This window comes from Melopsittacus undulatus, chromosome W (assembly GCF_012275295.1).
Source record: "Melopsittacus undulatus isolate bMelUnd1 chromosome W, bMelUnd1.mat.Z, whole genome shotgun sequence".
NCBI lineage: Eukaryota > Metazoa > Chordata > Aves > Psittaciformes > Psittaculidae > Melopsittacus > Melopsittacus undulatus.
In genome coordinates, this window is record NC_047558.1 from 3,688,272 (window position 1) to 3,832,450 (window position 144,179).

The following is a 144,179-nucleotide window of genomic DNA, read 5'->3' on the forward strand; positions in this document are numbered from 1 at the left end:
GATTGTGGGCAGGGGTCTTGAGGATGAAGTAAGCAGTCTTCCTCATCTGAGTAGGGGTCTTCAAGATGAAGTAAACAGTCTTCCTCACAGTGTACTTTTCACCTTCGGCACAGTTGGACGCCCCAGTAATCACACAACTAGCTAAAACCAGCCACATCTGTAATTATTCTGATAACTAGCAAAGATTTTAAACAATGTGACCTTCCTGCAAAATTTATAGCAGGACAGGCAGACAAGGAGTATCCCAAGCTAGCAGATGTTTGGGAGGCTCTGTCTCTAACTGATAAGTAGAAGGATGGTGTGAAATAACTCATCCATGTTTAGTGGAGTCACTAAATCTTGTTATCTCACCACAGACTTACAACACAAACATCGTTCTTTAAAGCTAAAGATACTTTAGAAGACTAGTGTGAAACAACTAACTCCTGTTTAGTGGGGCCACTAAATTCCACAGAGTAATAACATAAACATTGTTCTCTTTCTACAATCTAAGTTAAGCTAAAAAGTACTTTATATTTTCCAGGCACTAGCTTTTCTTATATCAAGCACACACATCCCCCCCTCTTTTTCTTTACCTTTATAGATTCTTCTACTATGTGACTCCGTTTTGCTCAAGAGTTCCGATCCTTTTTTTTTAACTTGTCTAATCCTGTGTCTTTAACTGAGCTTTGTTTTTGTTACAGTAAACTTGTACAGTTATATCCACATAACCACACCTATGATTTGGGAAAGCCAGTACATTTATGTGTTTATCACACTTTTCAATCTTAATGCAAGGCAAAACAAGTAGGCAATGGTATGTTATTGTGCAGACACAGTATTCTGAAACGTGCATTCTTTGTAACATCTCCGTAACTTCCCTTCATTGATGCCACACGTTGCTAAGGAGCTTTTTAATTCATCTCTTTACAGTTGCTTCTAAGGAGTACAGAAAGTAAGTAACTAACAGTTTAGAGTCCTTCAGCCAGCATTTGGTATGCAAGCTGTATTCCTCAGCTCACACCAACGTACCTAATTACCCGAGTCCTTAATTGGTACCAAGAGCAGCACCTATTCACACACAACGCTTTAGCAGACTAACACAAAACCCGTGTCCCAAAGTACTCTGGGCCAGGCCAAACGAAGGCCAAATACAACTCACTCCACTGCCCAGCCCCTTTATGTCAGCTGGCTCCCGCGGATTGGGAGCCCGCTCCAGCCTGCCCAAGCAGCTACAACCAACTACAATAGCCGAGGCGGTCTTTCCACGACATGTGATCTGCCGCAAGACGTCCCCCCACCTCCCTCTATAGCGTTGGTGCGGGTCACGAGATTTCGCTGATGTTGCTGACGTCACCGTGCGAGGGAGAGTGAGAGAGAGAAAGGTAAAGAAAGAGAGGGAGAAATAGAGAAAGAAAGAGAGGGGAGAAGTAAGGAGAAGTAGACTTACGCTTGAGGCCCCGTGCCGCGGCCGCCTCCTCCTCTTCCTCCTCCCTACGTGCTACACTTTTCTCCCTCCCATGACTACAGCAAACTGCGGCGCCGCCGACGAGCTCGACTTCAGACTGATTCTCGGGGAAGATGGTCAGCCGGGTCCCGGGCCGCCTCTGGGGCCTGCAGGTGCGCTTCTCTGCTGTCGGCGGGGTGTTAGCTTTCAGTTTCCTGTTTTCAGCTTAACTCGTCCCATTGAGACTCCCCGGACTGCCCACCGTCGGTATAACTTTCTGTGGGAAAAGAAGCTCTAGAGTGGTCGTCACGCGGGAGGAGCCTCCTCGGGCGTGGTGCTTTGGCGGGGGGGTGGGGTGGGGTGGTGTTGAGTTGGATCGGGTCGGGTGGGCCTAGACTCCTCTGCACATGGGCGACTCCGCGTCCTGGCGCAGGTAGCGGTAGGGACCTGCTCGTGATCCCTCTCGGTGTCGGCTTCGGTGGCCTCGCAGGGCTTAGGTGAGTGTTCCGTTAATACTCGGCACAGGGCACGGAGCGACAAAACTAATGGAGCTGCGCTCGAGACTTGTCGGGGCTCTTTGTGATGGAAAGTTTCGACACAACTGTTCCCCGTACGAAAAGCACTGTAGTTACTCCAGTGTGTTCTTACAAACTTGGAAACAAATGGGTTTCCATTTTATTTTGTTTTGCAGTATTGGAGCCAGAAAATTCCGTTTCTAAAATCCTCATATTTCTTTAAAATATAGAAGATAAAATATTCCTTGAAAATCGTGATGTGAGGAATTAGAGCTAGCTGTGCTGTGTGTAGCTGTACCAGAGCTCGATGGCTGTGTGCTGTTTTTTTCTGACTTACTTGAAATAAGTATTAATCGCTAGTGCATTATCTTAAGTCTAACTGGATAGATGATAATGTAGCTCTGGAACATGACTGTCCAGGCTAAATGATGCAGCCATGTTTTGTTCTCTGATTTGGTTGTCTGCATAAGTTGATTATAAAAATATTTGTTTGATACAGTCTGTGTGTAATCCAAAGTGAACACTTGGGGTGGATTTCTTACAAAATCTCTTAACTTTCTTGATGCTGTGATTTAGTTTTTACAGATTTCTTTGTATAAGGAGAGATTTCCTTTGTCTGTTTTCCAATTTCGTGGAATAGGAAGATGGTGCTGTTAGGAAGGGGGCCTGAATTCTGCTGGCTAAATAAATGCATTACAGGACTGGAAGAAGACAATGGGAAATGTTAACAAATTACAACAAAAGTAATTATGACGTCTCTGTTAGTATTCTTTTAATATAAAACTATTGGTCTGAGCTATGTTTCTTTGTCAATGATAGATGAGAATGAGAAAACAAGCTGCTCAGAAAACTGGAAATACTTAGTGGTACTCAATTCACTTTAATGTTTGTATTTTGGTAGCATTCCTTAACAAGCACTTCAGATTTTACTCTGAATATAGAGAATTTTCCATGCTTGATAAGTTAAAACTATTTTTAAGGCAAATCTGAAAATGTGATCTTCGGACCATGAATGATCTGTTTGTTGGAACTTTTAGTAAGAAATCCTGCATCTCCATCTGTAACTCAGTAATTCCACTGCTTTGCAGAATACTGGAGATGGTCTTGCCTGCTGCGCACAGATGTGGCCTTCAGGGGCAAGGTTTAGAATAGGTCTCTGATTTCAAGTATCCTATTAAAAGGATTGCCAGAGTTTAGCTGTTGATTCTGCCATGTGTTTTTGCATATGAAGAGCTAGATTGCATATATGAGAGGATTTGCATTAGAAATCTTATTATTTTTTTCCTTTTCCAAATATATTAGTTATACGAACAAAAGTTCTTTCTCCCCAAAGCATATACTGAATAATCCCCTGTTGCTTGCTTCAGTGTTGATGTCTGTTGAGCAGCAAAATAAGCATAAGGGCAATTTTTTTTTCTATTATATGTTAATAATAAAACACATAGGTCACAGGGGAAGTTGCTGAATTTGAAATAAATAATATTAAAATTACTGAGTCTTCCATGATCGTGGAGAACACTTGACACTTTCTTGTGCTTTATGCTGTACCTCTGGAAGTTTGGGATTGGCATCCTTGTAAAAGAGGTGTTTAGTACCAAGTTCTTGTGTAAATAATGTGAAAATCTACATTAATGCTTTCTTTTATGCTGAGACTACTTTAGTGTTCTGAGGGTTTTGCTCTTTTATATATGAGCATATATAAATACATATATAAATTGGTAACTGATTTTTTAATTGAAAGCAAGAAAAAAAAATCTGTTATTTTATTTCCTTTAATATACTTTTGATTTCTGAACTACTAAGAAAATGCTAGTTCTAGACGGAAGATTACCCTTTTTGTGACATTAAAAGGGCAATAAGAGAAATTAAATCAACTGGAATTCTGTGTAGTTGTGCAGGACAATTTTTGTGGGTTGCTGAATAGTAGAACTAGCATACTTAGTTTTGCGCTAAGTGCAAGACTAATGTTCTGCAACAGTGCTTGTGTGCTTGATTTAGAAGTTGCAGCTTGTGCTGCAGAGGTAAATGCATAAAGGTGATTTAAGGATTTTGAAAGTCCGTACTTTAATACTGCAATCTTTGCAGCATCCTTCACTTGGAATCAAAAGGATAGTCTATTTCATACAGCTTGTGAGTTGAAGTAGAAATTTGCTCAGGTGACTGCTAAATAAGAGATGGTCAAAAGTTTTTTGGCTACTTTTAAGTGAAAGTTAGGTACTAAGAACTTTCTGCAAAATCTTATTCTCTTTTACCATGATAGTTTAGTGTCATTGTCCCAAGGAAAAAAGAAATTGTCACTTTGAGTGCTGAGCACTACAAAATCAAAACAGGATGTGCAGTTCTAGGTACTATGAGCTTGATCTTTTTCTGACAAAATAATTCAGGCTTCTAGTGCCCAAAGGTAAAATGCTGTAGAGCACTCATAAGGAAGCCAAATCTCTTAGTTCTTCTTTTCCTTGCAAAACTGTTTGGTTAATTGCAGTAGCATCTTACTGCATCTTGCCACCTTATATCAGTTATGTTTGAAATGCCTAAATAAACATTTGAATTACAGTATTGTTCAGGTCCTGTACAGCCTACCAAAATAGATTGTCATGTAACAAACTTTGTCAGTTAATGTATTTGAGATGCCACCATGTTCAGCCCTTTTAATGAAGAGAGTTTGGGGATGCAGTATGTGACATTGGAAAAATTGAATTTGTCTTGAATATTTTTCTAATGATGCCCCCATCCCTTTCACCCCCAGTTTTGCAGTACTATGCAGTATAATTTTGGGAAGTTTGCCTAGAATTTATTAAGCATTAAGCAAGCAAACTGCATTAAGGTCTTCACACTACTTTAAAAATTTCTGCTGAGAATGCAGTATGCTGTTTAATGCCAAACTGTGCGAAAGAGGAGCAGATACAAGTTGCTGTGATTACTTTTTTTTTTTTTTAAGAGGGTTCACCTAACTTAAATGAGGTTTTATAAGGTAAGGGCCTTTAAAGAACTTGGAATATGTAGTACTAAGCTGGAAATTCAGGATCTTGTAAGGTTCTGTAACATCCAAACTTTTTGTTGTTAGTGTGTAAAATGGGGACTAACTTAAAATTAGAGGCTGCAAACGGTTCAATATTCAGAAAATAATTACTTGGGAAATTCTGAGTGGTGAATTATTGGTACTGCTGTTTAGAATCCTGTCTAAAATGTTTTACTGTCTTTTGCTCTTAGACTTCATCAGAAATAATAAGGCACAAGAGTACTGTGTGAAATGTCACCCTTTTGTTCTTGTGGAGTGGAGGAAGAGAAATTCATATTATCTTTTAATATAAGTAATCATCCACGGTTTATTTTATTTGTTTTCCCATAAAATTAGTGCTTTAAAAATACTGATAAAAGTACCCTCCTTGGACTTCTGGTTTATAATGTCTAGTTTATTTTCTTGGAAACTGAAAGAAGCTGAAAATGGGGTTCTGCATATTTCCTGTGACTTAATATTTGGTTAAGTAATGCTATTTAGTAATCTTGTTACAGATGAGTTTTACAATCTTACTTTTCTCCTGAACAGTATGGTATGAAAAGTATTGAAAATATCCCCATCCTGTGATGAATTCAGTGACAGTTCAAAACACTTTTTGTGGGCTGCAGCCTCACTCTGGATAAGGAAATTTGATCTGGCTTTGGATCTTTAGTTTATTTGAAAACATCCTTTTTTGGGGGGTGTTTTTTTGAGAGTTTTTTTTTCCCACTCTAACTTAGAGCTGTTAACTTACTGGTTTGAGATTGTTACTGAATATCGGGATTGAAATATATGTTTTGCTGTTGTGACTATCAAAGTAATACCTGATCTTTTCATTTGAAGGTTTCTGTGTCTGACCTGCTGTGAGATTCTGTGAGCTGCTTGGGATGCTCAGCATTTGCCTCCTGCCCATATGTTAAGTGCTCTGACTGTTCATTTGTTAAAGGCATTGATTTTTTTCTTAGTAGCTAGGCAGAGATCTCTGTAGAACTCGTACTATGTATGCATCATTTAATTTAGATGTGTAGTAAAAGTCTTAAAACCAGTGATTTGTACTGAAATATCCCCATAAAACTAGTCTTTATAGCTTTGTCTTGATCATTAATGTGTATTCTTCACTTCTTAAATGTGTGTTTGTGACAGGTATTGCTGTCAGAGATTGCTGGTAGAGAATAGAATTACAGTTTAAGCTGTTTACAAAGTTTGCAGTATGCTTGAACTTTTTGTTGTTTTCCCTAAGATGGTGATTAAAGTAAGTAATACTAAGAAAGCCAAGCTGTGGTAGGAAAGAGAGTAAGCTTATAGTTAGACTGAGTGGAAAATTAAGGGCTGGATGCTGGCAGTAATTGTGAACTTCAGGTATGAGCTGACTGAAGGTTGCTCTTGTTAAAATCTCATTAAAATTTTTGAGATTACATACTGCTACAGAACTGCTACAGTGCTTCAGAACTGCTACAAAGTGGGAGTTGTTGCCTAAAGCTGCCCTAGTGGGCCAGAGAAGTACATAGAGCAGACTTGGCAGGAAGCCCAGCCTGCAAACCAACATCCAAGTCCTTGCATTTGTCCGGGCATGCCATGAGGGGTTAGAATGACAGTGGAATTTGAGTGAAATGATCAGTAAGGCTAAGTAAAATTGCAAGGCAGGAGCAAGCTTATTAACAAAACAACATTTTCTTCTACCTTTACTACACCCATCTGTGAGTATTTTTGTGAAATACTGGCAAAAATAGAACATTAAGAAAATTGTGGAACTGTTCAAAGTCATTTAGGGAATACCAGTTTAAATCTGAAGAACTGCAGAACTGGTTGATGTGCAGGCCACAACACAGCCTGAATACTCGCTGATCTCGTGAGTTAACTGAGCAGCTGAACTTAATCATTTACATGGCTCTTCTGATTAAATGTCTTGGTGGCACTGAGTGCTTATGGTTACTTTTCAGACAAAAGATGATAGGTGTGATAGAAGACACTTTTGTCAGTTTTCTTTGGGGAGCCCAGTCCTCATTTTTATGTACCTGGGTGAAGGAGAGAAGGATCAGCTTTCTGGGGATCTGACTACAAACCCGTGATCTATCAGAAATAAATTAATGAAAATAGAACCCTGGGTTTAGTTTGGGTTTGTGTTGTGTTGCTGTTTTGGTTGCTTGGATTTTTTTTTTTTTAGGGTTCTTTGTTTTTTTGGGGTGGTGTTTTTTATTTTTGGTGTGTATTCTGTGGGATTGTAGTTTTTGATTTATTTTTTTTGTTTGCTTTTTTGGTTTTTTTTGGGCATTTTTAGCAGAAATAAACTTCATTTAAGGCTGCATAAAACTTGTTTGTAGATAGAAATGTGAGCAGGTACTCACAGCTAATTTATTACTCCCAGAAATTTAAATTATATTATTCATATTAATTTTTAGATTAATAGGAATTGCTTGTTTAAAAAATGGCACTCAGACTGCATTTTGAAGATGAATCATCACTTCTAAAAAATGAGAAATATTTTTAATATAGCAAAACTGCTGAGTGGTGTTGAATTGTTCTGGATTTTTTTTTAACAAGTTGGTGGAGTTATTTTTGAAATATAAATATTCCTCTTTGGACTTAACTCTTGGGTCCTTTCAAACTTATTTTCCACTTTATTATGTATAAGGCTCTTCAGGATTTCAGGAGGCAAATAATTTTCAATTCAGTGCTTAATGAGAGTCTTCATGTTCTAGTGGCTGCTAACTTCGTGTTTTGGGAACAAGTTCTGGGAGAAATGGGTAGGATTTTTTTTTTTGATAAATAGAATAAATGGGAAGACCGCTTAAGCATAAATTGAGTGATAGGTAGCATTTGTACTGTGCTGGAGAGGGAATAGAATTGTGAATGTAGTTGGGATAGAGCACAAACCTTTTAACTGAAGTTGTTTTGCAGAGTAACCCTTCATACCCAAAATGAAAGCATACACTAATGACAGAATGAGAAGCTGAAAACACAGTCCATTTATTAACCATTAGTAACAATGATTCACTGTTTGTGATGGCTGCATAATGGGCTACTCACTTGTATCTTGGATGCTTTCCAGTAGTTATTCCCTGCATCAGAAACACAAAGTTAATGAGATAGAATAACTCTGATTACAAAAGGCTTTAATTGTGTCATTTGGGATAACTGTACTCAAGTGACAAGGCCACAAGAGAATATCTTGTTTAATCCAAAGAAACTAAGAATATTTGTCACCATTTTGTATATTGCATAGCTTCTTTAAATTAGGTCAGTGTCTATATTTTGTCAATGTAATTTGTCAAATTTAGGCTTTTGAGAGCAAATACTAGTGTCTTTCATAAAATCATAGAATGGTTAGGGTTGGAAAGGACCTTAAGAGCATCTAGTTCCAACCCCACTGCCATGGGCAGGGATGCCTCACACTAGACCATGTCACCCAAGGCTCTGTCCAACCTTGGCCTTGTACAGTTATGACTGGAACATTTCCCACATCTTTGGCAACCTGTTCTAGTGCCTCACCATCCTCACAGTAAAGAATTTCTTCCTTATATTCAACCTGAATGTCAAAAAACCTCAAATGATGTTAACTCCATTTACTGCAACAGAAATACATAATTTTCTGAAATATGCTTCATGGCTTAAGCAGATTTTTTCATGTGTGTTTAGTCTGTTTCTTACACCCCAAATAAAATTTCATGACTGTTACTTCTCTATTTGGAACTCAATTCTGTTACTTCAGTGTGAAGGTGGATGTACACTGACAGCCATTCTAGTTTAAATACATACCAGGTAAATAGTTGTGTGTTAGGTTTTTATTTGATAGTGAAAATGCCTGTAGTTCCTGGTCTGGTTTATTTCTCCTCATGTCCCAAAGCTTGTCATCCTGTTAGTTATATATATACAGGTGTTTATGTTAGTGCACTGCAGATCTGATTGCTAAAATCATCTGGGTTAAAAATATCTCCTTTCTCATTTCTCCCCCCCTTTGTGTGTGAGTGTGTGTGTGTATGTTAGGGTAGTTGCTGCTTAAAAAAAAGTAATGTGTAGTTATGCCCTGGGAGCCAGTATGTTCTTATTTTATTCCATGTCAGTTGTAAACATTTCTTATGGTGCATTATTCTCTTGCTTAACCTAATGCAGGTTCATTATTCTTCTGCATTTCTACCAAGAACAATGAATTCTCATCCAGACTAGAATTTGGAAAAGACTCATTGACAAGCTCCTATTATTGAGAAGATTCATTTTCTTGTGTTAAGCAAGAATATTGAAAATGTACAAGAAAAACAGTCAAGTTCTGATGGACACGATAGAGCTGTCCCTTGTGTACACGATTGACAAGTAAAACTTACTTTTATCCTCTTTGAGTAATCTGATATGTCCATGAAACAGCACAAAATCATTGAAGAGAGAGAACTGTTTTATAAAATGACATTTGTTCTAACTTGTAGAATCATAGAATGGTTAGGGTTGAAAAAGACCTTAAGAACATCTAGTTCCAACCTCCCTGCCATGGGCAGGGACACCTTGCACTAGACCATGTTGCCCCAAGCTCTGTCCAACCCGGCCTTGAACAGTGACAGGGATGGAGCATTTACCATTTCTTTGGGCAACATGTTCCAGTGCCTCACCACCCTCACAGTAAAGACCTTCTTCCATATAGCTAACCTGAACTCCCCTTGTTTTAGTTTAAATCAATTACTCCTTGTCCTATTGCTACAGTCCTTGATGAAGAGACTTTTCTGAAAGCATAAACTTGCACTACTGTGTTGTGTGTTGCTAAACTTGGTCTGTAAGGATGCGTCTTCCTCCTGCTCCACCTTGCTACCTAAATTGCTTTCACAATTTATACTTTTTTAGTATCATATTTGGTGGTTTACTAGCTGGTTATACTCTTATAAACTAATGCATTGCTGTGTTTTTTTAGGGGGGTTTGTGTGTTTTAAGTTGCTGTTTAAGCTTGTAGGAAGTGTCTCTGGAGAGCTTACAGCTTGCAATGGAAAAACTGGAGTTCAAATATGCAGTTAGAGAGCTTTAATGTGGTAGCTGTCATGGTTTGAGCATGTTTTGAGGGTGTTTTTGTTCAAGGTTTTTTCCAGCCAGGTGGAGGAGGGGAGTCTGGGAGGAAGGAGAGACAGGACACCTGACCCAGGCTAGCCAGTGAGGTATTCCATACCATAGCACGTGATGCCCAGGATGCATACTGGGAAAGAGAGGGCTGGAGGAGTAGAGCTCTAGAGGAAAATGGAGGAGGGAGCACGCGGTGCTCGGCCGGGCAGGGTGGAGTGAGTTATGGGTCGGTGGCTGGTGGGGTGTTGTATTCTTTTCACTTGCTGTTTGCTGTATCATTATCATTTGTAGTAGTAAATGGCAGTAGGGGTTTTGTGTTATGCCTTAGCAATTAAACCGTTCTTATCTCAATCTGTGGGGGCTACATTCTTTGGATTCTCCTTCCTAACTCTCCAGGAGTTGGGGGACTTGGTTTAAACCACAACAGTAGCATACCAGCAAGAATTCTCATCGGTTGCCTTTTTAAATACATAAAAGGAAAACTATGACTATTGGGTATTTTGGGTTCTTTGTGAAGATTAAGAGTTCTCTTTCATCCTCAGAAGTATATGAACTGCTGCAAATCAGTAGGATACTGGAATTAAAAAATTGAGCTGCATATGCTTCTTTGTTCTTATTTACAGGTATTTCTGTCATGACAAATGAAAACCAAGAGGTTGTAATTCTTCTAAAGGTTGGGAGTGGAGACAGATTAAATGATTTGCCTGAGAACACGCATGATGTCTGTGGCAATGGTCAACTCTTTCCTCATGCTATTTAAAGGACTTGATTGATGATCCTGTTTTCACAGTAGTGTTTTTATAAGACCTAGGTCATGTTGCACTTTCTTAGTACCTTATAACAACTCATATTGTCTGAACCTGTTTGCTTATGGGCTCACAAACCTAGAATAAAGTATTTTGGATAATTTTGGCACAGGGCTCATATTCCGATATTTGATAGTAATTGACCTTCCTTCTGTAGAGAAGTCTGGCTCACTGAACAGCTGCACATATGCATGTGCTAGTATGTTGATTGTTGAGGAGTGAACAACTGGTGGGTAAGCATTACAAGTCCTGAATGTGCAGTATGATATGGCAAATAGTGAGCAGAATGTACTTTAGGTGCAGTTGTTCTGTGTATTATTAAATAATATTTTCCAGTTAGCTTATTTTGAAGTGTAGTTAGCAGCTTACTAAGGGATGAGTGGGTGTTGTTTTTAATACTGAACAGGAGTTTCTGTAAACTAGTCTTTCCTGACTGTAACAAATGTATATTCAAAATGACAGACCTCCTGCTTCTCGTGGATTAAGGATGACACAGATGCCTGATGTAAGGTCTACAGCTTTATATGGTTTATAAGCACTTTGTGAATATAGAGTATCTGCTGACTTTGTGACCCCTCAGCAGTAAACCTCATCTCAGCAGGCTGGAGAAGAAGGCTTCACTAAGTTTCTAGGCTCAGTGGCTTCTCTGTGCGTGGTAGTGTTAAAAGTCCTAAGTTAAAAAAAAAAAAAGCTTGAGTTTCTTCCTGTGCTAGCTATTCAGAAGACCTCTTTTGATAGTAAAACAAAATTTGTTTGACATGGTTTTGTTCTTTGCAAACATTGACTTGTTTTGTTTCCTTGTCTCCTTTTAAATGCTTACTGGAACAAATAGACTATTAATACTACTTCTAAACCTGAAGTTAAACTTACGGGCCCATAATTTTTCAGTACTTTTTAACCTTTTATTTAGATTACTTATCTTCACTTTGCTTTGCTATTAACTTTGTAAGCAATTTACTCAGTTGACTTTACTAAAGAAAAAGTGTTTAACACCCCTGTCTTTTCAGAGTCATGGCAGGCTTTTGGTGCAAATAGCACTTATTCTCTTGGTCTTTGTATTTTGTTGTGTGCTTGTGGTTTTTATGCTCTGCCTTAGTAATCTGACCTAGTATCTGTTTCTTGAATGCTTCTTACATTTTTATGGGGAGTAAAGGCCTCATGACTTGGCCAACTCCACTTGTTTACTTCCTTTGCTCACCCAGTAGGATTGTTTGGATGTAATGTCCCTCCTATTGAGTAACCATATTTCCATAACTTAATTTTTTTTCCCTTTGGCTTCTCCATAAATTTTTGCCTTCCACTTGCCTATTGTGGGACTTGTCTGAGTTTGTTTACTCTGCTTTCTTGAAGGCCTGTGTTGGAGCTTTTTGAGCCCTTGTCACTCCATTCAATCTTAAGGGTTATTGGTGAGGCTTTTTTTTATGTTTCCCTTTTTCTCATTTCTTTTGCCCAAGTTACATTCATCTTTTTATGTTTACTACTTCCTTCAAATTTTAGTGTGCTTCCAGATTGGATTCTCTCTGCAGGGCAAACATAATTATTGGTAAATGGTCTAGTGATTTGTAAAGGTCATAGTAGTTAGTGTTGCCCTTTTTATGATCGACTAACAGGTTATTTTAACACATCACTGGCCATCATATTTGAAAAATCATGGCAGACAGGTGAAGTTCCTGATGACTGGAAAAAGGGAAATATAGCCCCCATGTTCAAGAAGGGGAAAATGGATGACCCAGGGAATTACAGACCAGTCAGTCTCACCTCTGTGCCTGGCAAAATCTGGGAGCAGATTCTCTTGGAAGGCATGTTAGGGCACATGAAAAGCAACAAGGTGCTTGGTGACAGCCAGCATGGCTTTACTAGGGGAAAATCCTGCCTGACCAATTTGGTGGCCTTCTGTGATGGGGCTACAGAAGTGATGGACAGAGGTGGAGCAGGTGACGTCGTCTACCTGGACTTGTGCAAAGCACTCAACACTGTCCCACATGACATCCTTGTCTCTAAATTGGAGTGTCATCAATTTGATAGGTGGACCACTTGGTGGATAAAGACCTGGCGGGATGGTCGCACTCAAAGAGTTGTGGTCAATGGCTCAGTGTCTGGCTGGAGATCAGTAACGAGTGGTGTCCCTTAGGGATCGGTGTTGGCACCGGTCTTGTTTAATATCTTTGTCGCTGACATGGAGAATGGGATTGAGTGCGCCCTCAGCAAGTTTGCTGATGACACCAAGCTGTGTGGCTCACTTGATATGCTAGAGGGAAGGAATGCCATCCAGAGCGACCTTGAGGTGCTTGTGAGGTGGGCTGATGCCAGCCTTATGAAGTTTAACCATGCCAAGTGCAAGGTCCTACACCTGGTTTGGAGCAATCCCAGGCACAGCTACAGGTTGGTCAGAGAAGAGATTCAGAGCAGCCCTGTGAAGAAGGACTTGGGGGTGTTGGTTAATGAGAAAATGAACATGAGCCAGCTTCAGTGTGCGCTTACAGCCCAGAAAGCCAACTGTATTCTGTGCCGCATCAAAAGAAGCATGACCAGCAGGTTGAAGGAGGTGATCCTGCCCCTCTACTCTGCTCTCTTGAGACCTCACTTGGAGTATTGTGTGCAGTTCTGGTGTCCTCAACATAAAAAGGACATGGAACTGTTAGAACAAGTCCAGAGGAGGGCCATGAGTATGATCAGCAGACTGGAGCACCTCCTATATGAAGACAGGCTGAGGAAGTTGGGGCTGTTCATCCTGGAGAAGAGAAGACTGTGGAGACCTCATGGCAATCTTCCAGTATCTGAAGTGGGCCTATAGGGATGCTGGGGGTGGACTGTAGTGACAGGGCAAGGTGTAACACGTTAAAACTTAAACAGGGGAAGTTTAGATTGGGTATAAGGAAGAAATTCTTTACTGTGAGGCTGTTGAGGCGCTGGAATGGGTTGCCCAGGGAGGTTGTGAATGCTCTATCCCTGGCAGTGTTCAAGGCCAGGTTGGATGAAGGCTTGGTTGACATGGTTTAGTGTGAGGTGTCCCTTCCCATGGCAGGGGGGTTGGAAGTCAGTGATCTTAAGGTTCTTTCCAATCCTAACCTGTGATTCTATGAAGGTCATAGAACAGCTGCACACCTATGTTTTCCTGCCTTTCTGACAGTTGCAGTGAATATGAACATATATACTCTACTGAATACACTGGCAAACAACCTCCTTTGTTATGGTTCTCAGTCACCAGAGCGACTTAACTCTTAGTTAGCTTCCCATCCATTAAACCTATGTTTATAATGCTAATAATGAGTTAGGAAAAAAGACGTGTGATCTTGCACACAAACTGATAGATTTGGAAAACTTGCTGTCTGCGTTTCATGTTTTGTGATGGGAAATGTCAAAAAGAAAGACTCCAAATTAAAGTTTGTTTTTTTTTTTTTTAAGTTTGTTATCCTGTTGAAAGGATAGGGAAATGCAGTTCTGATGGTGTTCAGTTTAGTGAGGTTGTGTTAATTATTTGTATGATAAGAGTCCTTCCTGAGTATCCTGATCCTTTTAGAGTATGCGTATTCAGAAATTGACCTATACTGATTTTTTTTGTGCTCTTAATACGTAATAGTAGTTAATTATATAATATGGACAACATATATATATGTAGTATATGTAAAATCACACATTACTTATAAAACTTAGTACTAGTCTTGAATGCAATTTTATGTCTCCTTTAATAGGTAAATTACTAATAGAGCTTCTCCCTGCCCATGTGTGGTTTAAACCAAGTCCACACAGTTTGTTCGCTCACTCCCCCCCTTCCTCCCCCAACTCCTGGAGAGTTAGGAAGGAGAATCCTAAGAATATAGCCCCCACGGGTTGAGATAAGAACAGTTTAATAGCTAAGATATAACATAAATCACTCCTGCTACTACTACTACAAATAATAATGATAAAGCAAATAACAAGTGAAGAGAATACAACGCCTCACCAGCCACCGACCCATAACTCACCCAACCCTGCCTGACCGAGTACCAACTGATACCTCCTCCATCCCCCCAGAGCTCCAGCCCTTCAGGGTTTCTCTCGGTTACCTCCTGGGTATGACGTGCTATGGTATGGAATACCTCTTTGGCTAGCCTGGGTCAGGTGTCCTATCTCTCCTTCCTCCCGGCTTCCCCTCTTCCCTGGCAGAGCATGAGCTCAGAAAAGGCCGTAGACAAACCAAACATTTGAGCAGTAACTCAAAACATACATGCTATCAGCAACCGTTCCCAGCCTGAAAGTCAAAACACAGCACTGCACCAGCTACCAAGAAGGAGAAAAAATGACTGCTACTGCTGAACCCAGGACAATCATTTTTTTAATTTAATTCTTGAAGTCTGGGGAACATAATCCATTCCTTGGTAACAGTATGCTTTCTCTCCATTTGAAAATGCTCCCTTGTTGTCTCTGAGGAGATGCTGTTTTGCTTTGTTTTAGTTAATTTTAAACTGATTGCTTTTAGCGAAAGTGATAATAGAATGACTTCATCAACAATTTTTTTTTTTTTTTTTCCGTGGAAGACCTAAAATACGTGGCTTCCTGTCTGGGTATTTTAACTGATTGTGAGGGAGACTGGATTTATTTCAAACCAAATATTAATAATCTACAAATACTCAGGATAAAGACCATTTTAAAAAGAAAAAAAGAGCTAATACCCAGAGATACAACTAATGCCATTCAGTCTCAATTTATTTAAAATAATTGTATGAATGTGGTGTCTCATTGTCCTATTTGACATAGGAGCATTTTAATTTGCAGAAATATTTATATTTCTGCATAATATTCCCCTACTGCTGGAAAAAAACCCCCCAACTTTAAGAAGTAAAACTCCACATGCAAAACACTAGAAACTATAGACTTAATGAAGAAGTTAAATGTTAGTGATGGGTCAAAAGCTCTCCAAGTGATTCGGCATTAAAATATATTACTTGGGTTGTAGAGGCAATATTGTTACCAGGTTTTGAGGTTAGTTTCAGTGCCTAATGGAGATGGTCCAAGAACATTTAATTTCATCTGCTAAGGGATGATAAACTAGTGAACTACCACAGGTCTCCTGTATACTTACTCTCTATAATTATAGAGGGAAGACTATTTTACAAGGGGAAAGAAACAGGAGTGGAGTGGAAGCATACTGGTTACAAAATAAAAGCTGTGTTTTCTACTCATTTCAGACAAATGTCTCATACTAGCAGTTAATTCAATATTGACAAGTGGGGCAAGAAAATCTGCTTTGGTTCTGTGAGACAAAGCTGCTGATTGCATTAACTGGACTCGTACTCCCTCCTCCCTCTCAGTTGCTTGTTTTTTCTTTGGAATATTTCCTGTGTTCTGGATAATTTAATGGGATCTGATAATATTTTTTTGGAGTTTTTGTTTTGTTTTTCTGAACAAATTGTGCTCAAACTTTGTGAAACTGCACTTGAAAAATTATATTCTGTGGGATGGGCACTTGAGAGTTTCTAAGCAACGAAAAAAAAGGTTTTGTAATATCTTTAATAATAATCTTTGTTACGTCTTTTAAATAGTTTTAGTTGTTTGTAGTCTTCATTGAAGTTTGAGTCACTGTAAGATGCTTTCTGGTCTTAAATTCTGGTGCTTTTATCTCCTTTAAGTATTGCCTAGTGGGCTTGCAGAAATTATCATAGTATGGTTCATGTCCAACATATTTTTAATAGTTTATGTTTAAAAATGTTTATGAATGGAATGTAGTTATGATATAGAAAGTTTGAATTGAGTGTTCCAGCTTAGATACTTTCAAGATTTTAAACCCATTTTCTGAGTATATTATATTTTCAGCCACTGAAGATGTGTATAAACTGTGGAATCTGATTGAAAACAAGATTTGTGACACAAAGTTGTGCTGTAGTCCTATTCAGCTGTAAATATGGCTGCGGAAATTTTAAAATCAAGCATTAGTTTTATTTTGTGTGGCTGTGATGGGAAATGCCTAGAATGTTGAAAAGAGACCATACCTGTGAAACATAAGGGGTTTGTTTATGGCATTTTTACAAGTGTTGCATTCTGACTCTGTTCCTTTTTTTTTTTATGTTGTTTTCAGATCTTGAATCAGATGACTGTGCATCCATAGACATCTTTAATGTAGACCAACCGTCATCCTCTGTAAATCAGCCAATTTGTATTCCTTGCCATGGATTGCAGTCTCACTTTTCTCCTCTTTCACCACCAACAAGACTTCAGAGTCATAAGAACTATGAAGGAACTTGTGAGGTACCAGAATCCAAATATAATCCGCTAGGTGGACCCAAACCCTTTGAGTGCCCTAGTATTCAAATTACATCTATTTCACCTAACTGTCATCAAGGGATTGAAGCCAATGAAGATGAATTGCACACAAATAGCACAGAAAATGAGTATATGGAAAGGCCTTCACGGGACCATCTCTATCTTCCTCTTGAACCATCATATAGGGAATCATCCCTTAGTCCAAGTCCTGCCAGCAGCATTTCATCCAAAAGTTGGTTTTCAGATGCTTCCTCTTGTGAATCCATTTCCCACATTTATGATGATGTAGACTCGGAGCTAAATGAAGCAGCTACTCAAATTACCCTGGGCTCTCCTTTGGCATCCCCTGGTGGTTCTCCAAGAGGCCCCAGTGATGAATCTTGGCAGCAGCCATATGGATTTGGGCATGTCTTGTCATCTAGGCAGTCTCCCTGTCATTCTCCTAGAACTAGTATTGCAGATGAAAATTGGCTAAGTCCTAGACCAACATCAAGGCCCTCATCAAGACCTACATCCCCCTGTGGGAAGCGACGACACTCCGGTGCTGAGATTTGCTATGCTGGTTCTCTTTCTCCTCACCATTCTCCAACTCCATCACCTGGCCATTCTCCCAGAGGAAGCATAACAGAAGACACCTGGCTGAACACTTCCATCCATAACATACAAGGCCTTAATTCTGGACTTTCACCATTTCAGTGTTGTATGGAAACTGATATTCCTCTGAAAACAAGAAAGACCTCAGAGGATCAGACTGTTACTTTATCTGGAAAAATAGATATCTGTTCTGAAGAACAGGGTAACTTACCATCATCCCTTGAAACTGCAGTAGATGACTGCTCTGGATCTCAGCACACATTGAAAAAAGATTTGCCTGGAGAGCAATTTCTTTCTGTTCCTTCACACTTTACTTGGAGCAAACCAAAGCCTGGTCATACTCCTCTATTTCGGTAAGTGATTAGAAAGTCCTTCTTTCCCATTTGTCCCTTCCTGTGCATCTTAAATAGACATGTAAATGTGCTTGTATTTCAGTGATGCATTAAGACTTCTTAAAGAAAACTGCTTCTAGGCAGGTAGGTGATATAATTAGGAAAACCAATTTGAGCTACCAAACATCCATATTTTTCTTTTAAGAATACAATAGATGTATTGTAACATCAGATTAGTTTTATTTAAAGATAGTTTGTTTGCATGCATGCACAGAGCCCAGCTGAATCAAATGTCTACAGATTTTCTGCATTCTTTGCTGTTCCATCTGAGCAGTTACCATTTTTAATATAGCTAAAGAAATGCATGAGTTTGTAAAACTTTGAGACTGCAGAAGAAAGTGGGGAGTTTATTTGCTTTTGGTTTTACTTGCTTCTTTGGGCTGATAGAATTCTAGGAATAGAACTGAGAAAAAATTTTCATGTCATACTGAAAATTATCCAGAAAGAATTGATTGCTGGGCTGTCATTCCAAGAGCATTTCCACCATCTTGGTGCTGAGTTAACTAGATCTTTTGTAGTCCTGTCACGTGCTAGCAGGAGGATTTGCGGAGGCTCAGAAGAGGGAGCTGGTTCACTCTCGAGGGAAAATTCACCCTCCTTTCCATTCTGTTACCTTTTAGATGGAACAGTTCTGTGATCTTTCCGACTGTATAGCAGTGGGTGGAGTCGAAATGAGAACTCCTTAAGCAGCATTGCTTTTGGATGGATGGATGCTACAATTACTCGTTTAAGTTATCTGTTTGATTCCCGAACCTTTCCTTGCTCTACTAGGTTTTAAAAATAAGTGCTAGGGAGGTACTGGGAGCTGCGGGCATATTTTATGTGGACATTTTGTAAGAAAGCTACATTTGATTAATGTCTGTAAAGCGTAATTATCTGTATAGAAGCTATATTATAGGTTTAAATGTTAGTGCTTCCATGCTGTTATTCTGTATTGATTTTTAAATAACTGATTAAAATAGCACCATTCTGTCTACAGGCAATGCTTAAGATTTGTCCTTCAAGGATGTAGTGGATGAAGCAATTTCTTTTTCTTAAAGTGGGGGCCAGGGGATAGGGTAGGATCCTTCACATACTTTAAATTTAAAAAGGTACAACTTAAGTACTGAAAGTTACTGACAGAATAGAATGTTCTTATTGCAAATTCATCCTTGCTGAGTGCTTGTTTTCATTCTGTATTTTTAATTTTAGAAAGAATGGCTCAGAAAATATTAATGGTTTTGAAATTCCCCCATTTCCTCCCCCAAAGTAAGGGAAGCAAAATACATAACTGTTTCTGCAGAGATGCCCTGTAGGAGGTTGGAGTTTTTGGTTTGGTATTTGGTTGTGTGGTTGGTTTGTTGTTTGTTTGTTTGTTTGTTTTTTGTTTTGAGGGGGTGGGGGGGGGGGGTTTTTTTTTTGGTTGGTTGGTTGGGTGTTTGGGGTTTTTTTTTTTTGCCTTTTTTTTTTTCTCCTGTCTCAGAGCTTTAAATTCTTAACAGAAATCTGGAATTAACTATTGCCCATTAAGCCAAGCTTACTGAAGAGCTGTTTTTGGGGACCTCCCTCAGAAGCACAACTTGTTGAAAAGTGCATGCTGGCTTTTGTGGCAACATGCTAGTTTTTATGTAATTTCCATTTCTGGTGGCTTTTTCCAAATTCAGGTATCATTCTTGCATCATTTTAATGTCCTGATGTATTATTTCTGATTAACAAGCCTGTTGAAAAAATGTTTTAGAATCCCTGTTCCCATTCTCTGAGTATTCATGAATATTCTCAGGGGTGTCCATCTTGTGGAATATAGAAGCACTCAGTCATCTTGTAAATATTGCTGTAGCTGACCCTTTCCAAGCATGCTTTAGGCAAAGAGCTAATGGAAAAAATTCAGCTGTAACTTTTACTATTGAGTACCTGAGAAGGGAGTTATAAACACAAATGGGTGAGATATAAACCAATACTTTCCGGGTACAGTGAAACTTCCTTAAAACAAGACAAGTGAATAATAGCTTTAAGAGTTTCCTGAAGGGTAGCTTCTTATGGGTACAAACAGATTTCAGTGTCCGTCTGAATTCTAACAACATTTTAGGTTTACTGCTGAATATATTCCTGTGTGTTGGGTTTCATTTATTTATTTAAACATTCTTCCATATATCTGTTTATGAACATGATGTTTAACAGTAAAGACTCAAAACTGCTAGATGGAAAATTCTGGTTTACTAGATATGCAAATACTGTGTTGACATATACGTTTACTGTCATAGAATCATAGGATAGTTACGGTTGGAAAGGACCTTAAGATCATCTAGTTCCAACCCCCCTGCCATGGGCAGGGACATCACACATTAAACCATGTCACCCAAGAGTCCATCCAACCTGGCCTTGAACACCTCCAGGGATGGGGCATTTACCACTTCGGTGGGCAACCTGTTCCAGTACCTCACCACCTTCCAATAAAGAAGGTAGTTTATATCTAACCTGAACTTCCCGTTTTACTTTAAACCCATTACCCCTCTCCGGCATTCTTGTAGGCCCCATTCAGATCCTAGAAGGCTGCTATGAGGTCTCCATGCAGTCTTCTCCTCTCCAGGCTGATCAGCCCCAACCTTCTCAGCTTGTCCTTATACGGGAGGTGTTCGAGCCCCCTTGAAGCTGTTTTTTGGGTTTTCTTTAATTCTGTTGCAGTTTGCTCATCTTAGTAAAAGGTGTTCAGTCTGTTGCTAGAATCTTTTACTTCTAACTAAAAGAATAACTTTTTTTCATAATTGTGTGGGTTTGAACTGGATTATAATGATGTAGGATACTCAGCAGTCTGAACTTGGCATTTTTGTCAGTTCACAGACTAACATAGTTTGTTAATGGTGAGCAGTGCTGAAGGGTAAAAGCACAAGAACATATAGGTATGTGGCCAGATGGGGTGTGGGTCTACGGTTTTTCTGTGGGATGACTAAAATAGTTACAAACGTAGATATTGAGTTAAGTTTACTTCGTCTTGTAGTGGGGGGATCTGAGCAGAACTGAATAAAAATTTTACTGTTTGCATTAAGAAGTAAAAGTATTTTTTAAATGTCAGAATTTATTTAAAGTTGGCACTAAAGAACTTCTCTAAATATAAAATGGGCAAACAGGCAGAAGATAAAGACTTACACCTATTCATAAGTAAACTAAATTAAATTATTAAGCTGTATACATTTGCTGCCAAAAATATATTCTGACTATTGAATTAGTGGAAATGGCTGCACTGGCAGCTGTATCCTCAGTGAAATGTTGAATTACTTAGCAGTTGTAGCCTGTTCCACAGATGCTATGAAGGTATGCATCTTCAGTATATTAAAATATTTCTTTCTGCCATGTAATATTTTATAATTTGATGCTTATAAAGTAGGGGAGCTAAGTTGACTTTTATCTTTTATTAATAAAAATAAAATGCAAGAAGATCCACTATTTCTTACATAGTTTATGGCAGATACCAAAAATGACTACCTCAGTTGTCATAGTTAACTATAAAATTGCAATTAATATCAAATATTTTATATAGCAGTATATTGTTGTATAAATTGCAACATATATTAAGGTTAAACTTTTTTAAATGTCTTGATTGCATTATGAAGCCCAGAGTAGTGCATGAAGTAAACTGGAGTATTGATCAAGCAGCATGCACACTTGGCGGCAATAACCTGACCCTTGGTAGAAGTGGGGGTAACTTGCCTCCCATGTGACACAATGTAAAGTGTGCAAATAGCACCTTCTTCTCTGAATGCTATCTGAAGGTTTGTCCCGACCATATTTTCCTTCTTTCTTCTATGTTCAGTAAGTGTGCAATACTTAGCAACATTTAAAATTGTGGAGCATGCTTTTGAGCTTTTTAATAGTATTTCTGATGCCATCCAAATGCTTTTGTTAGATGACAGCTTGTTATTTGGTCATAGAAACCCATAATCTGACAGCATGTAGTGTATGAAAAATGAGTGTGTATTATGTGCTGAATCACACTTTTGTTGCCTTGTCAAAGGTAAGTCTAGACAAGTGAAGATGGACAGAACCACTGCTGCAACAATTCCTTTGAAATAGGGAAAAAGGAACTAGGTAGTGTCTCCTGTATCTAGGAATAATGAGGGTGTCTGTTCATGATGTCATTAATGAAATACCTGGGCAGCTGAGCACTCCTTTGGTGGCAGATTAAATTGGTAATTTTATGGAATATTTTTTATGAATGGAATATTTATTGGAATATTTATTTATTATGAAATAATAAGTTATTTGATAATTTTATTTATTGCATAGTTACTCTTGTTACTGTTATTTAAGGTACCTCTTTTTTCTACCTCCCAACCCCAGGATGATGGATAGGAAATGGTTTTATCTGTGTGACTCATGCTTTCCTTCCCTCCACTTGGAAAATCCCTTTCTTTTGGGTATCTTGATGTAGTGATAGTAGATGTGACCTCCCCATTTACTTATTACCCCAACATTTCATAAAGATGCTGATTTTACAACTTCCTTGCACATCTACTATTAGAGGTTGAGTTTTGCTCACAGAAAAATAGTAATCAAGGTGTGTATTTGTTTCTCACTAAATCTCTTTGAGGTGTATTTCTGGGCTTTCATATATAGTTGTTTCAGATTCTTTTATTAATTGGGTTCTCTTTTTCTTTTGCTCCTTTCCCAAATACTGTATTGGCCGTTGGAAGGGAAACAGATGCTTCAAGTTCACTTTCTTATTTAGATAGCCTATGTCAGTATAGGTTATAAATATTCCAGAAGAATACCAGTGTCGACACAGGAGTCACAGACAACGCAGAGACAATCAATGTGATCAAGCGATTGCCAAACTGTATTAGATACACTGCTCTTCTTATACCCTTACTCCCTTATGTAACAGCCTTGGATACTGAGCTCTAATTGGTTAGTCTAGAGATTACTACCGTTTACAAAGCTAATGTTTACAACTTGTTATAATTGCAATTAAATACCTTACTCTAAAAATACAGCGGGAAACTACAACCTTGGCAGAAATCATCCTCTGCATGTTTTCAGTGGAAAATTACAGAGGCCTAACAAAACAATTGACCTTGCTCATGCCTGCCAAAAATCTTCTTACCTTACAGTAATAAGGCTCAGGGTATCGGGATCGCTCACTACATGGCCTTGGCTCTTTAAGAATTTCCACATACCAGAGAAAGTGTTTATTCTAGAGTGTGTTCATATTCAAATATCTAAATTTGATCTGCTGGTTCACATTGAGGCACCATCTGAAAGGGGTTAGTATGCTCATGTGAATTATCCTAAGTGTGTCCTTAAGTCTTTGAAACTTTGTGAAATTTTTATTTAGTAGCTATTTCATAAATATTAATGGACCCATGTAATATTGGGAAGCTCTTCAAGACTGATCCCTTTTATTAACATTTTCTTATTTAGTTTCCAGTCAGGCTCTCAAGTACAAAGCTGCTGTATGAAGAAGATGAGTAGCAAATAGTATTTTGAAGTGATATATGTATATATATATACACATGCATAGATGTTTTAGAAAAGTTAATGTTTTTTGTTACAAGATATATAGCTTGTGTGAGAAACTCTGTTTTGCAAACTTGATCAAGGGGATTAAAAAGAACATAGGGATGACCCAGAAACCTCTACTGAGTGATCAATATAATGCTTCTGGTGAGGACTTGTTACTAAAAGTACAATTCATAAGAGACTAGCAGTGTTTATGATGTTAACAACCATGGTTGGGGTTTTCTGGAGTTAACAACCATCACAGAACTGGCCAGAACTGATGTAGGTAGCAAGGGGCATTTTGTCAGAAGAGTGGGCAATGATGATGCAATTGAAAATTACAGAATCTGTTATTTCTGATTTTAAGCTTGTTGGTTTGTTTTCTTTTGCTATAAACTTAAATATACTGGCTAGTGGAACAGTAAGTTTCAGGTTATGTGTCTCAGGTTACTTTGTGTCTCAAGCAAATAGGTACTTTGCAGGGTAGTAAATTTATCCTTCCTTCCTTCCGTCTGGTACATAATCAGGCAATATTCAGTAATGCTAAAAAATTTGAAATAAAACCTAGTTTCTTTTACAGTCTTCCCTCATGGAATTCTTAGACACTTAGACATTGATTTTAGAAACTACTGTATAAATTGATGTTTGTTTTCAGACTGCTGCATAACAAATTTAATCTAGAGCACTGAGAAGTGATGGGATATAAAGTAATTTATTTCTTTCAGTGGTGATGAACAAACAGGCTTTGATAGATGTATCCACAGACCAGGAATCTCTTTAGTGGTGGATACTTGATGGCAACTTGAGAGTATGTTACCTGGAATTATCTGGTGATTACCACTGGAAACTAGGATTGCCGGCAGTGTTGCTTAATCTGACAGAAAAGAAGTAGTTTATATACAGTGGTATATGGCCAAATACTTGGAAAAGTTGCTTCTCTTATCTGAGACCCTACTTGGAGTACTGCGTGCAGTTCTGGTGTCATTAAGCTGTTGAAAGAAGTTCAGAGGAGGGCCATGAGGATAATAAGGGGGCTGGAGCACCTCCTGTATGAAGACAGGCTGAGAAGGCTGGGGCTGTTCAGCCTGGAAAAGAGAAAGCTGTGTGGAGAACTCATAGCAGCATTCCAATATCTGAAGGGGGCCTATAAGAATGCAGGGGAGGGACTCTTCCTCAGGGACTATAGCAATATGACAAGGGGTAATGGGTTTAAACTAAAATGGGAAGTTCAGGTTAGCTATATGGAAGAAGTTCTTTAGTGTGAGAGTGGTGAGGCACTGGAACAGGTTTCCCACAGAAGTTGTGAATACTCCATCCTTGGTGGTGTTAAAGTCCAGGTTGGACAGAGCCTTGGGTGACATGGTTTAGTGTGAGGTGTCCCTGCCCATGGCAGGGAGGTTGGAACTAGATGTTCTTGGTATACTGGAGGGAAGGAATGCCATCCAGAGGGACCTTGACACGCTTGTGAGGTGGGCTGATGCCAACCTCATGAACTTTTACCATGACAAGTGCAAGGTCCTACACCTGGGTCGGAGCAATCCCAGGCACAGCTACAGGTTGGGCAAAAATGAAATTCAGTGCAGCCCTGTGGAGAAGGACTTGAGGATGTTGGTCGATGAGAAAATGAACATGCGCCGCCAGTGTGCGCTTATAGCCCAGAAAGCCAACTGTATCCTGGGCCGCATCAAAAGCGTGACCAGCAGGTCAAAGGAGGTGATCCTGCCCCTCTACTCTGCTCTCGTGAGACCTCACTCAGAGTATTGTGAGCAGTTCTGGTGTCCTCAACATATAAAGGATATGGAACTGTTGGAACAAGTCCAGAGGAGGGCCACGAGGACGATCAGTGGACTACAGCACCTCCTATATGAAGACAGGCTGAGGAAGTTGGGGCTGTTCATCCTAGAGAAGAAAAGGCTGCATGGAGACCTCATAGCAGCCTTCCAGTATCTGAAGGGGCCTATAGGGATGCTGGTGAGGGACTCTTCATTAGGGACTGTAGTGATAGGACAAGGGGTAATGGGTTCAAACTTAAACAGCAGAGGTTTAGATTGGATATAAGGAAGAAATTCTTTCCTGTTAGGGTGGTGAGGTACTAGAATGGGTTGCCCAGGAAGGTTGTGAATGCTCCATCCCTGGTGGTGTTCAAGGCCAGGTTGGACGAAGCCTTGGGTGATATGGTTTAGTATGAGGTGTCTCTGCCCATGTCAGGGGGGGTTGGAACTACGTGATCTTAAGGTCCTTTCCAACCCTAACTATTCTATGATTCCTGTTGGAAGTCAGGGAACAGAGAGGAACAGAATTAGGTTCTATTTTTAACTATTTAACTAGATTAACTATTTTAATCTTTTGGGATTTTGGTCTTAATTTTAAGAAGACTAAATCTTTCAGTGTGATTGGACTGTAGGCAAGCTTACTCTGCTAAGTACTTATTTTGATGAATAGAAATAACACCAGTTATGCTATGTTAGAAAAACTTTGAAGTGAAAGTATTTGCAAGTCGCTGACCTTGAAGATAAATAACCACTTAAATGAGACAAGCAAGAGAACTTTGAGTTTCTTGGATTTTTAGTAAGCTGGACTATTGCTGTAATGTTCACACTCCATTAATGAATCCAGAGAAATTCAGGCAGTGTTTAATATGGGATCTTTGAGCTGTTGTCGTGGTTTAAGTGGCATGTTATCAGCACTGTTCTCAGGCACAGTACCGGCTGCTAAGAAGGAGAAAAATAACTGCTACAGCTGAATCCAGGACAGTATCCACTGCCGCAGCCAGGTGGAGGGGAGAAAACACTGATACGATGTAGGTTCACAAAGCTCCGTTTATTGATTACAAGGCTGCTCTTAATATACTGTCTTACACGCGATCACGCATTACTTGATTGGCTGCTTCACTTTGCCCACGAGGGATACACGCTCCCCTTTACCTGTCCTGATTGGTTTCACACCTTTGCTTCAGCTTAGCGTTACATCATGCTTCTGCAGTTACTGGCATCCTGTTATTGCATTCCTGTTTTGCTGATCTTGACACTTCTTCCTCTTTTAACCTGGGGTCAGAAGTTCACTTTCTCACAGCTTGCTGTAAGCCTGTTCAAGCGCCCATGCTCGACCTCCAACATCTGCCCCTCTTTTTTCAAATAAGGCGTTCGTCATCTGCTGCATGCGTTGCATAATACATTGTAACAAACAAGGTCCAAAAAACAAAATTAACAACATAATCATTATTGGTCCGCTAAACATCATGATTAAACTCCTTAACCAACTACTTATTCCTAACGATTTTAACCAAGAGTCTATAGGATTTGTTTCTACAGTAAGTTCTTTCATATTTTCTTTAAGTTCAAACAATTTCTTGTGAATAGATTCAGAATGATCAGAAAGATTCATACAGCACATGCCCAGAAGCATTCTAATGCAAAGGGGATGTGAAGCAGCTGCAGAAGTAAACTGTACAGTGTTAACAGTCAAGGAGTTACACTCCCCCCTTTTTTTTTTTTTATCAGACAAAAAGCCATTTATTGCAAAGCATTAACTCCTTATATACTATTGCTTACACACACCTACAGCAATTTGGCATATCATGATTGGATACTTGTCTTGAAGACCCTTAGTGACTAACATATAATTGGTTAAGCACAGGTGTGAGAACTTGACCTCAAAGGCTTGCCAACAGTCCACAGTTCTCATAACTCAGTGAATTACAGCTTCTTCTTATCTTGCTTGCTTAGGCTTCCTCGGGCCTCCCAAGGCCTTGCTGTATCCCTCGGAGTTATTCAGAGCTCATGTACCAAATATTCATTTTCCTGTGAGAACACTGTCTCCACATCTCCCCCTTTTTAGTTTTATTAAAAGTTTTTTACAATTTCGTATGTCTGCTCTATCACTGCTTGACTTGTGTAACATTACAACCCAGTACTCTAGGCAGCATTATTTCAGTAAGACTAGTCTGATTTGAAGTCACTTGATGTCACCTTTATAGCATGTGGCATACCAGTGAATCCTACACACCATGTAACAGGATGGAATAATGAGGATTTAACACATGTGCTCAGTATACTTGTCCATTACCGATGGTCACACATAATAGAACAGATATTACAAAGGTTTTACACAGATTTCTATCATTGCTGTTTCTTTATGTTGTTCTGCGGCTTTATACTTTTCGCTGGCAGTCAGTATGGTCCTGTTGATAGCTGTACACAGCTGGGCCTACCCTTTTTCTCCTGGATGGCTCTCTGATAACAGTGGAGGCCATCCCTCACATCAAGGTCTGGCATGGCATGTGTCTCCACCGCTCTACGCCTGCTGGGTTGCAGCCAACAATGGAGCTAAAGGTTCTTGTTGGTTGCAAACACAGAGGCCAACCCAGTCTTGCCCTTGACTGTGGTAGCAGACATTTGGTCATTCTCAGTCCTTGCACCTTGTTGTCAATGCAGAGTTTCACCTGCTTCACCCAGTAACAAGTCACTACTACGGCAAATCACACACAGATTTACATTAGCAGAGTAACTATTACAGAGTGCATCAGCATGTTGAAGATGCTGATGACAGTGGGTAACTAACCAAAGAAACTTCCTACCAGTGGATTTCTCCCACCCTCTTAATTTGTTCCATTACTTGCTTTGTAACAGTACCATCATATTAAAATCTTTCTAGCTTTTAGCTTAGCATTTTCTAGCAGCTGCTGCAAATTTGCATTCTTTAACATCTCTTTTACAAGTGACAAATCCATACAATACAAGGTATTGTTTCTTGTTAGCAACTGGCTAGTAAATACAGGTGGTTTTATACACAAAATCACAATCTCTAATAATAGCTACTTTACAAGCATGCATATTCAAGCTGTTAATTTTCAGTTGCTCTCAAGTGATGTTTTACAATCATTTGTTTCTCTCTATCTCATTCTGCTTCGGGTTTCATGGTCAGCTCCTGTAGCTGATGCATCAAGTTCTTCCACTCATCATTTTTTTTTTTTTTTTTCACAGTCGCTCACCCTGCTTTTCACAGCTAAAACCACCGGCCTATCGGCAACTGGACTTTTGCATTAACCTTTTCTTGCCCAAAAGGTTAAACTGCTACCTGTTAAAACTTTTACATGAACCTGACAACAAAAAATATACAGAACACTGTCTGCGCTCATTACAAACACACACACACACGCATGGGATCCCACAAGCACACTCTGCACAACTACAGTATTTGAAACACAAATTCCAGACAATCATTGCTCCCACTGCACAGTCCCACATACAGGACGTGGCACAAGGACCCTGTAAAGACTATCAGGAAACCAGCTCCGAGAAGCATCATTGCAGTTAGAGGTGGCAGGCTCAACCTTAGCGGGCGTCCCCGCAGAGGCTCTGCCTCCTTCACATTGCATGAGGCTTAGGCTTTTATACTGACCAAAATGCACACTCGTTCCGACACAGGTGGCCAGCCTATGTTGGAAGAAGTTCCCAGCAATATCTATAAAGGTCTCCAAGGGTCGATAGAAACATGGACGTACTTATATTTACCAACTTCTCGTACATGAGTATCACAGAGAGACTGTATCAAAAGAGTTGTATACGGGGTCCCAACTCCACGGTCTGACACATTCTGCCCGATACCCCTGATAAGAGCATAGAAGAGACCTTCCCATCTCGGGTGGGAAGCACACACACCATGGGAAACCGTGCAATACACTGTCATGGTTTGAGCAAAAACACCCTCAAAACATGCTCAAACCATGACATACATTCACATCCCCCACCCATCTCACTTCTCCCTTTACAGCTACCCATTTATCATGAGGATATGGGGGATATAAATCAGGCTTCTTTTCCGGATGAATAGGCTCCAGGTCAAAAGCACCATCCAGGTCAGCATCGGCATTATCAGGCATCAGAATCTCAGGAGCAGCAACAGCAAACTGATGAACGTGCACAGGCTCCTTCTCGGGGTCAATAGGGCTCAGGTCGAAAGGATCATCTTTATCCCCGTCCTCAGTCTTCGCTGCTGCAGCGGCAACCGGCGGAGATTCATGGTCTCCATGATCTCATTTTTTGACTTTAACGTCTCTAAAACAGTTCTCCAAATGACTAACAAACTTTTCACAGCTTCATTGCCTTTCGTGGCTGCATTCCACAGCTTAACTCCTTTCACAGCTTCATTGCCTTTCGTGGCTGCATTCCACAGCTTAACTCTTGCCCCATTCCACAAGGATATCTCAAATCCGGTAGACTCATAAATCTCTGGGTAACGTGTCTTCGACCATTTCAACATTAACTTTAGGTCTGTATCTTTAAGGGTTGCTCCCTTCACCTTAGGAAGGACTGAAAACATCCATAAATCAGAGGCTTCTTCCTCAGTAATTTTCTCCCAAGTCTCGAGATTAAAAGCTTCGCCGACTCCCACAATTCTTCCCCTATCTTACGCCATTGATCTTTGGAGAATAACTGTCCTGTATTTTCTATCAACCCCCTTCGTCGGCACCAAAGTAAAAAGTCCACAAGTTCCTGTCGGGGTATCGAATACCCTGTTTTCTTCGCTACGCTTCTATCGTAGCCTTTTCTATCGCTGATACAGCGAAACCCATCCCGAACCAGACCGCAGTCTGCCTGACTCACCAGTCAGCCGTGGCCACGTAATTTGAGCTCTTTTCCTGCCTCTCTCGGGCAGCCTGCCTCTCTCGGGCAGCCGGGATCTCCACCTTATCTCGTCGTCCGCGGTCTCTCTCTCTCCTGGTATCACGTCGGCGTCACCAGAATGCCGCGGCCAGGTGGAGGGGAGAAAACACCGATACGATGTAGGTTCACAAAGCTTCGTTTATTGATTACAAGGCTGCTCTTAATATACTGTCTTACACGCGATCACGCATTACTTGATTGGCTGCTTCACTTTGCCCACGAGGGATACACGCTCCCCTTTACCTCTCCTGATTGGTTTCACACCTTTGCTTCAGCTTAGCGTTACATCATGCTTCTGCAATTACTGGCATCCTGTTATTGCATTCCTGTTTTGCTGATCTTGACACTTCTTCCTCTTTTAACCTGGGGTCAGAAGTTCACTTTCTCACAGCTTGCTGTAAGCCTGTTCAAGCGCCCATGCTCGACCCCCAACAATCCACCTCTTATTCCATACCATTCACATCATGCTCAGATCCCATATTTTAAAATGTGCCATTGCTTTTTGTCTTGTATACACACACACATATATATGTATATATGTACACCCATACACAGATATAATTCCTTAATCCATGGACCAATCCCTATAAAGTTGCTGAATTCATCCAGTCCATGTCAGGCTCCATCTCTTGTAACAGTCTTTCAAGGCAGGAAAGACAGTGTGTAGTGTTGGATTGTTGCCTATTGATGACACTGCTGAGCTCATCTGGTTTCACCAAAGTTTATTCTTTGTTGGGGTGATGATTGGAGGGAAGTCAGGAGAGTCTTTTATTCTCTTCCCCATCCCTCCGGGTGGGGGGGAAGAAAGGGGGGAGTGAGTGAGAGGCTGCATGGTTCTGAGTTACCAGCTGGGCTTAAGCTTTGACTGTTGTACATGGGATTCAGCTCTCTGCTTTGTTCTGAAATTATAGAATATAAATTTTTACTTGGCAGTATACTATATCAGTGCTCCAAAAGGAGTTAACTGTGGGTCTGCTAGCAGCAGAACAGGGATGTTTTGAATGTAAACAGTGTTTAAAAACTGTTGATAAGCCACTATGGCAGCTGGAATAACCCCAGCTGTAAGTGGAAAATCTTACTTTTGCTAAAAATAAGAGATAATAAAAGAATCACTGGAGGAGAAGTGAATATCAACCAGCAAAATGAATAAGAACTGGAGTTAGTGAATACAGAGGCAGGAAGGAACATGTACAGAGTGGCTAAAATGATTTCTTACATCATTACCACCTGTGTTTAAAAGATTTCTAAGCAAGGAGTCCAGGAAAGCATTAGATTAATTGAGCTAATTGCATATGTGCTTTAGCTGAGGTATCAGCATTAGCAGTTTGCACAGAGCCCCAGCTATTTGTCCTACAAATTAATCAGGAAGCCTGCTACAAGTGAAAGGTATGTTAAGTTTTTAACTGAATTTTTTTAATGGCTCTCATAAGCTTTGTTTTTCTTCCTATCCCATGTGTACTGCTGTGGGGCCACAGTCAAATGCAAACAAGCAATCTTGTTTTGGGGGTTTGTCTCTTCCTGCACAACAGAGGCATAGTCAGCCCATGAGCTGGGTCTTGACTTCTGCAGGTCTGAATACTGAAGTCCATATGGACACATTTGGCTATCCTAATGATGAATATTAGATGTGTCCTCATCAATTTCTGCAGCCTGAGTCAGTTCTGTTTTAGCAATGTTAAATTAATATTGATAAAATTATCACTGAACTGACAGTTTTAAATGCAGTGGCTTCTGCTGAGGATGCTACTGAAGGGTTCCTTCTTCTGAGTTCCCTTTAATAGCTTATGAAGGCCGAAGCCTATAGTCTTGATGAAGTAAGACTACAAGATTTTGGAAGCTTGCATTAATCACATTATACAACTCCCTTGGTATTACTAGTAGAACACTTGTAGGCTTAAAGATTGGTGCTGTTTCAACAACATGCTAAGATTTAATTCAACTTTTAGAATGACTGTCACTCATTATTTTTTTCCTGACATGATTTGCTGCTTTACTAGTAGGTTACTGCATTGTTAATAAGACTTTTAATCATGTAAAGAAAACAAAATAGAGAAACTTCTGTAAAAGACTAAGTCACAAGCTACTGTAACAATAATTTGGTGATGAACTGGGTAGAATTTCTTAATTAAACATGTTGAAGTTTCTACAAATGTGCTTCACTATAAAATCTGAAAAATGAGGGGGTTTAAATAACAGGGGTTCTTATTTTTTTTACCTTTTGATCTAAAATTACTTGAAAAAACTCCACAGTCAGCAGCTCATCTGGATTCTGAGCTTCTTATTCTTAAACATGTTCCAGGTATTTTAAGAGTAATGCAGCACTAAACTTAAAACTTAGTTAAGTTCTGAACTATCAGAGCTCACTAGAGTTCAATGCACAGCTTCCAACCAATAAAATAGCCTTGGCGAGTTAAAAATATAACAGTTTTATTGCTGATCCTCACCTAATACTACAGACTAAAAGGTATTGTCCTAGGTTCAGCTATACCAGTCATTTTTCTCCTTAGTAGCTGGTGTAGTGCTGTGTTTTTGACTTTCAGGATGGGAACAGTGCTGATCACACTGATGTTTTTAGTTGTTGCTAAGTAATGTTTACTCTGACCAAGGACTTTCTGAGTCTCATGCTTTGCCAGGGAAGAGGGGAAGTTGTGAGGAAGCAGAGACGGGACATCTGACCCAAACTAGCCAAAGGAGTGTTGCATACCACAGCATGTCATGCACAGTATATAAACGGGGGAGTTACCTGGACGGCCAGATCGCTGCTCAGGTCGAGCTGGGTTATTGTTTGGGAGGTGGTGAGCAGTTGTATTTTCTTCCCTTGTTCTTTTCGTTATCATTATTATTATTATTTTTGGTGGTACTAGTAGTAGTTTTGTATTATACCTGAGTTACCAGACTGTTCGTATCTCAACCCATGGGAGTTGCATTCTTTCGATTCTCCTCCACACCCCTCTGGGAGTGGGGGGAGGAAGAAGGTGGGGAGTGAGCGAGCAGCTGGTGGTTCTGAGTTACCGGCTGGGCTTAAACCCCAATAGATCTTTGTGGTACCCAAAGTGGGGTACGAAGGGTTGAGATAAGGGCAGCCTGTGCTAAGGTTCTTGTTTCGCTGTACTTCATGGTAATGACTTGTAATATAACAGTCTCATTGATCATGAAACTGATCTGGCTTTCATTCCCAGTGTGGTCACCATCTCTATACGTTGGGAAATATATAATGGAAGTGTTTAGCAATAACACTTTTTTTTTTCTCCTTGGGTGGTCAACTTGTGAAGGAGACATTCCCTTATCTTCCCAGTTTCACCACCAGACTATTTACAGCATCATTTGAGAGTTCTGAAGGTTTTGGATGGCCTTTGGGTACACTTGAGACCTGCCTGCTGAGTGTGAATGGGAATCAGCATGTTGGCACACATACAGAGTGTGCTTTACCCATGACCATTTTGCCTGATCTTGAAAGTTAAGTAGGGTTGGGTTTGGGTCTTGTCTAGGAGTATATGATGACATAGGACCAAAGGATCTTCCCTGAGGCTGGATAGTCATGAGTGGCAGGGTGTGTGGGATAGTGTGGGCTAGTATCTAGGCCAGTGGGCCCCTCCAGTACTTCGGAACTTCACCACTGAACAAGTGCAAAATCCAGAGAAATTAGTAAAACACTTAAATGAGGTGTGTTGTCATCCTGGTCATACCAGAGTGGGACAAATCATGGCAACATGCTGGGGCTTGGGCTGTGCTTACAGAGCCCTGTTCAACACTATCCAGGACCTTCAAAGGGAAAAAAATGTCTCTGGATCTGATGGCAAAGCAACAGACAATACAGCTATTTGAACTCTAGTACAGCAATTACACCAATCCCAGTGACAAGTACAGCAGCTATTCAAATCAGAGTGTCCCAATGGGTAGGAAATCAAGTAAGGGAGCTAGGAGACCAGCGTGGTTAAACAAGGAACTGCTGGGCAAACTCGTGGAAAAAGAGAATCTATGGATTATGGAAGGAGGGGCTGGCCGCCTGGGAGGAATATAGGACAGTTGTTAGAGGATGTAGGGAGGCAATTAGGACAGCTAAGGCCTCCTTGGAACTTAATCTTCCTAGTCGGGTTAAGGACAATAGAAAGGGCTTCTTCAAATACATAGCGAATAAAACTAACACAAGAGGCAATATAGGCCCACTGCTGAACGAGGTGGGTGCCCTGGAGACAGAGGATATAAAGAAGGCAGATGTGCTGAATGCCTTCTTTGCCTCTGTCCTTACTCCTGCAGACTCTCCCTGGGGGTCCCAGATTCCTATAGCCCCAGAAGGAGTCAGGACAAAGGAGGAGTTTGCTTTGGTAGATGAGAATTGGGTTAGGGATCAGCTATGCAATCTGGACATCTATAAATCGATGGGTCCAGATGGAATACACCCACGGGTGCTGAGGGAGCTGGCAGATATCATTGCTAGGCCACTCTCCATCATGGAGATCTCCACATCTCCAAGTCGTGGGAAACGGGAGAGGTGCCTCAGGATTGGATGATGGCAAACGTCACGCCAGTCTATAAGAAGGGCAAGAAGGAGGACCCGGGTAATTATAGACCGGTCAGCCTTACCTCCATCCCTGGAAAGGTGATGGAACAACTTATTCTTGATGCCATCTCTAGACATATCAAGGATGAGGGGGTTATTAAGAACAGCCAACATGGTTTTACCAGGGGGAAGTCATGTTTGACCAACCTTACAGCCTTCTATGAGGAAGTAACTAGGTGGAGGGATGATGGTAGAGCGGTAGGTGTGTTTTTTCTTGATTTCAGTAAGGCATTTGATACTGTCTCCCACAGCATCCTCATAGATAAGCTAAGGAAGTGTGGGCTTGATGATCAGGTAGTGAGGTGGATCAAGAACTGGTTGAAAGGAAGAAGGCAGAGAGTTGTGGTCAATGGGGCAGAATCTAGCTGGAGGTCTGTGACTAGTGGAGTCCCTCAGGGGTCGGTGCTGGTACCAGTGCAGTTCAATATTTTCATCAACCACCTGGATGAGGGAGCTGAGTGTACCCTTAGCAAGTTTGCTGATGACACTAAATTGGGAGGAGTGGCTGACACACCAGAAGGCTGTGTTGCCATTCAGCGAGACCTGGACAGGTTGAAGGGTTGGGTGGAGAGAAACTTGATGAAATTCAACAAGGGCAAGTGTAGAGTCTTGCATCTGTGGAAGAACAACCCCATGTACCAGTACAGGTTGGGGGTTGACCTGCTGGAAATAGTGAAGGGGAAAGGGACCTGGGGGTCCTGGTGGATAGGAGGATGACCATGAGCCAGCAATGTGCCCTTGTGGCCAAGAAGGCAAATGGCATCCTAGGGTGCATTAGAAAGGGTGGTGGTTAGTAGGTCAAGAGAGGTTCTCCTCCACTCTACTCTGCCTTGGTGAGGCTGCATCTGGAATATTGCATCCAGTTCTGGGCCCGTCAGTTCAAGGACAGTGAATTGCTTGAAAGTGTCCAGCGCAGAGCCACAAAGATGATTAAGGGAGTGGAACATCTCCCTTATGAGGAGAGGCTGAGGGAGCTGGGTCTCTTTAGCTTGGAGGAGACTGAGGGTTGACCTCATCAGTGTTTACAAATATGTAAAGGGTGGGTGTCTCAGGATGATGAAGCTAGGATTTTTTCAGTGATATCCAGTGATTGGACAAGGGGCAATGGGTGTAAACTGGAGCATAGGAGGTTCCATGTTAACATCAGGAAGACCTTCTTTACTGTAAGAATGACAGAGCACTGGAACAGGTTGCCCAGGGGGGTTGTGGAGTCTCCTACATTGGAGATATTCAAGGCCCGCCTGGACAAGTTCCTGTGTGATGTACTCTAGGTTTCCCTGCTCTTGGAGGGGGTTTGGACTAGATGATCTTTTGAGGTCCCTTCCAACCCTTGGAATTCCGTGATTTTGTGAAACCATGACATCAGCAGACAATGCAGCTGCTGATGCTACTCAACCCCCAAGCACAGCAGCTGCACCAACTCCAACAACAGATACTTCAGCCACTCCATCCACAGTGATAGGCACTGCAGCTAAACTAAAGGACCAATTCGTGCCAAAATCGGTTGCCCTTGTAAGCAAATACGAGGCACAGAGAGTAACCCATACAGTGAAGACAGATGAACCAATGCATTTAATACATGGGACAGCATCTGAACGAGAGTTATTATTACATGAATCAGAGGAAGAAAAAGGAGGAAAGGTGACTTCTCAACCTCGATTGAGCTATGGAATATGCAATAAGATTTCACACATCATCCAGATGAGCACATGGTCACCTGGTTACTCTGATGCTGAGACAATGAGGCAGATGGTCATGAACAAGAAGGTAGCAAAGACAAGCAACCGGGATCACTTTCTAAGGAAGGGGGAATTGACAAAGAGTTGAAAAGAGAAACGGGCCCTTGGCCTTTGGAGGCCGCTTTTGGAAGCTGTGAAGGAAAGGTTTCTGTACAAGGATGTTGTTATGAGTCTTTCGGCGACATAGACCATGATAGAGAAAGGCATCTAGTCTCTGAGAGAATCAGCCATTCTAGAGATCATGGAATCATAGAATAGTTAGAGTTGCAAAGGACTTCAGTAATACTGATAATACCAATGTTCTTAGTTGTTCCCAAGTAATGTTTATTCTGAGCAAGGACTTTCTCAGTCTCATGCTTTGGCAGGGAGGAGGGGAAGCTGGGAGGAAGCAGAGACAGGACAACTGACCCAAACAAGCCAATGGGTATTCCATACCACAGCATGTCATGCTCAGTATATAAACTGAGGGGATTTACTCGGAAGGCCAGATAGCTGATCAGGTCGGGCTGGGTGTCATTTGGGATGTGGTGAACAGCTGTATTTTTTTCCCCTTGTTCTTTCCCTTATTATTATTATTGTTGGTATCAGTAGTAGTTTAGTGTTATAGCGTAGATACTGGTCTATTCTTATCTCAACCTGTGGGAGTTATTTCTTTTGATTCTCCTCCCCATCCCTCTGTGAGCAGTGGGAGGAAGAAGGGGGGGGGGGGAGTGTGCAAGTGGCTGTGTGGCTCTGAGTTACTGGCTGGGCTTAAACCACTACAGGTATTTGTGGAGACAGTGTTCTCACAGGAGAATGGATATTTGGTACATGAGCTCTGAATAACTCCGTGGGATACAGCAAGGCCGTGGGAGGCCTGAGGAAGCTTAAGTGAGCAAGATAAGAAGAAGCTGTAATTCACTGACTTATGAGAACTGTGGACTGTTGGCAAGCTTTTGAGGTCAAGTTCTCACACCTGTGCTTAACCAATTATATGTTAGTCACTAAGGGTCTTCAAGACAAGTATCCAATCATGATATGCCAAATTGCTGTAGGTGTGTGTAAGCAATAGTATATAAGGAGTTAATGCTTTGCAATGAATGGCTTTTTGTCTGATCACATTGATCTCTGACTGAGTCCATTCCGCGACAGGTGTTTTCTTGAGAACAGATCCATAAATGCAGTAAAGATAGCAGCTTCAGGTTTACTTTACCATATTCGGCATCTGGTACAAAACTAACACTACTTTATATTGACAGGTGCTCAAAATATATGTAAATTTGTTACCATTTGCCTCCCAAATGCTGACTTGAAGCAGCTGTAGATACAGCTGGGGCCCTGATAAATTAATAGGATTCAAAAATTTACATTTCAAAATGAAAAAAAGTTACATCACTGTCGTGGTTAAAGCCCAGGCAGTAACTTGGAACCATGCAGGTGCTCACTCACTACCCCACTCTCTCCCTCTGCTCCTGGAGGGATGAGGAGGAGAATCAAAACAATGTAAATCCCATGGGTAGAGAAAAGAACAGTCCAGTAACTAAGGTATAATACAAAACTACTACTACTACTACCAGTAATAACAATAATAATGATAAGGGAAATAACAGGGGGAGAGAATATAAAATTTCAAGGGGAAAAGTGAAGGAAAACAATAAACACAAGTGATGAACATTACAATTGCTCACCACCTGCCTCCAGATACCCACCTTGACCTGAGCAGTGATCTGGGCCTTCCTGGTAACTACCCCCAGTTTCTATATTGGGCATGGTGTGCTGTGGTATGGAATGCCCATTTGGCTTGTTTGTGTCAGGTGTCCTGTCTCTGCTTCCTCCCAGCTTCCGGTGCCCCTCCTGTCTGGCAGAGCATGAGACTGAAAAGTTCTTGGTCAGAGTAAACATTACTTAGCAACAGGTAAAAACAAAGGTGTGTTATCAGCGTTATTCCCAGCTGAAAGTCAAAAACAGGAATGTACTAGCTACTAAGGAGAAAAATGACTGCTACAGGTGAACCCAGGACAGTATCCATCCCTTATTCCATACCATTGAAATCATGCTTGGTTCCTGGTTTTTGTTGGTTTTTTTTTTTCAGCATATCATTCCTTTTTGTCTTACATAAATATATCTATTTATATATACACATACACACAGAGGGAGACATATCATTCCTTAGTCTATGGACCAGTCCCTATAAAGTTGCTGAATTAATTCTGTCCGTGATGTAAGGCTTCATCTTTTGTAATAGTTTTTCAGGGCAGGAGGAAAGATGGGGTGTAGTGTTGGATTGTTGCCTGCTGGTGATACCAACAAACTCATCTGGTCCCTGCTGAGCTCGTCTGTATCCTGGGTTCAGCAGTAGCAGTCATTTTTCTCCTTCTTGGTAGCTAGTGCAGTGCTGTGTTTTGACTTTTGGGCTGGGAATGATTGCTGATAGCGTATGTGTTTTGAGTTACTGCTCAAATGTTTGGTTTGTCCAAGGCCTTTTCTGAGCTCATGCTCTGCCAGGGAGGAGGGGAAGCCGGGAGGAAGGAGAGACAGGACACCTGACCCAGGCTAGCCAAAGAGGTATTCCATACCATAGCGCGTCATACCCAGGATGTAACCGGGAGAGACCTGGAAGGGCTGGGACTCTGGGGTTTGGAGGAGGTATCGGTTGATGCTTGGTCAGGCAGGGTGGGGTGAGTTATGGGTGGGTGGCTGGTGAGGTGTTGTGTTCTTTTCACTTGTTATTTGCTTTGTCATTATTATTTGTAGTTGTAGTAGCAGTAGTGATTTGTGTTATACCTTAGTTATTAAACTGTTCTTATCTCAACCCGTGGGGGCTACATTGTTTGGATTCTTCTTCCTAACTCTCTGTGAGTTGGGGGAGCAAGGGGGGGAGTGAGTGAACGAGCTGTGTAGAATTGGATTAAACCACGACAGTCTGGTTTCATCTAATTTGATTCTTTGTTGGGGTGATGGTCTGAGGGAACTCAGGGTCAGTTGATGGTGACCTGAGGACAGTTCTGCTGGCTTCTCTCATGACTTTATTCTCTACTGATGATACTGACAGTGCATATCTTCTTTTCAAAGCCTGGAGGGGCAGAGATGGGCATTTATCCAATGAGCTACGGAAGTATTATATAGCAGACAACAACGTATAATTGAGTTCATTGTCTGTTTTCCCACAAAATTAAAGTACACATTGGACTTTCCCATCTTCCCACATTACCCAAGAAGTATATCTGGGTCCCTGAGCAAAAACAGTTGTATGAGCAGGTTTGCATTTACCTGAAGCAGGAATAACCCAGACTATCTTCCCCAGCACATTCTTTATGTGTACCACAGGAACTGTATTCCCCTCTACAGTATGTAAAAGTTCTGATTGGGCTGGGACAGCCCTGTTGGTAGATCCCCTGGTGTTGACCAGCCAGGTGGCTTTTGATAAATGAGTATTCCAATGTTTGGAAGATCCACCACCCATTGCTCTTAATGTAGTTTTAACAGCCTATTGTACCGTTTGATTTTCTCAGAGGCTGGTGCATGGTAGGGGATGTGATATACCCACTCAATGCCACACTCTTTGGCCTAAGTGTCTATGAGGTTGTTCTGGAAATTAGTTCCATTGTCTGTCTCAGTTCTTTTTGGGGTGCTGTGTTGCTACAAGACTTGTTTCCCAAAGCCCAGGATAGTGTTCTGGACAGTAGTATGGGGCACAGCATATGTCTCCAGCCATCTGGTGGTTGTTTCCACTATGGTATGCACATGGCACTTGCCTTGGAAGGTCAGTGGAAATGTGATGTAATCAGTCTGTCAGGCCTCCCCACATTTGTACTTCCATTGTCCTCCATACCAAAGGTGCTTTAACCGCTTGGCTTGCTCAATTGCAGCACCTTCCTCATTCGTGAATAACCTGGGCAGTAGTGTCCATTGTTAAGTCCACTCCTCAATCACGATCCCATCTGTATGTTGCATTTCTGCCTTGATGGCCTGATGTGTCATGGGCCCACCAGGCTGAACCTAATTCACCCTTGTGTTGTCAATCAAAATCCATCTGAGCTGCTTGAGTCTTAGCAGCTTGATCCACCTGTTGGTAGTTCTGCTGTTCCTCAGTGACCCGACTCTTGGGTACATGAGTATCTACATGGTGTACTTTCACCACCAGGTTCTGCACCCAGGCATTGATATCTTGCCACAGTGCAGCAGCCCAGATGGGTTTACCTCTGCATTGACAGTTGCTCTGCTTCCATTGCTGCAACCAGCCCCACAGGGCATTTGCCATCATCCATGGATCAGTATGGGGATAAAGTACTGGCCACTTGATTCGTTCAGCAATATCCAAGGCCAGCTGGATGGCTTTCACCTTGGCAAGCTGACTTGATTCACCCTCTCCTTCACCAGTTTCTGCTGCTTGTCATAGGGTATTCCATACACCTGCTTTCTGTCTCTGATTTCCCACAGTACAGCAGGACCCATCAGTAAACAAGGCATACTGCTTTTCACTTTCTGACAGTTTATTATCTAGTGGGGCCTTTTCAGCACTTATCACTTTCTCCTCTCAGGGTTTTTTTCTCAGGGTAAAGTCGAAACCACAGCACTGCACCACTGCTATTAAGAAGAAAAACGACTGCTTCTGCTGAACCCAGGGCAATCACTGATCCAGTTCAATTTATATCTGTACAGCATTTTTCTCGGAAAAAGTGAAAGGGTGATGTGGAAGCAGAAATATATTAAACTGATATTCATATAGGGCAGAAAGGTGCATGTCAGTATACCCTAGAACTTTTTAAGATTCTACTGCTGCTGAGAATTTGAGGGTGGTGGAGAGAGCAACAAAAATAATCAGAGAAACAATAGCTTGGGTATCCAACCTCAAACTCTAAAGGGAAAGTAGCTGTAACTCTCTACCCTGCTACATCTGGAAAACATCAGTTTGATGAAGCACAGCCTTGAAGACTATGTAATTTATTTGAGAACTGTATTTTGCAATATTTTAAATTTGGTGATGTTTTAGGCATCTGTGCAAGTGCTATGTGCTTGCTTGCTCTCTCATGCTGATGTTTTCTATTTGTTTTTAAAGAATGACAAAATATTGAGACTTGGTTATTTTCTTGTCTCTGTTTCTGTTATAGTATTCCAAATATTTTTTCAGGATAATGAAAGGTCTCATATAGCTTGTGCCATGTTTTTATTAGCTAATTGCAAAAGATGTAAATCTCTGAGAGGCTGCATGCAGAGTAGTTGCAAGCAACAAATACCTTTTTGCTTGACTGAGTTTAATAATAAACTCCCAGTAATTTGTCCATAGTCTGTGGTGTGCATGTTGTTATACCAAGTTCTCTTAGTGAGAACTTCACTCTGTATGCCAACTCTTTTGACATAGAATATTTGGTTACATACGTGGGGGATGTTTCCAGGAATATTCAAGGAAAATTTCTTGTATGCTACATTTATTTTTAAATTCTTTTTAATATCTTCTAATCATGACATTTTTTTTTCTTTTTCAGACTGAAGACTTGAGTTGTTCTCCTTCAGTAGCTATTAAAAGGGAATGGCAAGGTCTAGGTGATAGTCAATAGTAGCATTTAGGCAGTATGTCTTGCCCTGTGGTAAGTTTCTGGAAGGATTGGGCGTACAGTGCACTGCTGTCAGTTCCCTCTGTTATCACTGATGTCACTTGTTTTCTCCTACCCAGTAAATACTCTTTCTGTGTAAGGACCAGTCATCAGACATTCTAACTGGGGGAAGAAGAGTCCTTGCTGTCTACTGAGTGCTTGTGGAGAAGATTTACTGTTCACGTTTCTTCATTTCACTAATAAGAAAGGGAAATACTCCTATTCCTCCCATGGCTCTTGGAAAGGTGATTCTTGTAGTTTAAGCCCAACTGGTAACTCAGAACCGTGCAGCTGCTCACTCACTCCTCCCCCCCACCTTTTTCCTCCCCTCATTCCTGGAGGGAGGGGGAGGAGAATTGAAAGAATTTAATTCCCATACGTTGACATAATAATAGTCCAGTAACTAAGGTATAACACAAAACCACTATTCCTACCACCAGTAATAATAATGATAAGGGAAATAATAAGGGAAGCAAACACAACTGCTCACTACCTGCTCTACCTGCTGCCTGATACCCAGCCCCCCCCCCCCGAGCAGCAATCTAGACCTTCCAGATAACTGCCCACAGGTTATATACTGGGCATGATGTGCTGCGGTATGGAATACCCCTTTGGCTAGTTGGTGTTAGGTGTCCTGTCTCTGCTTCCTCCCAACTTCCCTTCCTCCCTAGCAGAGCATGAGACTCAGAAAGTCCTTGGTTGGTGTAAACATTACTTAGCAACAACTAAAAAGATTGGTGTTATCCATGTTGATCCCAGGCTTAAAGTCAAAAACACAGAACTGCATCGGCTCCTAAGAGAGAGACAACTGACTGCTCCTGCTAAACCCAGGAGGGTTTCCACCCCTTATTCCATACCATTCATGTCATGCGCAGGTCCCACTTTTTTCAATGTACCATTACACTCATATATAAATATATATATGTCTCCACACCCACACAAAGATAGAGATATTCCTTAGTGCATGGACCGATCCCTGTAAAGCTGCTGAGTTCAGGTCCATGATGTTGAGGGGGCTCCATCTCTTGTAACAGTCTTTCAGAGCAGGAGAGATGGTGTGCAGTGTTGGATTGTTGCCTGCTGATGACAGGGTATGTGATATATCCACTCAATGCCATGCTCTTTGGCCCAAATGTCTATGAGGTTGTTCTGGAAATTAGTCCCATTGTCTGACTCAATTCTCTCTGGGGTGCTGTGGTGCCACAGAATCTGTTTCTTAAGGCCAAGGATAGTGTTCTGGGCAGTGGCATGGGGCACAAGCCTATGTTTCCAGCCATCTGGTGGTTGCTTCCACCATGGTAAGCACATGGCGCTTGCCTTGGTGGGTTGGTGGGAGTGTGATATAATCAGTCTGCCAGGCCTCCCAATATTTGTACTTCAGCCATCATCCTCTATACCAAAGAGGCTTTAACTGTTTAGCTTGCTTAATTGCAGCACATTTCCCCCTCATGAATAGCCTGGGCAATAGTGTCTATTGTTAAGTGCACCCCTCGATCACAGGCCCATCTGTATGTTGCATCTCTGCCCTGATGGCCTGAAGTGTCATGGGCCCACTGGGCCAAAAATAATTCACCCTTATGTTGCCAGTTTAAGTCCATCTGAGCCACTTCAATCTTAGCAGCTTTATCTACTTGTTGGTTGTTCTGGTGTTCCTCAGTGGGCTGACTCTTGGGTACATGAGCATCTACATAGCATACCTTCACCACCTGGTTATGCACCCAGGCAGAGATATCTTGCCTCAGTGCAGAAGCCCAGATGGGTTTACCCATGAAGTACTGGCCACATTTCTCATTCAGCAATGTCCAAGGCTAGCTGGATGGCTTTCACCTCGGCAAATTGACTTGATTCACCTTCTTCCTCAGTAGTTTTTGCAACTTGTTGCCAGGGACTCCATACAGCTGCCTTCCATCTCCAGTGCTTTCCACAGTATTTAGGCATATTGCATTTTACTTTCTGATAGTTTATGATCTGGTGGGGCTTCTTCAGCACGTATCAACTCCTCCTCTGGTGACATTCCAAACTCTTTGCCCTCTGGCCCATCCATGATGACTTTAAGAATTCCTGGATGACTCGAATTTTCTATTTAAGCTCGTTGTGTAATTAGTGCAGCCCATTTACTCCATGTAGCATCAGTTGCATGATGTGTAGAGACTCTGCCTTTGAACATCAAGCCCAGCACAGGCATCTGGGGTGCCAGGAGGAGCTGTGCTTCAGTGCCAGTCACTTCTGAAGCAGCTTGAACTCTTTCATAGGCTGCCAGTATCTCTTTTTCAGTTGGCGTATAGCTGGCCTCAGATCCTTTGTATTGCCAACTCCAAAAGCCAGAGGGTCAACCTCGAGTCTACCCTGGATCTTTCTGCCAAAGTCTCCAGGTAGGACCATTCTCCCTGGCTGTGGTGTAGAGTACATTTTTTACATCTGCCCCAGTCTGGACTGGTCCAACAGCTGCTGCCTGAACTCGATTAATTTGTTCAAAAGCTTGTTGTTGCTCAGGGTCCCATTTAAAATCATTCTTCTTCCGGGTTACATGATAGAGAAGGCTTACAATCAAACTATAGTTTGGGATGTGCATTCTCCAGACTCCGAAACACCCAAGAAAGCTTGTGTTTCTTTCTTATTAGTTGGTGGAGACATTGCTGTTATCTTGTTCATCACATCTGTGGGGATCTGGCGATGTCCATCTTGCCATTTTATTCACAAAAATTGTATCTTCTGTGCAGGTCCCTTGACCTTACTCCATTTTATGGCAAAACCGGCTTTCAGCAGGATTTGGATTATTTCCCTCCCTTTCTCAAAACCTTTTTCCCTGGAAAAGAGACTGGAGTACCACCTGTATGAAGATAGGCTGAGAAAGTTTGGGCTGTTCAGCCTGGAGACAAGAAGGCTGCTTGGAGACCTCATAGCAGCCTTCTAGTATCTGAAGGGAGGCTACAAGGATGCTGGGGATGGACTCTTCATTAGGGACTGTAGTGATAGGACAAAGGGTAACAGGTTCAAATTTAAGCAGGGGAAGTTTCAGTTGAATATAAGGAAGAAATTCTTTACTGTGAGGGTGGTGAGGCACTGGAATGGGTTGCCCAGGGAAGTTTTGAATGCTCCATCCCTGGTGGTGTTCAAGGCCAGGTTGGACATAGCTTTGGTTGACATGGTTTAGTGTGAGGTGTCCCTGCCCATGGCAGGGGGGTTGGAACTAGACAATCTTTATGCCCTTTCCAACCCTAACCATTGTATAATTATATGATTCTATGAATGTTCCCTCCGTGGCAGTGTTCAAGGCCTGGTTGGACAGAGACTTGGGTGACATGGATTAGTGTGTGGTGTCCCTGTGCATGGCAGGGGGGTTGGAACTAGATGATTTTAAGGTCCTTTCCATTCCTCGCTATTCTATGATTCTACAATGGCTGATTCCCTCAGAGACTGGTTGCATTTCTCTGTTGTTGTCCAGTTCCCCATAAGACTCATAAGATCTTCCTTGTATGGAAACCTTTTTTTTGTAGCTGCCATGAGCAGTCTCTGAAGGCTGAGGGGCCATTTCTCTTTTGCAATTGCTTTGTCTCTTCCCCCTTCCCTAGCAAGTGATCCCAGCTGCTTAGCTTCCCTACCTTCTAGTTTGTGATCTTTTCCCCATCAGATTAACTAGGTGATGATGTGCTCCCCTGGATGACAGGTAAAATGCATTCTATATGTGTGATGATATGGTGATCCCTATCACACTCAGCAGGCAGGTCTCAAGTGTACCCAAAGGCCATTCAAAACCTTCAGAACTCTCAAATGATGCTGTAAGTAGTCTGGTGGTGGGATCTGGGAATGTGAGGGAATGTCTCCTTCACAAGTTGACCACCTGAGGAGGGTAAAAAAGATTTGTAATTGCTAATCATTTGTTTTATATATCTCTGAAAGTATAGAGGCGGTGACCACACTGGGAACTCAAGCCAGATCAGTTTCATGTTCAATGAGTCTATTGTATTGCAAGTCATTACTGTAAAGTACAATGAAACAAGTACCTTAGCCCAAGGCCCCCAGCTGATAAACCCTAAAACAGCATATACCGGCTGTAAATAAGGTATGACATGCTAGAACTGTGAGATCAAGAGCAACAATTTTGAGAGCCAATAAATCAGCATTGTGATGAGTGACTGTTACTCTGAAACAATAAATGCTTATCACAAGTCCGTTTAGACACACTGGTCTGGAGTGAGGAAGTAGTTCTTTACTGTGAGTGTGGTGAGGCACTGGAATGGGTTGCCCAAGGAAGTTGTGAATGCTTCATTCCTGGCAGTGTTCAAGGCTAGGTTCAACATAGCCTTGGTTGACATGGTTTAGTGTGAGGTGTCCCTGCCCATGACAGCGGGATTGGAACTAGATAATCTTAAGGTTCTTTCCAACCCTAACTATTCTATGATTCTGTGTGTGGTGTTGCAGGCTAAGCCCAAGTCCATCCAGATACTTACTAAAGGCAGAGCTTTCTTTTTTTATTCAATCCAAATATTATCTTCTTTCTCAATGGTGGATATGTCTCATTGGTCTTAGCTAAATTCTCAAGAAGGTATAATTTATCTTTCTTGGACCTGTGGCTATTTCTGTTTGTGGATATTTGCAGGTATTGGTGGTGGCTGTTTTCCTGACTTCCTTTAAAGCCAAAAGAAATGAATTTGAGCTTTCTCGAATGATGATACAAACCAGTATTTGTCCATCTCTTCAAAACCTCATTTGCTTTCCTTGTTTGTCAGAGTATGGTAGTACAAAACTATTTTAATATAAGCTTATTGTTACTGTAAATGTTCTTGTTCAGTACACAGTGCTCTAAACATTAACTTCTAAATGTTCATAAAATAATTTGCTCTACCAAGTATTTACTGACTTGAATTTGACCATTCACCTTATTAGAATCATAAGTCTGTATATCGATGCAGGTAAAAGGATAGGTATGAAAACACCAGTGATACCATGTGGCTTATTTTCCTTTGAGATTCTTCTATTACTGTGTATTTTTCTTCTTTCCTGGAGCAACTTTGCTACTCCGTGTAAGGGTATATAGAATCTGTGGATAAGCTAAGCATATGCTGTAGACATCTTTGGTTTTTGTAGTAAGTCTTTATGTTTAGATAGGATTACTAGCTTTAAAATTTTTAGTCATCATATAGGGTTCATTTTAATGATTGTTAACAAAGTGCAGTGCTTACCAATCTTAGACAAACCAAAACCAACAAGCTGGAAGACCATAATGCAGAGTTAAAACTCTATGACTTGTAAATTGACTTTAGTCTATTCTCTCTAAATAATATTTGAACTTGCTTGCTGATATATATGGGGATAAAAAAAATTAATGTAAAGCCACTATAGAATAGCACTGGCAATGTGGGGCAGGGGGGGTCGTACAGTACCGTTCTTTTAATCAGGTATTGGAAGGAAGAAATTCCATTTTAACAACCCCAAAGGAAATAATTGGAATATTTTAATGCACCAGCAAAACATTCGAATTTTCAAGTAAATTTTAGGCTAATAGCTATTCTTACTTGGTCATCATTTGTTAGGAAAGTGACATCATTGTCAGTATCTTACAGTGAAGTTACTTTGTACTGTGGCCAGACAGTGTAGTTCATTTCATCATAGTGTGCTCATCTCAATTGCAGCACATCTTCATTGCCACCTCTTGATTGGCCTTTACCAAGTCATTATGGGCAGTGTGAACTGAGAATAGAAGTCCAGCCTAAAACTCATCACAGAGCTCACTATGAAACAGAAGGAAGCAGAGGAGCAGTAAAAGCATCTACTGGAGGACACCCTGTAGTGAAGGTAGGAAGTCTGGTTTTCTTGAATAGAAGATAATTTTTTAACTACAATTATTGTTATTTATAATGCTGTGAATTGTTACCATGTGTGAAACTTACAGTCCTTCCTGGGTAAGATTTTCTCCCTTAAATGTAACTTGTTCAATACAAAAGTTATTTTTCATGTTCAAAAACTTAGTTTGCTACAGTTACAGTGAAAGTCACAATTTTATGCTGCATGTAGTTTTATGCTTGTGAATGGATTTGCTGTGTAATAGTTTATTAACGTATTCAACATGAACTTTAAAGAAGGGGTACACATGAGGACAGATAAGAAAAATCACAATAATAGATTAGTTGAAGCTATACTGAAGTACGATATAGAATCATTTGAATCAGAAATCATCTATCTTTTGGTGTTGAAAACAGTTTTAGAAAACAATAAGCACCTCTATGCATTAACTGTAGCACCTAGTATCAAACACATGAGTCCCTAAGCCAAAGTTCTGAAAATGCTAGATGTTCTGCAAGCAGCAAGATTAAAGCTAGCATAGCACTGGCTTTGACACCAACATCAACTTTCAGGATTTAATCTGGTATTCAGCACTTCTTAGGATAAGAAATTGTCCTGGTTTCTGCTGCAGCAATCGTTTTCCTCTTTCTTAATAGCTGGTGCAGTGCTCTGTTTTCGACTTTAGTCTGAGAACAACGCTGATAACACACAGATGTTTTTAGTTGTTCTTAAGTAATGTTTACTCTAGTCAAGGACTTTTCAGTATCACGCTCTGCCAGTGAGAAGGGGCACAAGAAGCCAGGAGGAAGCAGAGACAGGACACCTGACCCAAACTAGCCAAAGGGGTATTCCATACCACAGCATGTCATGCACGGTATATAAACTGGAGGGAGTTACCCAGAAGGCCAGATCACTGCTTGGGTCAGGCTGGGTATCGGTTGGTGGGTGGTGAGCAATAGTATACTCTCCCCTTGTTATTTCCCTTATTATTAACATTGGTGGCAGTAGTAGTAGTTTTGTATTATACCTTAGGTATTGGACTGTTCTTAACCCATGGGATTTACATTCTTTTGATTCTCCTCCCCGTCCCTCCAGGAGCAGAAAGGGAAGAAGGGGGGGAGTGAGCAAGCGACTGCGTGGTTCCGAGTTACTGGCTGGGCTTAAACCATAACAATTCTTTTCTGGTGCCCAATGGGTGGAGATAATTACAGATCAGAGCAGTGTGTGTCCAATCATCTTTGTGATAAGCATTCATTGTTTCAGATTAATAGTCACTTGTGACAATGTTGATTTATTTGCTCTCTGAGTTGTTGCACTTCATCTCAGAATATCAGCATGTCATACCTTACTTGCAGCCAGTATTTGCTGTTTTAATGTTTATCAGATTTGGGAGCTGGGCTGAGGTCCTCATTTCATTGTAATGACTTGTAATACAATAGAGTCATACAATACAATAGAGCTGTAATACAATAGAGTCATTGATCATGAAACTGGCTGGTATGGGTTTTCAGCATGGTCATCACCTCTATACTATGGGAAGCATGTAATGGGAATTTTTGACAATTACACATCTTTCTTTTTACTTCCCTCAGGGGGTCAACCTATGCAGGAGATCTTAACTCACACCCTCAGCTCCCCCCCCCCCCCCCCCCCCCGGCCATTTATAGTAGGAGCAGACTCTGGAAAAGTTAAAGAACTTGAATATCCTTTCAATGCCCTTGAAAGCACCCTACTCCTTTTGCTAGGAACCAGCTTATTGCTGCGTATGCTCTCTCTGTTTTGCCTATGGCATGACCACCCTGAGAACGCCCTATCTTATCCGATCTCGGAAGCTAAGCAGGGTCCAGCTCGGGTCTTGTCTAAGGTTAAACAACTATTTAAGAATATTACCAAGAGATCTTCCCTGAGGCTGGACAGTCATGGGTGGCTTAAACCAAGACATGCATGAAAGGTCAGGGTTGCCCTCCTAAATTTAATATAGCTTGGTATAAAAGGTGCAATGGATTCTCTTTGGCAAGGTGGCAACACCACCACAAGAAACTTGCACAATATAGAAAAGCTGAGTCTTTTCCCGGTTCTCTTACATGTATCATAAATTTCCCTCACTGCACTAAAAGGATCTGTTTGTAAATATTCCATGAACTCCCTGGTGTATTCATCAGCCAAGTCCTTCTTACAATGTGCTGGAAAAGGACAAGACAAACTTTCAGAAGTCAGTATGTGACTGTTCTCGAGTAGGAAATTCTGTGAGTGTGATGTAAGAACAGATTTTTCCAGCCTTGCCATTTGAACAAATGCTTTCAAAGTGGCTGCACAGTGATCCTGATCTACCAAGAGATCTTCCCCGAGGCTGGACAGTCCTGAGTGGCAGGGTGTGTGGGATCATATGGGTAAGCACTTAAGCCAGCTGGCCCCTCCAGTGCTTTGGAATTTCACTCCTGAACAAATGCAGAATCTGGAAGAATTAGCAGAACACTTAGACAAGATATACTGTCATCCTGGCTATACGAGAGAGGGACAACTTGCCACAACGTGCTGAGGCTTGGCCTACGCCTATATAGCCCTGTACTGTAAGGTGCAGGAAAAAGATGTGTCTGGATCTGATGGCAAAGCAACAGGCAATGCAGCTACTCAACCCCCAAGCACAGCAACTACACCAACCCTGAAAAACAGACACTGCAGCCACTCCAGTCCCAGTGAATGGACACTGTAGATAAACAAAAGGACCAATCCATACCAATATCAGTTGCCCCTGTAAGCAAGGGGAAAAGCAAATGACAGCCACAAAGAGCAACTTGTGCAGTGAAGAAACATGAAGAACCAATGTGAGTACTAGAGGACGCCACCTGAATGAGAGTTATTACTACAGGAATCAGATGAAGAGGAAGAGGTGACTTGTTGATCCTGGATCTTGACCGAGCTGCAGAATATGTAAAAAGATTTCAGCCATCTTCCAGGGGAGCACATTGTCACCTGGTTGCTCTGATGCTGGGACAATTGGGGCCAAGGGTCATGAACAAGAAGGTAGGGAAGCCAGGCAGCTGGGATCACTTGCTAGGGAAAAAGGGATTGACAAATGGATTGCAAAAGACAAATGAGTCCTCAGCCTTTGGAGGCAGCTCTTGGCAGATGGGAAAGCAAGTATACAATGTTATGAGTCGCTCAGGCAAGTGGACCACGACAGAGAGAGGATTCTAGTCCCTGAGGGAATCAGCCATTCTAAACAAGACCTATCATAGGCTGGATGGTGGGAATGCACCTGTAGGTCCAGATGAAGTTGAATGTACATGACCCGTGTGGCAGAAACATACACGGAGTGCACCGTCATCATATACCCGCTCATTGGCATCAGTGACCTGGAGTGAGGCAGAACCACCAACAATCAATGAATTGAGTCGTCAACTCTGAGAGCTATAGGACAATCTCACTCCTTCCATCATTTCAGCAGCAGAAAAACTGTCCCAGGAGATCAAACAATAAAAAAAACCATCTGACGTATCCAGCTCCCCACATGTATCAATCCACATCTCAGCTACTAACAGAAGGTGCCCTATTGCCCAAGAGAGAAGATACAGGAGTTACACGCCACGAGCCACCCTATGGTCTCATCTGCGGGATCACGGAGAAGACATGACAAAGCGGGATGGAAAACCCACCTTAGTTCTGGAGATAAAGGTGCGTGAATTGAAGAGGAAAACAAAGGTCAAGGGTGATCCTCCCAAGAAAGTTGCTGCTCCAGTCTTTGGTGAGAAGCTTCCCAGATGGAGTGGAATAACAGATTTTACTCCAACTCCTGTGATAAGGAATTCTAATCCATTTCTACAGGACATAGGTGGAGAATCTTATGATCACTGTTAGTGGGGCCCTGCCTCCAGCCAGGTGGAGGAGAGGAACAATTGGGTTTACTGGACTGCGTGGATCAGATGGCCTGGCACATCAGTCTCACAGGAGTATAAGGTTCTAGTAGATACTGGTGCACAGTGTACTCTGATGACATCAAGCTATCAAGGGGTGGAACCCATTTGTATTTCTGGAGTGACAGGAGGATCCCAAGAACTGACTGTACTAAAGACTGAAATTAGCCTAACATGGAATGAGTGGCAAAAGCCACCCTATTGTGACTGGTCCAGAGGCTCCATGCATCCTTGGAATAGACCCTTCAAGGGGATTTAATTTTGGCAAAAACAGCCAATGAATTTAATCATATGCTGTTGCCTGCTCTATAACATTTCTGTAGCCCATGAGCTAAATCCTCATTTCTGCCACTCTGTCATGTCCAACACAACAAAAAAAAAAAAACACCTACAGTCCTTTTCCCAGTACTCACCAGACCTGTTAAACATAACAGTACAGTTGCTCCTCCTGCCTCCTGTTACTAAGTTCCACAGACTTGCCTGTTATCTTCACAGCTATCTCCAGTTCTTGTATAATATGTGCTGCCTGGCCTTTGATGGGGTTCCAAGCTGTGTTCCCAGTGGCACACCAGCCAGCTCCAGGGAGGACTTAAGTCTTCACCCTGAAAAGAGCAATGGGGGGTGAGGCAAGGTAAGAGAGGAGAAACAGTGGTGCCAAGGCCAGAATAACAGATGAATCATGATCTTTATGGTCCCTTAGAGCATGGACCAATCCCTATAAAGCTGCTGAGTTCATCAGGTCCATGATGTTGGGGGGCTCCATGTCTTGTAACAGTCTTTCAGAGCAGGAGAGACAGTATGCAGTGTTGGATTGTTGCCTGCTGATGTCACCGTGGAACTCATCTGGTCACGGCTGAGCTTGTCTAGTTTCATCAAAATTCATTCTTTGTTGAAATGATGATCAGAGGGAAGCCAGGGCCAGTCGCTGGTGACCTGAAGACATCTAGTTGGTGGGCTATAAAAGTGCTACATAGCAAGCAACAGCATATAATTGAATTCACTGTCTGTTTTCCCCTAAAATCAAATCCCTTGAGGTACACATTGGACTTCCCCATCTTCCCGCATTACCCACCAAGCATATCCAGGTCCCTGAGCAAAAGCAATCCCACAAGTGGGTTTGCCTTTACCTGAAACAGGAACAACCCAGACTGTCTTCCCCATCAAATTTGCTGGGGGAAAAAAAAAAACTCAAACAAACAAACAAACAAACAACCCCACACACAAACAAAAAACCTCAACATATAACAGGAAAACTTTGTCACATACAAGGAGAGCTTTCTGCTTTAGAATATTTCAGGTTATCTTTAGATGCAATCAGCTTTTAGAAGATATTGTAAGCAGTAGACTCAAAACTTATTACCACAGACATTGTCAAATATAAATCTATACAGAACAGGATTCAACTGGATCAACAGCAAGTCTTGTGCTTCATTTTAACTGAAACAAATACTATTTCAAAAATGAAAATATTGAAAGGCTTTTTTTAAGTAAATTGGGAATTGAGCTTCACTAATAAAAGTTTGCTGAAAATACCTTAATATCACATAAATAAGCAAAAGTTGTAAGCCCACCTAATGTGAGCCTACTCTGCAATGAAGAAATTCCAATGCAAAACACCTGATCTGGAAGCACAGCTTCAGCTATTAAAATAGAGAACAGCCATTTCAAACTCTTTAGTCTCACCTCAAACAAAAGTAAAAAAACTGTCTTCTCTCTAAACTGGGGCTTAAACCACACCACCACCCCATGGGATAGACCAACATATGAATAATTTCTAGGTAAAACTATCAGTACCAAGAGAATAGGAGCAGAAATACGTAAGTAAAGGTGCCATCTCCAAACTAGCTCTATCAGAAGCATGAAACCAAGAGGCAAAGTACAAACAATGCTAATTCTGTTCATTAATTATTTAATATAGCAATACGAGTGCAGGTAAGGCATTTTGCTGACTGTGCACAGAATAAGCTTCTTCATGTGGAAAAATTTTTGTGGCCGATGACAGATCGTGAGGACCCTTTCTTTAACAACAGTAAAAGTCAAATCACAGTTCTTTCCCAAACTCCACTTCTTTGGTGAAACCATTAAAGCCTAACACTTCCTGTATTTATTTTTCTTATTCCATCAAACCACACACATGTAAAGACAGCAATACCTCTGATAGGGTTTCCGCAACACAGCACAGTTTAAAAAGTCAGTTGCAAGGAATAAATGCATACATCAAAGAGAAGGAAAAAAAACATAAAAAAAAAATTAGTCCTTACCTCAAACTCCCAGCCTTCTCCAGTGACCTTTCAAGTGTTCCATTTGTAAAGGAGAACAAAGTATTTAAATTACATTAAAGTAAGATTTTTTGGTAGACTTCACCAGGACATATCTTGGAAACAGATTAGTGCAAACAGTCTCAATCTAAAAAGTTTTCCCTCTGGTCCCACCTCATTGTGATAAAACCTCAGTCATGAGGTTTTAATGATGAAATGGTATCTGGCACAAGATGCTTCTGACTAAAGAGAAATAAACCTTACCTTAATATGATCCCCACGCCCCCTTCCATTCTTATTACAGAAAAGTTGTCTGGCTTCAATTTCAAGTTCAATACTTCATTTCCTCTGGCACAGGAATGAGAGAACTAAGCATGTGAACTGTTACATTACACTGCTTAAGTGTCCTACTGCAAGAGAAATATGTATCATGCATGTCTCTGGCTTACCAGCATGTGTAAAAAAAAAAATAAAAAAATCACACCACTAACAATGTACATATGCTTACCTAAATCTAGAAGAAAGAAAAATGAATAAGAGGTTATTTATCAGAGAATGATACCCCATAAAAATACATTAAAACAAAGCATAAGTTACTTTGAAAAGCCAATACATATCATAAGCATCTCATTCATTGTAATATAAAGAAGCATACATCATTCCATTAAGTACAACTTAAATTGTACACTAACAAAAAAGATAAATTCAGACATCCATGAGCATATCACAACAGGGTTCATTACATTTTGCTCTGCTGGTATTGCACATTGAATGGTTTTGAAATAAAGCACAATAAAACCAGTCATTTAGTGCTTCTACAGCAGGTAACTTTTAAGCACATGCTACATGACATAAAAGTACTTCTATCTTATATACATACACACAGGGAGGGAGAAAGAAAAAAGCATACACTGAAAGCTAAATCCTCTAGTGAGGATTGAAACAAGATACAAGTAAAGATGTAAACAAATTGCATACACATAAACTACAGCAAAATCTTTAATACAGTTTGAGAACTATTATGCTTAAATAAAAAAATATAGTGCTCAGGTTTATGTGCCATTTTTGTCCTGTAGAGATGAAGTTTGGGGCTGGGGGCAGGGAGTTATGATAGAGCAGGGAGGACTTTCCTGCTTTTGGCAAGTGTTTTTGCCTTACAGACTGGCAGCATTACATTGGTAAGAAAAATGGCTTTTGCAAAACAATGTCTAATAAAACATGAGAAAGCACAATTGCATTCAGGGTCCAGCATCCTGGTATTTTCCAGTCAAGAAAAAAAAGAAAGAAATAAAAACCAAAACATCACAAAAAACACACAAAAACAAGCAAACAAAAAATATCATTATCTACACTTTGAACTGGGAAAGCTACACATTCCAAAAGACATTTCTGAAGACATTTCAACTCTACAAAACCCAGACATTTTGTCAAGTGTAAACTCTTAGAAAACTACACATAAAAGAATCTGACTCAAAGCTTCACTTTCCATTTCAAATGCTACTGAACAGGTTTTTCCCACAGCTGCAATAGCTGAATTGCTATTATATTGTCTTCAAAATTAATTAGATTCCAGGAGCGAGTTTAATTTTTTTTTTTTAAAAACACCAGCACATAAGAAAGTAAATTAACTGCATATTTTTTTGAGTCACTTTATCTTTAGCATAGGATTACACCATTTTTCAAATTAAACACAGAACATGTGCCACTCTACATTCCAACATATTATGCCAAAAAGGCATGTTTGCTGCTGCCTGGGTAGCAAGGGAAGACTTCTTATTTGCAAAAGGCACAGTGTTTAGTGCAACATTCTTTCCCCATCCCCTAAAGAGTATTTAGTTAGACCAGGAACAGTTCTACATAGTGGCATCCTAGAAGCTGTCTATTTTTTCTCAGCCACTGCTTTCATAGCTAGATCCAGGCTTGGAGAAGTCACAAGTCTCTCACCACTGGGCTGGCACAAGGATGGACTCTGTGTGGAGCTGCAGTGGTACAAGAAGAAAAACGGAAAACCAAAAAAAACTCAACCCCCTCCTCCCCCCCAAAAAAACCCCAAACCAACCAACCAACCAAACAAAAAACCTCACAACTTACTTAAGACCAGAGACCACATTTGGAAATGCAGTTGTTAATGCTGTGCATCTGGTTCACTCCACTGTTGTGTCTATGGCAAAAAAGACTGCAGATGTGAGAATAGGAAGGAACCGAAGACAAAAGAATTCCACTTTTAGTTTTGCAAACAGCAGCAGTTCTTATTCTGCTGGTGTGATGAGCACAATAATGTAGACATAATTCCATACAAATATTTTGTTAGAGAAGTAATTAAGATTAAAGGTTGAGAGGAAAAGAAAGACTTAGATGTTAATAAAGGGTAAATGGATAAAGAAAAATTCTTGTATCATGCAGACTACTGGCCAAGTGACAAAGACTATAAGGCGTGTGATCAAAAAAAAAAAAATCTGTACAAGAGCTCTGAACTTTACAGGTATAGAGTACAAGAGATCATTCATAAAACTAAATGAGATTATTTAGTATTTGCAGTTGATTTACTTTGGAGTGCATTTGCCCTCATGACTTCTTAAAAGACAATTCCAAAATGCTGGGTTTAAAGCAGCCATCTGTCTGCCCTATGGTACCTCAGCTATTTCTCACAAGATGCTGGAAGTCCTTCCAAGCTAAGTTTAGAAGCCCTATTTGTTGGATAGAAAGGGATCTTAGTGAAGTTTCAAAACCAAAGGTTGAAGGATCAAAAGCTCAGCATACAAGATTCATTTGTTGGAGAAATCAGCACCAAAACATATACTGAAAAACCAATTAGTTTTATGAGTAACAACCCAAATCAAGCTAAGTTTGCGTGACATATGTCCTCATGGGTTTATAAAAGGTTATAAAAAAATAAAATCTAAGGATTTAACTTTTTGTAGAATATGTGCATGCCTGGTATGCTGCAAAGAAATATCAGATTCCTCAGTTGTTACCCATAGCAGTTTCTGATCAGCTTTACATTCAAACACATGAAAATAAATCAAGTACATGCCAGAACTTCACTCACTCAGACACTTAGCAGGCAGTAAAAGTATTCTTCAGATATAAGCAATGGTATACTTTAGAAACTAAAAGCAAGTATAAGACAGTACAGACTTCCTATCATTTCTTCTCACAGAACCAAAGTTAGTCAAAAAGTAGCATGCAGAAAGAAATTCAAAGACAAATAAAAAAACACCATGCCTGAAGCCCAGTTCAGGTCTGGAATTATTCTTGGTTTATTTCAGAATAACACTGTGCTCAGTGAGAAAGTTGTACACAGTTTGGGTTGAGCCACAAATATGAGCTAAAATATGGCCTGCTCTCAAACATCTCATTGCTATTAATCCATATGGGATCAAGTAATTTACCATCAGTCCTGAATGCAAGTTTAATATTGCAGTTCAAAGTCAGATGAAAACATATATAGAACACAGTCAGACCTATGAGCAGAGAGGAGAGCTTTAACAAGTAGTTTAAATAGCAGCACTGGTGTAATACCAATGTCAGGATTTGGAAATTCGCATTATAAGAGTTGCACAGAAAGTTAGTAGAGAAGCCTACATGTTCTGCAAGGAGCATAATTAAAAAAGTAAAATAAAATCCTGTGTGATACTGCTGAGGACTGTTTAGAATTCAGCATGAGCTACTCCATAAATTATTTTCTAGTCAAAGATTGTTTTCCATCTCATACAGTTTAGAACCCTATTGCTGATCTGGTTTTCCAGTTACTCTGGGTAAAACAAGAGAGACAAACAGATTGTGTAAGGTCACATAAATATAGAAAAATTTCAGTGTAATAACGGATGTTCTTCTGTACTCCACCAGACCATGCAGCCTCTGTATCTTCTCCCTAGCAGATCTAACAGTATCATGAGAAAACAACTCATTTGAAAACAGAGGTGATGGTGATTATGTGAAGATAATTCTATCAAGGCCCAGTATGTGACTGCCATTTGTACTGAGTGTTTTGTGTGGATTTGAGGGAGGGGGAAAAATATAAATAAATATTTTTTTTTAAATAGTAACTCGTCAGTAGCATTTTGAAAGTAATACAATGTAATACAATAGTACTGGCACATCACAAACTCCACATAGGTCACAACAAAATTTAAGAATTATGTGTTAGTGCCAAAAATGCAGGGAAGTTTACCATTAGCATATTTAGTTAGCTGCATTAGAAAGCCACTATACCAAAGAAACATCTCCTAAAAAAGAAAAAAAAAAGTAACAATTCACATTGCATCAGAGAGAAACAAAGAAATTAATCTCTAGACAGCTATATGATACAGGAAAGAGAAAGACAGAGGTTTGGGGTTTTTTTGCACACACATTTGTGTGTGCTTTGTAGCCATATCAAGAAAAAGAAATCATCCTCTGCTATGCTAAAACTAAAATATTGGATTGAAAGATTCACACGAGAATCAAGTGCTAATAAATCTTTCTGGAAGTGTAAACACACCATCTGTGCAGAACCAGGCAATCACACTACCTCCACCACTGCTATCCCATCAACTACAGATCACAATTGGCCTATTTCCTCAGGTTAGTTGATATTTTTTTAATAGGACAATAGCAGAAAAATTAAAGCAAAGATTCCAATGCAAGCTAAGAAGGGGAATAAACCATAAGCCAAAATAACTGTATCACCAAGCTCTTCTTTCCCTTCCCATTCAACACTGGAGACCCAGCTTCTGCCAGACACATCTTCAGAAGTTAGAGTTACAAACAGACCCACTCTTTCGTTGTTTGTAATACAATCCTTGCTTGATCACTCAGCTGAATAAGGCTGTCATCAGGTGCATACTACAGTACAAGTGTGATATACGATAATCATCAAGAGAAGGAACAGTTCTGGTACAGCAAGTCACACAGACCATTTGCAACCATAATTAAGAGCACCAGCTATAATAACTGGCAGGAGAAAGTGAATTTGACAGACATTATTTTTATGCAAGATAAAAAAAAAACCCACAGCAACTGAATTACTGGTTGTAGAAATAGATTTCAAGCAAATTCATACAGGGATATTCTAAACTGTGTATTTGAACTGTTCATTATCAAAGGAGGAAAATAGTTCAGACCACAAAGTGCTCCTTTTTCCCTTCAGTTTGCAGAATCATGCTTCCAGTAACGACTCTCATTGGGACAGATGAACAGCATGGGAACTGAAGTGGGGCATTAGGAGTGTATGGATCTCATTCATATCTTTCATGCAATCATGGAAACAAACTGTAACATTCCTAGGGTAGAGCAATAAACACTCTAGCTGCATATAATACTTGCATTACATAGACTACACCGGCATAGTTAAAGAAAATCCCAGCATGAATGCACTTTAAGATAAAATAGCATTTATACGAATATAGTATATTTCCATATAGGAAAAAGAAATAAACTATATACGGTAACTGCATTACGATAGATTTGTAGCAGAATATTAAGATATAGTGACTGCACAGTAGATCAGATCTAAAATATTCGAGATCCTGAATCTGAACTGTAATCATGCATACTGCAGGGCCTGGTACAAATATGAAGTCTATAGCCAGAACATAGATCTTGGGGAATACAAAACATTGCCTTTTTTTTATCTCAATCTTTCCAAATTACGTATCCTGGAAAGGGACTGAGCATTACTGCATATGCTACAAAGACTACTGGAGTGGCTCCCATAATCCGGAAGACAAAACGTTTAGCATAACCCAAGTTATAGAATATCCTTTCAGTGGCAAGAAGAGCTTCCCATCTCCCCCAAAATGGGTATTTTGCACTAATGTTTTAGAGGATCACCAAACGCACAGTGTAGACATGCTATGCTGCCTTCTTTTGATGTTCCTGTAATAGAAGAAGTCTCCTGCCAGCTTAGGGAGAAAAAAAAAATTATATTTGGGCATACTGAACATATTGTATCCATCCAAAGTGAAGTTGAAAAGAAAAAATACCAACCAGCACAGTATACACCTTCCACAGAGAAGGATAACCAAGAGCCCAGAGAACATAAAAGAACCTCCCTGAATTTTACTACTGAATTATAGCCACCTTCACATCTGGACCCATGCCATTAAGTAAAAGACAAATATAAGAAATACTTTCTAGATAGTCTCTGCCAGGGCAACAAGACTGTACAAATATTAGATTTATCAGTTCCCAGACCTGCCCTTGAAACAAATCTACAGCAGCAGAAGCAACTTCTAATCACAAGAAAGGTAAAACCTGAAAGTAAATAAAACAGAAGTTGTGGAAGAGTAAATTCTTCAAATGTGCAGATTTAAAAAAGTAGCACTGCAAACCAAGCTAGGAAATAAGGTGGAGGAATTCTTATTCCCCGTGAGTGAAATTGAAACTACCACAACTTGCCTGAGTCATGAATCATGACTTGCCTGATCGTGAATACTTCTGATTCTGTCTGCATTTCAGAAACCCATAAGAAAACAAAACACAACCATGCAGGGCAAAGTGTACAGCCAAGAGTAAACCCATAAACTCATTGCTCAAAATGGAAATACAGTTTTGCTAGCTTCACCTCCAATGCAAAGGCCAAATTCTGCTTCTACTTAAGATTGATTTCACAAATATCACCTACTGATTTAATGCCCCAGTATAATCAGCTGCAAGTTCACCGAGCTAAATTCTAGTAGCTTGTTTCCTGTATAAATGTTAGTGAGACCCAAGTATGACAATACTGAGATAGCATGAAACTTCACATTGCATTTTTAAATATCTACACTTAATTCAAGTAACTAGTAAAAAGTTACCAAATACTGCAATGATCCCCCTTAGTTTTAAGTATAATAAAATTAAAAGCAGACCTCATTGTTAGTACCTCCACTACCTTCCTCTTATCCCACTACCATCTCATTCCCACCTTCCTTGCTTCTCTGAAGAAAAACACAGCCTCTTTCCTCAGAGCTGCTGCCTTCTCCCTTCCTTCCTGTGAGCTCACAGCTCGGGGGGAAGTTGGACTTCCATTTCAACCTGAAAGATTCTATCATTCTTTCTCACCCAGGGGTTTCCACTTACTGTCAGTAGGTCAGCAGTAGCATTAAAATATAGTAGTCTAGATGATAAAGAGGGGGGACCTATCTCCTAGAATGAATTAAGAGTGCAGAAATAAATTCAAACAATAAGGCAATTTCTCTTTTACTTTTGAAGTAGCCATCAAGTAGTCTAGCTTAGTCTAGTAAGGAAGATAATACAAAATACCACTTAAGACCATCAGAAAAGTCAGCCACAGAGCAAAAGGCATTAAGATATGGTCCTCAGCATATGCTCTGGTGCTATACTGACTTCTTCCAGGGATCAGAGATGGGAGGTAGGATCAAGAAGGATGGAAACTAGGTATGGGATAAGGTTGACAGTTAGAATCTAACTTAGAAGACTGAAGCAAAACAGAACCTTTGCAAATAGTTACTAAGTAAGATTCTGGGGTCAATGATTAGCTCTACAGTAGGCTGCAAGACTACAAGAAGATAATGCATATATATGGGAAAAACCCCCATAGCTGAATGGAACAGAGATTACATTGAAGAGCAAAGAATGGTGTTTCTTTTTCCCTACATTCTTCTTCTGTTATCTTCTCCATGACAGTGGGGGCTTTCATAGCTGAAGATGTCTGTTAATAATGGCAAAATGACATTTCCTGAAGGACATATTGCTTCTTTATAGAATCAGCCCCTTACCTTACAAGTAGAAGGTAAATACCTTTCTAGGTATTAACATTTGAAACGGCAGAGATATTTTAACTCATTTATATTAAGTAACAATATTCAATAACATATTACAAAAGACTATATAAATGACATATTAAATAACACTAACCCCTCTCCCCTAAAGGAGATGACCATTTCTGACCAACAACTATCTCCAGTACAGTAGCATCTCCCAGGCAGACTGTTATGCTTACTACAGTGCAAAACTTTTTTAAAATAATTGAAATCAGAGACAGACTGGTTAATAAAAAAAAAGAGGTAGTATACTACACTCTCCCCTTGTAATTGTTGATGTTGTTTTTTTTCTTCCTTCAAGCTATTTCTTTCAATAATACCTGCTACACTGAGAAAAAATGTGGGACTGACCTTATCCTTCACAGATTGCACAAGTTCAATCAGGTCACTAACCAGCAAAACACTAACTTCCATTTCATTTTTGTAGTGCTTACAGTGGGCATTCAAAGGTCAGTCTAAAACAGGATATGCAAAGTAATCTAGAGTAAAAAAAAACATAGCTAAAAACAAAATTAACATTGGAAAGTATATTTAGACATGTCCCAAGTGGGGGGAAAATAAAAAAAAAAAAAGTAAAAAGTTAAGGAAAACATCACAGGCAAAATGGCCTCTTCAGGAACGTAGCTGTAATTCTAGCCTAAACTACCAACTAACTCACAGAACAGTTCCCAAAGGAAGAAATCCATCTCTCAGACTTTGGAAAACCAAAGTCTAGATATAGCAAGTCTGGAACATAGGATCTACCTTAAGGATTAGGTAATTGCAATCTTTGGCACAAGTGTCGGGAGAAATAACCTAAAACTGTCTTTGCCACTAAAGTATATATCATTTGTATCTTAAGAGTGCCAATATAAGCACCAGCAGCCACCTGTATGTTTTGAGGAACAGGCAGTGAAATATGTAATGCATGTTCCCCAAAACAACAGCTTGAAGATGGTGCTACTTAGTCTCTTTCTTCAAGCATGAGAAGCAACAAACAGTAACCACTAATTTACTAGACCTAGTCTCACAGATGCTTCCTCCACAGAGGCAACATTTCCAGGTGGGGGATAAATTTAGGAATAAAGGAAAACAAACAACACACTCTATTCCAAGTGCATGGAGAGAGTATATAGTAATATCTATATTGCCAGATAACTGCAAATACCCGTAAGCAGGAATTCATCCTCTACTACACACTCTTTCCCTTCCTTAGTCAGAAGGTGCTGTGCCTGGAGCTGGCACACAGACGTGGAGTATCCCTCTCATACTATGAAGCATCAGGTTTCAAAAGGAGCCCATAGGAAGCAAAGACTACTTAGTTCAAACATGCAATTTGGAAGGGGAAAAAAACACAACAACAACAACAAAAAAAACCACAAAACCCAACTCCCCAAAACCACAAACCCAAAACCAAAACCAAACTAATCCCAAAGAAATAAGTAACACTGAAGCCTGCTGTCCCAATACAAGAGAAAAATGTTGCTCTCTCTTGGAATTTAGCTATCCATTTCCCTTCACTTCCTTATTACTGTTTTAAGCACAAGCCACCCTCCTCCCCCATCAACAGTGAGCCTTGAATTCTGGGTCTCTGAAGACTTGGAGGATTAATATACTGCAAAAGATTTTTTTAGCTGCAGATAAAAAGCACCTAAATCCCAGTACAGGGTTTAAAGAATAGTATTTATCTTAAACTCCACCTACACAAAAACGTGTACACAAATAAGTCCCTACATATTCCATCCTAGCCTTTTTCAGCACTTTCAGGAGGCTTTAAATAATGTTCAGATGATGACCATAGCCCCTAAATCTTTAGTCTTGTCCTTGTTTGTTTTTTCACCAGTTGAAGCACTACTATAATTACACACAACTAAATAGCAAGTCTGCTTTCTAAGAACTAATCCACATGGATTTTTTCAGGCACACATAAGTTCACTTTACATGTCAACCTCCAAGAAACTAGGGAAATTTAACCCCCATTTTCAGCAAGAGGAAAATGGATGATCCAGGGAAGTACAGACCAGTCAGTCTCTCTTCTGTGCCTGACAAAATCTTGGAGCAAATTCTTCTGGAACGCATGCTAAGGCACATGAAAAAAAAAAACAAGGCACTTGGTAACAGCCAGCATGTCTTCACTAGAGGGAAATCCTGCCCGACAAATTTTGTGTCCTTCTATGGTGGGGCTATGGAACTGATGGACAGGGGTGGAGCAGTTGACACTATCTACCTGGTGATCATTAATAGCATCCCACTACTCAGTCACCTGCTGCAGGAGGACTTTCACCAGGAAGGACCAAGTGCAACCCTGCCTATTCTGCACCTTTCTCTCACAAGACCAGTGCAGGCACTCTCTATACTCCCAGCTCTGCAATGCAGCCTCCCCTCTCTTCGGCTCTGTTTGGGTGCCTACGCTGGCCATCGCTAAAGCATCGCTTGGTCATATGGCAAGTGCTCACCATCCTACTCTCCTGTGCACACAAACTGCCTCTACCCACCCTGATCACTCACTCTCCCTGTGGCAAGTTTTTAACCACTCTAGGCTAATGCACTTCTCCTGGCTCCACCCCCTGTGAGTCAGCTGCTCATGTCAGCTGAGCTGCCGGCTCCTGGGCAAGTTCTGTGAAGGACTTGTGGTTCCCTAGGTGGCTCTTGCTGCTGTGAGTTGAGGCTTTTGGGCACTGATCTCCCCCCACTCCAGTGGCGATAGGCGTCCTCTCTCAAGCTACTCACCTCAGCAGTTGAACTCTGCTTCTTCTCTAATAGCTTACATTGAAATTTTTCATTCTTTTTTTCCTCTTAAGACTCTCTATCTTTCCTTTCTCTTCCTCCAAACAAAGGCTGGTTATCTGCATCCTATCTTTTCTTGAATACCTTTCCTTATCCTTCAATTTCCATTCTTAATCAGAGGTCGTCATCTACCTTTCATGTTCCCTACATAGTTGCTCAATGTTTTCCTTCTCATCACAACACCATGGTCTAACCAACTCCAACTTTCTCCTATTGTCAAACCTGCTAGATTTTGTAGCACAGTAGAAACAAGGTCAAGTGTTTATCAGGGAAGACTGTGTTGCAATCTAGAGAAAATTGAGGATGCCTGGACTAGGCTGGAATCTGAAAGTTGGACAGGCACATTTCTTCATGTTGAGCATTGTGTTGCTTTAGTTATGGAGATGTAGAGACAACTTTCACAACTCAAAGTGCTGGAACTGAAATTTAACACATCATTAATGAGGGCAGAAACTTGAGAGATTCTAGCTGACAAGTGTCTGCTGAGCTTTTGTGAACTGCATTCAATTTTTTAACTTTCTGTTTTTCCCTTGGGTGCTTGTCTTGCTCTAATATTTGCATTAAAGGAATTTGTTTTGCTTTATCTCCATACTGACTCATGGATGGTGACAAATGCCCTGTGGTGGTGGTTGCAACAATGGAAGTATAGCAACTGGCAACGTAGAGGTAAACCCATCTGGAGATTGTACATCACAAATTACAGCCTCATCATAAGCCCTCTCTATTACATGACCCAGAACAAGAATGATTTCAAATGGGGCCCTGGGCAACAACAAGCCTTTAAACAAATTAAACAAGAGAGAGTTCATGAAGTAGAACTTGGACCAGTCTTGACAGAGTAAGATGTCAAAAATGTGCTTTCCGCTGCAGCCAGGGAGAATGGTCCTAATGGAGGCTCTGGCAGAAAGCTCCTTGGGGAGAGTCAAGGTTGACCCCTTGGCTTTTGGAGTCAGGGATACAGAGTATTTGAGGCCAGCTATGCTCCCACTGAAAAAGAGATACTGGCAGCCTATAAAGGGGTTTGAACTTCTTCAGAAGTGTTTGACACTGAAGCACAGCTCCTCTTGGCACCCCAGTTGCCCGTCCTGGGCTGGATATTCAAAGGCAGGGCCTCCTTTGTACATCATGCAACCAATGCCACATGGACTAAGTGGGTTGCGCTAATCACATGAGCTCAAACAGGAAATCCCCGTCACCCACGAATTCTAGAAGTCATCGTGGACTGGACAGAGGGCAAAGAGTTTGGAATGTCACCAGAGGAGGAGGTGATGCGTGCTGAAGAGGCCCGACCATATAATAAACTGTCAGAAAGAGAAAACCAGTATGCCTTGTTTACTGATGGGTCCTGCCATATTGTGGGAAAGCAGCAGAGATGGAAGGCAGCCGTATGGAGCCCCCTACAACAAGTTGCAGAAACTACTGAAGGAAAGGGTGAATTGAGTCATTTTGCACAGGTGAAAGCTGGCCTTGGACATTGCTGAATGAGAAAAGGGGCCAGTACTTTATACTGACTTATGGATGATGGCAAATACCCTGTGGGGGTGGTTGCAACAATGGAAGCAGAGCAACTGGCAACTCAGAGGTAAACCCATCTGGGCTGCTGCATTGTGGTATAGTATCACTGCCTGGGTGCAGAACCTGGTGGTGAAGGTACCCCATGTAGATGCTCATGTACCCGAGTTGGGCCACTGCGAAATACCAGAATAACCAACAGGTGGATCAAGCTGCTATGATTGAAGTGGCTCAGATGGATTTAGATTGGCAACATAAGGGTGAATTATTTTTAACTATGGGCAGGGACACCTCAGACTAAGCCATGTAACACAAGGCTCTGTGCAACCTGGCCTTGAACACCACCAGGGATGGAGTATTCACAACTTCCTTGGGTAACCCTCACAGTAAAGAACTTCTTCCTTATATTTAATCTAAACTTCCTCTGATTAAGTTTGATCTCATTGCCCCTTGTTCTATCACTACAGTTCCTAATTAAGAGTCCCTCCCCAGCATCCTTGTAGGCTACCCTCAGATACTGGAGGGCTCCCACACAGCCTCTCTTGTCCAGGCTGAACAGCTCCAACTTTCTCAGCCTATCTTCATACGGGAGGTGCTCCAGCCCCCCGATCATCCTCTGAAAGCTTCAAGAATGGCTATGTAAATTTCCAGGCTTTGTTGAAAACCAAATTTCTGTTCTCGATTGAGAAAGTTCTAATAAAATTGATGAGACTTGTAGGTAACCTGAATATAGAAAATAGGCATTCGTTTGTTGTACATACATCTTCCTGGCAATAGTAGATGATTCGGAGAAAACTCCAGGAACAAACTTGCCAACAAAGTTTTCAAGCTGACAAGCAGGTATTCTTTATTGCGGCGCCGGGAGACACGGGGGATAACTCCTCCTAACGTGTGTCTCTCTATTACTACACAAGCCATCCTTATATAGTCCCTGGGCATACATACATATTCATGAGGCTACGTATGGATTACATCATTTTCCAGAAAGCTCCCCGCATGCGTACAGAACTGTGGTGGTGGTCTCTGAGGGTCGTTTACTTCTTCCAACAATCTTCATCACTTCTGGCAGCCTTTGAAGCACGCGCAGTAGATGCTCATACCAGTTTAATTGGTTCACTAGCACCAGAGACATAATAATCCCCCTATCCTCCTACTTATCAGTTAGTTTACCCACAGCCTATCCTGGACACCTGCTATTCCCAGATACTCCTTATCCCTGTGTCCTGTTTTTCTAGACTGTTTTTCTTAAGACCACATCAACTATAACGATTTATCTTGTGCCAGTATGTTCTCTAGCTGTACTCTATTTTTTCTATGTATTATGCACCTCAGTAATTTCCCACTGCTACTGTTACAAAGCCATTGAACTTAACATTGCTTAAAACTAATTCTAAAGGTTTATAAATTCCATTTTGTGATTTTCTGTTCCCCTTGTTTCAATTCCCCCCTTTTTCTGTCCTTTTGCAAATTCTTTTGCAACATCTTATATATTACCATTACCATCCAAAGTCCTTTGAAATAATTTCCCATTTCTACTTGGTGCCTGATTTCCTTTTCCAATCTTCATAATTTATCATAGATAGTTTACAACACCAGAGGGAACATTGTATCATACCACAAGTAAACAATATTAAAATAATTAACATCCATATTCTTGCAGTCAGTTGCCTCAACCAGGAGAGATTAGGTAACCATGTAGTTTTTCCATATTTCTTCGAAACCATAGGAGGTGTCATCCATGGCCGTCCCATGAAATATCTTAGTTTGTTTCCAAATTTCCTCTAGATATGTTTCAATTCTGCCACTTTGGTCTATGTAGGAACAACAGCTTTCATTGATTATGGAACAAACTCCTCCTTCTGATGCCAATAACATGTCTGGAGCCATTCGGTTTTATACCACTTTAGATAGGCTCGTTATGTTTTGTTGTTCTGCCTGCATTATATCAATACCTTTACTTTCCATTTCCTCTATGGTTGCTGAGATATTTACAATTGCTTTCTCTAATTCACTTACTCCCAAAGATGGAATTAGCCCTCTCACAAAACTATGAAATGCAGTGTGCCGTTCAATAATAGGGTTAAACCTTTGCTTAATCCGTTTAACAAAACTTCTAATCCAGGTTCCGGAAGGATACCTGTTGATAATAGTAAAATTGGGTATTATAGCACCTAAGGTGCATGCCCCCTTCCAGTTGGGGTAAAGTTTTATAAGCATTTTCTCCACATAACCAATACCATCCTTTCCCTTTAGGAACGGGCCACCACTGAACTACGATACCATCTATATTAATAGTGTAATTGCAATTTGAATGGTGACCTACATCTGTGGCATTTAAGAAAGTATAGTCTCCTACCCTGGTTCCTGGTGTAATACATCTTTGTGCACAGGTGTAATATTTATTGCCTGGATTAGGATTAACTATTCCAAATTTGAACCTTTCATTTGAATACAAATTGCTAGTGTTCACCCACAGATTTGTCCATGAAACAGTGTTAGGAATTGGAACTCCAATTAATGGCAGTTCCAGGCTTTCTCTTGATTTAGGCAACTGTGCACACACCCGACAGTCACTACGATTAAAACTTCAGTAACATTTTGCATTAATTTCAGGTATAAATTCTGGTCTCAAGCTTATGCACCAGTTATCATATGAGTCCAAATTATCACCGACGCAATTTCATACGTAAGAGTACTGAAGGTTCCATCTGCCACGTCTTCTCTGGTTCTGGTGCTTTCTTTATTCTTGAATAATGTATCCAAGCAGGTTGTTCCTTTATCTTCACTGCTGTAAAGGTGGTCAGTAATATCTGGTACAGTCCACTCAAGTTGTCCTGTAGAGGATCTCCTGAAAAATTCTTAACATAAACCCAGTCTCTAGATCTGAAAGGGTGAATCAGATAATCCAAACCTCTTGCTCTTGTCCCTGCTACTCTCTTATTTATCTCCTCCAATTCTTTTCCCAGATTGACCAAAAACTGTCAGAGATAACCTTCCCCCACTTCCTGCAGACTTTCTCCTTTAACTTGGGACTGTTATGGTCTTCCATATAAAATTACAAACGGGCTAACCTCTTCTTTCCACCGAGGTTTAGTTCGAAATCTTAATAGAGCCAGTGGTAAACCTTGGTGCCAATATAATTTCATTTCCTGACATATTTTCCTAATTTGTTGTTTGATCAGATAGTTTATCTTTTCTACATGCCCACTGGCCTGAGGCCTGTATGGAGCATGTACTTGTCAATCAATTTCCAATTTTTGCTAATTTCTCATAACAATTTTGCACTAAACTGTGAAACTCGGTCTGAAGAAATTGCTGCTAATACTCCAAAGCAAGGTATTATCTCATTAAATAATGTTTTAATGAGTTGTCTTGCATCATTTATCCTACAAGGGAATGCTTCTGGCCAGCCAGAAAAAGTATCTGTTAACTCCAACAAATATTGATAACCCCCTTTTCTTGATAATTCAGAAAAATCTATTTGCCGCTGCTGTCCCAGGAAACTTCCTCTTACAATTGTCCCAATTTGATTTCTATTTTCAGTTTTATGCTTATTCTTAAGACATAGCTGACATTGTTTTGTCACTGATTGAACTGTGTTGTATAGATTTCTTCCTACAATTTGTTTGTCTAAATATTTATATAAAGAGTTGCTACCCCAATGAGTTTTATTATGTTCTCCCTGAACTAACTTCCAGAGTTGGTTACAGGGGATTACAATTCGCCCATCAGGTATCTGAACCCAATCCTCTTTATTTTCCTGTCCTTTTAGATCCTCAATCAATTTTTATCCCCTTTTGAATACCTAGGTTTAGATTTTTCAATTATTAGTTTGCCATCACGGATTAAGGACATGATTTGTGATTGTTCAACTGCTCGTTTGGCTTCAGAATTGGCCAAATTATTTCCAATTTCCTGATCAGAGTCACCTTGTTGATGTCCTTTACAGTACATAACAGCTACTTCTTCAGGTAGCTGAACAGCCTCCAGTAATTGTAGAATTTCTGCAGCATGTTTGTTCAAAAGTCCTCATTCTTTTCAGATAGCACCATGTACATAATCAGTCCAAATATTTATCCTTTTGTCTTTAGCCAATTCCAGGGCTCTCATTAATGCTATTTTTTTCTGCCTTCTGGGCAGAAGTGTTCGAGGGTAAAGGTTTAGCCCCTGTTACCTGTGAAGTGGTGGTAATGGCATATCCTGCCTTTCGTTTACCATTCTTCATGAAGCTACTACCATCAGTAAACCAAGAATCAGCATCTTCCAGAGGTTTTTCTTTCAAGTCTGGTCGGCTCAAATATACAGTCTCTATGGTGGCCAAGCAGTCTTGTGTTAGTGGTTCTGTCGATTGTTCCTGCAAAAGGATGCTGGATTGACAACGTTAGTGACCACACTTTCTATATCATCTTGTTCCACAAGGGTGGCCTGGTATTTAAAAAAAACATGAAGGAGATAACCAGTGGGCTACTTTCTGTTCCAGGACTGCTGATACAACACGGGACATTAGCACAGTAATTTTTGTCCCAAGGTGAATTTGCGAGCTTCTTCAATATTCATGACAACTGCTGCCACAGCCCTTAGGCACCTGGGCCATCCTTTGCTTGCTTCATCCAGCTGTTTTGAAAAACGTCACTGCCCTTCTGTAGGGTCCTAGATTTCGAGCAAGGACCCCCAAAGCTATTCCCTGTTCTTCATAGGAATATAGCCAAAAGGATTTAGTTACATCCAGAAGTCACAGAGCTGCAGCTCTCATTAGCTCTGTTTTTAAATTTCTAAAATCCCCCTCTGCTGAATTAGTTCATTCTAAAGAGGGAGGATTTCCCTTCAACAGTTCATATGGTGGTCTTACCAGAACACCGTAATCATGGATCCAAAGTCTGCACCATCCAGTCATTCCCAGTAATGTCCGGAGCTCCTTGCCAGTTGATGGTTGTGGAGTCTGACAGATGGCTTCTTTTCTAGAAGCTTCAAGTTCTCTCTGTCCTCCTGTTATTTCATATCCTAGGTAGGAAACTAGGGTTTGGATTAGTTGGGCCTTTTGCCTGGATACCCAATAACCATTCAGTCCCAGAAAAGTTAATAATTCCACTGTCCACTGGATACATTCTTCCTTTATTTCTGTAGCAATTAATAGGTCATCCACATATTGTAACAGAGTCCCCATCTGAGCAGGTGGCTTCCATGATCCTAGTTCTCGTGCTGATTTCCAGAAATTGCTGGACTGTTTTAAATCCTTTAGGTAATACTGTCTAAGTTAACTGAGTTTCCCTTCCTGTGTCAGTATTTTCCCATTTAAAAGCAAATAAATTTTGGCTTTCTTTGGCCAATGGTAAGCAAAAGAAAGCATCCTTTAAATCCAAGATGGCAAAACATTCCTGATTATTATTCAATTTAGTCAATAATTAATACAAATTAGCTACTACTGGACAAACATCCTCTGCAGTTTTGTTGACTGCTTTGAGATCTTGAATCAATCTACAACTTTTATCATCCTATTTCTTTACTGTCCAGAATATTATATTCCAATTCACATTCAATTAATAATGTATATTTTAAAATTTATCAATGACTTTTTTTTTAATTCCCTTTGATCTTCTAATTTTCAGGGATATTGTTTTATTCTAATTGGGCAGGCCCCCCTTTTTATTTCCACTTTAACAGGCAAAGCATTTTTCACCTTACCTGGAATTTCAGATGCCCATACTCCCAGATATACCTGATTAAGGATTTCTTCTATTTCAGGGAGGTTCTCGTGTTTGCTTTTCTGTTGAATTAAAGATAAACTCAAAACTGCAATTAACTGTTTGATTTTAACTCTAAATTCCATTCTGCCTTCTTTAAATGTTGCTTCTCACCCTAAGAAATATTTTAGAGAATTTGGCATGCATAAAAATTTATGCATTCCTATTTTTTCCCAATTTGTACTTTAAGGGTTTCAGAAAGAATGCCTCGGGTTGTTTGTGAGTTGTTTTTTTTTCTCTGTTTTTCTTGGTGGCCAGTAGCTCCCACATCTGTAACAAATTCCTTTCTCTCAGATTTAACACCAAATAAGTTGCTCCTCTATCCACTAAAATTCCACTTTATTTCCTTTAGTTTCTACTTTTAATTTAACCAGTGGATCTGCTAGGGTAGATTCCCCAGGTCCCTGTCAGTCTGGTTCCAATTCAGTCACTGGAGCCACACCATGGCACTACCCCCCCCAAGGGCAGTCTCGCTTCCAGCGTCCGAACTCTCCCCCCGCAGTTTCAAATCAACCACCGCAGCCGTGGCTATAGCACGACCCAGCTTTTTCTTTTCTACTCGTTCCCAATTCCTATACACTCTCCATGCTTCCTCCTGTCCACATTTATTCAACAACCCCTCAGTCCCGTCCGTGCACATATCTGTTCCCACTTGTTTGCCTACCCCAGCACCCAGCATCCCACGCTCAAACACAGGAGCTGCGCGAGCTCCCCTCCTTTTGCCCTTGGTTTTCCTTTTTTTTTTCCTTACAGTTGCTCACCCTGCTCTGCAGGGGCTGCAGATGCCTCTGCAACAGCACTGATGGTTTAACCCTTTCTGAACTCGGAAAGTGCATCTGCTGCTTGGTGCCAGTGACAGTGATCTCTCGCTCCTTATGAATATCAGAGAGGAGAGATGCAGAGGGTGCTCCTCTCGGAGGTACCTGTGATAGATAATTTTACAGCCTATCTTCCTGATTACTGTTTTTTAACTTTAAACATCTTTCCCCAGTATCACAGGCTGAACAACATCTCTCCATCTTAACTTTCAGTTTTTCCCTGTCCTTTTCCAAAACCAAAATTAAGGGATCTGGTGGAGCCATATTAATTTTGCATTGCGTCTGTCACTCCACGTGGTCTCTTAAAGTGAAGAACATATCGGCATACATTACTTCATGCCATTTTCCTTGCAGCCTCAAAACAACATTAATTGTAACAATGTATTATAGTTCAGGCTCCATTTTTAGACCATTTTTCCTGATCTTCCAAAGTATACAAAAGCCACCATCGGTTACAAAATTTTTCAAAACAGCTGGACAACATTTTCTTATTTACTGAGCCCCCAGGAGACCCTCCCAGTTCTTTCCAGTGTGCCAAAATGCACCCTAAAGGACTCTTTTGCATGATCTCTTCACTCTGCTGATTTTCCATTATTAATCTCTCACTCACACACACACGGGATCCCACAGACACACTCCACACAGTTACAACACTTGAAAAAGACAGAGACTAAAATTCTATCAAACAAACCACAGTTAATAACACAGTTATAATATCCTGTCACCAATACCAAAATCACAAGACCAAAATCCTTAATGTCACAAGCCACAACAAGATCCAAAACCATTTCCACGAGACACCCCCTGCATCTTGCAGGACCCAAACCACAAGAAGCCCCCTGCTTCTTGAGGGTGTATGCCAGTAAAATCCAAAACCTTTTCTACAAGACTCCCACTGCGTCTTGTACAACCCAAACCACAAGAAGCCCCCTGCTTCTTGTGGGTGTATACCAAACGGACGCTAGCAGCCGGGTATACGCCTTTACCTACGAGATTTCTTATCTCGATTTACGGAAGGCTTCCAAACCTTGCGTACGCATACCAAACCAACCCAATTACCAATGCAGTCTTTATGCAAGATGCCCCCTGCACCTTACAGACTATAGAAAAGAAAAGAATACCTTTTACGAAGATGGTCCTTGTCTGCTCCCGCAGTGATCCGAATGAGTCGAGGGGTCCCTCCGGGAAAGACTCCCGAGGGCCCTAGGGAGCCCTGTCCTCAGCGGGTCCTGCAGCCGAGCAGAGAGGGTCCCATCTGGGGTGCCAAATTGATTCGGAGAAAACTCCAGGAACAAACTTGCCAACAAAGTTTTCAAGCTGACAAGCAGGTATTCTTTATTGCGGCGCCGGGAGACACGGGGGATAACTCCTCCTAACGTGTGTCTCTCTATTACTACACAAGCCATCCTTATATAGTCCCTGGGCATACATACATATTCATGAGGCTACGTATGGATTACATCATTTTCCAGAAAGCTCCCCGCATGCGTACAGAACTGTGGTGGTGGTCTCTGAGGGTCGTTTACTTCTTCCAACAATCTTCATCACTTCTGGCAGCCTTTGAAGCACGCGCAGTAGATGCTCATACCAGTTTAATTGGTTCACTAGCACCAGAGACATAATAATCCCCCTATCCTCCTACTTATCAGTTAGTTTACCCACAGCCTATCCTGGACACCTGCTATTCCCAGATACTCCTTATCCCTGTGTCCTGTTTTTCTAGACTGTTTTTCTTAAGACCACATCAACTATAACGATTTATCTTGTGCCAGTATGTTCTCTAGCTGTACTCTATTTTTTCTATGTATTATGCACCTCAGTAATTTCCCACTGCTACTGTTACAAAGCCATTGAACTTAACATTGCTTAAAACTAATTCTAAAGGTTTATAAATTCCATTTTGTGATTTTCTGTTCCCCTTGTTTCATAGAGCATCAAGGTACAAGGAATTTACAGTGGTGCTTCTCATTCCTGCGTGCAAGTGTGCTTTGCTTTTTTGTACTGCTGACTGCTGTTGTTAAATTACTCTTCTAAGTAGGTTAAATTGGGATTTTTTGGGGCTTTAAGTGTTAGTTATGTAAAGAGCTTGGATAATATTGTGTGACCAAATAACTCTTCCCTAAAGACAAAAATATTGACATGACAAAACCCTATTTAAAGAATGACTGTCTGGCCCTCCCTGCCTTTGAACATCAGTTGATGTCCAAGTGGATGAAATGTAAATTTGCTCCGTTGCTTTTTAGAAATTGTGTAACTTGCATGTGCATCAGTCTGCCAGCAGCAGGAAGGGGAAGTGGACTTCATGGGTGTATAAGACATTGTATAGGTTTCAGATTTAAAACTGCATGTTATGGTTGTTTAAATTTGTTTCTTTAAATCATCTGGATAATTGTTACCAATGTACTTTCATAAAACTAGTGTTTTACTTTAGAGTTTGTTAATTTTTTTCCTGATGTTTCAATGTGTTTTGTGCCTAGAATTACCACTTTTAGTTCAAGCAACAGGTGGTTTTATGACAACCAAGTTAATTGGTGGTTAGTCTTTTATTTAAGAAAAGGAAAGATGCATGAATTAACATTTACTCAGTTTTGGTTTTTAATACATTTAATTTGCCAAAAGTTAAACCATACATGATCTAGTTATGAATTAAATTTTCTTTGTCCTAACATGATACATTTTCATTCACTGAACCTCTTAATTTTAATAAAACTCACTACCACATTCTGTAATAGAAAAACTAAATTTAAAAAGTTTTCGTATTTCTATAAACTAGGTTTATCTTAGTACAATTGGTAATTTGGCTTTGATTAAAATCAGTGTCAGAAACACACCTATTGCATACCATAGCTTTGCTGTAGAAATCCTGTACATAAGGATTGAGAGGTCTAAAAGTAATAAAGATATTTTGATATTAGTTTATTCTGGTAAATGTTGTTCCTGATAATTGTACTGGAGGACAGACAGATGCCTGTATTATGTTTTCTGATTTCTGAAGAGACTGAAAAAGTTTGTAATTAAATGCTACTCCTTGACTCCTAAGCCTTTGTACTAGTTGTGCATTTATATTATGCATCCGCAAGTGCAATAAAAGTCAACTAATACTTTAATATGACATCTACTTTTTCATCAGCTCCTGGGCTACAGCGAAAAGCCAGTAAACCTACAGATGTTCATTGGCACAGCAGATGATCGGTACTTAAGACCTCATGCATTCTACCAGGTGCACCGAATCACTGGAAAAACAGTTGCAACAGCTAGTCAAGAGATAATAATTGCCAGCACAAAAGTTCTGGAAATACCACTTCTTCCTGAAAATAATATGTCATCCAGGTACATAACAGCGTAACTTAGCTGTGTATTTGTATGTGCCTTTTTCTTATTTTCTTTTGTGCAGAGGTGAAAGAAAATCTTGTAGAATAGCATATTTTCTGCAAATATGGTTCATGGTTAAGAGACACATCTATTTAAATGTGTCAGCATTCAGGTAGTTAGAAGTAAAGGAGGAGACAGGGAAGCTAGTAAGATTGACAGAGAAATAGATGAGCACTTCTGGGATTATTTTTCCTCATACAATCCATACATACATATGACTACACTGTGGGTTACTGGCAGTGAAGATTTTCTTTGATTTTATGAAGACAAAACATTTTTCTATGAAAATACAGTCATACAGCTTAGTTCTTTCTTTCTTGACTGAATGCGGTGATTTAACTTGTGGTATCATAGTAGGCCTTCTCCTTGTTCTGATTATTTTATTTTTAGTAGTTGCATTATTCTGACTTTTAAGGTCTTGCCAGGTAGAACGTGCTAAATAATAGTTAAATGGTTAGTTATAGCAACAATTAAATAGCACCATTCTAGCTTGGAGGGTCAGGGAACAGAGCAAAGCACAATTATTTGTTTATATAGCACATTTATTTCTTCTGAAGTTAGCCTAAATTTTCCTAGTTGCAGACTTCATGCTAATTCCATTGAAGGCTATGAACCCACGATGTTGTGCAAGAGAATACTCCTCCCAAGTTTACATATATGTATTATTTGATTAAAGTATGTGTGTCATTATGAATAAACAAGAGCTATGTGTAATGATAACTGGGATTTGATGACTACACTTTTGTCATTCTCTAGTCCTTCCTAAGGCAGAGCTAAATATAGGTATCTTGCTCCTGATGATGTTTATTATGTTAAATAACTTACTATAAAGGTTAAACATTTTACAATAACACATAATCTTTTAAAGGTTCAAAAAAGCAGCAGCTAGACATTTACAAGGCAAAATGTTTCAACAAACAACAGACAAAATGTTGCTGCCATTTTTGACACTAGCAGATCTTTTAGTCTCAGACATTTAAAATAACATTTAAAATAGCATAACTTGGGGTAAAACAGAATGCTGTTTATTCTTTAACAAAAGAAAGGTTTACAGAGTATATTTGGCAGTAGTTTGATTCATTTTCTTCCATTTCTCTTCTGATCCATCTGTCCTCACCTACCTCCAGTATCGATTGTGCTGGTATTTTGAAACTTCGCAATTCAGATATAGAGCTCCGTAAAGGAGAGACAGATATTGGAAGAAAGAATACCAGAGTGCGGCTTGTGTTTCGTGTTCACATCCCACAACCTAGTGGAAAAGTCTTATCCCTGCAGACTGCTTCCATACCTGTTGAATGCTGTAAGATTACTTTAACTGTACATAATTTGTACTCATGTTTTCTGCATGTGTTAGTAGTATTGTCATTCTGACAATATTTATTGCCAGATTTATATGTAACAAGTGTGTGTAAAAAGCATTGTGTGTAGAGCTAATTTACCAAAAATTAATACAGCTTTATAGAAAGATGGGACTTGCCAAGTGGCAGCCTGAAGGTTTTGAGGAAAACCAATGTTATAGGCTTTAAACCTAATACTGCAGTCACGCAGCTAGCAGCTTCAGTGATTCCTCAATCTGAGCAGAGGCAGATGATGTATCTCTGTGAAATAAATACTAATTTCAGGAAGAACTAATACTATTTCATTTAAAAGATTCTATACCATTACTTGTCTTCATACAGTATTATCTAATGCACAGCTGAACTTCTAGAGAGTTGTTAAATGCTGGCACTGAGGAATCAAAATGTGACCTTAAACAAGTTGAACTTCTCCTAGAATTAATTTTCTCTATAAAACAGTAAAATAATTTTTAAACTAATATTATTAAATTAAATATAAAATTTGCTGTAACAGTAGAGACTGTTGGGATTCATGGCTTGTTAGTGTTTCTTTTCTATATTTATAAAATTTCAACATAAATTTAAAAACAAAAATAATACAAAAAATATTATTTTTATATGTAAATAGATGCTCAATTTGGTTTCACCCCAGTTCTTCAAGATAGGGTCATAAAAGACACGTCACTATGATTAAAGCTGAGAATAATACTTTTTCCCTTAATTGTTTGGGTTTTTTTAAAGCTCAGCGATCTGCTCAAGAACTCCCTCAGATTGAGAAGTACAGCATCAACAGTTGCTCAGTAAACGGAGGCCACAAAATGGTGGTGACAGGATCCAATTTTCTTCCAGAATCCAAAATTATATTTTTTGAAAAAGGGCAAGGTAAGTGCTATCTTAGTTTTTGCTTCAAAAAAAAGCCAAAACCACAAGCCTGAGCTTGATTTTAGGAAGTAGGGATGTTTTTTAAAAGTAAACCAAAAATAGTCATAAGGAATAATCCAAAACTCCAGGTTGGACATTGAGCTACATGCTGGTTGACAGTTATTAATGAAGTAGTACTTGAGATTCAAGAAGACAATTACAGGTTAACTAACTTGGAATTGTGTGTATTTGAAAGATGCTGTTGACATATCTTACTGTGTATTTTGTTATTAAAAAAAAAGAAAAATTCTAAAAGGAAATGTACTATTTGACATTGATGTTACATCTGATTTAATCATTGTACAGGAACTGACTTACTCCTAAGCTAATGCAATAAACATTAGTTAGAAAACACTACTGATTTTTTTTCCCATATATTTGCATAATATTTTCTGTAGAAGTTACTCTTCAGGGCTGCAATTTTTAACAAGCCTCAAGATCTGGCTCACATTTGGGGTGCAGTGTATCCTTCAGCTGTGTCTATGTCCAATTTGTAAACAGGCAAGTGTGCATCTAGGTAAAATACTGGCAGTAAGCAGTGGTATGAACAGTAGTGACCTCTTGTACATGTGTTAAACATCAGCAAGTTTGACACCTGTCAATTACTTAATTGCCAAGAAATCAGAAACGTTATAGTTAGTTTGCTACATGATTCTCATTCTCTAGAATCCAAGTTCAGTCTTCTAGGCAGCACGTAGTCATGGGTGAGAACTGCAGTAGGCTTACATGTGTGTGTTAGAACAGTAGAGTTCACAATTATATTTCAGGCACATAGTTCAGTTGTACTAAAGACACCATGTGTCCTTCATGCAGTGAAATTGGTAGGAAAAATTAACTGCTTCATACTGACCTCATGAAATAAAACAAATATTAAAATTTTCAGTCTAACATATAGGACATAGACTCTCCAAGTAAGCAAGAAAATTGCAGATTTTGGATGAATATTCCTAAAACATCTTTCTTTAAATGCAAGTACAAGTTTGAAAGCTGCTTTTTTTCCCTAAACCCATGTTCTTTTCTCTCTTCTATCACTTTTATAATGATGCAACTCCATAAACTAGAGAATTTACCACCAAAAAAACCCCACTGAATACTTTTACTACAACCAGATATAATGAATATTTTGCAAGTTTTATTTTTGTTTTGTATTATACACACACTTAGGTACATACATACATATTACTCAAAGATCTTCAGTTACTCATCATTCTTTCCTGCTTATGCAGCTCTTCGGGATATGCATCTTGATCTTCATATTTCTTACTTAGACTAAAATGCATGAAAATTAGTTGAAAATTTAGGAGTAACTGTCTTAATACTTCTTTAATATAGAGAACATAAAATTTGAACAACCTAAATTATTATTTGCTGTGGCTTGAACACTTGTTGTGAACTTTTGGGAAAACAGTAGCAAAACAGAAGTTGGCAACCAAATCGAATTCTTCGATGCTGTTTCCTTAAATATTTAAGTAAAAGAGATGGATCTTTTTTAATTAGCAAATACAAGGTAACTGAAGGTTTTATGTAATAATGCATTTGGACACACAACTTGAACACCTTTTGAAGAAGTACTGCTGCTAGACAACAGATTTTCTGATAACTTGTACAAAAATCAGTAACTAAGAGCACCCAGAGTTACGTTCAGGCTAAGGTGTTATGTAAGGTCAGAGAAGAGAGGGTCACTGGGCAATTTATTTTCCTCACACCTCACAACACAGACTGCTTGCCCTGCATTTGAACCACAAGGCCTTTCAGGTCAGAGGAGGGTGTTTGTTTTGTGTGTATAACCTGTGGGTATGTGCATGAAGGTCCGTGTTCTCTCTTACATGGTGACTTGGCTTGGAAGTCATCAGCATGTGTGTTGGATAATCACAGGTGTTAGCAATTTAACTACATTTCAAAAAGATTTTTAGAAAAATGGTATAAAAAAATCCCTCTGTATACTTACAGTGCACACTGGCTCCTTTGGAACTGACTAACTGAATGTAACCAGCAGCTTCTGTTCAAATGCAGAATCTTTTGCAACAGTCAACTTGTGGACATTGTAGAAACTTCTAAAGCATCTCTATACTTCCCACTTTGTTTACAGGACCTCTGTCAGTTGAATGGCCTCTTTATGACTGAAAATAAATGCAGTTTTGTATTAATTATTTAAGTATTTTTAAGATTAAGTATTTAAGTGTTTTAGAAAATGCTTTTTGCTTGAATTGCTTGTAAATTTCTCTCAACAGATGGACGGCCTCAATGGGAGGTAGAAGGGAAAATAATTAGGGAAAAGTGTCAAGGGGTGAGAAACAATTTTTCTTACTTTAGGAAGCTTTCTGTTTTAAAATAAGAAACTAGACATCTTCATTGTTGTTCTGAAATTTAGGCTTCATTTAGTGAAGTAGATTATTGGCTGTTTCAGACAGACAACTGGAGACTTCCAAATTGGCTTAATACTATAAAGTAGCCATTAAGATGATACTTTGAAGGAACTGGAAATAGCATGCTTGTTGTGAATGCAGTGAAAAAAGAAATTGAAAAAAAGAAAACTGAAAATAATTTTGCTAAGATGACAATTTCCAGTGCATTAAAATTTTTCTCAAAAGCTAAATGATACAAGATGCAGTTCTTTGACTGCTAGAGGGGTTTTTTATGCTCTGGAAGATAAAGCATTCTTTAGATTATGTGTCTGTTTAATTAAAAGTATTACTTTCAGAACACTTGTGTTTAAAAGAAGGGAAAAGTCTCCAAATAAAAGTTTTCTTATAGTACTGTTTTACTGTTTAATGCAGGTAAACTTGAAGTTTACCAATTTCAAAATATCAGTGCTCTAGTTTTGCAATAAGTACTTTAGTTTTTTTGTAATTAATAGCAGTTTCATTTGCATTTAAAACTCTTGTTTCATACAGGCAAACATCATACTTGAAGTTCCTCCATACCATAACAAAGCCATTACAGCTGCAGTTCAGGTGCAGTTTTATCTCTGCAATGGCAAGAGGAAAAAAAGCCAGTCTCAACGTTTTACTTACACACCAGGTATTAAATAAAAAATTTAAAAGTTTAATTCTAATTTCTGTCTCAAAGTAGACATTTGAATGTAATTCAGACAATCTTGTACCTGACAAGTAGGTAAGATTAGCTTTGAATTGTTTGTAAAACAACTTACTTAAGCTTGTCTAATTGAAAAGCTGAATTGACCACAATAAGCTACAGTGCTATGATTACAGCCAGGTATTTCTTTGTTAATGTGTTTTACAGAACAGTTTGCATTCTACTTCTCTTTGAGAATGATGATGAATCTCAGAAGCTGCTCTTTAAGTAACACTAGTGATGACATGGGGAATAGTGAGATCATAGAAGAACAGGTTTTATGTACTTTTTTCCCCCTTCAAATGTCAGAACCCCCCAACACAGGTTTAGATACAAGGAAGACTTAACAAAAATTAAAAAAATGTCTGCTCCTTTGCCTGCCACTTACATTCTTTTCAGAAATTCATACCTCTTCAGAGTAGTTGGAGTTCACAAGGTCACAGTGATGGGGCTAAACCCTGTAGTACTGCTTGGAGGATGTGCAGTTGGATATCTGAAGGAGTCTTTCAAGACAGATACAAATATTAATATAAACTTCTTGAAGCTAATGTTTGTGCTGGCAAAGCCCACTTCCATTCGTTTACACAATTTAAAATAGTTTTGCTCACTTGTTGTACTCTAAAATTACCTACTTACCTTCATGTGTAATTCAAGCAATGTTAGCGAGGTATCTGATACACTAAGTATACATTAATTGTGTTATCAGATTTATGGGGTCTTTTTTGACCATTCTTAAGAATATTGCCTTCTAAGATAGTTACAAGATACATCTTAAAACTATATTTTTGTTTGAGAAATCCATATTTAAATTTTTTAAATTATGGAATTAAGTAATGACACTGCTTAAATAAGAAGCAAATTTAATTATAACTGCAGCTATTATTGCAAAGACATTTTAAAATCCATTTTATCTATAAATATATATCACAGTTCATTTAACAGTGTATTTTATAAAATAGTAATTAGGAGTTATGTTAGCATTTTTCTGCTATTTGTACGTAAAATCAGTATCTCTTCATGAGCATACCAGTAGCTTAAAAAATAAATGCTGTGTGTCAGTTTCTAACTGTATTATAAGAATAATTGCTGCCATCATTGAAATTGGGGGATATGCTGAAAGAGCTGCTGTAATTAAAACAACACACACAACTCGAGCTAGTTTGTAACTAACTGTGTTGCCAAAGTTCAGCAGTCACCTTGCTCAGAGGCTGAGGAAAGTTTGAAGCCTGGTAGCAATATCTGTATATTTTTCACAGGGTACAAATGGGTTTGGTTTGTAATGTAGTATTTTACTTTTTGTAGTTATAATGAAGCAAGAGCACAGGGATGAGGTGGATTTGTCTGCCATTCCATCTTTGGCCCTGCATCACACAAGCAATGTCCGGGGCCTGCATTCTATCCAAACTCAATTGCCTTCATCAGAGCAAGGGCATCCTCACAACAATATACTGTCTACATCACCCAGGAGCCTCATGTGTCCCGTTCAACCACCATACACAGCCATGGTGACCTCAGCAGTATCCCACCTGCCACATATTCAAGGCAGAAACTTTAGTCCAAGTGAAGAGTGTCCTGTTTTGTCTCCTGCTGTGGTTCAATCTTTTCAGGTAACATCAGCACCCCCTGTGAGGCCTTCTTACCAGCCTATGCAGTCTAATGAGGCATACAATGGACAGTCTGGTCTTCCTATGAACTCTGCCTCCAGCCAAGGATTAAATGCTATTTCATTTCAGCAAGGCTCAGCTATACCTCATTTGATAAATCTTAGCTGCCAAGCCCTTCCACCGATGCAGTTTCATTCTGCAAGCCCAGGTTCTGTGTCAACACCAAGTACAGCAGGCCACCTGCTAACACACCCAGCTCATTCAGGACAGTCATCTTCTCACCTGCCATGGATGGGATATCACTGTCCAAGCACTGGGCAGGGTTCCATCCCATCTGCAATGAGTCGGTCCCTTGGGCAGTCTTCTCCCCAGCTGCAGCAGGTCTCATATAATTCTACAAATCCAGCATCTGCTTCATTCCCATCCCCAACAGCATCCCACCCTTTGGTCTTCTCGACACTGTCTGGACCTTCTTCATCCCAGCTCCAACCTGTGCCTTACCAGTCTCCTAGCTCAGGACCTACCTTGTCTCCCTCACCAGCCACTGTAAGTCACTCAGGAGAGCACTCCCCTCAAGCACACAGTTCGGTGCTGGGCAGTCTGAATGCAGCGTCATCCCTGGTGCACCACCCCACATGCAATTTGTCTCCATTCTCGCCAGATGGGGCAGGTATTAACATTAAACCAGAACCTGAAGATCAAGAATTGAATTTTCAAACAATAGGACTACAAGACATCACATTAGATGATGGTAAGTGGATATAGTATTTTAATACCAGGATATGATCTACATTAAGCTACAGAGTGGGTGTGGGAGAGTTGTTTTGTTTTGTTTAGAACACACTCCTCTTCACAGCAGTAAATTTGTGTTATCAAAATGGAGTTATATTTTTTGTGTCCAAAGCAACAAGTTGTTTAAAACTGCTGTAAATTTGTAGTTACACAGTTCAGTCTAATTTGCCCATAGACGTTTGTGGTTTGGTTTTTTTTGGGGGGGGGTTGTGTTTTTTTTGTTATTTCTTTTTTTTTTTTTTTTTCATAAAACAGGGTTTGAGGATTAACTCCTACACATTGACACTTTATGTATAGGAATTAATTTGAAGCTTTTTCTGATAGTCTTGTTGGTAGGTTTCAGTGAGAGTCGTCATAATATATCTTAAGTTGCAATAAATGTAGTTTGGAGTTCTGTTTCTTGGAGGGGTCCCAGTTGGAAAGGGCAGGCTAGTTTTTGAAAATATTTCACAGACATTTTGGCACTTAGTCTCTTCACAGACATTTTGTAATTCTGCTGTCATCATTCAGCACCTCTGCTCACAGTAGCTGTTTGCTTTCTCCTTGCCATTTTAGCCTTTTGAGGAATTCACTTGTTTAATACCAACAGAACAAGGACATTCTAGTGCTAAAGGCCAGGCTGTAAAGTTCTCTACTTCAAATACTTGGACAGTGTTCAATTACCAAACATGTCCAACCAAGTGAAAAAAAAAGCAAAACCAAGAGATCAGATCCGAAATGTCAGACTGTTTGAGGCATAGATGCAAAGCAATTTAAAGAGTGTGTCATGTTAATAGGACTGGAAGAACAGAAGGCCTGGCCTTAAAAGGTGTGTAAAAGCTGTTTGATGTTGATGATGGGAATCTTTTGAACAACAGCTTTAACTGTTGTGATTTGTTGGGGTTTTTTTTGTCACGTTAGAACTTACCTTTTTCTCATCTTTCTTCCCTTCACGCTTTTCACCACATAAGCAGAAGTGTTTGGAATTTATGAGCATCTTGGCAGTTAGTTTGTACTGGTTCAAAAATTAAAATCAGTGGACAGTAAAAAGAAAGCTTCCCCCCCCCCCCCATAGCACAAATACTAGTTGCTTTTAGAAACTATTCCCATTGCTTAACATCATGAAATGACCAAGTTGTTTCTGTGCTGACAAAGACATGGAATCATGGGAAAATCTGCAGGAGCCACACTTAGAGCATGGTCACTTCCTAATAGATTAGAGAATAACCAATACATGAGTCAAATGGCCACAGTTTCATTGGTTTCTTTTTGTAAATAACACTTGCTATAGAAGTTTATAGTTTAATCACCAGCTATTGGACCTTCTTTAAACTTCCTATATGTAAAACTGAACAGGGTTTTAAACACTGAACTTAGCAGTTGGCAGCAGCAATATGTTTGCAAGTGTAGAGATTACCTTCAGTTGGGTTTCTCAGTACACCCACTCAATGACTGCTCAGGGGGTTGGGTTTGGTTGGGTTTCTTCATTTCCAATCTCCAAATACAAATCAGATGTCTAACCTGAAACTTGCTGTTCCAAAAATCTTGAAGGGCAGAGTGCAAAGAAACAAGCTGCTCAGTTCTCTCAACATGAGTAACTTCTCCTGCTTAATCAGCTTTAAATAAAAACCATGTTTGGGCAGGAACACTTTTTATAATGTCTCTAATGATTACTGTGCTTTTAAAAATATTTTAAAAATTTTTCTGTCTGTAATCAAATTTTAGTGTCTGTACAAATAGAGCTAGACACAAATAGCAAATCAGTTACTCTGCATTAATGGTATAACAATTAAGGAAAAATTCTAAACATAATTGCATACATTAATGAATGTTGATACAGTATGTTCTCCCAGCTAATATATCAAACCTGAAGCTGTATTTAGTTGGAAAGTAGGTTTTTATAGATTAGCAGTTAAGGCAAATAAACCTCTTAAAATACTAAGGCAAAACCAAATGAGAACTGTATAAATCATGTCTGGATTACTGACCTTAAATATTTAAGTCAGTAGTCTTAAAAAAGTAAACAAACAACTCAAAAATAAACCCAAACAAAACAAAAACCAAACAACAACAAAAAAACAAAACCCACCCCAAACAACCCTGCCAGCATAAATAATCTTCTTTCTTTTAACAAAATTTGAGTGTAATATAGAAGTGCTACCTCATGCTAAAATTAGTCCTGGAATTACAAAGTTCTTTTGTTCTGGAATAGTATTTAAAATTCTTTAAAAAAATACCCCAACACGTTCTGGGTAGTAGTTACCTAATCCCTTTAAGCAAGACTCCTAAAAGTGAATCTTACTGCCTCTTCTTAGATCAGTCAGGCTTTTTTTCTTCAAAACACCCAAATCCACTGCTTAATACAGAACTACAAAGCTGCTTCATACATCAGTGCTCAAGGCAAGAGCATCTGGATTAGTCTTGATCTAGCATCTCCAAGAAGATGTATCACATCTGGATTCACCACTTACAGCTTCTCTGCAGAGCCAGGCATGCTTGTCAGTGATCAGCATGGGGTAACATTTGTGTTGCTTTGCCCTTCATCAGTCAGAACAAGCTGGGCTCTGTTCAGACTAAAAGTGAAAAGGAATTACATCATTTAAAGACAGATCCTCTGCCTGGGTGTCTGCACAAAGTACACATTTTACCTTTTTTCCCTCTGATGAAGTTTAGGTGGTTCTTTGCTTTCTTGTTTTTCAAAAGGATCTGGTTGATGTCTTTAGGCTTTTCTCATCTCCACCTTGAATTTGATCTTTCGTTTGGCTTCCCTTCTTCCTGTACTTGCTTCCTACAGGAAACACTTTCTAATTCACTTGAAGAAACAAGGGATTTAAATGATATTACAAAAAAACATTTAAAATATGATACAATGTTAAAGTAATTTGTACTGTATGCTACTACTTAAAAGGTGTTCTTAAAAACAGTACTTCTTTCTACTTAGGTCTTTTCAGTAGTAAGTCTACACAAGCAGGTAAACTTTTGGACTGGAAGTATGTAGAAGTACCTTCTTGCTCTTTTTCCCCTCCACTTTTACTCCACCCACCCCCGTATGTTGGACCTTCTTTTTCCCTTGCCATCTTTCAGGAAGTCTACCCTCTGCCCAGCTCCTCAGGCTAACAGCTGACTATATAGACCACAGAATATTTAGGGCTACAAATAGGTGTAAAAAAGGCAGCTGAAATGACTAGAAACAGGCAGTTGGTGATATCTGTCCTTTTCAACATCCATCATCTATCCTGTGCTCTGCTTGTTGTATGTTCCCCTAATATAGGTCCCATTTCTTCCCCACTTGAAAAAAAAAGTTATTCAGTCTAGTTATATGATTTCCTCACTGTTTTTGAAAAGTGTTCCTACTGTGGTGGTTTACCTATCCCACTGTCAAGTTTTAGATTTAAATCTATTCTAGTACTGTTGATCTAAAACTTAGTCTCTTGTGGTTTGCAGTTTAGGAGTAAGTTTACCTTGGATTTCATTACTTTCTACAGTGATGGGATTTCTAACATGCACAACTGTATTTAACCATTTTTAAGGTATTATTTTAGGCTGTATTCAGCAAATCAGGATGACCTCCTACTAATCCTCTTACATTTTGTTATTCATTGCATCTCCATTATATAAAGCTGGAGATTAGCAAATCCTGTGGATTTACTATAAATCATAACTAGAAATCCTCTAACAGTTTTGTGTACACAAAGCAATAAGCTGCTTTGTCAGACACATTCCATGTAGAATTCTAAGCCATTTGTATTCATTCATTTTAGTAGTTCTGTGATAACTCTCTAGTTGATCAATTCTCTTGCTGGGAAGCTCAGCGTTTATCCTGATCTTTGCTAGAGAATTTGTGTGTCTTCACAGATAGCTTTTTACTGTAGCTTCATCTTAACTTGTGGAGACTCACAGGAGTAACTAGTAAGAAAGCATTGGAGAATGACTGTATCCTGTATTTTTCTCTATATTTAAAACTTATGCATTAACAAGTCATTCTTAATAAAGGCAGCATCCTGCCAAACAGAGCATTGAAGGTCTACAGAAACACAAAAAATATTGAATGCTAAAGTCTAGCTTAGTATGGAGGAGAGCAGATCAAAAGCCTGCCTTCTTGCCAGTCCAACTCCAACTTGAGATGTTTGTCTGCAACTCCAGTTTTTTGGTTTTGCTGTCTCATAAGCACAGAACAAAATGTTGCATCTTGTAGCATGCCTGGCAGGATTTGTGTGACAAGAACTCTAGCTTACGTTGTACACAGAACCCTCAGAATACTCGTCTTGATAACAGGCATTTCCAAAATTATACTAGTATAAATTCTTTAGTAAGGCTGTGTTCAAACTCCTCCTTTCTTAGTATTCTGTATATTAAATATATATTGTCAAGCAGTATGGAGATAGCAATAAAAAGCAGTGTGGAATTCTAATTCTCCTCATAAGCATATGATGACAAGTTAGAACCTGAAATGTATTGGAAGAGAATGGGAATTTGCTTTTAGAAATGGGTGGGTGTTATGAATGAAACAGAAAGATCCAGATTGAGCAGTATATTAAAAGGAAAAGGTTGGAACAGTGAGGAAAGGTGAAGAGGATGTTACCCATATGGGCTGTCAGTGGTCATGTCTTCTAGGGGGTTCATTCACTGTGTTCATAAAATGTGTGCCAGCAAGGCACCTGGTGAGAAGACCATTCAGAGACTGCTGATGTGTAAAGAACTCAGATAAATCCTCAGCCATCTATGACCAGTTGACATATGATACTTCCTATTGCCCCGAGAGCCACAGAACACCTTGTAATAGATTTAAAGTAAGCTCAACTAGTTGCACCACTACAAAAAGATTCCCATTTAAGACTTAGAAGAGTAGAAACATACTCTGTGAACACAGGTGGCATGTCTACATCATGGTGCAGACACAATAGCAGCAGAACTGGAAGGCGTTACGCACGCCCTGGTGACACCAGCTAAAGTACACTTAGATGCTTTCACACTATTTTCTGCTGTGCAGCATGTGTCCTCCAGCTCCAAGGTTCATGCTTTATACTTACTATGTTAGACTCATCTATCTTCTTGCATGAGAGAAAAGGGTAAATGTATGACACTGAGATGAGGTGGTTCACTATGATACATAAATTCAGTGTGATGACATAACCATGACATGAACAGGGATATTTGTTACTTAACCAAATAACTGCAGAGCTTGTGCTGTGACTCTGCAGGCACATTCAGTCTGTTTATGTAGCTATAAACATAATATGCACATGAAAACTATACTTCTCCTAACATTTCAAACAGCCCTTTTTATCTGTTAATAAAAAAAACAAACCTAAAAAAAAGTACTTCTTAGTAAAGTTGGCACACAGCCTGCCTTACAACTGCTTTTGATCACAAAACAACAGAATGAGCTGTCTGCTCCACAGCAGAGAGCACTGAGGGTTAATTATAGCCTGGCAGTGCCTTTTGGTTTTTTTTTTAGGGAAAGTTGGTTGCTGGTCATGTGGAGTCAAAACCAGGCTACATATACTGCACTAACCCCTGTGATGTAGCTGCAGGGATTCTTCACATGAATGCGGCTGATTGATGGAGCTCCACCTGGAGATGACAAAGGCCTGTCCCCAAGGAAGTGTGCACTGCAGTCTAGCCATGACGGTCCTTGAGGTTTACTGATCCTCATTACCTGTAGGTACAGCAATTCACTCACCTGTCCTATAAATTACACAAACTCCTGGGCAGATGTAGCAAATGCTGTAAAACCTAGACAGTTGATATGATCTGCTATAAAACTATATCAAACATCTTTTTGTAAAGCATATTAAAATCCCCACTCTCTGCTTAAATCACAACACCACTGCAAACAACCATGAATTCTAGAATATTTTTGGGATCCACTTTTCTTAAACCAGTACATCTTCTAGGCCTAGTCCCATTGCCCACACATCCTGCTTCAGTTCAGTAGCAGTAAGGGATAGACAGGCTAAACTTCTAACCAAGTAGTGCTACAAAAATGAAGTTTCTTGACTTCTGTAGGAAGAGATCCTTTGAACTAAAGCTGGTGCATATAATTGAGGGTTTAAAGGTTTTCTTAACCTTTCTTTACTTAAGGGAGGAACCAAGACAAAGAGGTGGTTCATAAAAGCATGGATTTTTTACCAGTTAAATAGATAGATCTACAGGATGTCCATTTGCTTCATTTCTAGTTCAATGTAATAGTTTTGATTTTAGTGTTATATTCTTTGGATATGAAACACATTATAGTATTGCTTAAGGAAGTAAAACCCTCTCTCAAATGTTTATGAAATTATGAGGTAGAAAGGTATTTTAATGTATATTTATCCAATACCTTAAGTCCTGCATGTTGAACAAAATCTTTATGCTATATTGCATGCTTTTAAAAGGCTGTTGAATTATTTACCATGTTTCACAAACAACAAATAAATATTAGGTGCATGAGACAAGTGAATGCTTCATTCCAGAAGGTGCTGGCTGGAGATGTGCTACACACGACATGTTTTGTCAGGGATTTGTAAGATCAAAACCTCAGTGCTGTCAGCAGCTTCATTAGGAGCCCTCAGTGTGCAAAATTAATTAGAAAAACTGCTTCAAATCATATTTCTCTGCTAAAGTGATAAATAATCCTTATCATCTAAGCTATGCAGAGTTTATGGTGCAGAGGCTGTTGCTTTTAAGAGCTAATTAACTCCACTGTCCTTTCTAGAGGCTTTTTGTCAGCATTTGTTCTCTGCTTCTTTGAAAGCCTGAGATTTAAAGAGGATTACTAGTAAAAATTAATTTTTTTCATCCCAAGGTAGTTTTCTGCCCATCTTCCTGGATTCATTAGATCTTTATTTAAATGTCACTTTCTTGCTGGTTCTATCATAGTTGGTGAGAAAAACGTTATTTTCTTAATATCCTATTATTTGACAATAATTTGTCTTTTATATACTCCTTTCTTTTTCAAAATGGCAGTGGACATTTTCATTGAAACCCAGATCATACTTTCCATTTCCTCTAACTTTAAGGTTTAAACAAGCATAAGAAGTCATCCAAAGAAGTAATTCGAACTGCTTGAATTTCAGGAGAAAGTGTAAGAATAGACTCTTTAATTCTCCCAGGAGTCACCCCTAAGCAGGGCTTAGAAATCATGCTGGCAAAGCAAATATGTGGCTCTATCCAGGAGACACAAATTAGCCACCTTTCAGAGTAATTTTGTTAATCGTATTAAAGCTTGATGTACTAAACTTGCAGTTCTCTCTTGGGCAGGGAAAAAACCCCAAACCAAACCCAACCACATCAATAGCCTGGGTTGTATTACTTTTGCACGCTCTGCACAGTCATGGATCACAACTGAACAAACATGCATTTGTTAGTTAAAATAATAAATACACTAGTCTACATTAATTTTTCCTCCAGGAAAAACAGTAGAAGGGAATTCAGTTCTCCACTTCCTCCTTGTTTCTGACTTTTCCTTGGTCTGCCAGAGCCACCTCTACCAAGATCATGCTTAGGTTTCCAACACTTCAGCCTGCATGTGGCCTGACTGCAGATCAGTACCTGGGGCAGAACATGCAGACAGCCTGACAAGTAAAGGGGAAGCTAACACCTGTTTGCAGCAATGGTTTCCTCTGGCGAAAGGCTAGAAAAAATAAAAATAAAGGTGTTATTTACTAGTACTCTTTTGCCTGCCTTGTTCAGTGGAGGTGCTGTCAAATGACATAAGCACTTTTAATTTGACCACAGTGAGTAAAGCAGATTGAGAAAATTGCAGGAGGAATGTTCTAAACTAACATACATACTAAAATGAGATATATGTAGTATAAAATTAATCATGATACAACTAGGCAGACATCCAAAAATATTAACTATTACCTTTATGGCTCTGGCTGCTAACTGAAAATAACTAAATATATAAGTGATATTGGTTTTAATAGGCACTCTGATAATTTATAAATACTTATGTTGACATATGTAGTAGTTGTAAATGAAAATATTTAATGTTAGTGCTATTAAAAGAAAATTGAAAGTCACTTCCTGGTTGAGTGAACTGTAAGATCTTGGTTTAGTCCAGTCAGTAGTTACGTCCGTCTTCTTCTCTGACACAGACAGTTTTATCTCTGACCTGGAATACCAGCCATCAGGTTCAACAGAGAAATGGACTCAACATTCATCAATCATGTCCAACTCCTATGTGGAAAACCTAGAGGGTGAGTCTGCTTACTGAAATGCTTGAAATTGGAGCACGAAGGAAAGGAGAAAGTGTTTTATTAGTCTTAAAATCTACAAGTGAACAGCACTAGGTAATACTTAAGTATTGCTATAATTGCACACCTGTGTATTCTGAAATAGTTGGAAATTCGGAAGCTGTGAACCAGGTGTTCACTTATTCCGTAAAAATCCCCACTGAAAGTATATGTAACTGCCACAGAACTTCCTCAGTGCTGTAGGATCTAGTTCAGCAACAGGATATGAAAAATCTTAAGTCAGATATGGGCAAGGCTGTAGAGTGGGCAGATCAGTTAACTGTGACAAATAGAAAATACTTCCCCTTTTTTAAAAAGAAGAAGCAATGTCAATTTAAATAGATGGAATGCAGTGGCATGCACTGTCAATCCAAGTATTTGGGATACAGAGTCATAAATAGATTTCTAGTTCAATGTGCACTACTTAATGGGGAAGAATCATCTGGATTTATTTTAAGATGCTTTCAGCTTCCTGTGACATATAAAGGAGATAATTTTGCACTATGACTTTTAAATGATATTAGAAATTGATGCATGGTATAGTGGTCGTGTTCATGTTTATACTTGTTCTTAAGTGCTTTTCACTTAATTATAAACATGCCTAAAATGCTAAACAATACCGACCTTTTTTCCCCCATATATATATAAGAACATATAACACATTTCACTTTCCCCATAGATTTTTAAAAGGGGATACCTGTAAGTTTACAGTTGATTTGGAATTGTTACCAGGAAAGTGACCAAGCTCGTGTGTAGCCTTAAAACTCTCACACAGTGAGTGTGTAGACTAATCCTAAGTTTGCTCATGAACCTAAAATAAATCACAATGCTTTACCACCTTTCAAAAAATTGACATAGCTCTGTTTTCCTTACATATCAAAATGTTGCTAGTAAAGCAAGTAGCTACTATTCATAATGCCCTTCCAGGTAACTCCCCCCAGTTTATATACTAAGCATGACATGGTGTGGTATGGAATACTCCTTTGGCTAGTTTGGGTCAGGTGTCCTGTTTCTGCTTCCTCCTGGCTTCCCCTTCTCCCTGGCAGAACATGAGACTCAGAAAGTCCTTGGTCAGAGTAAACATTACTTAGCAACAACTAAAAACATTACTGTTATCAGCATTGTTCCCAGGCTGAAAGTCAAAACTACAGCACTGCACCAGCTACTAAGAAGGAGAAAAATGACTGCTACTGCTGAATCTAGGACACAAAATGGGTTAACCTTTCTACATCTTGAAACAGCAAATCAATTAATAAGAGAGCAGTTATGTCTTAGATTATTTTAGCTTTCTAGACTATGTATGTCCTGTGCAACTTAATCTAGTTAGGTACAGAGTAATTGTTGAAGATCAAACCCCCAAATACCATTACCCTCAACTGTGGACAGACAGGAATGTTAGTAGAATGGTTCTGTACACTGAAGAATGCTTAGGATCAGACAAGCGGACTGTATCAACTAGTAGTATGGAATGCTTACAGATTCATATTTCAGGTTTAAATTAGGAAGAACATAGGTTCTAAATTGCACTGGTGAACAGGAGAGCAGCTGCAACAATCGTGTGGGAGGATATCAACCAATCTGCAAAGACAGGAAATACACTAATAGAATACTTGAGTCATGCTTTTTAGAATGGGTATGATGACTGTTTCATGGAGCACTAAATCATAAGAACCCACAAGGGGAAGCAACTCTTTATTTGGTCCAAAGCAGCATACAGAAACTGCCTAAAAAAATAATTAAATATCTTACTTTGTTTAGTAGTTGTTTCAGCATTACAGGCTCTGATGAAATTCAGAAGGGAAATTACAAGAAAACAATAAAACTTACTTAAGAAAAAACAGGTCATCAAAAGGATATAGTTGTGAGCAGTATGAGAACTATTTATGAGGGTTCAGATTAAGTGTACAACTGCACTGCAGTGAGAGAGACTACAAACTGCTTCCAAATGCAGACAACAGAAGATAACATGAAACTTCCTAGGTTAAATGTGTTGGGTTAACCTGGCCCAGAGATGATAAATCAGGAACTCAGTTAAAATTAGATAAATGAACTTAGAAAGGCTTCTTTATTGATGTTCATACTTCTGTTGAGGAATCCCCGTCTTGCATCCTGACAAGAAGGAAGTGGGGCAGGAGGGCCAGGAGAACTCCATGGATGGATAAGGAACTGCTGAGGAAACTTAGAGGGGGAAAAAAAGTTATAAAAGGTGGAAGCAAGAACAGGTGGCCTGGGAAGAATACAGGGATGTTGTCTGGGAAGCTAGGAACCAGGTTAGGAAAGCTAAGGCCCAGTTAGAATTAAACTTGGCTAGGGGTATTAAAGATAACAGGAAAGGATTCTATAGGTACGTAGCAAATAAAAGACAGACTAGGGACAAAGTGGGCCCTCTCCTAAAGCTATCAGGAGAACTGGCTACCCTGGATTTGGAAAAGGCTGAGGTTCTTAATGACTTCTTTGCCTCCGTCTTCACTGGCAAATGCTCTGACCACACCACCCAAGTCTTGGAAGGCAGACGCAGGGACTGTGAGAATGAAGACCTTGGGCCACTGTAGGAGTGGATCTGGTTCGAGACCATCCTAAAAACCTGAACTTACATAAGTCCATGGGACCTGATGAAATCCATCCATGGGTTCTGAAGGAGCTGGCAAATGAAGTTGCTAAGCCACTGGCCGTCATATTTGAAAAGTCATGGCAGTCAGGTGAAGTTCCAACGACTGGAAAAAGGGAAATATAACCTCCATTTACAAGAAGGGAAAAATGGATGACCCAGGGAATTACAGACCAGTCAGTCTCACCTCCATGCCTGGCAAAATCTTGGAGCAGATTCTCCTGGAAGGCATGCTAAAGGCACATGAAAAACAACAAGGTGGTTGGTGACAGCCAGCATGGCTTCCCTAAGAGGAAATCCTGCCTGACCAATTTGGTGGCCTTCTATGATAGGACTACAGAACTGATGGACAGGGGTAGAGCAGTTCACATCGTTTACCTGGACTTGTGCAAAGCATTTGACACTGTCCCACATGACATCCTTGTCTCTAAATTGGAAGACATCAGTTTGATAGATAGACCACTTGGTGGATAAAGAATTGGCTAGATGGCCACACGCCAAGAGTTGTGGTCAATGGCTCAATGTCCAGCTGGAGACCAGTAACAAGTGATGTCCCTCAGGGATCGGTGTTGGGACCGGTCTTGTTCAACAACTTTGTCAGTGACATGGACAAGTGGGATTGAGTGTGTCCTTAGCAAGTGTGCCGATGACACCAAGATGTGTGGTTCAGTTGATACGCTAGAGGGAAGGAATGCCATCCAGAGGGACCTTGACACGGTTGTGAGGTGGGCTGATGCCAACCTCATGAAGTTTAACCAAGTGCAAGGTCCTACACCTGGGTCAGAGCAATCCCAGGCACAGCTACAGGATGGGCAAAAAAGAAATTCAGAGCAGCCCTGTGGAGAAGGACTTGGGGGTGTTGGTCAGTAAGAAAATGAACATGAGGCAGCAGTATGCATTCGCAGCCCAGAAAGCCAACTGTATCCTGGGCTGCATCAAAAGGAGCGTGACCAGCAAGTCGAAGGATCCTGCCCCTCTACTCTGCTCTTGTGAGACCTCACTTGCAGTATTGTGTGCAGTTCTGGTGTCCTCAACATAAAAAGGAAATGGAACTATTAGAACAAGTCCAGAGGAGGGCCACGAGGATGATCAGGGGACTGGAGCACCTCCCATATGAATATAGTCTGTTCAGCCTGAAGAAGAGAAGGCTGTGTGGAGACCTCATAGCAGCCTTCCAGTATCTGAAGGGGACTTAATAAGGATTCTGGGAAGGGACTCTTCATTAGGGACTGTGGTGGTATGAGAATGGGTAATGGGTTCAAAGGTAAACAGGGGAAGTTTACATTACTTCCTTCCTTCCTTACTTACTAATTAGTACTTACATTACTTCCTCCTTTACAAAAGGAGGAAGTTATTTACTGTGAGGGTGGTGAGGCACTGGAGTGGGTTGCCTAAGGAAGTTGTGAATGCTCCATCCCTGGAGGTGTTCAAGGCCAGTTTGGACACAGCCTTGAGTGACATGGTTTAGTGTGAGGTGTCTGTGCCCATGGGAGGGGGGTTGGAACTAGGTGATTTTAAGGTCCTTTCCAACCGTAACCATTCTATGATTCCATGATGGTTTAGAAACAAAAGAAAATTTTTTTTCTGTTCTTCCAGAAGAACACTTATCCCACCTTTCCTGTTTTCGACTGTGCGGTGCATGGGCTATGCTGTCCTAGAAATACAGCTAGAATGATTTCATATGCCTTTTTGCTTAACCTTAGCAACTATATACTGGTAAACCAAGATGCATGGCTTTTAAAATACATAACCTTATTTTTTATAGAACTTTCTTTCTTTCTTTAGCACAAGTTTCTAGGTGATAGCTGCTGAGCTTTTTCTGCAGTCAGGAATGCAGATCTCAAGTATGTTGTTAAGTATCTGTATGGTCTGTCCAACAGGTTCATTTGTGTTGTGTAGTTTATACTTCTGTTGCCTCTTTGAAGAGAGCTGATCTCATGGGACTTGAGATTGAGGGGAACAGTTATGTGAGCAGGACCTTGACTCCTTCAGTCTACTGCTTTCTTCCTGCTTCCAGATTAAATTCCTGCCTGATGCGTATGCTTGGTGCCAGGTGATCTTACTGCTATCCCCATGCCCTGGAGGTCTACTGTCACAAGATGAGGAATCAGAAACGCATTGCACACTACATTTTACCCACCTACAAATGTTTTGGATGATCAATGTCAAGTGAGTGGATAACATCAAAAGTGTTATCAAATCTTTTATGTAGTAACAGGCCAGGTTGCTAATCTTGAAATAATAACTGTATCAGATCAAGAGAGGGGTGGCACACACGATACTGCATATAGGTGTGGCGGATTCCTCCACTACAAAAGTGATAACTGCACTTGGAAAACTTGTTTGTCCGAAATGGCATGGATCAAACGCAGTACAGGGGGTTTTTTATTTTTTTAGTTATATGGGGCTGTGAAATGGAAACTGTTTTAACAACTTTCTTATGTCTATTTAACTGACCTCTTTGGCAGTTATCCCAAATTTCAGATTTTCAGCTGCTACCTTATTTGCAATAGTTTCACCTTTTTCTTACCCAGTGTTTATACGTCGTGTAAGCTGGCTGGTAAATTTATACCAATTGTTAAAAATAGATTGTGCAAAACAGAATTGAACATGGTGGGGAGAAATCCTTCTGCTACAGACAGATTAGACTGGACCTGTCAATAACAGCAATACTGTAGTCTTGTATTGCAAAGGGTTTTTTTTTTTGTGGTGGTTTTTGTTTTGTTTTGTTCTTCCTCTTCTTTGCTGTACTGAAAGGCCCTGGAAGTCAGCTGGAGGCTCAAGCCCCTATAACCTCTCAAAAAAACCATGAAGCAGCACACTAACATCAGTACCAGCAAAAAAACAGAGTAAAGATAACCAGCTCTGACTTCTGGACCTGCTATCAGGCTTGTAAAATCAGAGCAACCACCAATTCTGTTTGACTGGATTGTTCCCACTGTTTTGACTGTACATAGTGTTCTGTTTGTTTCTTTAAGTCCCTACTGACCCACACACACAATAGCCAAGCTACTGAGCTTGACAGAAAGCTGGGCCACAGCCCCTTGGATGCTTCCCCCTCTCTCCTTGTCCTCGAAGCCAAGGGCTTTGCCTCTTGGTCACTGAAGGCTCATTTGGGACAGAGCCAATCCAGCTGTTTGCTGCATGAACAGTCAGACTGGTCATGAAGATCTCTCTCTTAAAACTTGCAATTTGCAATCTAGACTTCTAAGCACCCCACAACACAACATCTAATGCTTCTGGGACATCAGGGACAAGATGTGGGCATGTAACAGATCTATATAGTAGCATTTATTTATTTCTGCTGGCTTTCTAAATATTCTTATAATGTATTCACCCTCTTAAGACTGTTTTTAACACTATGGAGCAAGCTTTCATGGAATTGTGCATTTTAAATTTAAAACAGCTTTAAATGAGAACAGTTCAAGGAGCTTATCCCTGTATGTATGGAATTAGGGCAGGGCTTTGTCCTTCACTTACACTAATTTCCAGTCCCTTAACTAACTGATTTTCTTTAATCACAAGGTCTTCTGTAAAGATTTCTAGACAGTTTGGGATTTTTTCACTACTTTCAATTGCTGAGCAGCAGCAGTGTCACATTTACCAACTCCTAGTACACTGGCTCCAAATAAGATTTAAGCAAGAGGTTATATATTACAGTTAATAGTACAACTGTTGCTTACTCTTTCAGAGCAGCTGTCTGGCATGTCATCTCTGAGGGGAACGGTCACTGCCTTTTGATCTGCTTCTTCTGAAACTGTTTTACTGACACTTAAAGGGTGGATACAAACCAGATGGAAACTCCCTTTTAACAAGAAGTCACACATAAAAGACAAGGGGTGATGGGCAGAAGGTCGTTACGACTGAAGAGATTCCAACTGGACATGAAGAAAATTTTTCCCACTGAGAACAACCAGCAACTGGAATAATCTCCCCAGGGAAGTGGTGGATTAATCAGAGAATCATAGAATGGTTAGGGTTGGAAAGGACCTTAAGATCATTTAGTTCCAACCCCCCTCCCATGGGCACAGACACCTCACACTAAACCATGTCACTCAAGGCTCTGTCCAAACTGGCCTTGAAAACCACCAGGGACGGAGCATTCACAACTTCCTTGGGCAACCCACTCCAGTGCCTCACCACCCTCACAATAAAGAACTTATATCTAATCTAAACTTCCCCTGTTTACCTTTGAACCCATTACCCATTCTCATACCACCACAGTCCCTAATGAAGAGTCCCTTCCCAGAATCCTTATTAAGTCCCCTTCAGATACTGGAAGGCTGCTATGAGGTCTCCACACAGCCTTCTCTTCTTCAGGCTGAACAGACTATATTCATATGGGAGGTGCTCCAGTCCCCTGATCATCCTCGTGGCCCTCCTCTGGACTTGTTCTAATAGTTCCATTTCCTTTTTATGTTGAGGACACCAGAACTGCACACAATACTGCAAGTGAGGTCTCACAAGAGCAGAGTAGAGGGGCAGGATCCTTCGACTTGCTGGTCACGCTCCTTTTGATGCAGCCCAGGATACAGTTGGCTTTCTGGGCTGCGAATGCATACTGCTGCCTCATGTTCATTTTCTTACTGACCAACACCCCCAAGTCCTTCTCCACAGGGCTGCTCTGAATTTCTTTTTTGCCCATCCTGTAGCTGTGCCTGGGATTGCTCTGACCCAGGTGTAGGACCTTGCACTTGGTTAAACTTCATGAGGTTAGCATCAGCCCACCTCACAACCGTGTCAAGGTCCCTCTGGATGGCATTCCTTCCCTCTAGCGTATCAACTGAACCACACATCTTGGTGTCATCGGCACACTTGCTAAGGACACACTCAATCCCACTTGTCCATGTCACTGACAAAGTTGTTGAACAAGACCGGTCCCAACACCGATCCCTGAGGGACATCACTTGTTACTGGTCTCCAGCTGGACATTGAGCCATTGACCACAACTCTTGGCGTGTGGCCATCTAGCCAATTCTTTATCCACCAAGTGGTCTATCTATCAAACTGATGTCTTCCAATTTAGAGACAAGGATGTCATGTGGGACAGTGTCAAATGCTTTGCACAAGTCCAGGTAAACGATGTGAACTGCTCTACCCCTGTCCATCAGTTCTGTAGTCCTATCATAGAAGGCCACCAAATTGGTCAGGCAGGATTTCCTCTTAGGGAAGCCATGCTGGCTGTCACCAACCACCTTGTTGTTTTTCATGTGCCTTTAGCATGCCTTCCAGGAGAATCTGCTCCAAGATTTTGCCAGGCAGCCCGGGACTCCCCATGTTCTCTCTCATCCTTTCCACAGCTCCCAAGCATGTTGTGCACAGCCCATCAGATAGACAGCCCTTGCCCCCAGCCTGTCACCACATCATGCCCAGCACTACCCTCCCCAGTAGCCAAGCTGCTGCACCGCAAAGATTGAAGTGCTTTGATCTCGGCTTTTGCCTTCTGCAGGCAGGACTTTCTTTGAAGCACTTTTACCATCATCTGTACATATTCTAAATCAACATATAGCCTTCCCAAGCCTGCAGGCTTCTCCCATCCATTTGTTGCTGACAGATTTTCAGACAGCTGAAATGGGCACTCTTGAAGGTATACAGTAGGGAGGTGTGTTAGGCAGGAGACTACAGTCTGTGAAAAGTGAGAAAACACCTTTGCCATATACAGCAGAAACAGGACTCAGGCCTTTTATTTAGGCCTGCATGGTGCTCTGACAAACACACAGTGAGATACTTATTAAAATAATTTAAAAAAATAAAGTACACTGATTGGGTTTACAAATGAGCAATCCTCACAAAATCTCTTTGGCAAGTAAAACTACTCTGCTAGAATTTTGTGTTGGGAAGAAGACCAGACACTGCATTTCCCTTACAAGTGGTAGATGTTTCTAATGTAAATCCATATAAATCAAATAAGTCTGTATTGGCCACATGCTAAGAATGTTGCCAAAAAAAGTTCTCTAACTAACTGCAAAAGGAAAGGTATGACAGAGCCTTTAAGACTGAGCTATAAAACAGCTTCTTGTAAACAAACCCATGATTATTTTAAAAACAACACAACACAAACTAACCTGCAGAACTTTGGCAAATAAAACACCACATGAGCAGCTATTGTATTCCCAGTTTAACATGTTTTAAGGAAGATTTACTGCCACATGGCTACATGTTTATCAGTTAAACACCCTTGCCTGTGGGAACTACAGTGTTGCAACAGTATAGTCCAGTTTGCTCTGATGTTGCCAATACAAATACATGTCATCTATCAAAACTAAAAGGAAGTAACCATCTGGGAATTGCAAAATATAGAAGGTGGTTTTATTTAATGTTGGTTTTTATTGTACCACTCAAAGTTTTAGTAGCACTGAACAGCTGCAATATTATATTTGCACAAAGCAATTGTTGAGTCACATAGAAAAGATTATAGCTGTGAGAGGTCCTGTGGTTAGAGCAAGCTAAGAGTGCCTGACAGAAACTGATGGGAGCATAGTTCTTGTAAGTGAACATCTAAATTTTGTTTAAAAAATAATAAGTCTTGTTTTTTAACAGCTGTTTACTTATACATTGTGTTGACATAATAAAAATACCTGAAAGAGTATCCTACCTGCAGTCACACAATTTTCAGTGTCATAGTGAAAGTGAAGTTCATTGAATGAAAGATTTTTTGAAGCCCAATAAATTTTAATTCTCATGATGCTCGAGGGAGTTGGTTACTACATAGCTCATCTGAACCTTTGGGCTGCAATAATGTGCATTTTTGACAAGCTGTCCTTGCACTCATGCAAGAGAACACCATTGCCATTGACTGACCTTTAGATAACAAGTACCTCCTCCATGGTTACATACGGGTGCATGACATAAGGTGATTTTAAAGCTTTCCTAAGTAAACTAAGTGTCCCTGCCCATGGCAGGGGCGTTGGAACGAGATGATCTTAAGGTCCTTTCCAACCCTAACTATTCTATGATTCTATAATCTAGACTAATCTTGGTTTCAGAGTTGGGTTTTATGCACATTATACATACTTCAGAGCATTCACAATATTACTACATTTTCTTTCAAGCCCACTCATGCTAGTGCTGCAGCAAAAGGTAAAGCTCAGACTGTTGAACACCCTATAAACATTAAGAGCAATTGACACTGCCCATAGATTCATTTTGTTGTGCTTCTACCAGACAGGAATTATTAGTAGGAAGCTAAATCCTGCTATGAAAAATGAAGGAAGCATTAAGGGTGGTGAAGTATATCAATATTTTTCTGTGAAGCTACCCAATGGGGAACAGAAGAGTGAAAGCCTAGGTTCCAAGGCTGCTAAGATTTTAAACAAACAGAAGCAGCTAACTAGCAAAACAAAATTTCTTATTTTTACTAGGAATGGTCCTTACTCAACAAAAGGATCCCGTTAAATGCCTGTTTATAGAAGGTCCAAACAAATTCATATCAGGGGTTTCTTTTATTACTGTAATTCATATTCTTGCTGAATAAGAGATACTGCATACCTACTGCCACTCAGTCATGGAAAACAACGAACAGGAATGACTGTCTCTTCTATTAAATAATTTATATTTTGGTTGTCAACTAATATTTATCTAAAATTTGTCATTACTATTTAATGTGATAATTTTCATCTCCACTTAAAATATTCCCTTTTCTTAAACTTATCATTGCCCATTTAGTAAAATGGACATTTATATCCCTGCATTTAGAATCGTAGAATCATAGAATAGTTAGGGTTGGATCTTTGTCATCTTCCAAAGTCAGTTGGACTGGAATCAGTTACCCAGGCTTTAGTGTATCACTCCAAAATTGTCATCTGTTGATAACTTAAGTGCTACTTTATCATATTCACCATGGTGTCCATCACTTTTAAGTAGTAACAGTTGACTGATCTCTGCTGAATTTGACACACACACAGACGCACAGCCTGATGTGACCTGCTATTAGTCAATCTTAATTCTTCACTGGAGAAAAGTTGACTAATAACTAAGGAAGATTTTCTTACTGCAGTTTCAGAAATGGAAGTATTCAGAAAACTGGCCAATTAAATAGGTATCTGTGTTAAAAAGAAGTTTAATCCAAGTTCTGAGGAAGTTCTGTAAGTAGTTTGAAAGAGCCAATAGTTACTGGAGTTATTTGTTGTGCCTGTAACTCCCTTGAACAGGAGGAGTTCCATGAGAAAACCTGTACTAGACTGCCCTATGTTGTGCCTTTCAATTATCTTGTCATGAATATGTACATGCTTATTTTCTTCAGGTGTTTTAAGGATTCTCCAACATGGATTATTGTAAGTGCAAAGTATAATACTAAGAGAAAATATGACACACACACACCCTTGCTCAACTGTTACTGAAGTTAAGTTCCTTATTAATCCTGTTACTTAACTGCATCAAGGCTTAGCACTGAAATATTTCTTTTTAAAAGGGATACACTGATGAGTTCTGCCTTTTAGAAAGCATAAACACAGTCACTTTTTTTTTCCTTTATTTCTAGTGAATGAGATCATAGGAAGAGATATGTCACAGATCCCAGTGTTACATGGACCAACAGAGGCCAGCCAGTCTGTACATACATGTCCTGGATCTCTGGAGACAAGAATATCTGATGGAATCCAATAACAGATAAGCTTACAACTAAATGTTTCTTTGTCCTCTTCCTCTTTAGACTTACTGTGCTTCCAACTCTGTGGCCTTTATGAAATGGAACAGTGGATCCTTGCAAAGCCCTTTCAGTGGGTTACATTTTTGATGTAGAGACAGAGCATTTTAGTTATAGTTCCTCAAATACTGTAAAGAGACTTCTTAAAATGGACACAGAATCTACACCAGATATTTTAACTGTTTTAAAGTTAAACAAGCTTTGCTTTCTGCATTTAAATAGAATACTTTTATATTGTAAGTGCTTCAGATGTGTGGCGATGTTAGTTTGCTCTTATAATATTCACAGTACTGAATGTGGAAAAAGATTTAATACACATCTTCAGTGTGCTCCTTTCCCTTAGAGGTAGTATAGTTTGTAACTGATGATTTGTAATACCTTCTGGTCATTTTGGAAAGCCTTTAAAGCTTCTATTTTTTTTTTAATACAATCTTCCAGTGGCAAATCATACCTGCCATCTGAAGCCAATGCCATTGTGTATATAAATACTGTAGTGTTTTCTTTCTTAGATTCATAGGAAGCAAAGCCAAATACAGATTTGCACTTGTTTATAAACTGAAAATGTTACTTGATAGGCTGCAAAAAGACCATTCCATCATGAAAGTGTTGGGAAAGGACATTCCAAAATTTAATTTATATAACTTTGTGGATAATCTTCCTGTTCTTTATTAGCACTGACTCCTTCTTGAAATAGCTTTTTAGAAAGTTACATTTGTAATCAAATTTGAGCAGTAGGATTTTAGATTAAAGAACAGCAACATCAAAGCCATGATAGTTACAGGAGAAATTTCAATATTTGCTGAGGATCTAGGTGTTCCTGTTTTCCCTGCAGAATACAGTTTTGAAATCACAGATTCAGTGGCATTCAAGTTTTCCATGCAATAAATTGTTTGATCACATGTATCTTTCATATGCTGTATGCCTGACCATGCCACTTGGAAGTCCTGAGGAGATGACAATTACAGTTCCTTAAATTTAAGATGCTTATAAACATCAGTTTGCTAAAAAGTAATTTACTGTGAATTAGGGATTAGTGTAATTTTCCCTTGTTTAATTGTGAATGTGGGAAGCAGAAACTACCAAAGAAACACACGAGATTCATAGCAGCCATAAACTTTGTGCTATGCTCAAAGGATGCATTTCCCTTACCTGCATAATCTGATACATTTAAGACAATCTGTTTACATAGTTATTAAAAATATCAGGCCTCTAAGATTAGAAACCTAGGAGAGAATCTGAAACTGCCTACACAGGCCACAGATGCTTCCCTCCACCAGAAGACACTGCTGTTTACAAAGCTTTCTGACATGGAACACACAGGTTACAGCAATCATGGCAAAGTTAGATCAGAAATACATGGAACCTCAAAACACTGAAGGTGTTAGTTCTAGTTCCCCATTTGGGTGAGCCATGATGCTCTAATGAAAATTAAGAGCAAATACACTCTAAAATCTCCAAATATAAAAAGTGTATTTGCATTGAAACTAGTTAAGACAATTGTGGACATTTTAGCTATTTAACATATGTGGAGCACACGTGTCTTTCTGTAGAAAATTTACCAGAGATTTTTAAAGTGACAGTAAAATGGTCTTAAAGTGGATACCAAAACTGCATTCTAATACTTGTGAGAACAAACAGATTCTACTGCTGTTGCATTTTAGCAGATGGTCACAGGGAAAAATTTCCATTGAGCCTTTTGCAGGCACAACATTACACCTACATTTAAGTCATCACCCAAGCAATACCATAGTAGTTACAAGTAGTTGTAACTGCATCTTTGTAATAATCTGAATCATTAACTTTTTAGAAGACCATACATTAAATGGGTGAAGTTATAGCTCTTTATCATGTACTTCCTTTTAAGAGTGCAGCCTAAGGCTACTATCTTGATGTTTCATAGTTATTTCATATAGCTTAATGCAAGGCCACTATGTGTGTGCTGGGAATCTTCAGCATCCTTTTTATGAATGTATTGTTCAGCGGTGCAAATTTTCAAATTTGCAGGAAAAAAAATGGGCAGGGTTGTAATCTGAAAAGTGTGATACTGCAATTGTCCCTCAGCAATGGTGCTTTACTCTGTCCTCTACTCCTTTACATTAAAGAACCTAGAAAAGGATTCAGCTTTTCATACTATATGGGATTTATGCTCCTTAATCCTACTGGCACAGACTCTCCTTGTCAGTTCTCCAAGTAGTTTGAATTCACACTGTACCTAAAATATAGGAGCCCAAACAATCTGGAGTTGCTATGCACTAAATTTTATGATGCCTTTAAATACCTTGATGCCTGTAGACATAGAGATGCTTTCCTATTTAAAAATGAAATTAAAAAAAAAACTTTTGATACTAAAGCAGTTTTGTATTTGCCTCATAAAAATTTCAATACAGGGGTCATTATTTTAGCTTGTATGATAACAAGAGTAAAGAAAGACTGTTAATCTTACATAATTTTAGTGATATAAAAAGCGTACAATCTCTGAAGGACTTGGGGGTGTTGGTTGATGAAAAACTTAACATGAGCTGGCTTTGGTGTGAGCTCACAGCCCAGGAACCAATCACAACTTGGTTGGACCTGGGCTGCATCAAAAGAAGCATGACCAGCAGGTCGAAGGAGGCAATCCTGCCCCTCTACTCTGCTCTCATGAGACCCCACTTGGAGTACTGTGTGCAGTTCTGGTGTTCTCAACATAAAAACGACATAGAACTGTTGGAACAAGTCCAGAGGAGGGCCACGAGGATGATCAGGGGACTCAAACACTTCCCATATGAAGATGATAGGCTGAAAAAGTTGGGGCTGTTCAGCCTGGAGAAGAGAAGGCTGTGTGGAAACCTCATAGCAGCCTTCCAGTATCTGAAGGGGCCTATAAGGATGCTGGAGAAGGACTCTTCATCAGGGACCGTAGCAATAGAACAAGGGGTAATGGGCGTAAACTAAAACAAGGGAAATTCAGGTTAGATAAAAGGAGGAAGTTCTTCACTGTGAGGGTGGTGAGGCACTGAAACAGACTGCCCAAAGAAGTGGTAAATGCTCCATCCCTGGCAGTTTTCAGGGCCAGGTTGGACAAAGTCTTGGGCAACATGGATTAGTGTGAGGCGTCCTTGCCCATTGCAGGAAGGTAGGAACTAGGTGCTTTTAGAGTCCTTTCCAACTCTAACCATTCTATGCAAATTGAATTAAACCACAGAATTCAGTAACTGTCGATATTTTGTTGACATCACTTCCTTACTCTTAAATCCTTTCTTCTCCCCAAGTACTTTTCCAAAACTTAAATAATTTAGATTATCCTGAAGGAAAGCCTTAATGATGCTTTTCTATAAGGAGGGTTAAAGGTCAATGTTAAACCAAAAAAAAAATTAAGGGGTAGTATACTCATCCAGGGGGATAGGGAGGTGATTTCTGAGATCACCACAAACTAGCAATCTGAATTTCTGTAGTAAAACTTACATGTTATCAGGGTAATTACCATCCTTTTTAAACCAAAGAATGAACATAACATCACGGTTTTGTTCCAATAACAAAGCTTTGAAATTATATTTTTGATACTCATAAAGGATGTCATTCCTTGAGGTTTGGAAACTGTTCGAATTAAAGTTTTATATTTAAAAATGTGGGACAATAAAGATTAAGTTCTATATGTTTACAGAGCCTTGCATTGTAATTTCATGTACATTTTTTATTTTAAATATTTTTGTAAGTTATGAATGCAGTGCTACTTGCAGAAATAAAGGGAAAAACTTGGAATTAGGCTCTTAAATCATAATGTTGAAATAAATTAAAAGAATGCAAATGCATTGTCCTTTATTTAAAATGCAGACCCAAACACAGGGTGGGAAGAAACTCCCTATTTGTGATGCAACAGTAAACAGCTATGTGCAGTTGTGCTATAGGAAGTGAGGGACGTTTAACATTCCCACTAGAAGAGTGGTGATTTTGAAGCAATATAAGAACAGTTTAGGGCTCAACTTTGAGCCAGCATCTGTGAGCCCATACACAAGTAATGACCAGCAGTCCTGACAGCATTTCATCTTGCACAGTAACTGCTGATCTACTTGAAAGTATCTTAAGGTCTTTACCAACCCTAACTATTCTATGATTATATGATTAGACAAACACAGAACTATTCTGAGAAATTACTCCAGAAATTACTGTTCAAGAGAGCACATCATAAACAGTAATTGGAGAGACATCGATTTGATAGGTGGACCACTCGGTGGATAAAGAACTGGCTGGATGGCCGCATGCAAAGAGTTGTGGTTAACGGTTCAATGTCCAGCTGGAGACCAGTAACGAGTGGTGTCCCTCAGGGATCGGTGCTTGGACCGGTCTCGTTTAACATCTTTGTTGGTGACATGGACAGTGGGATTAAGTACACCCTCAGCAAGTTTGCTGATGACACCAAGCTGTGTGGTTTGGTTGATATGCTGGAGGGAAGGAATGCCATCCAGGGGGACCTTGAGGTGCTTGTGAGGTGGGCTGATGCCAACCTCATGAAGTTTAACCAAGTGCAAGGTCCTACACCTGGGTGGGAGCAATCCCAGGCACAGCTACAGGTTGGGCAAAAAGGAAATTCAGAGCAGCCCTGCGGAGAAGGACTTCGGGGTGTTGGTCGATGAGAATATGAACATGAGCCGGCTTCAGTGTGCGCTCGCAGCCCAGAAAGCCAACCGTATCCTGGGCTGCATCAAAAGGAGCGTGACCAGCAGGTCGAAGGAGGTGATCCTGCCCCTCTACTCTGCTCTTGTACAACCCCACTCGGAGTATTGTGAGCAGTTCTGGTGCCCTCAACATAAAAAGGACACGGAACTGTTGGAACAAGTCCAGAGGAGGGCCACAAGGATGATCAGGGGACTGGAGCACCTCCCATATGAAAACAGGCTGAGAAAGTTGGGGCTGTTCAGCCTGGAGAAGAGAAGGCTGCGTGGAGACCTCATAGCAGCCTTCCAGTATCTGAAGGGGGCCTACAGGGATGCTGGGGAGGGACTCTTCATTAGGGACTGTAGTGATAGGACAAGGGCTAAAGGGTTAAAACATAAACAGGGGAGGTTTAGATTGGATATAAGGAAGAAATTCTTTCCTGTTAGGGTGGTGAGGTACTAGAATGGGTTGCCCAGGGAGGTTGTGAATGCTCCATCCCTGGCAGTGTTCAAGGCCAGGTTGGACATAGCCTTGGGTGATGTGGTTTAGTGTGAGGTGTCCCTGCCCATGTCAGGGGGGTTGGAACTAGATGATCTTAAGTTCCTTTCCAACCCTAACTATTCTATTATTCTATGAAACCCAATCACAAATACATGGTGATAATGAAATGTAAACATTTAAGAGGCTGGTAATAAAACTGGGTGGACAGATAAGCAAAGAACAAAAAGTCTTATAGTCACCGTTTGCTTTGTCAGCAATGCTGTGTTTTGGTGCAAGGTCATTAATTAACCACCCCAGTCTTGTTAAAAGTAGTCTTCCTGATGCCTAGAAAGCTCATATAAATATCTTCTTCAAATCAGTGTTTTGATGCCTGAGGTCCTCAGCCCTTGCATATTTATTTGAAAAGACAGTGTTGCCATTCAGCTTTTCTTACAGAAAGATTCACCATGATAAATCAAATAAAAAAAGACAAGTATATTGATGATAAACACTGCTGCATGTAGGAGCTGGGTTATCCATACAGATAAAAGGGAAACAGTGAAAGCATAAAGAGTTGGGTCTGGAAGAAATTAAAAAGATGTACAGCATGAAAAATTCCAGAAGACTGAGGCTAGGTAAGAAGGAAGGGAGCATGGCTAAAGGGCCTGAAAATGAGATAAGCAAGACAGCCTGAAAATAACACAGAGCAGTTCCGATCAGAGATGTCCTGCTCCTTGCATCAAGAAAGTCAATGTTAATAGATAATTCTCTGAAAGCTCGTATTGCAAATAATTGACTATTTGACCCCAGATGCTGTTTGTTGGGTGTTTGCTTCTTGGTTTGCCCCCCAACAGTCATAATAATCAGACTCCACTTTTGTTCCTGTGATCAATGTAGTTCCATCCTGCCATGTGCTTGTACTTATTCCTATCCACCTGTCTTCCAGTATATGAGAAAAACTGTTGGTCTGTTCTTTTCTGTAATTTTTGATCATGTCGCAATTTTCAAAGAAAAGCGATGCACCTAAAGAGGACTCTCACATTCCTGAAAATACTGCTTGGGAAGGCAGTGTTGGATAATCAGTGGCATCACATGGAACAAAGGGGAAAAAGAGAGCAACTACTTTTAAAAGTTACCATGTCTGGGGAAAGGAGAAATGAGTGATGACTTGGAAAGGTCTTTCATTTCATGAAAAGCAGAGAGCACAAGAAAGCACACTGTTTGAAACCCTGACAGCTGGGCAGTCCAATATTTCTAGAAAACAGTTTTAGAAAACAATAAGCACCTCTATGCATTAACTGTAGCACCTAGTATCAAACACATGAGTCCCTAAGCCAAAGTTCTGAAAATGCTAGATGTTCTGCAAGCAGCAAGATTAAAGCTAGCATAGCACTGGCTTTGACACCAACATCAACTTTCAGGATTTAATCTGGTATTCAGCACTTCTTAGGATAAGAAATTGTCCTGGTTTCTGCTGCAGCAATCGTTTTCCTCTTTCTTAATAGCTGGTGCAGTGCTCTGTTTTCGACTTTAGTCTGAGAACAACGCTGATAACACACAGATGTTTTTAGTTGTTCTTAAGTAATGTTTACTCTAGTCAAGGACTTTTCAGTATCACGCTCTGCCAGTGAGAAGGGGCACAAGAAGCCAGGAGGAAGCAGAGACAGGACACCTGACCCAAACTAGCCAAAGGGGTATTCCATACCACAGCATGTCATGCACGGTATATAAACTGGAGGGAGTTACCCAGAAGGCCAGATCACTGCTTGGGTCAGGCTGGGTATCGGTTGGTGGGTGGTGAGCAATAGTATACTCTCCCCTTGTTATTTCCCTTATTATTAACATTGGTGGCAGTAGTAGTAGTTTTGTATTATACCTTAGGTATTGGACTGTTCTTAACCCATGGGATTTACATTCTTTTGATTCTCCTCCCCGTCCCTCCAGGAGCAGAAAGGGAAGAAGGGGGGGAGTGAGCAAGCGACTGCGTGGTTCCGAGTTACTGGCTGGGCTTAAACCATAACAATTCTTTTCTGGTGCCCAATGGGTGGAGATAATTACAGATCAGAGCAGTGTGTGTCCAATCATCTTTGTGATAAGCATTCATTGTTTCAGATTAATAGTCACTTGTGACAATGTTGATTTATTTGCTCTCTGAGTTGTTGCACTTCATCTCAGAATATCAGCATGTCATACCTTACTTGCAGCCAGTATTTGCTGTTTTAATGTTTATCAGATTTGGGAGCTGGGCTGAGGTCCTCATTTCATTGTAATGACTTGTAATACAATAGAGTCATACAATACAATAGAGCTGTAATACAATAGAGTCATTGATCATGAAACTGGCTGGTATGGGTTTTCAGCATGGTCATCACCTCTATACTATGGGAAGCATGTAATGGGAATTTTTGACAATTACACATCTTTCTTTTTACTTCCCTCAGGGGGTCAACCTATGCAGGAGATATTAACTCACACCCTCAGCTCCCCCCCCCCCCCCCCCCCCCCCGGCCATTTATAGTAGGAGCAGACTCTGGAAAAGTTAAAGAACTTGAATATCCTTTCAATGCCCTTGAAAGCACCCTACTCCTTTTGCTAGGAACCAGCTTATTGCTGCGTATGCTCTCTCTGTTTTGCCTATGGCATGACCACCCTGAGAACGCCCTATCTTATCCGATCTCGGAAGCTAAGCAGGGTCCAGCTCGGGTCTTGTCTAAGGTTAAACAACTATTTAAGAATATTACCAAGAGATCTTCCCTGAGGCTGGACAGTCATGGGTGGCTTAAACCAAGACATGCATGAAAGGTCAGGGTTGCCCTCCTAAATTTAATATAGCTTGGTATAAAAGGTGCAATGGATTCTCTTTGGCAAGGTGGCAACACCACCACAAGAAACTTGCACAATATAGAAAAGCTGAGTCTTTTCCCGGTTCTCTTACATGTATCATAAATTTCCCTCACTGCACTAAAAGGATCTGTTTGTAAATATTCCATGAACTCCCTGGTGTATTCATCAGCCAAGTCCTTCTTACAATGTGCTGGAAAAGGACAAGACAAACTTTCAGAAGTCAGTATGTGACTGTTCTCGAGTAGGAAATTCTGTGAGTGTGATGTAAGAACAGATTTTTCCAGCCTTGCCATTTGAACAAATGCTTTCAAAGTGGCTGCACAGTGATCCTGATCTACCAAGAGATCTTCCCCGAGGCTGGACAGTCCTGAGTGGCAGGGTGTGTGGGATCATATGGGTAAGCACTTAAGCCAGCTGGCCCCTCCAGTGCTTTGGAATTTCACTCCTGAACAAATGCAGAATCTGGAAGAATTAGCAGAACACTTAGACAAGATATACTGTCATCCTGGCTATACGAGAGAGGGACAACTTGCCACAACGTGCTGAGGCTTGGCCTACGCCTATATAGCCCTGTACTGTAAGGTGCAGGAAAAAGATGTGTCTGGATCTGATGGCAAAGCAACAGGCAATGCAGCTACTCAACCCCCAAGCACAGCAACTACACCAACCCTGAAAAACAGACACTGCAGCCACTCCAGTCCCAGTGAATGGACACTGTAGATAAACAAAAGGACCAATCCATACCAATATCAGTTGCCCCTGTAAGCAAGGGGAAAAGCAAATGACAGCCACAAAGAGCAACTTGTGCAGTGAAGAAACATGAAGAACCAATGTGAGTACTAGAGGACGCCACCTGAATGAGAGTTATTACTACAGGAATCAGATGAAGAGGAAGAGGTGACTTGTTGATCCTGGATCTTGACCGAGCTGCAGAATATGTAAAAAGATTTCAGCCATCTTCCAGGGGAGCACATTGTCACCTGGTTGCTCTGATGCTGGGACAATTGGGGCCAAGGGTCATGAACAAGAAGGTAGGGAAGCCAGGCAGCTGGGATCACTTGCTAGGGAAAAAGGGATTGACAAATGGATTGCAAAAGACAAATGAGTCCTCAGCCTTTGGAGGCAGCTCTTGGCAGATGGGAAAGCAAGTATACAATGTTATGAGTCGCTCAGGCAAGTGGACCACGACAGAGAGAGGATTCTAGTCCCTGAGGGAATCAGCCATTCTAAACAAGACCTATCATAGGCTGGATGGTGGGAATGCACCTGTAGGTCCAGATGAAGTTGAATGTACATGACCCGTGTGGCAGAAACATACACGGAGTGCACCGTCATCATATACCCGCTCATTGGCATCAGTGACCTGGAGTGAGGCAGAACCACCAACAATCAATGAATTGAGTCATCAACTCTGAGAGCTATAGGACAATCTCACTCCTTCCATCATTTCAGCAGCAGAAAAACTGTCCCAGGAGATCAAACAATAAAAAAAACCATCTGACGTATCCAGCTCCCCACATGTATCAATCCACATCTCAGCTACTAACAGAAGGTGCCCTATTGCCCAAGAGAGAAGATACAGGAGTTACACGCCACGAGCCACCCTATGGTCTCATCTGCGGGATCACGGAGAAGACATGACAAAGCGGGATGGAAAACCCACCTTAGTTCTGGAGATAAAGGTGCGTGAATTGAAGAGGAAAACAAAGGTCAAGGGTGATCCTCCCAAGAAAGTTGCTGCTCCAGTCTTTGGTGAGAAGCTTCCCAGATGGAGTGGAATAACAGATTTTACTCCAACTCCTGTGATAAGGAATTCTAATCCATTTCTACAGGACATAGGTGGAGAATCTTATGATCACTGTTAGTGGGGCCCTGCCTCCAGCCAGGTGGAGGAGAGGAACAATTGGGTTTACTGGACTGCGTGGATCAGATGGCCTGGCACATCAGTCTCACAGGAGTATAAGGTTCTAGTAGATACTGGTGCACAGTGTACTCTGATGACATCAAGCTATCAAGGGGTGGAACCCATTTGTATTTCTGGAGTGACAGGAGGATCCCAAGAACTGACTGTACTAAAGACTGAAATTAGCCTAACATGGAATGAGTGGCAAAAGCCACCCTATTGTGACTGGTCCAGAGGCTCCATGCATCCTTGGAATAGACCCTTCAAGGGGATTTAATTTTGGCAAAAACAGCCAATGAATTTAATCATATGCTGTTGCCTGCTCTATAACATTTCTGTAGCCCATGAGCTAAATCCTCATTTCTGCCACTCTGTCATGTCCAACACAACAAAAAAAAAAAACCACCTACAGTCCTTTTCCCAGTACTCACCAGACCTGTTAAACATAACAGTACAGTTGCTCCTCCTGCCTCCTGTTACTAAGTTCCACAGACTTGCCTGTTATCTTCACAGCTATCTCCAGTTCTTGTATAATATGTGCTGCCTGGCCTTTGATGGGGTTCCAAGCTGTGTTCCCAGTGGCACACCAGCCAGCTCCAGGGAGGACTTAAGTCTTCACCCTGAAAAGAGCAATGGGGGGTGAGGCAAGGTAAGAGAGGAGAAACAGTGGTGCCAAGGCCAGAATAACAGATGAATCATGATCTTTATGGTCCCTTAGAGCATGGACCAATCCCTATAAAGCTGCTGAGTTCATCAGGTCCATGATGTTGGGGGGCTCCATGTCTTGTAACAGTCTTTCAGAGCAGGAGAGACAGTATGCAGTGTTGGATTGTTGCCTGCTGATGTCACCGTGGAACTCATCTGGTCACGGCTGAGCTTGTCTAGTTTCATCAAAATTCATTCTTTGTTGAAATGATGATCAGAGGGAAGCCAGGGCCAGTCGCTGGTGACCTGAAGACATCTAGTTGGTGGGCTATAAAAGTGCTACATAGCAAGCAACAGCATATAATTGAATTCACTGTCTGTTTTCCCCTAAAATCAAATCCCTTGAGGTACACATTGGACTTCCCCATCTTCCCGCATTACCCACCAAGCATATCCAGGTCCCTGAGCAAAAGCAATCCCACAAGTGGGTTTGCCTTTACCTGAAACAGGAACAACCCAGACTGTCTTCCCCATCAAATTTGCTGGGGGAAAAAAAAAAACTCAAACAAACAAACAAACAAACAACCCCACACACAAACAAAAAACCTCAACATATAACAGGAAAACTTTGTCACATACAAGGAGAGCTTTCTGCTTTAGAATATTTCAGGTTATCTTTAGATGCAATCAGCTTTTAGAAGATATTGTAAGCAGTAGACTCAAAACTTATTACCACAGACATTGTCAAATATAAATCTATACAGAACAGGATTCAACTGGATCAACAGCAAGTCTTGTGCTTCATTTTAACTGAAACAAATACTATTTCAAAAATGAAAATATTGAAAGGCTTTTTTTAAGTAAATTGGGAATTGAGCTTCACTAATAAAAGTTTGCTGAAAATACCTTAATATCACATAAATAAGCAAAAGTTGTAAGCCCACCTAATGTGAGCCTACTCTGCAATGAAGAAATTCCAATGCAAAACACCTGATCTGGAAGCACAGCTTCAGCTATTAAAATAGAGAACAGCCATTTCAAACTCTTTAGTCTCACCTCAAACAAAAGTAAAAAAACTGTCTTCTCTCTAAACTGGGGCTTAAACCACACCACCACCCCATGGGATAGACCAACATATGAATAATTTCTAGGTAAAACTATCAGTATCAAGAGAATAGGAGCAGAAATACGTAAGTAAAGGTGCCATCTCCAAACTAGCTCTATCAGAAGCATGAAACCAAGAGGCAAAGTACAAACAATGCTAATTCTGTTCATTAATTATTTAATATAGCAATACGAGTGCAGGTAAGGCATTTTGCTGACTGTGCACAGAATAAGCTTCTTCATGTGGAAAAATTTTTGTGGCCGATGACAGATCGTGAGGACCCTTTCTTTAACAACAGTAAAAGTCAAATCACAGTTCTTTCCCAAACTCCACTTCTTTGGTGAAACCATTAAAGCCTAACACTTCCTGTATTTATTTTTCTTATTCCATCAAACCACACACATGTAAAGACAGCAATACCTCTGATAGGGTTTCCGCAACACAGCACAGTTTAAAAAGTCAGTTGCAAGGAATAAATGCATACATCAAAGAGAAGGAAAAAAAACATAAAAAAAAAATTAGTCCTTACCTCAAACTCCCAGCCTTCTCCAGTGACCTTTCAAGTGTTCCATTTGTAAAGGAGAACAAAGTATTTAAATTACATTAAAGTAAGATTTTTTGGTAGACTTCACCAGGACATATCTTGGAAACAGATTAGTGCAAACAGTCTCAATCTAAAAAGTTTTCCCTCTGGTCCCACCTCATTGTGATAAAACCTCAGTCATGAGGTTTTAATGATGAAATGGTATCTGGCACAAGATGCTTCTGACTAAAGAGAAATAAACCTTACCTTAATATGATCCCCACGCCCCCTTCCATTCTTATTACAGAAAAGTTGTCTGGCTTCAATTTCAAGTTCAATACTTCATTTCCTCTGGCACAGGAATGAGAGAACTAAGCATGTGAACTGTTACATTACACTGCTTAAGTGTCCTACTGCAAGAGAAATATGTATCATGCATGTCTCTGGCTTACCAGCATGTGTAAAAAAAAAAATAAAAAAATCACACCACTAACAATGTACATATGCTTACCTAAATCTAGAAGAAAGAAAAATGAATAAGAGGTTATTTATCAGAGAATGATACCCCATAAAAATACATTAAAACAAAGCATAAGTTACTTTGAAAAGCCAATACATATCATAAGCATCTCATTCATTGTAATATAAAGAAGCATACATCATTCCATTAAGTACAACTTAAATTGTACACTAACAAAAAAGATAAATTCAGACATCCATGAGCATATCACAACAGGGTTCATTACATTTTGCTCTGCTGGTATTGCACATTGAATGGTTTTGAAATAAAGCACAATAAAACCAGTCATTTAGTGCTTCTACAGCAGGTAACTTTTAAGCACATGCTACATGACATAAAAGTACTTCTATCTTATATACATACACACAGGGAGGGAGAAAGAAAAAAGCATACACTGAAAGCTAAATCCTCTAGTGAGGATTGAAACAAGATACAAGTAAAGATGTAAACAAATTGCATACACATAAACTACAGCAAAATCTTTAATACAGTTTGAGAACTATTATGCTTAAATAAAAAAATATAGTGCTCAGGTTTATGTGCCATTTTTGTCCTGTAGAGATGAAGTTTGGGGCTGGGGGCAGGGAGTTATGATAGAGCAGGGAGGACTTTCCTGCTTTTGGCAAGTGTTTTTGCCTTACAGACTGGCAGCATTACATTGGTAAGAAAAATGGCTTTTGCAAAACAATGTCTAATAAAACATGAGAAAGCACAATTGCATTCAGGGTCCAGCATCCTGGTATTTTCCAGTCAAGAAAAAAAAGAAAGAAATAAAAACCAAAACATCACAAAAAACACACAAAAACAAGCAAACAAAAAATATCATTATCTACACTTTGAACTGGGAAAGCTACACATTCCAAAAGACATTTCTGAAGACATTTCAACTCTACAAAACCCAGACATTTTGTCAAGTGTAAACTCTTAGAAAACTACACATAAAAGAATCTGACTCAAAGCTTCACTTTCCATTTCAAATGCTACTGAACAGGTTTTTCCCACAGCTGCAATAGCTGAATTGCTATTATATTGTCTTCAAAATTAATTAGATTCCAGGAGCGAGTTTAATTTTTTTTTTTTAAAAACACCAGCACATAAGAAAGTAAATTAACTGCATATTTTTTTGAGTCACTTTATCTTTAGCATAGGATTACACCATTTTTCAAATTAAACACAGAACATGTGCCACTCTACATTCCAACATATTATGCCAAAAAGGCATGTTTGCTGCTGCCTGGGTAGCAAGGGAAGACTTCTTATTTGCAAAAGGCACAGTGTTTAGTGCAACATTCTTTCCCCATCCCCTAAAGAGTATTTAGTTAGACCAGGAACAGTTCTACATAGTGGCATCCTAGAAGCTGTCTATTTTTTCTCAGCCACTGCTTTCATAGCTAGATCCAGGCTTGGAGAAGTCACAAGTCTCTCACCACTGGGCTGGCACAAGGATGGACTCTGTGTGGAGCTGCAGTGGTACAAGAAGAAAAACGGAAAACCAAAAAAAACTCAACCCCCTCCTCCCCCCCAAAAAAACCCCAAACCAACCAACCAACCAAACAAAAAACCTCACAACTTACTTAAGACCAGAGACCACATTTGGAAATGCAGTTGTTAATGCTGTGCATCTGGTTCACTCCACTGTTGTGTCTATGGCAAAAAAGACTGCAGATGTGAGAATAGGAAGGAACCGAAGACAAAAGAATTCCACTTTTAGTTTTGCAAACAGCAGCAGTTCTTATTCTGCTGGTGTGATGAGCACAATAATGTAGACATAATTCCATACAAATATTTTGTTAGAGAAGTAATTAAGATTAAAGGTTGAGAGGAAAAGAAAGACTTAGATGTTAATAAAGGGTAAATGGATAAAGAAAAATTCTTGTATCATGCAGACTACTGGCCAAGTGACAAAGACTATAAGGCGTGTGATCAAAAAAAAAAAAAATCTGTACAAGAGCTCTGAACTTTACAGGTATAGAGTACAAGAGATCATTCATAAAACTAAATGAGATTATTTAGTATTTGCAGTTGATTTACTTTGGAGTGCATTTGCCCTCATGACTTCTTAAAAGACAATTCCAAAATGCTGGGTTTAAAGCAGCCATCTGTCTGCCCTATGGTACCTCAGCTATTTCTCACAAGATGCTGGAAGTCCTTCCAAGCTAAGTTTAGAAGCCCTATTTGTTGGATAGAAAGGGATCTTAGTGAAGTTTCAAAACCAAAGGTTGAAGGATCAAAAGCTCAGCATACAAGATTCATTTGTTGGAGAAATCAGCACCAAAACATATACTGAAAAACCAATTAGTTTTATGAGTAACAACCCAAATCAAGCTAAGTTTGCGTGACATATGTCCTCATGGGTTTATAAAAGGTTATAAAAAAATAAAATCTAAGGATTTAACTTTTTGTAGAATATGTGCATGCCTGGTATGCTGCAAAGAAATATCAGATTCCTCAGTTGTTACCCATAGCAGTTTCTGATCAGCTTTACATTCAAACACATGAAAATAAATCAAGTACATGCCAGAACTTCACTCACTCAGACACTTAGCAGGCAGTAAAAGTATTCTTCAGATATAAGCAATGGTATACTTTAGAAACTAAAAGCAAGTATAAGACAGTACAGACTTCCTATCATTTCTTCTCACAGAACCAAAGTTAGTCAAAAAGTAGCATGCAGAAAGAAATTCAAAGACAAATAAAAAAACACCATGCCTGAAGCCCAGTTCAGGTCTGGAATTATTCTTGGTTTATTTCAGAATAACACTGTGCTCAGTGAGAAAGTTGTACACAGTTTGGGTTGAGCCACAAATATGAGCTAAAATATGGCCTGCTCTCAAACATCTCATTGCTATTAATCCATATGGGATCAAGTAATTTACCATCAGTCCTGAATGCAAGTTTAATATTGCAGTTCAAAGTCAGATGAAAACATATATAGAACACAGTCAGACCTATGAGCAGAGAGGAGAGCTTTAACAAGTAGTTTAAATAGCAGCACTGGTGTAATACCAATGTCAGGATTTGGAAATTCGCATTATAAGAGTTGCACAGAAAGTTAGTAGAGAAGCCTACATGTTCTGCAAGGAGCATAATTAAAAAAGTAAAATAAAATCCTGTGTGATACTGCTGAGGACTGTTTAGAATTCAGCATGAGCTACTCCATAAATTATTTTCTAGTCAAAGATTGTTTTCCATCTCATACAGTTTAGAACCCTATTGCTGATCTGGTTTTCCAGTTACTCTGGGTAAAACAAGAGAGACAAACAGATTGTGTAAGGTCACATAAATATAGAAAAATTTCAGTGTAATAACGGATGTTCTTCTGTACTCCACCAGACCATGCAGCCTCTGTATCTTCTCCCTAGCAGATCTAACAGTATCATGAGAAAACAACTCATTTGAAAACAGAGGTGATGGTGATTATGTGAAGATAATTCTATCAAGGCCCAGTATGTGACTGCCATTTGTACTGAGTGTTTTGTGTGGATTTGAGGGAGGGGGAAAAATATAAATAAATATTTTTTTTTAAATAGTAACTCGTCAGTAGCATTTTGAAAGTAATACAATGTAATACAATAGTACTGGCACATCACAAACTCCACATAGGTCACAACAAAATTTAAGAATTATGTGTTAGTGCCAAAAATGCAGGGAAGTTTACCATTAGCATATTTAGTTAGCTGCATTAGAAAGCCACTATACCAAAGAAACATCTCCTAAAAAAGAAAAAAAAAAGTAACAATTCACATTGCATCAGAGAGAAACAAAGAAATTAATCTCTAGACAGCTATATGATACAGGAAAGAGAAAGACAGAGGTTTGGGGTTTTTTTGCACACACATTTGTGTGTGCTTTGTAGCCATATCAAGAAAAAGAAATCATCCTCTGCTATGCTAAAACTAAAATATTGGATTGAAAGATTCACACGAGAATCAAGTGCTAATAAATCTTTCTGGAAGTGTAAACACACCATCTGTGCAGAACCAGGCAATCACACTACCTCCACCACTGCTATCCCATCAACTACAGATCACAATTGGCCTATTTCCTCAGGTTAGTTGATATTTTTTTTAATAGGACAATAGCAGAAAAATTAAAGCAAAGATTCCAATGCAAGCTAAGAAGGGGAATAAACCATAAGCCAAAATAACTGTATCACCAAGCTCTTCTTTCCCTTCCCATTCAACACTGGAGACCCAGCTTCTGCCAGACACATCTTCAGAAGTTAGAGTTACAAACAGACCCACTCTTTCGTTGTTTGTAATACAATCCTTGCTTGATCACTCAGCTGAATAAGGCTGTCATCAGGTGCATACTACAGTACAAGTGTGATATACGATAATCATCAAGAGAAGGAACAGTTCTGGTACAGCAAGTCACACAGACCATTTGCAACCATAATTAAGAGCACCAGCTATAATAACTGGCAGGAGAAAGTGAATTTGACAGACATTATTTTTATGCAAGATAAAAAAAAACCCACAGCAACTGAATTACTGGTTGTAGAAATAGATTTCAAGCAAATTCATACAGGGATATTCTAAACTGTGTATTTGAACTGTTCATTATCAAAGGAGGAAAATAGTTCAGACCACAAAGTGCTCCTTTTTCCCTTCAGTTTGCAGAATCATGCTTCCAGTAACGACTCTCATTGGGACAGATGAACAGCATGGGAACTGAAGTGGGGCATTAGGAGTGTATGGATCTCATTCATATCTTTCATGCAATCATGGAAACAAACTGTAACATTCCTAGGGTAGAGCAATAAACACTCTAGCTGCATATAATACTTGCATTACATAGACTACACCGGCATAGTTAAAGAAAATCCCAGCATGAATGCACTTTAAGATAAAATAGCATTTATACGAATATAGTATATTTCCATATAGGAAAAAGAAATAAACTATATACGGTAACTGCATTACGATAGATTTGTAGCAGAATATTAAGATATAGTGACTGCACAGTAGATCAGATCTAAAATATTCGAGATCCTGAATCTGAACTGTAATCATGCATACTGCAGGGCCTGGTACAAATATGAAGTCTATAGCCAGAACATAGATCTTGGGGAATACAAAACATTGCCTTTTTTTTATCTCAATCTTTCCAAATTACGTATCCTGGAAAGGGACTGAGCATTACTGCATATGCTACAAAGACTACTGGAGTGGCTCCCATAATCCGGAAGACAAAACGTTTAGCATAACCCAAGTTATAGAATATCCTTTCAGTGGCAAGAAGAGCTTCCCATCTCCCCCAAAATGGGTATTTTGCACTAATGTTTTAGAGGATCACCAAACGCACAGTGTAGACATGCTATGCTGCCTTCTTTTGATGTTCCTGTAATAGAAGAAGTCTCCTGCCAGCTTAGGGAGAAAAAAAAAATTATATTTGGGCATACTGAACATATTGTATCCATCCAAAGTGAAGTTGAAAAGAAAAAATACCAACCAGCACAGTATACACCTTCCACAGAGAAGGATAACCAAGAGCCCAGAGAACATAAAAGAACCTCCCTGAATTTTACTACTGAATTATAGCCACCTTCACATCTGGACCCATGCCATTAAGTAAAAGACAAATATAAGAAATACTTTCTAGATAGTCTCTGCCAGGGCAACAAGACTGTACAAATATTAGATTTATCAGTTCCCAGACCTGCCCTTGAAACAAATCTACAGCAGCAGAAGCAACTTCTAATCACAAGAAAGGTAAAACCTGAAAGTAAATAAAACAGAAGTTGTGGAAGAGTAAATTCTTCAAATGTGCAGATTTAAAAAAGTAGCACTGCAAACCAAGCTAGGAAATAAGGTGGAGGAATTCTTATTCCCCGTGAGTGAAATTGAAACTACCACAACTTGCCTGAGTCATGAATCATGACTTGCCTGATCGTGAATACTTCTGATTCTGTCTGCATTTCAGAAACCCATAAGAAAACAAAACACAACCATGCAGGGCAAAGTGTACAGCCAAGAGTAAACCCATAAACTCATTGCTCAAAATGGAAATACAGTTTTGCTAGCTTCACCTCCAATGCAAAGGCCAAATTCTGCTTCTACTTAAGATTGATTTCACAAATATCACCTACTGATTTAATGCCCCAGTATAATCAGCTGCAAGTTCACCGAGCTAAATTCTAGTAGCTTGTTTCCTGTATAAATGTTAGTGAGACCCAAGTATGACAATACTGAGATAGCATGAAACTTCACATTGCATTTTTAAATATCTACACTTAATTCAAGTAACTAGTAAAAAGTTACCAAATACTGCAATGATCCCCCTTAGTTTTAAGTATAATAAAATTAAAAGCAGACCTCATTGTTAGTACCTCCACTACCTTCCTCTTATCCCACTACCATCTCATTCCCACCTTCCTTGCTTCTCTGAAGAAAAACACAGCCTCTTTCCTCAGAGCTGCTGCCTTCTCCCTTCCTTCCTGTGAGCTCACAGCTCGGGGGGAAGTTGGACTTCCATTTCAACCTGAAAGATTCTATCATTCTTTCTCACCCAGGGGTTTCCACTTACTGTCAGTAGGTCAGCAGTAGCATTAAAATATAGTAGTCTAGATGATAAAGAGGGGGGACCTATCTCCTAGAATGAATTAAGAGTGCAGAAATAAATTCAAACAATAAGGCAATTTCTCTTTTACTTTTGAAGTAGCCATCAAGTAGTCTAGCTTAGTCTAGTAAGGAAGATAATACAAAATACCACTTAAGACCATCAGAAAAGTCAGCCACAGAGCAAAAGGCATTAAGATATGGTCCTCAGCATATGCTCTGGTGCTATACTGACTTCTTCCAGGGATCAGAGATGGGAGGTAGGATCAAGAAGGATGGAAACTAGGTATGGGATAAGGTTGACAGTTAGAATCTAACTTAGAAGACTGAAGCAAAACAGAACCTTTGCAAATAGTTACTAAGTAAGATTCTGGGGTCAATGATTAGCTCTACAGTAGGCTGCAAGACTACAAGAAGATAATGCATATATATGGGAAAAACCCCCATAGCTGAATGGAACAGAGATTACATTGAAGAGCAAAGAATGGTGTTTCTTTTTCCCTACATTCTTCTTCTGTTATCTTCTCCATGACAGTGGGGGCTTTCATAGCTGAAGATGTCTGTTAATAATGGCAAAATGACATTTCCTGAAGGACATATTGCTTCTTTATAGAATCAGCCCCTTACCTTACAAGTAGAAGGTAAATACCTTTCTAGGTATTAACATTTGAAACGGCAGAGATATTTTAACTCATTTATATTAAGTAACAATATTCAATAACATATTACAAAAGACTATATAAATGACATATTAAATAACACTAACCCCTCTCCCCTAAAGGAGATGACCATTTCTGACCAACAACTATCTCCAGTACAGTAGCATCTCCCAGGCAGACTGTTATGCTTACTACAGTGCAAAACTTTTTTAAAATAATTGAAATCAGAGACAGACTGGTTAATAAAAAAAAAGAGGTAGTATACTACACTCTCCCCTTGTAATTGTTGATGTTGTTTTTTTTCTTCCTTCAAGCTATTTCTTTCAATAATACCTGCTACACTGAGAAAAAATGTGGGACTGACCTTATCCTTCACAGATTGCACAAGTTCAATCAGGTCACTAACCAGCAAAACACTAACTTCCATTTCATTTTTGTAGTGCTTACAGTGGGCATTCAAAGGTCAGTCTAAAACAGGATATGCAAAGTAATCTAGAGTAAAAAAAAACATAGCTAAAAACAAAATTAACATTGGAAAGTATATTTAGACATGTCCCAAGTGGGGGGAAAATAAAAAAAAAAAAAAGTAAAAAGTTAAGGAAAACATCACAGGCAAAATGGCCTCTTCAGGAACGTAGCTGTAATTCTAGCCTAAACTACCAACTAACTCACAGAACAGTTCCCAAAGGAAGAAATCCATCTCTCAGACTTTGGAAAACCAAAGTCTAGATATAGCAAGTCTGGAACATAGGATCTACCTTAAGGATTAGGTAATTGCAATCTTTGGCACAAGTGTCGGGAGAAATAACCTAAAACTGTCTTTGCCACTAAAGTATATATCATTTGTATCTTAAGAGTGCCAATATAAGCACCAGCAGCCACCTGTATGTTTTGAGGAACAGGCAGTGAAATATGTAATGCATGTTCCCCAAAACAACAGCTTGAAGATGGTGCTACTTAGTCTCTTTCTTCAAGCATGAGAAGCAACAAACAGTAACCACTAATTTACTAGACCTAGTCTCACAGATGCTTCCTCCACAGAGGCAACATTTCCAGGTGGGGGATAAATTTAGGAATAAAGGAAAACAAACAACACACTCTATTCCAAGTGCATGGAGAGAGTATATAGTAATATCTATATTGCCAGATAACTGCAAATACCCGTAAGCAGGAATTCATCCTCTACTACACACTCTTTCCCTTCCTTAGTCAGAAGGTGCTGTGCCTGGAGCTGGCACACAGACGTGGAGTATCCCTCTCATACTATGAAGCATCAGGTTTCAAAAGGAGCCCATAGGAAGCAAAGACTACTTAGTTCAAACATGCAATTTGGAAGGGGAAAAAAACACAACAACAACAACAAAAAAAACCACAAAACCCAACTCCCCAAAACCACAAACCCAAAACCAAAACCAAACTAATCCCAAAGAAATAAGTAACACTGAAGCCTGCTGTCCCAATACAAGAGAAAAATGTTGCTCTCTCTTGGAATTTAGCTATCCATTTCCCTTCACTTCCTTATTACTGTTTTAAGCACAAGCCACCCTCCTCCCCCATCAACAGTGAGCCTTGAATTCTGGGTCTCTGAAGACTTGGAGGATTAATATACTGCAAAAGATTTTTTTAGCTGCAGATAAAAAGCACCTAAATCCCAGTACAGGGTTTAAAGAATAGTATTTATCTTAAACTCCACCTACACAAAAACGTGTACACAAATAAGTCCCTACATATTCCATCCTAGCCTTTTTCAGCACTTTCAGGAGGCTTTAAATAATGTTCAGATGATGACCATAGCCCCTAAATCTTTAGTCTTGTCCTTGTTTGTTTTTTCACCAGTTGAAGCACTACTATAATTACACACAACTAAATAGCAAGTCTGCTTTCTAAGAACTAATCCACATGGATTTTTTCAGGCACACATAAGTTCACTTTACATGTCAACCTCCAAGAAACTAGGCAACTACTACTAAGTGCATGCTGAATGCTAGCTGACAGTTGTGACTTTTGGTCAGCTAAAATCATGGGCACAGTTAAATCATGTATTTCTACTTGTACATTGTCATGGTTTAGGCCCACCTAACAGTTGTCAGAATACCAACTCTGTCAGTTTTGGCAACAAACCTGCATTCTCATAATAAGAAAAAAAGAGTCATTCTTTGGAGACTAGAAATATTTCTCATTGATTCATGTAGTGGTTGAAGAGTAAAACCCATACAGGATTTAGCCAGTAAATAAAGAAAACTACTTTTTAGCAAAACATTTTCCCCAGATATGCACAACTTCATGTAAATCCATCACTCAAGTCCTACACCTGTTCCTTCCTTATTTGATTTCTCTCACTGCTTCTGCATCTGGCCTAAAGTAATATTAAGAAGGCTGATGCATTTAATTACTATTTTTGCACCACTTGTTCCTCATTTTATTCCCCACAGGATCTGAAACATGAATTATTTTTCTTAGGTCTAGAAGGGTCTCTTCAGAATCACATTTCTCAAATTATAAGGAAAGTTTCTTATAAACATCCATAGATCCCTTGGCTTCAACATAATGCCCAGAAAGCAGCATCTGCTGAGTCCCAGGTGTTTTAGCACCTGTCAGAGTAACATCTTGTCAATCCCACTCTCCTATCTCAATTGTATGGTGGGGTTTGTTGCTGTGGTGGTTTTGGTCAGTTTGGGGTTTGTTGTTAAGTATCCTTTATCTATGTATCCAATATATGATTGGAGTCAAATCAATAGCCCTGATGCATTACAGTACAACTACAAAGCAATTTAACATGAATTACTAACTTAATCAGAGAGTACCAATATTAGCTCTTTTGAAGATTACAGTACACTACAACACTATACAGAAAGGTGATGGGAAAATTAACACCTCCAAGATTTACTATTAAAATTCCTCACAGGTTTTTCCAAGATTGTTTAATGCAAAATACATTAAACATGCGATTCTCAACACATGGAATTCTCGACAATAAGAAAGCAGAACTACAAGAAAACAAACCGCTGAACCAGCGAAGGAGAGGTTTGATACAATTACATGAAAATTAAAATGCTGATCTACAGGTTTTTACATTATGTGTTATTAGAAGCATATACTGATGTTGAGACCAAATTGTTGAAGCACATAAGCAAAGTGTATCTCTTAAGAGGCAGGTCTGGTATAAAAGGTGCTTTCACTTCAGTAGCAACACACACATGCATGCAATATACAGAGCCCATCAAGACTGACAGAGGAAAAAAAGAAGAGAATAAAGCAAGAACTAAAAATTAAAACCTGTTCCTTTCAGACAAGGACATACAAAGACAAAAATTACCCTTCAATCTCAGCATCTCTGATCCGGTTCCTAGAAAACCAACATCAATTAGTAATACAGAGATTAAAACCATGCCCAAAACACTGATTATTAGGGCTATTAGGAATATTAGGGATATTAGGTATGATACCTCTGTGTGTGTGTGTGGCCTGGGTTCAGCAATAGCAGTAATTTTTCTCCTTCTTAGTAGCTGGTGCAGTGCTGTGGTTTTGACTTTTGGCGTGGGAAAATGCTGATAACACCGATGTTTTTAGTTGTTGCTAAGTCATATTTACTCTGACCAAGGACTTTGTGAGTATCATGCTCTGCCAGGGAGGACGGGAAGCCGGGAGGAAGCAGAAACAGGACACCTGACCCAAATGAGCCCAAGAAGTATTCCATACCACAGCACATCATGCCCAGGATGTAGAACTGGGGACAGTTACCCAGAAGGGCTAGATCACTGCTCAGTCGGGCTGGGTATCAGTTGGCGGGTGGTGAGTGGTTGTTCTCTTCCGTTGTTATTTCCCTTATTATTATTATTATTGGTGGCAACAGTAGTGGTTTGTGTTATACCTTAGTTACTGGACTGTTCTTATCTCAACCCGTGGGAATTACATTCTTTCAATTCTCCTCCCCATCCCCCCGGGGAGCGGGGGAGAATGGGGACAGTGAGACAGAGACTGCGTGGTCTGATTTATGGCTGGGCTTAAACCACAACAACAATTCATGGAATTCTGAGAGACAAATATGCAAAAAGAGTATTTTTCCTCATACATGTCACTTGAACAGTGGTTTGAGACCCACAAACAAGGGTTTTTTTGAGTCAGGGTTTCAGAGAAGTACCACCAGGGCAGATCTAGTATCTGCATAAGTGCTGTTATCCACTGTCGTGGTTTAAGCCCAGGCCATAAATCAGAACCACGCAGTCTACTCCCCCCCACTTCTTCCCCCTGCTCCCAGAGGGATGGGAAGGACAATCGAAAGAATGCAACTCCCACGGGTTGAGATAAGAACAGTTTAGTAACTAAGGTATAACACAAATCACTACTGCTACCACCAATAATAATAATGATGAGGGAAATAACAAGGGAAGAGAATACAATACCACCCGCCAACTGATACCCAGCTTGACCCTGCAGAGAACTCGCCTTTCTGGGTAAATCTCAGTTTACATCCTGGGCATGATGTACTGTGGTATGGAATACCTTTTTGACTAGTTTGGGTCAGGTGTCCTGTCTCTGCTTCCTCCCGGCTTCCCCTCCTCCCTGGCAGAACATGAGACTCACAAAGTCCTTGGTCAGACTAAACATTTGAGCAGTAACTAAAAACATCGGTGTTATCAGTGCTGTTCCCAGGCCAAAAGTCAAAATCACAGCATTTCACCAGCTACTAAGAAGGAGAAAAAATTACTGTTGCTGCTGAACCCAGGACATCCACAGAAATTAAAAACTCACCAGAAGATAGCCATTTGCAATTATTTTTCCTTTCAGCAAACACATGATGACAAAACACGGATAGACATACAAAATTCTTCGAGATAAAAGGCAGAAGACATGGAAAGATCCATTCCATTAATTCATCTAAGTGCTGCTAGAAAAAAAGTCTGTAAATGGCACTTGCCTTTTATTTTAAATGTTAATCAATAAGGTAAGTTTCTATGTATCATGGTTTAAACCTAGCCAGTAACTTAGAACCACCCAAATGCTCGCTCACTTACCCCCCTTCCCCCCTTCTTCGCTCCCTAATCCTGGGGGGATGGAGAGGAGAACAGAAACAACGCAAAACCCACAGCTTGAGATAAGAACAGTCCAGTAGCTAAGCTATAATACAAAAACACTGCTACTAACACCAATAATAATAATAAAGGAAATAACAAGGGGAGATAATATAAAACTAAAAAGGGGAAAGGAAAGGAGAAAAAAAAAACAAGAAAAAAAACCAAAAAACAAGTGATGCACAATACAATGCATGAGAGACTGAAACGTCTTTGATTTGGGTAAACATTACTTAGCAACAACTAAAAAGACTGCTGTGTTATCAGCCTTGATCTCAGACTGAAGTCAAAAACATAGCACAGCACCAGATACTAAGGAGAAAAGTAACTGTTACAGCTTGAACCCAGGACAGTATCCACCCCTTATACCATACCATTCACATTATACTCAGATCCCACATTTTTCAATATACCATCACTTTCTGACTCATATATATGTATACACACACACACATATATATACACACACACACTGTTGTGGTTTAAGCCCAGCCGGTAACTCAGAACCATGCAGTTGCTCACCCACTCCCCACTCCCAAAAGGATGAGGAGAATCAAATGTAACACCCAAGGGCTGAGATAAGAACAGTCCAGTAACTACAGTATAACACAAAACAACTACTGCTGCCATCAGTAATTATAACAAGGAAACAACAAGGGAAGAGAATACAACCACTCACCACCCACCAACTGATACCCAGCCCAACAGGAGCAGCGATCTAGCCCTTCCGGATAACTCCCCCCAGTTTATATACTGGGCATGACATGCTGTGGTATGGAATACCTCTTTGGTTAGTTTGGGTCAGCTGTCCTGTCTGCTTCCTCCTGGCTTACCCTCCTTCCTGGCAGAGCATGAGACTCACAAAGTCCTTGGTCAGAGTAAACATGACTTAGCAACAACTGAAAATACTGGTGTTCTCAGTGTTGTTCCCAAGCTGAAAGTCAAAACCACAGCACTGCACCAGCTACTAAGAAGGAGAAAAATGCTACTGCTGAACCCAGGACACACACACACACAGAGGTGTTATTCCTTAGTCCATAGACCATCCCTATAAAGCTTGCTGAATTCATTCAGTCCATGATGTCAGGCTCCATCTCTAGTAACAGTCTTGTGGGGCAGGAAAGACTATGTGTAGTGCTGGATTGTTGCCTGCTGATGACACTGCCAAACTCCCCTGGTCACTGCTGAGCTCATCTGGTTTCATCAAAGTTCATTCTTAGTTGGGGCGATGACTGGAGGAAAGTCAGGGTCAGTTGATGGTGAACAGTTTCATGGAGGACAGTTCTGCTGATGCTGGCTTTTCCAATAACTTCATTCCCTGCTAAGGATCATGACAACACATACCTTATTTTCAAAGCCCAGAGTGGTGAAGATGGGCACCTAACTAACAGGTTATAAAAGTGTCATAGACCAGGCAACAGCATATAATTGAGTTCATTGGCTGTTTTCACCCAAATTTAAATTCCTTTGAAGTACGCACCAGACTTGCCTACCTTTCCACATTACCCACCAAGTATATCCACGTCCTGAGCAAAAGCAATCCCACAAGTGGGTTTGCCTTTACCAGAAGCAGGAATAACCCAGACTGTCTTTCCCAGCATATTTTTTATGTGCACCACAGGAACTTCATCCACCTCTACAGTTGTCCTGATTTGAGCAGTAGCAGTCATTTTTTCTCCTTCTTGGTAGCTGGTGCAGTGCTGTGTTTTGTCTTTCGGGCTGGGAACAGTTGCTGATAGCAAGTATGTTTTGAGTTACTGCTCAAATGTTTGATTTGTCCAAGGCCTTTTCTGAGCTCATGCTCTGCCAGGGAGGAGGGGAAGCCGGGAGGAAGGAGAGACAGGACACCTGACCCAGGCTAGCCAAAGAGGTATTCCATACCATAGCACGTCATACCCAGAATGTAACCGGGAGAAACCCGGAAGGGCTAGAGGCTCTGGGGGGATGGAGGAGGTATCGGTCGGCGCTCGGTCGGGCAGGGTTGGGTGAGTTATGGGTCGGTGGCTGGTGAGGTGTTGTATTCTCTTCCCTTGTTATTGGCTTCATCATTATTATTTGTAGTAGTAGTAGCAGGAGTGATTTATGCTATATCTTAGCTATTAAACTGTGCTTATCTCAACCTGTGGGGGCTACATTCTTTGGATTCTCCTTCCTAACTCTCTGGGAGTTGAGGGAGCGAGGGGGGAGTGAGTGAACGAGCTGTGCGGACTTGGTTTTAAACCACGACAACAGTACACAACAATTCTGACTGGGCTGGGCCAGCCCTGTTGGTAGATCCCCTAATGTTGACCAACCAGATGGCTATTGGTAAATGCGTACCCCAATGTTTGAAAGTCCCACCACCCATTGCTCTCAGTGTAGATTTTAACAGGCATTGTACCGTTGCATTTTCCCAGAGGCTGGTGCTTGATAGGGGATGCGATATACCCAATCAGTGCCATGTTCTTTGGCCCAAGTGTCTATAAGGTTGTTCTGGAAATTAGTCCAATTGCCTGACTCAGTTCTTTCTGAGGTGCCATATTGCTACAAAATCTATTTCCCAAGGCCCAGGATAGAGTTCTGGGCAGTGGCGTGGGACAAAAGCCTATGTTACCAGCCATCTGGTGGTTGCTGCCACTATGGTAAGCACATGGTGCTTGCATTGGAGGGTCATTGGGAGTGTGATATAATCAATCTGCCAGGCCTTCCCATATGTGTACTTCAGCCATTGTCCTCCATACCAGAGATCTTTAACCATTTAGCTTGCTTAATTGCAGCACATTTCACAGACATGAATAACCTGGGCAATAGTGTCCATTGTTAAGTCCACCACTCGATCACAAGCCCATTTACATGTTGCATCTCTGCCCTGATGGCCTGAAGTGTCATGGGCCCTCTGAGCCAAAAATAATTCAACCTTGTGTTGCCAGTCTAAATTAATGGGAGACAATTGAATCATAGCAGCTTGATCCACCTGTTGGTTGTTCTGATCTTCCTCAGTGGCTGAACTCTTGGGTACATGAGCATCTACATGGTGTACCTTCACCACCAGGTTCTGCACCCAGACAGTGATATCTTGCCACAGTGCAGCAGCCCAGATGGGTTTACCTCTGTGTTGCCAGTTGCTCTGATTCCATTTCTGTAACCACGCACACAAAGCATTTGTTACCATCCACGGATCAGTACAGAAATCAATACTATCCATTTTTTCTCATTCAGCAATGTCTAGGGCCAGCTGGATGGCTTTCACCTTTGCAAACTGAATCAATTCACCTCTCCTTCAGCAGTTTCTGCAAGTTGTCATAGGGGACTCCATACAGCTGCCTTCTATGTCTGATGCTTTCCCAAAATACAGCAGACCCATCAGTAAACAAGGCATACTGCTTCTCACTTTCCAAGAGTTTATTATCTGGTATGGCTCTTCAGCATGCATCACCTCCTCCTCTGGTGACATTTCAAAACCTTTGCCCTCTGGCCAGTTCCTGATTTGCAGAACACCTGGATGACTGGGATTTCCTATTCAAGCTCATTGTGCAATTGGTGCAGCCCACTTAGACCATGTAGCTTCAGTTGCATGATGTGCAGAGAAAACTTTGTCTTGGAACATCCAGCCCAGCACTGGACACCTTGGTACTAGGAGGAGGTGTGCTTCAGTGCTAATAGCTTCTGAAGCAGTTCAAACCCCTTCACAGGCTACCAGTATCTCTTTTTCAGTGGCCTCGAATCCTCTGTATCCCAGACGCTAAAAGCCAAGGGGCCGATCTCAAGTCTCCCCTGGAGCTCTCTGCCAGATGCTCCAGGCAGGACCACTCTCCCTGGCTGTGATGTAAAGCACATTTCTCATGTCTTCCCTGGTGTGGACTGGTACAAGTATGAACTGCATCTCGTTTGATTTGTTCGAAGGCTTGTTGCTGCTCATGAGCCCATTTGAACTCATTCTTCTTCTAGGTCACGTGACAGAGAAAGCTTACAATCAGACTGTAATTTGGGATGTGCATTCTCCAGAATCCCACAACACTTAAGAAAGCTTGTGTTTCTTTCGTATTAGTTGGTGGAGACATTGCTGTTATCTTGTTGTGGGGATCTAGCAATGTCCATCTTGCCATTTTATTCCCCAAAAGTCAACCTCCTGTGCAGGTCCATTGACTTTACTCTGTTTTATGGCAAAACTGGCCTCCAGAAGGATTTCTATTATTTTCTACCCTATCTCAAAAATTTCTTCCACTTTATCACCCCACACACAATCATAAAATCACAGAATCCCAAGGGTTGGAAGGGACCTCGAAAGATCATCTAGTCCAAACCCCCTCCAAGAGCAGGGTAACCTAGAGTACATCACACAGGAACTTGTCCAAGCGGGCCTTCAATATCTCCATTGTAGGAGACTCCACAACCCCCCTGGGCAACCTGTTCCAGTGCTCTGTCACTCTTACAGTAAAGAAGGTCTTCCTGATGTTAACGTAGAACCTCCTATGCTCCAGTTTACACCCATTGCCCCTTGTCCTATCACGGGATATCACTGAAAAAATCCTAGCTCCATCATCCTGACACCCACCCTTTACATATTTGTAAACATTGATGAGGTCACCCCTCAGTCTCCTCCAAGCTAAAGAGACCCAGCTCCCTCAGCCTGCCGCGGCCAGGTGGAGGGGAGAAAACACCGATACGATGTAGGTTCACAAAATGCTCCATTTATTGATTACAAGGCTGCTCTTAATATACTGTCTTACACGCGATCACGCATTACTTGATTGGCTGCTTCACTTTGCCCACGAGGGGTACACGCTCCACTTTGCCTCTCCTGATTGGTTTCACACCTTTGCTTCAGCTTAGCGTTACATCATGCTTCTGGCATCTTGTTATTGCATTCCTGTTTTGCTGATCTTGACGCTTCTTCTTTTAGCCTGGGTCAGAGGTTCACTTTCTCACAGCTTGCTGTAGGCCTGTTCAAGCGCCCATGCTCGACCCCCAACATCAGCCTCTCCTCATAAGGGAGGTGTTCCACTCCCTTAATCACCTTTGTGGCTCTGCATTGGACTCTTTCAAGCAATTCTCTATCCTTCTTGAACTGAGGGGACCAGAACTGGACACAATATTCCAGATGTGGCCTCACCAAGGCAGAGTTGAGGGGGAGAAGAACCTCTCTTGACCTACTAACCACACCCTTTCTAATGCACCCTAGGATGCCATTTGCCTTCTTGGCCACAAGGGCACATTGTTGGCTCATGGTCATCCTCCTATCCACCAGGACCCCCAGGTCCCTTTCCCCTTCATTACTTCCTAGCAGGTCAACCCCCAACCTGTACTGGTACATGGGGTTGTTCTTCCCCAGATGCAAGACTCTACACTTGCCCTTGTTGAATTTCATCAAGTTTCTCTCCACCCAACCCTTCAACCTGTCCAGGTCTCGCTGAATGGCAACACAGCCTTCTGGTGTGTCAGCCACTCCTCCCAATTTAGTGTCATCAGCAAACTTGCTAAGGGTACACTCAGCTCCCTCATCCAGGTGGTTGATGAAAATATTGAACAGCACTGGTACCAGCACCGACCCCTGAGGGACTCCACTAGTCACAGACCTCCAGCTAGATTCTGCCCCATTGACCACAACTCTCTGCCTTCTTCCTTCCAACCAGTTCTTGATCCACCTCACTACCTGATCATCAAGCCCACACTTCCTTAGCTTATCTATGAGGATGCTGTGGGAGACAGTATCAAATGCCTTACTGAAATCAAGAAAAAAACACCTACCGCTCTACCATCATCCCTCCACCTAATTACTTCCTCATAGAAGGCTGTAACGTTGGTCAAACATTACTTCCCCCTGTTAAAACCATGTTGGCTGTTCTTAATGACCCCCTCATCCTTGATATGTCTAGAGATGGCATCAAGAATAAGTTGTTCCATCACCTTTCCAGGGATGGAGGTAAGGCTGACTGATCTATAATTACCCCGGTCCTCCTTCTTGCCCTTCTTATAGACTAGCATGACATTCGGCATCCTCCAATCCTCAGGCATCTCTCCCGTTTCCCACTACTTACCAAAGATGATGGAGAGTGGCCTAGCAATGACCTCCGCCAGCTCCCTCAGCACCCTTGGGTGTATTCCATCTGGACCCATCGATTTATAGATGTCCAGATTGCATAGCTGATCCCTAACTCAATCCTCATCTACCAAAGCAAACTCCTCCTTTGTCCTGACTCCTTCTGGGGCTATAGGAATCTGGGACCCCTAGGGAGAGTCTGCAGGAGTAAAGACGGGCAAAGAAGGCATTCAGCACATCTGCCTTCTTTATATCCTCTGTCTCCAGGGCACCCACCTCATTCAGCAGTGGGCCTATATTGCCTCTTGTGCTAGTTTTATTCGCTATGTATTTGAAGATGCCCTTTCTATTGTCCTTAACCTGACTAGGAAGATTAAGTTCCAAGGAGGCCTTAGTTGGCCTAATTGCCTCCCTACATCTTCTAACAACTGTCCTATATTCCTCCCAGGTGGCCAGCTCCTCCTTCCATAATCCATAGATTCTCTTTTTCCACTTGAGTTTGCCCAGCAGTTCCTTGTTTAACCACACTGGTCTCCTAGCTGCCTTACTTGATTTCCTGCCCATTGGGACACTCTGATCCTGAGCTTGGAAGAAGTTGTCCTTGAGTGCTGACCAACTATCTTGAGCCCTTTTACCAACTAGTACCCTTTCCCATAAGACTTCCCTTAGCAACTGATTCAAGCGGCCAAAGTTGGCCCTTCGGAAATCCAGAACTGTGGCCTTGCTAGGTATCTTATTCGTCCCACACAGGATCCTAAACTCCACCATCTCATGGTCACTGCAGCCAAGGCTGCCATTGACCATCACCACTTCAACCAGATCCTCTTTGTTGGTGAGTACTAAATCTAGCAACGCTCCTCTCCTAGTTGGTTTGTCCACCATTTGCATTAAGAAGTTATCATCAATGCACCGGAGGAACCTCCTAGATTGTGAATGATTGGCTGTGTGAGTCTTTCAGCAAATATCAGGGTAGTTAAAATCCCCCATGAGGACCAAGGTATGTAGTCACAAGGCTGCTTTCAGTTGCCTGTAGAAAGCCTCATCAACTCCTTCGTCCTGATCAGGAGGTCTATAATAGACCCCCATAACTGTATCCTCCGTATCAGTCTGTCCCTTAATTCGTACCCACAGACAATCCACTTGCTTCTCATCTGCCCCCGGACAGAACTCAATACATTCTAGTAGCTCTCTCACATAAAGGGTGATTCCACCACCTCGCTTTGCTGACCTATCTTTCCTAAAAAGGACATAGCCATCCATGAGCACATTCCAGTCATGTGAGCTGTCCCACCATGTCTCTGTAATTGCCACCAGATCATAACCTTTAGACCGCACACAGACTTCTAACTCCTCCTATTTATTCCCCATGCTGCGTGCATTGGTGTACAGGCATTTCAGGGAGCGAGCAGAGCACGCTAATGGCACCCTTGAGAGGCAGGAGGCCTTCTGGTCTTCATTAATACTAAAACAATGCCCCACTAGTTCAAGCCCAGCTACAACCCCCTCACACTTTGAATCTAACCTGAAGCTCTGTGAGTGAGCTCTGCTAACTCTTGTCCTAGTACCCTTTTTCCCCTGTGGGACAGGGTCTAAACAGCTATCCTTTCCCACAAATGAAACAATAGATTGATAGTCCTCCCTAGTCGGCCATCCTTCAAGCCCTAGCATGTTTCTCTTGGGCTTGTCCCTAACAGGCCCAGTTAAATCCCCTCCCCCCTTCATATCTAGTTTAAAGCCCTGTCAATAAGCCCTGCTAACTCCTGCCCCAAAACCCTTATCCCCCTCTGGGACTGGTGTATCCCACCTGCCACCAGCCAACAATTATGTCATCAATGTATTGCAGGTGTTCTGGAGCTTGCCCCTGTTCCAGTGCAGTCTGGATCAGTCATGGCAGATGGCAGGGCTGCTTTTCTACTCCTGGGGCATTTGATTCCAAGCTTATTGGATGCCCTTCCAAGTAAGAGCTAATTGCAGCCTGCACTCTGCTGCAAAAAGAATTGAAAAAAATGCATTGACTATATCAGTTGTTGCTTACCACTTGGTTACCTTTGTCTCCAGTTCATATTGGATTTCTAGAACATCCGGTATGACAACACTCAATGGTGGTGTGACTTCATTCAGGCTACAATAATCTAGTACTGGTCTCCACCCTCCAGTACAATTTTACACTGGTCATATGGGACTTTTAAAGGGTAAGCAGGTTCTGCTGATCATTCCTTAGCTCTCCAGTCTATGGATCAGTTTATGTGGCAATCAGGGATTCTCGGTTGGTGCGATATTGGCAGTGGTGCACTGCTGTGGTTGTGATTGGCACTTGTTCTTCAACCCCACAACAGAAGGATCCTCTGAGAGATCAGGCAAGGTGGACAACAGCTTCATTTCCTCTGTCTCAAAGCAGCTACACCAAAAGCCCATCAGTACCCTTTCAGGTCTTTGAAGTACGCTCTCCTGAGATAATCTATGGCAAGGATGCATGGGACCTCTGGACCAGTCACAATGGGGTGCTTTTGCCACTTCCTCCCAGACAGGCTGAGTTCAGCCTCCAGTGCAGTCAACTCTTGGGATCGTCCTGTCACTCCAGAAATACCAATGGTTTCCACCCTGTTGGGGGGGGGGGTGGGGTGTGAAGAGAATGTCTCCTTCACAGGTTGACCACCCAAGAAGGAGAAAAAAGATGTGTAACTGCTAAGCACTTCTATTATATACCTCCCAAGGTATAGAGGTGGTGACCACACTGGGAACATAAGCCAGATCAGTTTCATGATCAATTATTCTATTGTATAACAAGTCATTATCATAAAGTACAATGAGACAAGAACTTTAGCCCAAGCCCCCCACCTGATAAACACACAGCAAATACTGGCTGTAAGTAAGGTACAATATGCTGAAACTGGGAGATCAAGAGAACTTTGAGAGCCAATAAATCAGCATTGTGACGAGTGACTATTACTCCAAAACAATGAATGCTTATCATAAATATGATTAAACACACTCCAGTCAGATCTGTCATCTCAATGCTTCATGCCCCAATTTGGGCGCCAAAAAGGACTGTCGTGGTTTAAATCCAGTCAGCCATAAATCAGCCAAAGAGTCTCTCTCTCATTCCCCCCCTTTTCTTCCCCCCCTCTCCCAGAGGGATGGGGAGGAGAATCAAAATAATGTAACTCCCACGGGTTGAGATAAGAACAGCTTAGTAACTAAGGTATAACACAAATCACTACTGCTACCACCAATAATAATAATGATAAAGGAAATAAGGGAAGAGAATACAATACCACCTGCTGACCGATAATACCCAGCCCAACCAAGCACCGACCCATACCTAGTCCAACTCCGCAGTGAACTAGGCCTTCCGGGTAGCTCTCATTTACATCCTGGGCATGATGTCCTGTGGTATGGAATACCTCTTTGGCTAGTTTGGGTCAGGTGTCCTGTCTCTGCTTCCTCCCAGCTTCCCCTCCTCCCTGCCAGAGCATGAGACTCAGAAAGTCCTTGGTCAAACTAAATATTTGAGCAGTAATTAAAAACATTGGTGCTATCAGTGCTGTTCCCAGGCCAAAAGTCAAAATCACAGCACTGCACCAGCTACTAAGAAGGAGAAAAAAATAACTGCTACTGCTGAACCCAGGACACACCTCTTGACAGTTTGATGGCATCAGGGTAGACTGTGCAGCAGTATCTACTAGAGCTTTATACTCATGTAGAACTGATGTGTCAGTCCATCTGATCCACACAGTTCAGTAAAACCAATTGTCCTTCTCCTCCACCTGGCTGGAGGCACAGCCCCACTAACAATGATCATAGGATTCTCCATTTACTTCTTGTATAAAGGTATTAGTATCCCTTACCATAGGAGTTGAAGTGAAAGCAGCTCTTCCACCCTGTCTGGGAAGCTGCTCACCAAAGACTAGAGCAGCAACCTCCTTGGGAGGATCAGCATTGACAGTTTCTTTTCAGTTCATGCACCTGTTCCTCCAGAACCAAGGTGGATTTTCCATCCCACTTCCTCATGTTTTTTCCATGATCCTGCAGGTAAAACCATAGGGTGTTCCATGGCATGTGACTCCATCTTCCTTCTCAGGCAAAAGGGGGCCTTCTTTTAAGTGAAGACGTGGGTTGGTACATGTGGGGAGCTGGGTAGATCATCTCTCAGTTGTTTAACCTCCTTGGACAGTTTTTCCAAAGCTGAAATGATTGAAGGGGTGAGCTAGTCTTCCATCTCCCAGAGCTGATGACTCACTTCATCCAGTTTTGGTGCGCTGCCTCACTCCAGGTGGCTGATGCCAATGAGTGGGCATATGATGATGGCGCTCTCCGTGTAAGCTTCCGCCACACGGGTCATGTACATTCGACTTTATCTGGATCTGCATAGCATTCCTGGTATTTGGCCTACGATACATCATCTCTAGAATGGCTGACTCCTTCAGAGACTGGAGGTCATTCTCCATCATGCTCCAATTGCTTGGGCAACACACATCATCCTTGTAGGGATGCCTTTCCTTCACAGCTGCCAGAAGCTACCTCCAGAGGCTGAGGACTCATTTCTCTTTTGCAATCACTTTATCAGTCCCCCCCCTTCCCTAGCAAGTGATCCCAGCTGCTTGGCTTGACTACCTTCTAAGTTCATGACGTTCAGACCCACTGTCCCATCATCAGAGCAACCAGGTGACCATGTGCTCACCTAGAAGACAGCTGAAATCTTTTCACATTTTCTACAGCTCAGTCAACATCAGAGATTTCAAAATTACCTCTTCCTCTTTTTCTTGTACTAGATCTTCTTGTTCAGATTTCACCCCCTCTAGTTTGTGTACCAAGTTCTCACCTTCCTTCACTGCACAAGATTTTCATGCCTTTCATTTGCTTTTCTTCTTGCTTATAGGAGTGACTTATACTGGCATGGACTGACCCTTTGGTTGAGCTGCAGTGTCTTTCACTGGAGTGGCTGCAGTGTCTGTTGTCAGGGTTTGAGTGGCTGCTGTGTTTGTCACTGGAGTTAGGATAGCTGTGGGGCTTGGAGTTGGAGTACCTGCATTGTCTGTTGCTTTGCCTTCAGATCCAGGGAAATCTTCTTCCTGATTCTTACAAAACAGAGCCCTACAGGTGTAGGCCAAGCCCCAGCATGTAGCAGCGAGTTGTCCCTCTCTGGTATTGCCAGTATGACAGCACACATTGTTTAAGTGTTCTGCTAATTCTTCCAGATTCCGCATTTGTTCAGGAGTAAAACTCCAAAGTACTGGAGGGTCCAGCTGGCCTTGTAGTTTACCAATATGATCCCACACACCCTGCCACTCACGACTGTTCAGTCTCAGGGAAGATCTCTTGGGTAGTATTCTTAAACAGTCACTTAACCTTAGACAAGACCTGAGCCCAACCCTGCTTAGCTTCAGAGACTGGACAAGATGGTGTTCTCAGGGTGGTCACACCAGAAGTAAAACATAGAGAGCATATGCAGCAACAAGCTGGTTCTCAGCAAAAGGAGCAGGGTGCTTTCAAGGGCATTGAAGGGATATTCAAGATCTTTACCTTTTCCAGAACCTACTCCTACTGCAAATAGCCTGGTGGGGGAACAGAGGGTGTGAGGGACTATCTCCTCTATAGGTTGAGCCCCCATGAACAGAAAGTACAGAGGTGATGACCACGCCGAGAACACATACCAGCCCAGTTTCATGATCAATGCATCTATTGTCTTACAAGCCATTACCATGAAGTACAGCAAAACGAGAACCTTAGCCCAGGCCCCAAAGCCAATAAATGTTAAAAGAGCAAATAATTGCTGCAAGTAAAGTACAACATGCTGATACTCTGAGATGGTGTGCAACATCTCCGAGAGCAAATAAATCAACATTGTGACAAGTGACCTTTAATCCGAAATAATGACTGATTATCACCAATAAGGTCAGACACACTCTGGTCAGATCTGTTGTTACCTCAACCCTTTGTGCTACACATTGGACACCAAAAAGGAATGTTATGGTTTAAGCCCAGACAGTAACTCAAAATCAAGCAGCTGCTTGCTCATTTTCTCCCCTTCTTCTGGAAGGGTGGGGAGGAGAAATGAAAGAATGTAAATCCCACAGGTTGAGATAAGAACAGTCCAGTACCTAAGGTATAATACAAAACCCCTACTGCTACCACCAATAATAATAAGGGAAATAACAAGGGGAGAGAATATAAACCTAAAAAGGTAAAGGAAAAAAAACAATAAACACAAGTGATGCATAATACAGTTGCTCACCACCCACCAACCAACACCCAGCCCAACATGAGCAGTAATCTGGGCCTCCTGGATAACTACCCCCAGTTTATATACTGGGCATGACATGATGTGGTATGGAATACCCCTTTGGCTATTTTGGGTCAGGTGTCTCTGCTTCCTCCTGGCTTCTTGTGCCCCTCCTCACTGGCAGAGCATGAGACTAAAATGTCATTGATTAGAGTAACAAGTAACTTAGCAACAAGTAATCAGTGTGTTATCAGCAGTGTTCTCAGGCTGAAGTAAAAAACACAGCATTGCACCAGCTACTAGGAAGGAGAAAAATAACTATTACAGCCAAACGCAGGACACTGTTTGCTTACTTACAGAGCTCTGAATCAGTACAAAGTGACTGTAGCTACCTATAGCACATAGAACATCTGCTATCAGTACAAAATGATTTGGCAAATGCAGTTTTCCTTTAGGTTACCATGTAATGCAGTTTTAATGGAAAAAATGTTCCTCCCTGTAACCAAAAAAATTAGCCCTTGAATTTGACAGAGGCATCTGTCCCTCTCCTTACCACACCTAGGTCACAGCCTTTTGTACTAGAAGTTTGGTCTCAGTAGGCTTTAACACTTGAGTCTTGAAGGTCAAACACTGATGCCTATATGTAGGGCTCCCACCAAAACGTGGCCAGGACTGAAAGCTTTAGGCAGCCCTACTCACCCTGGGCCTCTGTGCCTTCTCCCTCTCCAAGCTCAAACCCTAACCCTAGACACTAAAACACTGCTTTCAAATTAGGCTATGTTTATCACATAAGTAAGGCAAATTGTATATTAGACTTTGGTCTGCTAGTTCAATATCCAACATTGAGCTTGCACACTTGTTCAATAATTTCGAAGAGCACCCACTTGCTCAGTTTTATCCCCACTGATCATTACTCGGGGGTCCAAATTCAGTTTCAAGGAGAGGGGCTGCATACTGACCTGATACCCCTGGACAAAACTAAGTATCTCCTTCATTCCTGTGTTATATGGCAAGCTCTGCATATGAACCAATGCTCCAGGCTGGGGCAGAATCGGAGTGTGGGTGGCTGTGACAGCAGCAGCAGCAACAGCTCCTGGAGGAGCTGCAAGATACCCCACTGTGGTGGGGGATACTAGAGGACTGAAAGAGAGGCAAAGTTATTATGAAATTAACTGGGTTTAATACTTGAAACAGGCAAAGATGAGTCTTTCAGTATGGAAACAGTATTTTAAGTACAAGAACAAAGTGAGGGTAGAGGCATGTATTGACACAGCTTCTCATTTGTCCAAGAAACAGAACCACCTTGACAACATTGCTCTGGTGCCAAACACACTTAAATATTAGACCAACATTATCACGAAATTCAAACAGAACTCACAGAAAAGCCAAACTTCATTACAAGACCACAGAGAATCAGTTAAAATGGCTACTGCCTCTGCTGATGAGCATCAACTTCCCAGGATTATCTGCACTGGAAGAACAAGGTTAAGAGCTGTTCACAGGTGACCACTGAGATGAAATGTGAAGAGAAGCAGTTAAATCTAGGGATTACCTGGGATAGTAAACTGTGTAATTCATATAAAGCTGAGCAGCCTGAGCTGGGTAGTAGGTAACAGTTGGAGAAGCAGATGCAGAAGCTTGGGGAGTCCTGGTGACTGGTAAAAGGGCTTGCGACTGGTAAAGTGCTGGCTCTGCTGGGATCACAGCTGCTGCCTGGAAAGCAGCATAAACTGGTGGAGAAAGACCTAAAAACAAATGATGACACAGCAACAAAAAAAGGATCAGAATAGAGATCTCTGCTATAAGAATTATTCATCCTAATGTGATTAACACCATCTGGGTGTGATTAACGAACACTTGTGCAAAGACTGTAGCCTCTCCCCTGGATATTCCTGTTACATCACCATGAATGACAATAGGGGCATTCGAACTGAGCACAACTCCTAGAGCCAAACAGTTCATATGTAAATGGAAAGTAGGGAACTGCAGTTATTTAAAGACAGCATAAAGCCGCGTGCATAGAGAAAGCAGGCATGCATACCAACACACCCTCTGTTCTTTCTAACAGAAGTTGTACTTTGTGGGAAGAAGTACCATAAGATTTAGCTACACATGGGCATCCACAACTGCTGGCACCAGGATCCTCATGTGTAAGCCTCCTACAACTTCAGAAAGTATTCATAGGACCTATAAAATAGAAAAAATACCCCACTAGATCACTAGTCTGATGTATTCTGATGAACAAAGTGTTCAGATACAAGTGTAAGTTTGGCTTGGCATGCAGTCAAATTCTTTTTATATACTATATTTGTCAGTTTTTTTCTATTTTTCAAATATACATCAATACCTGCTTTGTGATTTGGTATTGAAATTAATTAAAATGGTAAAGAGTCATTATAGTGCCACAATAAGGTCCACTGTAATCTAAAATTTAAAAAAATCCAATTTCACCACTATGTATCATGACAGTGGGTGCTTTCCTTCAAAAGTAAGCCCAAGGAGTACCTTCTCAATGCTCTAAGGCAAGACAGCAAGAGCACTCATCAGCACCTAGAATACAGAATTTCTCCCCCTTTTAAAAAATCCCTCTAATTCCAAGTAGGTTTCACTACAGGCAAGTCCACTGCAGAACTCAAATAACAGTACAACCACAAAAAGCAAAGTGTGAGACAACTTCACTGGCAAGGCCTTACTGCCCTCTACTCATCACCAAAAATACAATAAAAATGCAGCTGATCAGTCCCATTATTGCCCAAAGGGAACAATTTCAACCTCAGTATGTATACAGATGGATGATTATTGATCATGGCAAAACCCAATTCAACAGATGAAAGGCCATGTCGCGGGTTCAGATGTAGCAGTCATTTTTCTCCTTAATAGCTGGTGCAGTGCTGCGTTTTGAACTTTAGCCCGAGAAGAACACTGATAACACACCAATGTTTTTAGTTGTTGCTAAGTAATGTTTACTCCAATTAAGAATTTTTCAGTCTCATGCTCTGCCAGTGAAGAGGGGCATGGGAAGCCGGGAAGAAGCAGAGACAGGACACCTGACCTAAACCAGTCAAAGGGGAATTCCATACCACAGCACATCATGCCCAGTATATAAACTGGGGAGAGTTACCCAGAAGGCCCAGATCCCTGCTCAGGCTGTGTTTGGTATTGGTCAGCGGGTGGTTAGCAATTGCATTCCCTCCCCTTGTTATTCACCTTATCATTATTATTATAATGATTATAATGCTCTGATAATGAAGGGGAAGAGTGGTTTTGGTAGTGATACACGGGTAACCAATGTACAGGGGGGTAATACAGAGAAATTGTACAAGGGAGTTAAAGGAATTCCTTTGCTTAAACAAAAGTATTGTCTGTCCTAAGTACCTGCCATTGCCACCTTGCCAAGGCATTGATTACTGCTGGAGGGGAAGAAGCAGATGCTAGTTCTGCTGACAAAAGCAGATAAGCCCAGGAGAAGCAGACTGGGCGATCAAGCCTTAAGACCATGACAAAAACACAGATGTTTGTTCCTATTGATAAGCGGCAGGAGAAGCAGACTGGGCGCCAACTAACCCTAAGTCCATGTCTGAAGATTAAAAGGTGTAAAGGTTAAGAAGAGGAAGACTCATTTACTTCATCTTGAAGACCCCTGCCCACAGGAGGAAGACTCATTTACTTCATCCTGAGACCCCTGCCCATGATCAGAAGGGGTACTGCGCAAGTGCAAAGGACCTTCCGGCTCATTATAATACGAAGCGGGGATAGATAATAAATATGTATAGGCGGATTGAGCAACCTCATGTCTATGTATACCTTAAGAGAATAAGTGTAAAGGGACAACAACCCTGAGGTGTGCATGCTTTGCAGGAGTGTTATAAAGATTTACCGCA

General features: G+C 40.5%; 1 protein-coding gene across 3 annotated transcripts; it reads left to right on the top strand.

The window, feature by feature from the left end:
• The first annotated feature begins 1,385 nt into the window (after positions 1 to 1,385).
• Positions 1,386 to 105,785, top strand: LOC117438003 (nuclear factor of activated T-cells, cytoplasmic 3-like). 3 transcript variants are annotated; one of them, XM_034073328.1, is made up of 11 exons: positions 1,386 to 1,599; positions 16,838 to 17,969; positions 47,652 to 47,814; positions 75,690 to 75,889; positions 77,059 to 77,231; positions 78,010 to 78,150; positions 80,421 to 80,476; positions 81,084 to 81,210; positions 82,567 to 83,619; positions 91,721 to 91,822; positions 102,946 to 105,785. In XM_034073328.1, exons 1-11 carry the CDS (start codon positions 1,500 to 1,502, stop codon positions 103,068 to 103,070), a joined length of 3,372 nt encoding a protein of 1,123 aa, XP_033929219.1. In that variant the 5' UTR covers positions 1,386 to 1,499; the 3' UTR covers positions 103,071 to 105,785. The 3 variants fall into 3 exon arrangements, with proteins under 3 accessions (XP_033929219.1, XP_033929220.1, XP_033929221.1); XM_034073329.1 differs by lacking the exon at positions 91,721 to 91,822; XM_034073330.1 differs by lacking the exons at positions 82,567 to 83,619; positions 91,721 to 91,822.
• The last annotated feature ends 38,394 nt before the right edge of the window (positions 105,786 to 144,179 follow it).

Bases quoted from the DNA above. Each gene is read 5' to 3' on its own strand.
- LOC117438003 (XM_034073328.1), top strand. From the start codon at position 1,500: ATGACTACAGCAAACTGCGGCGCCGCCGACGAGCTCGACTTCAGACTG. The intron at 47,815-75,689 runs GTAGGAAGTCTG...CTTTTTCATCAG, and splicing joins GAGGACACCCTGTAGTGAAG to CTCCTGGGCTACAGCGAAAA. The intron at 91,823-102,945 runs GTGAGTCTGCTT...CTTTATTTCTAG, and splicing joins CTATGTGGAAAACCTAGAGG to TGAATGAGATCATAGGAAGA.